Source organism: Thalia democratica, chromosome 3 (assembly GCF_965202585.1).
Source record: "Thalia democratica chromosome 3, ktThaDemo2.hap1.1, whole genome shotgun sequence".
Taxonomy (NCBI): domain Eukaryota; kingdom Metazoa; phylum Chordata; class Thaliacea; order Salpida; family Salpidae; genus Thalia; species Thalia democratica.
In genome coordinates this window covers 30,961,095-31,105,273 of record NC_139167.1, presented here as the reverse complement: position 1 = coordinate 31,105,273, position 144,179 = coordinate 30,961,095, and the positions used below count along the sequence as shown (strand labels likewise).

At 25.7% G+C, this 144,179-nt stretch overlaps 3 protein-coding genes across 5 annotated transcripts in view; 1 reads left to right on the top strand and 2 right to left on the bottom strand.

Moving 5' to 3' along the window:
* The window catches only part of LOC145831488 (ubiquitin carboxyl-terminal hydrolase 10-like), a 14,454-nt gene extending 13,218 nt beyond the window's left edge, over nt 1–1,236 (bottom strand). Inside the window, exons 1-3 of the mRNA XM_082938760.1 lie at nt 1,147–1,236; nt 840–878; nt 333–392 (exon numbers count right to left, since the gene is read on the bottom strand). Of these exons, the coding sequence (XP_082794886.1) occupies nt 333–392; nt 840–878; nt 1,147–1,173 (126 nt within the window). The 5' untranslated portion in view covers nt 1,174–1,236. The remainder of the gene's footprint in view (nt 1–332; nt 393–839; nt 879–1,146) is intronic.
* Nucleotides 1,237–37,578: 36,342 nt separating this feature from the next.
* On the top strand, nt 37,579–99,537 carry LOC145832682 (uncharacterized). Of its 3 annotated transcripts, none has more exons than XM_082939986.1 (37): nt 37,579–37,715; nt 39,369–39,523; nt 39,794–39,926; nt 40,254–40,490; nt 40,903–41,061; nt 43,016–43,195; nt 46,219–46,392; nt 48,996–49,178; nt 56,140–56,319; nt 61,280–61,453; nt 61,711–61,881; nt 67,684–67,878; nt 68,975–69,154; nt 70,701–70,886; nt 71,192–71,371; nt 72,482–72,673; nt 88,203–88,382; nt 88,754–88,933; nt 89,200–89,394; nt 91,772–91,909; nt 92,211–92,391; nt 92,661–92,823; nt 93,226–93,310; nt 93,419–93,504; nt 93,782–93,916; nt 94,335–94,457; nt 94,690–94,868; nt 95,300–95,435; nt 95,766–95,912; nt 96,159–96,252; nt 96,526–96,602; nt 96,727–96,861; nt 97,153–97,200; nt 97,447–97,569; nt 98,113–98,237; nt 98,799–98,934; nt 99,164–99,537. In XM_082939986.1, exons 1-37 carry the CDS (start codon nt 37,637–37,639, stop codon nt 99,236–99,238), a joined length of 5,499 nt encoding a protein of 1,832 aa, XP_082796112.1. In that variant the 5' UTR covers nt 37,579–37,636; the 3' UTR covers nt 99,239–99,537. The 3 variants fall into 3 exon arrangements, with proteins under 3 accessions (XP_082796112.1, XP_082796111.1, XP_082796110.1); XM_082939985.1 differs by having other exon boundaries at nt 39,366–39,523; nt 71,195–71,371; XM_082939984.1 differs by having other exon boundaries at nt 39,366–39,523.
* LOC145832683 (ceramide synthase 1-like) lies at nt 81,387–85,490 on the bottom strand. Its single transcript, XM_082939988.1, has 6 exons — nt 85,198–85,490; nt 84,693–84,849; nt 84,281–84,461; nt 82,951–83,106; nt 81,876–82,029; nt 81,387–81,640 (listed from the first exon to the last, which is right to left on the bottom strand). The coding sequence occupies exons 1-6, from the start codon at nt 85,429–85,431 to the stop codon at nt 81,548–81,550; spliced, it is 975 nt and encodes a 324-aa protein (XP_082796114.1). The 5' UTR covers nt 85,432–85,490; the 3' UTR covers nt 81,387–81,547.
* Nucleotides 99,538–144,179: the final 44,642 nt, after the last annotated feature.

Sequence of the window (144,179 nt, the reverse complement as noted above, 5' to 3'; positions counted from 1 at the left end):
TTATAAAAATGGATTGATACATGTCAATAGATAATAATATGTAATGTAAACTTTAGTAATTAAAAAGGTTTAATAAAGACCAGCTTTTTTTAACTAATTATTTATTAAAACATAACTTAATAACACAACTATAACTAACCCTATTTAAATTATCTACATGATAAACTTAGTAGTTGTTTATGTTAACAATAACTATAAATCAGCAATAAAACTTAAATACTATAAAAGATTATCAAATCTGTTTTTGAATTTTAACTTCAAAATTATCTTTTTTATGTTATACACATTTTGTAATAATATAAACTTATATTAAGAACTATTTTATTTCTTACCTTAACTTGATCACTGTACAACTGTATTTCAATTTCATCTTTATCAGTGAAAGATCCAAACTGAAAAACAAATTTATTAGTTAATTTATTGTCCAAAATGTTATAAAGTTATTCAGATTACAAACTACAATTAAAATGAATAAACTGATATAAAGTGTTACGATGCTTCATTGAAACACAATCTATGCATTTTGTATCAAAAAGCTTTCCAAAACTACTTTACTAAATTATTTTTGTCTAACTAAACCTTCTTGAGGAATATTCTAAATAACAGTAATTTCTTTAAAGAAAAGTTTTAAAAAATGTTTTCTATAAGATATAGTTAATATTTTTTTATTGTTAGTCAAACAGTTTGAAATTTCAAATAACTTAAAATTGGTCTATCAAAAATATAGATTAGACATTATAAAAATAATAATTAGAATTATTACTATAATTCTAATTAATAATTACTTACAAAAAACCAAACATAATCTTAATATGTTAAAAGTTATATAAATTACTCACTTTAATATCTGGGCAACCTGATACTTGACCGAAACCAATCTAAAAAAATTTTTTTATTAATAAACAAGTAAGTTAATATTAAACAAGTATTAAAATTTTGTAATTCTATAAGGCAAAGATTTAACAAAATTAACTTAGTTTTAGGTTTTTATACTTTGTTAATAACTTGGTAACCAAAATAGTCTTCACAACTAAAACTTCAACAACAAATTTATAATTTAATTTTTAACACAACATTTCCTTGAAATTATTTTCTTATAGAGAATTTTTTTAATTGACAACTTCATACATTTTATTTTCAACTAACTTTGATATCAGACTTGGTGGTAGACATTCAGTATTATTTTGTGTGTGAGAGGGATAAAAGGGTAAAAAAAGCTTCTATTAAAAATGACCTGAAATATATGATAATAAAGATATATTGTTGGTTAAAATTGTTTAAAAAATATAAAAAATCTTAGGTCATTTATTTAAATTGAATTACTTAAATATATCTGACAGAATACTTATTTTGATTGGTAATTAATTTATTATTAATTCTGCAATTTTATTTTTTCTCATCATTCACTTTAACAACATAATGGAGACAATAACTAGAAAATATTATAAATATAAGTGTTTTTTTTGTTTTAGGAAAAGCTACTAGTTGCCATTCTTTTTAAATTAAAACTGTATTAAAGACCTAAAATTGTCCTTAGTGACCTTAACTGTCTTTATATACTAGCTTTTTATAAACTGAAACAAACTGACAAACTGGCTTTAGTCATCTTGAGTTTTTAATTTCAAACTAGCTTGAGTTAAGGGCATTGGGGGTAAAATAATTTTGATTTTACATATAGGCTTTTATATCAAAGCTTTTAGTATACTTTAAGATGCTTTTGAGAATTTTTAGAAAATATTCAATTAACTTTTAAGACATAACAAGTTTTGTAAAAAATTCTGATACAACAATATGGAATCAAAAATTTTAAAAACCAATTTATTAAGAATTTTGAAAAACTAATAAAAATTTATCTCCTTCTTTATTTTAAAGCAATATAATTTAAATTTTCAGGAAATGTACTTTTCAATACTACAAATAACCTGTACGGAGCTAATTATTTTTAACCATAAAAAAAGTATGACCAAAATCTAAAAAACTTTTTTTTTCACAAAAAATTAAAACTGTGTTTCTTACAATTGTTTAAATTTATTTAAGATTACTCTAAAATAGTTTTGATGCAATTTCCCTAAAACTGAAGGAGATAGATTTTTAATGAAATAATCTATTTTTGTCCTTTTAGTTTTTACCTCCTATAAAGAACCTATTGAATACTCTTAACTTTGATCTCTTATATCTCAAAAGTTACTTTGAATTTTAACAAGCGGTAAAAAGTAACAAGTGCTTATCTAATTATGTAAAAAATAAGATTAAATTTGAAAAAATAAGTGTATTACCACCCTCTAAAAAACTGTTGAACCCATACTATGGACTTATTATTTTATGTGCCGTAAATTTGTTTAATTTAATTAACAAAAAAACTATAACAGGGTGGCAAACAGTTTTTGAGAATTTGTTTTCTGAATTTCATTTTGGTTTTTGAAAGTACATGTTTTATGATCTATTATTAGTTCATCATTAAATTCAAGGTAAAAAACTGTGTTTAACAGTATAAAACATTGAAAAGATACTGTAAAGCTTTTCAGTATTTAATACTATTTTAGTAACCTTTTCAATACAGGTTTTTCCAGGTTTTTGTAATTTTTGTTAAAAGTTCCAGGCTTTTTTTTCTTAATTTCTCAAACTTAAGGTTTTTCTAACCTAATTTGTGAAACTCCAGGTTTTTTTAAAGGATATCAGGTTTAGTGATTTTTAATTCAGATAATTAGATTTTTTTGTAAACAGTTTTGTTTATTCAAATCATTAACATTCTATACAAAATATACTTTAAATAAACTTAGAGTGTAATAACTAATGATTACAATGCTACTTATGTCAACTTGTCTTTTACAAGTTGACCTCACTTTTTAGAGTTTTTCTTAAATATCAGGTTTTAAACAGTTAAACAAAATGTCTTTAATTTGAAAATCAATAATTGTAAACTAAGTTTAAGAGGAGTCAACTATTTTTTCTACAAAAATTAAAACTGACCCATAAATGCAAGTATGAACTATAGGCCAGTTTTTAAATAATGAAAATTTTATTTTGAAACACAGCAATCTGTGTAAAAAGTTTCCAGTACAAAGTTATGGATAACAGTATTTTTTTAAATTTCATCTTAAGTTTACAAACTTGAAAAACCACATCTACTTATTTACTACCAATATCAACTAGTTTATTTACAGATGAACCTCAAATTTTTAGGGAGAGTTTCTTACAATATTCAACAAAAATCTGTTAGAACAAACTATTTATAAATAAAAACTTTTTAACCAAAATGTTTGTTTTGCTCAGATATTATTATTTTAGTTAAAATTTAAAATTTCCATTCAACATATTTTTATAAGATCAAAAAAATAATGAAGTGAAATGGGTTCAGAAGAATTCTTTAGGTTAAAAAGTCTTATTTTGAATTTTTAGTTTGAGCCTTCCTTAACAAACCAATAAAACTCTCAAAAGTTAATTAATATAAAGATTTATCTCAGAAGTTAACTTAAATCTTGAAAACAGTAAAAAGTAACTGGTAGCAAGGTTGCCACTCTTAATTGTAATTGGAAAAAAGAGTTTAAGTGAAATCAAAAATGCCTGAGTTTATAAGAGGAGAAAGTTAAAAAAGTAGTTAAATGTGGTAGAATAGAAAAACTGAAAATATTTACAGTTAATTTAACTTGAGTTATTGTAAATTATTAATGCAAGCAAAGCAATTAATTTTTAAAAAACTAGATTTAAAAAAAATCATTGATTTGTCTGCAATAAAAACTAGCCAAGATTTTAAAAATATATCAAATACAGCCATATTATAGCATAAAAAACAGAGTTTTCATAAGTATTTTAGTTAACCTGAAAATTATCTAACTAGCTTTAGCTCGGGCTGAGATTTTTTAAACTTTACTAATTGTATCTAATCAAATTTCATTGTCTTACATGTAAAAAATATTAAAAATTCCGGTTCTTAAGTTATTTGTTCAAAATTTTAGATTTCTCCATGTTTTTAAACTTTTATAATTTTAATTTTTTTTAAGGATTCTAGGTTTTGTGGCAACCATGTATAATGCAGGAACATTCCTGAAAATTAGAGGTCAATTGCTTAAAAGTCTAAGAAGATAGATTGAAGTGATTTTTTTTTACTCTAATAGGTGAGTAAAAACATATATCCCAAATTTTTTTATTGCAAGCTTTTTACACAATATTCTAAGGGGTAATTAATTACAGCTTGTGAAAAATATTTTATAGTAGAGAAGTTGAGCTTTCAATTAAGGGCCCATGTTAATTTGTGGAAAATATTACTTCTCCCCAACTTTCAATAATTATTGAAAATATATAACAAAAAAAAATTGATTTTTTTGAATAAAAACAGCAGGATTTAGTATTTTAAACTGCATTGACTTTAAAACTAACAGATGAAATTTTATAAATGTTTCATAGAAATATATAAATTTTGCACAGTATACTTAATCTAATACATTTTTCCCTTGATCCATTCAACATGCAAAAAATCATATCACTCCATTGTGACCTTATCTTATTTTTCATATTTTTTAATTATATGCATTTAATAGTATTTAATTTGTATATTTTTAGATAGGTTAATACATTGATTTTTAGAGACAAGTTTTAAAAATTCTAAAAACATATTGAGTATGAAAACTAATTTTTAAAAAAAGTTATAGTTAAAAATAAAACAATAATTTAACCACATGCTTATGCTATTAAATTAAATGAAAAATCAACACTGTATTTCAAGGTTGTGATATTTAAATTAACCATATATATTTAAATTGTATGTTGTAGTAAAGTATTAATAATATTCATCTTCTTTGTCATAATTTTAGTGAAATTATAGACTATATGGCCATGTAAGTATAAGTTTATCATAAAAATTAAAAAATGCTGTAAACATGAGAAAACAAACATAAGAAAATCAATGAGGTAAGTTGAATGATAAAATAATGTTTGATAGAAACTAACTTAAAGTTTGGTAGTATAAAATTCTAATAAGACCTTTAGCTTTTATATTAATTTACTTGCTTATCTAATTTAGGTACTAAATTTAAGATTTACAAGTTATTTATTACAAACTGTATTATATACACAGAATATATATTTTGTTTACACAACATTTACAAAACATAAGAAAAAATGTTTAACACTCCAAACTTTTGTCAATGTATTGGTGTTGACTTGTTGGTCATCTAGCTACAAATAATTTGCTTATATTTTTTTTATAATAACAAAAACTTTACAGTTTACATTTATAAATGAATTAATCATTATTTAAATTTAAAGAAATAGCCACTCTCTAATAGACTCATTTCTGCTAACAAAGACAAGAAAATGTCAAACATGAAAAATTAAGTAATGTTTCAGTAAATTTGGTAAAAATGATAAGAAAAATCTATTAAATTTAAATATTGACTGAAAAATCAATTAAATAGACAATAAAAACAGTTTATGTATCCACTTAATAATACATCCACCCAAATCTGTCCAGTATTGACTGAAGTATGTGCAATTGAATTTTCAACCCAAAATAGATATTTTAAACTAACCATATACAATCTGAGTTTAATTTTCAGGATTGACATTTATGGCTTTTTTACAAAATGTCTTCAAAAAATTCACATACTTACAGTACAGTATAATAAAAAAAAACTAATTTCTTTGAGTTTGTTTGCTAAAAGTGACTCTTTCAGTTTTTTTTTTTTAGAAATCGAAAAATTTAAAACTTCTAAAATGTTTTAAATATAATGAAAAAACAAAACATCGGACTAAAGTAAGTATTTTTTGATTTTACTTAATAACAGCAAAATGAACTAAATATAACGAACATCTTACTATACTACTAGATATTGCTACTAGATATTGGCTATAAGTTTAATTTTCAAGCGTGACCATAGTAATCATTTTTATTTGATAAGTCAGCAAAAAATTCTTTTTTTGATGTGATTTTTTATTTCAACTTTAAAAACTTTATTATTTTGCTTAATTTTAAATATTTTAGAGTAACGGATATTAGGAATAAGGGTATAAGTAAAACAAAAATTAACAAAAGCTTTGAGAAAAATTGCTGACTCATCAAATTTGCAAATCACACTGACCTTTAGGTTTACTTTCCCTAAATAGTAGTAAAGTAAATACATTAAAAAAACTTTCTTATTCAGTTCAATATGTGTTGACACTAAGTAAAGTTATTAATTCAATAAGTTAGAAATTTAACTCTTAGAATTTTCAAGTTTGTATTACAAAAAAATAACCAAAACATTCTGATTTTAATATAGCATCTGAAAACAAGACTATTTGATAAAAAGTAATTGAAAATAATATTATAAATGTAAACTAATAAACTTTACTAATTATTTTAAAAATTATTTGAGTAAAACTACTCAAGATAAAATATTAACAAAAACTATTCAGTTTTTTTTTGAGTTATATTATCAATAAGATATTTAACTTGCTATATACAGGATTGACAAATGATTTCGGCAAATATGCTACAGGTTTTCAAAATTTACTCAAGGTTTTTAAAAGTACATGTAGGACACTTATGCAAAATCTTATTTTGCCTTGTGTCCAAATTTTGATAACTTAAAGAAATTAATGTTAATCACTTGATATTATTTTTTTAACAACAAATAAATATAGTAAAATTAATTCCCAAAAAAACTATTTTTCATAAACAAAATAAGTGCTAGTTAAAATGACTTTTGTCTTTGATTTCTTGATTGAACTGGAAATAGCTTGTTTATGGGTGTGGCTAAGGGAAAATGAGAGAATCAAATGATAGATCAAGTGATCTACAGTCCAAAGTCCAGGAAAATGAGAGAATCAAATGAGAGATCGCGTGATTATTGAAAATTCTAGAAAAAGAATCGAAAAACTATAAATACGCCCAATCAGAGCGTGAAGCAGGTCATTTACCTCGAAACAAGCACGAAGCGACACTCTGCTGCTCGCAAATTTAAGCGTTAGCCGCCATCTTGGAAAAGCTAGATGACACCCGAGAAAACCTTCTTATACAACAACGTCGACGGGGCGAACAACTCGATTTGAGTTGTTAACGTGCCATAATCATAAGCCTACGCATACTGTAGCAGACAACTTTTTGGATCAATTTGAACACTGAATTCCACGATTGAGTCCACAGCGTTCAAAGAAACAAACTTGAACATTCATCTTATTGAGCAAGCCCACACAGATTGTGGCGTCAACCTTAGCTATACTTCTACGAACAAGTTGTTTTCATACTTTTAAATAATTCTGTCGTAATATTTATACATATTTATATTATCGTATCTACTTACTATTGTACTTGTATTGTAATATTTATACATATTTATATCATCGTGCCTATTTATATTGTATTTTATCGCCACGCTCCGATTACGGGAAGGAAACAGAAGAAGATCAAGCCACGTACATCAAGATTCTGTAAACGAGACGGACCAACGTCGAGTGCCAGAAACTGAGCGACCGGAGACCAATGACACGTCTCCAGTGACACGTCAAGGAGGGAATCCAGAGCACGTTTTCCTTCTAATTGTTAACTTTAAGTGTTTAGACTTATTGTGAGCTGTTATTGCGTTTATTTGTACATAATAAAACAACATTACTTAGTTTTATTATATTTAGTCATATAAGTTATATAGTTATGTCCTTAAAACCCCTAAAAAAGGCATTAGTCTTGAAAGTGTCACGCACACAAACGTGCACCGAAATGAGTTGTTCCGAGACTACTGCTAACCTGAAATCTGATGAGATTGTCGAGCCTGAGACCGAGGCAATTTCGAAGGAAATCAGTGAGGCTCCTAGTCTGGGTAACAATATACACACTAGGCCTATTTTTAGTTTAACGTTAAGTTTAAGGTAAAAAAACTGTGTTAAATAGTATGAAAACCTTAAAAAAAAACATTAAAGCTACTTTAAATGTATTTTCAGAAAAAAAATAAAGATGACAAAAAAATTTTATCTATATGATAGTTTTTTTTGTTTTAAATCAAAACTTTACTACTTAGCATGTTAAATTGGTTATACTTCCAGGTTTTTCTAGGGTTTTTAGTGATATTTGTCCAAAACACCAATTTTTTTTTTTCCAAAATATCTCAAATTCGAGGTTTTTCCAAGTCTTTTTGAAGCCCATCTGATCGATTTCCGCCCGAATCAATTCCAACCCGATCAGTTCCCACCCGAATTAATTCCAACCTAATCAATTTTACACATCATCTTTTTGCATGGAGAATTAACTTGCATAGTGTCAGTTTTTCATAGGTGTAACTTTCCCACGAATTATCACTTTTTTATAGTGATGTACCGGACTCACTATCCGGGTCCGGGTCCGGCCGGATATTGCCATTTTTGTCTGATATCCGGATCCGGTCGGATTCTAATTTAAAAAAAAGTTCGGATCCGGTTCCGGCCGGATTCTAGTTCGAAAAAAAGTCCGGATCCGGTTCCGGCCGGATTCTAATTTGAAAAAAAAATTCCGGACCCGGATCTACTTAGTAAAAAAGAGCATACTGAAAAGTTTTTTTTTTTCAAAAACAAACCCTGTGTAAATTAATAAGAGTATTTTTCGTCAGTTAAAATTAAACACCTACCGTGATTGGCTCATTTTGTACACTTGATTAATTTACATTTGTTTACATTTAAACTATGAAATAAACATTTCAGAAATTCAACTCTTTACATTTGTTTTAAAAATGAAAAAATTGGAATGAATACTTGCATTACTTATTGTTTAAAGTTGAGCTCAGAGAATATTTAGAGTTAATACGGTTGAATGTACGAGCGAATGAGAATCATATGACAAAATTTTTCAACCTAAATACTGATGCAACAATACATCAGAACATGACAGGCAGTTTATATGTAAGCAGTTAGTTAGTTTGGTGTGCAGCTTGAAGCAACAAAATATCTTGAACTTTTTTGTGAATGCTTATTGTAAGTATTGTTTTGTTTTAAAAGTGAATATTTCAACTGGTGTTTAATTGTTTAAAACATTTAAGCTAGGTTTATAGTTTGATAGTTTATTAAAAATTTTACAGTTTCTTATTTACTAAAAGTTTTATTTAATTTTTAGTTTATTGTTTTAAGTCTTTTGATAAAGATTTAAATAGCTTCCAGTTTTTAAAGTGTTACCAAAGTAATTAATAACTTTGTATATGCAAGTATTTCTTGTTGTGTTTTATATGAAAGATTCATCACTCAAAACTGTCGTGTCTGATTATAGAAAGTAGTCTCAGTTAGAATTTAGTATTTGTTAGATATCAATTAAATAAGGTAGGATTTCATTATGATGGATAGTACTAGTAAGTTAAGTGTACCACAATCAGTCCACGACTTTACTACCAAATTGTCAACCTTTGCTAGCTGTTCTACTGATTATTAGAATAAAGCAATTTTTCAGTTTTTAAAAATCTCATTCTGACTCAGGCTAGTTTATACTATTGATGTACCGTACTCACTATCCGGGTCCGGGTCCGGCCGAATATCGCCAATTTTGTCTGATATCCGGATCCGGCCGGATACTAATTTGAAAAAAAAAGTCCGGATCCGGTTCCGGCCGGATTCTAGTTTGAAAAAAAAGTCCGGATCCGGTTCCGGCCGGATTCTAATTTGAAAAAAAAGTCCGGATCCGGTTCCGGTCGGATTCTAATTTGAAAAAAAGTCTGGACCCGGGTCCGGCCAGACCCGAAATTGTAGGTCCGGTACATCACTACGTTTTTTATGACTGCACTTTGCACAGAGCGTTCTGTTTAAATGGCATCAATTTTTTACTAGTGCTATATTTTGCGGCTGTCATTTTTTAAAATAAATTTGATAAAACTAAGCTGACGAAACTTATCTAAATTCATACATAAAAGAACATAAACTAAAATTATATTAAATATAATGAAAAAATATAATTTAAATACATAATTAAAAATCGAGGTTCTAGCGTATTTTTGTGCGTCTGTGTAGCTTAGACAAAGTCAAAGTCATCTTCAAACTGAATTCTATTGAAGAATTGAAAAAAAATTGACAAGCAAAAATTTTATGATTTATTTTGTGTCTTATAGGTGTTTTATTTAAAAATAAATTTTAATTAGCATTAAGTATTTTTTTAAGTTTAGTTTAAAAATGTTTTATACTGAATAAGTTACAGATTTTGTTAATAAAAACTTAATCATATATTTTAAGATTTATTTGGAGTTTTTAAGGTTTATGAAGTTTAAATTCAACTTAGTTTAATTTTTGTTATATATATAGCTTTTAATCGATGAACAAAATTTAAACTGTAAAATAATGTTATCTGTGTAAAAGTGACAACTTAGTCAAAAGTGACGTCATGCATATATGGATACTCGTTTAAAAGTGACGCTTTGTGCAAAAATGAAACCCGTAACTGACGCCGTGCAAAAAAAGATTGTTACAAAAATGACTAACAACTTAAGTGAGAATTAATCGAGTGGGAATTGATCGGGTGGGATTTGATCGGGTGGTAAATGTTAGTATAGAACTGAAAAAATCTCTGTCATATGTTTTTGTTGACTAAAATTGAGATTACACCAAGCATTTAATTAAAAATTTTAGGGTTTTGGTCTTGATTTTTTTTATAATTTGTGTACTATTAAAACTTATTAAAAAATATTGAAAATTAAGAACTTTTAGTACAAGCTTACTTTTATGCTCAGTGTTTAGCAACTTCTAATTAACTAGATCTTATTTTAGAATGATTATGGTATACTATGAATAACATGCTTTTTTTACTAACTTACTTTAAAATTTAACTATCGGCTGCCTGCGAATGACTTTTTGTCGAAAAACTGGTCCGTTATTTGTAAAAAGTTGCATACTTCCGTACATCTGCAAGTATTATAGCTGACCTATTATTTTTTAATATATTGTTTGAAACAATATAAACTTATATGAATTACTAAAATTTACTTTATAAAGTTGCCCTACTCGATGCCAAGACTAATCTAATTAATAATTTTTGTTTTGAAATAAATTTTTGGAAGACTTTCGTTTGATATTTTTTTTTACAGGCTAACGTCCAAGTTCATAGTATAAAAAGTTTGACGTTTTTTAATTACTGCTTCTTGAATTGCAAACATTTTATCTTATTGAATTTATTCTATTTAACTATTTGTATTCAATAAGATAAACTAAACTTTTACTTTTCCATTCACTTAATAAAATATAATAATTTAACATTATAGCTAATCCATTAACATTTTTATAATTAATATATACAAAATCAAGTTAAATCAAAACTTTATCAACCAAAACAAAAGTATAACACAATGAAAGTAATAAACAAAACAAATTAACTAAAACAACTTTTAAGTACAAAAACTTATTTCTGTATAACAAAACAAATACATAATTGTTAGTTGCTGATTTGTTATTTACTAGCAGCTCTTGACAAGCTATACACAAAATCAACTTTGAATGGATTGTTTCTTAAAGACCATCTGTCCTGAAGTACATCGTAAATATTCACATACCGGACTTTTTCGTTAACAATTTCTTGGATAACAATGATCTTATAACCAATATTAACTAATGATGCATGTGTGCGACCGAACTCTTCGAATTCAATCATTTTTTTGATGCTAGTAAATTTTCTAGACCTACTATCAAATACTTCAAAATACCAACGTTTAAACCCACCAATAACAAACAATTTGTTGCCTACACTCACTGCTTTATGACCACATTTTCTATTTACCATTTCAGGAAAGCAAGACCATTTGTTTTCATGATGATCGTATGCTTCTACTGATTTTTCAGGCAGTTTATGAAACCCACCAGTAACGACAATTTTACCTTCAAAAACCGCACACCCCATATCACTTTTGTAAATAATCAGCTTTGCTATGCGGATCCAACTACTTGTGATTACGTCATATTTTAAGCAAGTATGGTACCCGCCAAGCATGTTCTGCATAAACAAACAGGTGTGAAATTTAGTTCTTCATCTGGAAATTTTCTTTTCATTTCAGAAATTTCCTCGAGGATACTAATGTTGTTAAGTCTTTTTTGTCTTAACTGACTCCAGACATTCGAAATGGACAATAACGGGTTTTTTTCAACCTTCGAAGATGAACGTTCATCCTTAGTACGTCTCCTTAAAGTTGAGTACATCGTTTTTATGCATTTGAACGCCGGGTAAGTTGTCAGATAAACTTTTCTAGTAGAACCATCTTTATGAGTTTCGCAGACAATGATGTCAAAGTTTTTCTGGTCACAATACCTGACTTGGTACAAAACTCGAGGTATTTTTAGAACAAAATCGTTTGACATTATGTTAATACCTGTTATTTTAAGAAAAAAACGTTAATATAGAGTTCTTTAAAACTTTTATGTAAGTTTATGTAAAAGATTAGTTATCATTTTGCATATAACGCGGTTATTTTTAATTATAGTGACTTGTAAATTTAAGAAAAAATTTTTTAAGCTTAATTACTATGATGATTATATTTTCTAAAAGCTTTTATATTTATTTTCGATGATTCTGTTGTTGACTATGTTTAATATCAACAAACTAACGATTGTTTGCTTTATATCTTGACCTTAATATAAAATATAAATTTATGTCTAGTTTTGTAACTAAAAAATAAACTTTACATGTTTAATGCTTGCATAAGGTTATGCAGTTATGAGAGTAATTTATAACTAGCCTAATGATGGTAATTGATTTTTTTTTCAGATTGGTACTTATATGTTTTTTTGTCTTTTAGTTTACTAAACTATGCTAAATAAAATAATTCAATGTGTTTAACTTTGGTTTTTGTTTGCTTTAACTAGGTTTTGATATTTACACGTTTACACATTTAGCTTGTTTTATCAAGTTAATTAAACCTAAAAGTTAAAAAAAAAAGACAAACTTACTTAGGTCAAGCAGTGTAATCTAAAACTATATGCGTAAAATGAAGTTTAACAAAATAGTAATCAAGTGTAACTACTCAGAATTGATAATTAAACATTAGCTTAATTTAAACTTCTAGTTGTAGTAAATGTTGAAAAATAATAAATGTTATACTTATTGTTATACTAATAGTAATAGTTATTAAATGTTATACTAATTTTACTGGTAAACTCAAATAGTATATTTTTGCTTCTTAGCAAACAAAGTAAACTTTAGAGTTTTTTAATTGAAAAGTTTAATTTTTTTTATTCGATAGTAACATTAACTAAATTACAGCTTTAAATTCGGTAAAATAAAAACTGTTAACAGCAAGATCTTGTTTTACTAGTTGTTTAACAATAAATTTTTCAAGTGGTTCGAAAATATATTAAGTAATAGTATTAATACTAGTATCTACCTAAAAGTTTTTTAATATATATATTTAGTGTCTGTTCAAAGCCGTACACCAATAGTAAGAATTAGTTAATGAGTTTTAAACTAAGTAAACTTACTGTAACTAGAAAAAACTTGATGAAGTTTTAAACTTTTAACTTTAAGTTGTAACTTAGCGTCTATCAAAAAATTCTTAAAATGCAAAAAAGTATTTAAGTTATTTTATAGTTTGTTTTACGTTTGATATATATATCTTTTAGCAAATATATGTCCTAGGTAAGATGTTAAACTGTATCTAAGTAGCGTACGACTTGATAAGCAAAATTTTATCGTACACTAGGGCCTAGCTAGGCCATCAAACCAATTTTGTAAAGCGTCTTTTTTGTCGTTAATATACTATGTTACAACTACTCGGGTATAACATTTTATGTTTAAAAAAAAACCACTCAGGGTTGAGTTTATTATAAAATTAAATGGTTTTTTGGTGTTTATGTACATACATATAGAAACTTTCAACTTTGTTTTTACTTAGACTAAACTATAACTTGTATGTTATAAATTTTTATTCGGTTTGTTATGATTCATTACATGAAAAAAAAAAACATTTTCAGCTCTATTTTTTAAGCATAAGTACTGTTGTTTGCTTTCATTTGATAAAGTTTATTAAAAACTGTTTACATATTTAACTTTTTGGATTAAACTTTTCTGACGTTTCATAAATAAAACTAAGTATTTTTTCGTAGGTTTTGTAATTAAAATAAAGCTTTAATTTGATAAAATGATTATTTTCTGCTTAAAGTTATTCCTAACTATTAAAATTTGGATTAAACTGTAAAACAGTCGTTTAAAAAAGACCAGTTCTTTAAGGTACTCAAGTCTTTCAATAAGAAATTTTCGTTATTCTAGATTAAGTTTACTATCATCTTGAACTCAGTTAATCAATACTTTAATTATTTTATGCGTAGCGACTTAAAATGGGTAGCTGTCTAATTTTTACCCTTTTATTTCTGTATTAATTTATTTTAATTTTGTTTTTTTTTTTACTATCACTGTTACCCCTAACCCTTACCCTCGGTCGGTAAGTTTTTTGTTTATAATTTATTTATTTACTTTTTTTTCATTTTTTACTATCACTGTTACCCCTAACTCTTACCGTCGGTCGGTAGCTTTTTTTAATTATTTTTTAATAATAATATTTATTAGCTATTTTTTTTTATTTAACATTCACTGTTACCCTTAACCCTTAACTTCAGTCCGTAACTTCTTTTTTTTAATAAAATTTGTTTTTAACTTTTTTTTGTTTTTTTATTTTTATTTTTCTGTATATTTTTACTCTCGTGCAAAAATGTAACTCATGCAAAATAGACCCTTGGTGCAAAATTGTCTTCGTGCAATTTTGTCATCGTCAAATTTAGACCCGTTCCCACTTAAATTTCCAATTTTTATAAATGTGATGAGTAAATATAAATTTCAAAACACAATGTAAAATACATATTTTTTTATTTTTACCAATCTTAACACTATGTAAATGTGCTAATAGTTAGTTTTTATCAAAAGGCAGTCTAAACTCAAAAAAATAACTTAGAATATTTTTTTAAGTGAATTTTTAAAACTTAGTTATCATCATATTACGATAAAGTGTAAAGTTTTCTAAAAATTTAAGTGTAAATGATCTTTGTAGCAAATTTGAAATATTTTAAATATAAGTATTTAATTTCTAAAGTTTCTAAAGGAAAAACTTTATTGAGGTAAAAACTATTTTAAGTTAATTATAACGGATTACAAATATTAATGTACAAACTTTCGGCAAATAAACTATATTTAGTCAAAAAAACATAAAAAACAAACAATTTTCAGACTTTACTAAAATAGTTACTAAAATGTCATTTAGTTTTAAAAAGTCTAATATTGAATTTGAAAAAAAAAACACCAGCTAAGACTTCCTCAGGTAAGATGATAATTCTGTACCAAAACATAAAAACATGTTCGTAATTTTTAGAGAAACAAAAATAGTTCCTTGAAAGATTTTTATAGTGAGAATCCGTGAAAAAACTAAAAGTAGTTTGAGAAAGAAAACGAAGAGCAGTGAGCTTCCTTAGAGAGGTATAGAAAACTACAAAAGCTGAAATATTTTTTGAATCTTGCAAAGTTGTTACTACAGCAGACATGTACCCGTGGCATGTCTTCTGCGGGAAGAATTAGAAATTATTTTACTGAATTCTCCTGCTTACCTAGAAGCTCACTGAAAAGAAGAAAATTTGTTTGAATGGGAAGCAGCTTTCAAGGACCTCAAGAAACTCCTAATGAGATGGAAAATTTCTATTGAACCTGAGATTCACATCGGATTATTTGTTCAGGCAACAAAAGGTTACTTTCAGCACCAAAATATGACACTGTAATATCAACTTGGATGGATATACCAGTTTAGAAAATCTAGGTCCTAATAAAATTACTTCTTTAACTGTAGAGAAAATTTAGTTGTCAATTCAGTCATTTCTCACCGACTGCAACCCTGATGACTGTCTTGTGCCAGAAATAGCAGATCAGTACGTCAACAATCGCGAAGAACACGACAGAGTTTGCAGGGAATGGACAAAGAAGTACGCAACTGACGAAATTTTGTTTTAGTTTTATTTAGTAACTTGTTTTAGTTTGTGTATTAGTATTTCGCTTAGTAAATCTCAAAAAGAAATCATCATAAGAAATTAAAAATACTGTACCTAATTTTGTATAATACTTGTTTACTTCACCTTATAGATTTGAACTTTCATTAATACAACATCGTTAAACAGTCTTTTAAAAATCTAAATACTAAAAATAACTAAAAATTTTCAAAAAACTAGTGTAATTACATGTTTAATTCGGGAACAGGTCAAAATTGCACGAAGACAAAATTGCACGATGTTACTAAATTGCACGAGGGCACAAAATTGCACGAACTCAAGTTTGCACCAAGGGTAAGTTTTGCACGAATTACAATTTTTCATGGAGGGTCATTTTTGCACGAGAGTAAAAAATAACAGAAAAAAGAATAAAAAAAACAACTAAACGATAACTTAATAAAAAATAACAAAGAAATACTGACCGAGAGTAAGAGTTAGGGGTAACAGTGATAGTAAAAATAAAAAATGAAAATAACTTATAAAAATATTATTAAAAAAAATATATATAAAAACAAAATCAAATTAATTGAAAAGAAAAAAAAAAGTTGTCGTAAATAAGGGTTAGGGGTTACAATAATAGTAAAAAAAATCAAAAAAATAAAAATTAAAAAAAGAAGAAATAAATTAACGACCGAGGTTAAGGGTTAGGGGTAACATTGAAAGTAAAAAAAAAACAAAAAAATTAAATGAAAATTAATAAAAAAGTTGTATAAAAAAAAAGTTCAACCCGTGCAAAAAGGTCTCCATGCAAAATTATTTTCGTGCAATTTTTTTGCCCTCGTAAAATTTTGTTTTCTTGTGCAATTTTGTACGCTCGTGCAATTTATTTTGACAGCTACCTGTTTAATTCTACCTAGTTTTAAAAGAAATACTTTTATAAAAAAATCAAGACATAATTCCTTCAACAGTAGTTCTAATAAAATATATAAATGTATACCGCTGATTTGTTTGTTTAAAACTTTATTATCAAAAAACACAACAAATACTAGTTTAACTTGTTTATCATGGGGGTCAGCAACGTTTTTATTCAGTCAGAAGTGAAAAATTCAGTGATTGGCCGGAGAAATTCAATTTCATTTATTTCACGAAAAATATTCTAACTTCGGTAAAACAATAATTTTATGCGACCTTGTTTTTAACTTTTATATGATCTAATGTAAATTTCAAATCTCCGCCAAATTGCAGATTTTAGCAAAAGTCAGTCTTCATTGAATCTTCGATGCTTTGATTTATTTTGATTTTACTGATGATGTTGTTGAACGCCACTATTGCAAGTTCATTAGAGACTGCCGCACCGGTTGAGTATTTGCTGCTTTTTTTATATATATAAGTTCTGTTTCGCACAAACACCATGCATGATTTTCACTCTTCTGACGAAAGGACTTTATTGATATCTTGCAACATATTCATACTTTAACCTGCATGCAGCCTTGACTAATATGGCTTATCAGAAGTAACTTTGAAATACTATAATTATTAAACTTTTATATATGCTATCTTTTAATAAACAAAAACTAATATACAAATGTACTTTTTGACTATTAGCATTTAAATAGTATTTAAATTAAAAACAACTAAAGAAAGCTAACCGTAAACAAATTAATAAAATGTAGCACATTCATTGTATTTAGATATATTAATTTAAATCATTTTTTTTTTTGACCAAATTTTTTAAAGTATAAATTACTGAGTGACTTTTGTTTGTGAATTGCTCACATTTCTGACAATTTTTCACTACAAGCCTTGGTGCTTGATATTAATTGACAATTGATTAAATCTTTGTCGCAGTACATTGACGTCAATATTTGTATGACACTTTCATTGGTTCAATGACGTCACTATTCTTGAAGCTTGTAAATCTAACACAAGAAGTCAGCTCTCAGAACACACTTAAATTTTTTTTTACATTAAGTAACATAACTTTGTTAAAAAAGGTTGTATTTCGAAATTTTAATGTTTTATTTAAAAAATAATAAATCTGTAGAGTGTTTTGTTTATAAGTTTGGTAAAACACAGCTTTAAAAAATATGTTAAAATTCTTCTTTCACTAACTTCCGATCTGAACCTGAAACTAAAAAAAATACTAAATCATTCTTAATATTTATGATTTTGCTAGCATATCTTAAGTATATTAAACCAAATTAAAATATTAAGTACAATCAAGTATTTTAATTTGAAATGTTTTGTTTTGAGATATTCAAGCACTAAGCCAGGGTCCGGCAGCCTTTTAAGAGTTACAGTTAGACTTGATAAAATAATTTTTCGCGGTTTTTTTATTAATAAAATAATTAACTTTAGTATAAAACCAAATGTTTACTAAGACAAACGTTAAACTACAGCTCAAATTTACAACCAAAAATGTGTATATTTATAAATAGCTAATATTTTTTTCGGCCATCATCAACAATGTTGAGATGTTTTATGCCATCGATAATAAACAATGAACTTTACCGCAAGATCAACAACAACAGCATCCGAGACAATCCTACGACCGGTTTCGTCCTTATTAGGACTCATCAGGGAGAAACCGCTACTTTGACCTTAAACAAGCGGGCTTAAGTACTAAGTACTGAAGCGACCGTTTGTGGGTGAAGTTGAAAAAATGACACAGCTATATCATTCACAGCTCAACGTCTCAGACATTGTCAGCTTGTTGTGAGATTGTAGTCTGCGCTCGTTTTATCAGTTTAAGCCAATATTTATTTCGGCCATCATCAACAATGTTGAGATGTTTTATGCCATCGATAATAAACAATGAACTTTAGCGGTTTCTCGCGACTATTCCTGCCTGATGAGTCCTAATAAGGACGAAACCGGTCGTAGGATTGTCTCGGATGCTGTTGTTGTTGATCTTGCGGTAAAGTTCATTGTTTATTATCGATGGCATAAAACATCTCAACATTGTTGATGATGGCCGAAATAAATATTGGCTTAAACTGATAAAACGAGCGCAGACTACAATCTCACAACAAGCTGACAATGTCTGAGACGTTGAGCTGTGAATGATATAGCTGTGTCATTTTTTCAACTTCACCCACAAACGGTCGCTTCAGTACTTAGTACTTAAGCCCGCTTGTTTAAGGTCACAATAGCGGTTTCTCGCGACTATTCCTGCCTGATGAGTCCTAATAAGGACGAAACCGGTCGTAGGATTGTCTCGGATGCTGTTGTTGTTATTGATCTTGCGGTAAAGTTCATTGTTTATTATATTTATAAATGTAAGGCTTAAAATTGTGATTTTATAATATTAACAACGTATCGAGTTAAGAGTTCTCAAAAGTCTAAAATATGATGAAATTGTGCAATTTTATTGTTTTGTTTAACTTCTTTTAGGTGTTAATGGAAATTTTATTTGAGTATTGAAAATAGTCAAAACTTAGTTTACTAGTTTATGCTCACAAGTTTACAAAACTTAAGTCAAAAGTTTCGTACGAGATATTTAAAAGTATAAATAATAAATGCTTAAAAAACGTATGTTTCTGATTTATTTATTTTTTGCAGAAGACAACATTAGATTTTAAGTCCTACTTTAATTACAGTTATAAATCATACAAATTGATTAAATATAGTAGAGTATCAATTTTTACAATAATATTAACAATTAAGTATACCAATGAGTTAAAGCTGATAAAATTTTCTGCATAATAATAATTAAAATTTAACTGAAGCTAATTTTTTTTGCAACTTTTGTGTTAAATTTTTAAGCATCTAACAAAACCAATTGTGTTCGTTCTCTCATATTTAGTTTTACAAAAAGTACACAATGTTGCATCTGAAGCCGTTAGTGACGTCACGTAAGTTTTGTAATGCTAATTGAACATATAAACTAAATACAAATTGGATCAACTTGTCTAATTTGTGTAGCCCAATGTGAACTTTGAGAAGAAAATTTTTAAAGCCAGCCCAGTCTGGCTTAAAGCAAAAACAATTAAATTTAACTTATATTTGAAAATTAAAAATATTTAGAATACCTAGTAAACATAGAGTAGTTTTTCTGTTGTGTAAGCACTTCCCGTTGAGTAAAAAGTTTCGAGTTTGATTAAGTGTTCGAACTCAAGAACAAGATTACTATAGTTGTTATTTTTAAGTTTGTATAATCAAAAAAATACTTATACAATGAATTATGCTAGTAGGAACTTATTATTTCGGGTAGGTGTCAAATATGCACGAATGGACACTTTTGCATGGTGTCACTTTAGAACGAAAACACTTTTACACGGATTGAAATTTACTTGAAAATCTTTTATCAAAACTGTTTATTATTAATACTATTATCATTACTATTATTATTAATAATAATATTTTAAGTTTTTACTTTATTATAATTGTTATCATTCCTTTTTTCTACTATCACTATTGTAGGTAGCTGTCAAATTTGCACGAGCGTACAAAATTGCGTGAGTGCATAAAATTGCACGAAGATATTTTGCGAGAAGGGTCACTTTTGCGCGAGGCACTTTTGTACGGAGACACTTTTACACGGGTTAAATTTCTTTATATAATTTTTTTCAGTTTTTTTACTAATTTTTTTTTCTATATCAACTTTTTTTTTACTATCACTGTTACCCCTAACCCTTACTTTCGGTCGGTAACTTTTTTTAATAATAATTTTTATTAGTTGGTTTTTTATTTTTATTTTTGCTATCACTATTTTCATTTTTTTTAATATATGTTTTACTCTCGTGCAAAAATGTAATTCGTGCAAAATTGGCTTCGTGCAATTTTGTGTACTCGGCAACTTAGACCCGTTCCCCACTGTTATCCCTACCCGTTTGCCTTTGTTGATATTTTTTCCCACTTTTCACTGAAGTTTTAAATTTGTTATTTCTTTTTTTTAACTACCACTGTTGCCCTACCTTTTTATTTGTATTTAAATATTTATTTTTCTAATTTTTCTGTTTTTCCATTTTTTCTGATGTTATTCCTAACCTCTAATCTAGTTCTAAGTTTTTTGGTTTTTATTTATGTTTCTTATAACTTTTTTTCATTTCTCTATTACTCCTAACTCTTGCTCTTGATTGATAATTTTCTTTTAAATTGTCTTTGTTTTATTGTTTTACATGTCCAAAAATAACCCTCATTGCAAAAATGACTCTTCGTGCAAATTTTCCCTTTGTGTAAAACTGAAAAAAAAAGTGAAAGTAGGTATTAATAAAACCTACATACAATATTTTTATTTTTATCAAATACCTAATTATTTTGAGTTGTGGACCTATAGAAAAAATTAAATAGTCGGGATTTGAATTTTCTAAACTTGAGTAGTCGTGCATCCCTGTTATTAACATCTAAAAATTAACTTGATAAGATTTTTATACCATTATACCATCACTTTTTTTATTCTGTACAGCAGATTTGTTTATTATAAACCTAAGTATATACGAATATAGTAAAACTTCAGATTTATTTAACGAACTTACAATTACTTTAAATGTTGAAAATGAGCAGTTTTATTTGTTAAGTAAACCTTCAGTCTGCATAAGATAATCCTGTAAAATTTTGCAAAAGAAAAACGATTTACTACAAATCTGTAGGCCGTGATAGTTGTTTTAAAGGTTATCTAAAATAAGTTCTGGCTAAAAAAGTTTGTGAGCGCGTAGCGTTTTAGATATTAAATAAAGTGTGTAACCGTTATTAATAGCTAAATACGTCTTTTGTGTGGCGTCTCTAACTTTAATAAATGGAAGTTTGTGGTCTGTAAATTAATCAATTCCAATCTGTCACCACTAGTGTAAACATTAAAATCTTTTGGGTGTGCAACGTTTTTATTGTCGCATCTTAAAATTCTTACTCTGCCGCACCAAAGTAGTCAGATCTCAATTAGAACTCTATTTCTGACAATATAATTGGCATTGTCAGCTCTATGCTTGTTGCGACGACACAAAACCGTTATTATAACCACATATTAAATTTACACACAAGTATTTAAATTTATATTAGCATATTCTTTTAAAAAGTATTTCTCATTTAGTAAACGCAAATAAAAAATATAAAATCAATCGCTTTTTTGTTATAAATTGCCCCTTTACTATTTATTTACATTTACTATATTACACCCTTACATAATATTCTCCGTAAATTGCCTCAAGCGGAGATTTTGCTCATTTTGGAAAACTCTGGTCTAAACCAACTAACCTGAAGTTTGACAAGATATAAATCACAATTTGCTCAAAAGTTTCAATAAAAACTTTGTTCTATATTTTTACTAATACTGTTACCCCTACCCTTACCCTTGGTTGGTAATTTTTCTTTTTTTATTCAATTAATTTTTATTTTATTTCATTTTTTAGCAATAACTTTTGTTAGTTATTTTTTCTTCTTTTTTCTTACTATCACTGTTACCCCTAACCTTTAGTCGGTAACTTATTTTTTATTCTTTTATGTTTTTTTAGTAATTTATCTTTTCGGTTTGTTAATTATTTTCCTGTTTTTATTTATTAGTTGTTTTTTTTTGACTCACGTGTATAAATGACCCTTCGTGCAAAAGTGTCTTCGTGCAAAAGTGACCGCTTGTGCAAAAGTGTATTCGTTTAAGAATGTCTCTGTGCAAAAGTGTCCTTTTGTGCATATTTGACCCTATAAGCAAAAAAGTATTCGTGCAAGTTTAACCCGTACCCTTTTTTTTATTTTACTACCTGGTGGACTCAATTCCCTCCAGTTTTTTTATTAACTATTTTACTAAATTAAAAAAATTAGAATAACAAACTTTAAAAAAACAAACACACTTTATCTTATGTAATTGGTGTGTTTATAATACTAAATTTTGTAGTAGTTTTTAGTAAAAAATTAAAATATTTTTTCCAAATAGTTATAGGATTATTTCATTTTTTAATGAATGTTTATTTTTTGTCGTAACTTCCTACTAAACAACTGGTATTTTTCCATTCCCGATATTTCTTAATAATACTAAACCAAAAAAGAAATAATAAGCTTCAGAATAAAAACAGTAAGTTTTTTATTTAAAGCTATTTATATCTAAGAATATAATGTTAATATTTTTATACGAGTACAAATATTACCAATTAATAAACAATCATAAGAATGCTAAAATAGTTAGCGTAATAACTTTCTTCAAATTTTGTTTCAAATTATTTTTTGCAAGTGAGTTTGATCTGGATAAATACTTTTTTTTGTTTAAAATTTAAAAAATGTATCTTTTACAGTTGCCAGTAAATGTCAAAAAAAAACTTCTGCATTCTATTTTCATTGCTTCTTTATGCTTAAATAGTTCAACACAAAATTATACAGTGTAACGCTAAACTCACAGAGATAAAAAATAAAACCATGTTAAGTTTATAAAACAAAATTGTACCTATTTAAACTAAATTTATTGTATATTACAGCCTTGGTTATGAAAAGGAAAACATTCTCTACACTTGACTGGTATTAACAGTTTTCTAGAAAACTTATTAAAATGATTTTTGCTTTTTTATTTTTAACGGGGAGGCTAGCTCATAAAACTTTAAGAATATATTTTTGTAGAAACAATATAAGTTAATTAGCACATAACAAAAACCATAGTTTAACAGATTTATTTGTTTAGTTTTTAAAATTTCTTGATATGTTAAATTTATAAATAAAAATAAAGTTAAATTAACGCAAATTTCACATAGTACTTTATTAAAATTTCCTTTCGAATATAAAATTAAGCTAGTATTGAATGTTAATGTATTAAAATTATTTAAGACTTATATTCAAAGTTACGTTAATTTTCATAACGTAATTTTTGTTTGGAAACTCTAAACACACATTTTATACTTTTTAGCTGTACAACGAAGGACATGGAAACATAAGAAAATCAGTTTATCTTTTATATTTGGGGAAATATTTTAAAGGATCATGTGTAGAAAAAACTTCTTCTGAGAAAACAGCTTTGTTCCACGAAATCACAAAGAGCTTTATGTGATACTACAAGGATAGTCAGTAGTTATGACATATGTGCTTTAATATGTTTTTCAAATATAAACTATAAATGAAAATTGTCTACTGTACCATAATGATTTCCTTACTGATGTAGTAAAGTTTCTAAAAGTTAAAAAATAAAGAAAATAAATGTTTTCTAAATCAATTCCCATTAGGTCAATTATAAGTATGATGTAATAAGCTTCTGTTTAATTTTTGTAAAGATACAAACTTATAGTCAAATTTGGAGTCAGGCTTTATCAAATGAAATTTTTTAAGAAGATGAATATAAAACTTTGAATGATAGACAGTCAACACATGGTAGACTGAAGAAGTGGTATGATAAAATAATAAATGATTCAAAGGTATATTTTTAATAATTTTGCAGACTTATGTTATATTTTACATTTTTGTTTTTGATATTAATAATTTAAAGATTTTGAAGCTTATTGGTTTGTTTATAAAATGTTATCAAACTACTAGGCCAGACAGTTTCGTCTGGTTCAATTCAAGCCAATCCGTAATTAATTATCTTCAATTTAATGTCTATAATTCAACCTTTACAAATTTGTAACTTTTCGGGTACTTACTACTATAGTTATATTCAGAAATATTAAGTTAAACTTTTTTTATATTTTAAGGTGTTAGATATTAAACTATGCCTTTTAAAACTATTTAAAAAGCCTCTTAAATCTTAAAGGTTACATTGATCTGCTTAAATACTACTCCACGTATTTTAATACTAATAAGAAAACAAAAGCAATGATGCATTAAAAACACTTCGTCTTAAATAAAATAAAATAATCATTGAAACTTAACTGCAGTTTATTTTTGTTGTAAGTATTTTTTAAAATTTTTATTAACAGAAAGCGCGCTAAACAAAACTAGTTGCAATTGTTCTCTTGTTTTTACAAATGATTAAACAATGTAGCGTCTGAAACCGTTGGTGACGTAACGTGTCCTTTTCTAGCGAGATGTTATCATTTAGACTGTATATATACTAGTCTAAACCATTGTGTGGGTGGATCAAAAAATTTCTTCCGTTTCTTTAATTTTGAAAGTCAGCTCTGACTGGCTTAAAATAAAACGATTAAGTTTAGTATAGTAGTAGCTAGTGCTTTTAATTGCCGAGTTATTATAAACTTGCTAACTCATAGTTTTAGTTGCGTATTTGTTTTTTTTTTTAAAGCAAGCAAACATGTTTTTTGTTAAAAATATTTTCAAGTGAAAAACCGCTTAAAATATATACAATTAATAGTAATTACTTTATTAAGTTTTGTAAAATAAATTCTTAAGTGAAAAAGGCTCAAAGTTTATACAATTATTACTAACAAATTTATCAAGTTTTGTCAAAAATATGTTCAAGTGAAATTAACAAAAATTTTATAAAGAACAAAATCATAAATGAAGCTCTATACAAAACTACATAAAACTTTCATCAAATGTATCAAAAATTAAAGAAATAATCATAAATCATAAAGAAAAGTTTACTGATTTTGTCTGAAAACAACATCATTGATGAAAATACTTTATACAGGACCTAAGGAATAACAAGAACAAAACTTGGTACTCTTAGAAAAGCCACATAAAATACAGCATAACTATTTCTAAACATGAACTGCGATATATTTATCCGCTATAGAAAACACATAAACTTTCACCAAAACAGTAGAAAGAATGTAATATCAATGATATTCCAATCAGAATAGTCCAAGCAGCTGGATACACCTAATTAGCAAATTAACTGCTACTTAAAATTTAATTCTAAATCTCACTCGTCCAAAATAATGCAAATTTTAACTATATGTATACTGTAAGGATCTTAATAGTTACTTGGAAGAATCAAAAGCCTGGAAATGATCAAACAAAGATAGAACAGCTTAGTTAACACTTTCGACGAATTCAATTTGTATCTATCACTCGAAGGAAACCTAGTTGAAAATAGTTTAGAAGAAGCACTAACAGTTTGCACAAGTTATAATATTAGTATGATCAAATGTAATGTCAAACTATGCAAGAAGGCGATACACAAAAACTGTATACAATTTAGGGACCGTTATTTTAAACAGAAGAAAGGTATAATCACAAGGGACAACAATTCAGTGGCAATTGAAAACATTGCATTTCATTTTTTTGAAAGTAACATCATTGCTAATTAAAAGATTTATTAATAAAGTTGTTTTTATCTCGTAAAGCAAAGAAGTTGCCAATGAGATCATCAAAGATTTAAAAGATACATTTGATTCAAAATAACAACCAGCATAATGTCTACAGAAAACAAAGTAACTCCTTTCCTAGACGTAGAAAATATACTAAATACAGAGAGTGAAATCAAAATTAAGACAAAAAGTTTTATAAAGGAAAGTGCAAAAAATGCGACTTTTAATAATTGTAGATCATACCATCTTTCAAAGGATTTGTAACAAGAGAAGTCAAATGCCTTAAGTTAAACAAAAACGAAAATGATTTTATGACGGTAATATTCTTGATTAACTGCTTTGTAATTACATGGGTTTGAATAGAGTTAAATTTTATTCGATGGATTAGTCTTTAACCGATGCTAATAACCTCAGTGTTATTTCGTTTGACATTAGTGTTGATAAGGGTACAATACTTCTCGATTGCTCTACCCAGGTTTTTAACACTATTTAACATTTTTTAATACTTTTCAACACTAATGTTATCAAAGTTTATAAACTTTGATAAAAATAATAAAATTGTCAAATATAGATTGGAAAGTTGTACCTAACAACTCAAAACACCTACAAGAATTTTATGACGAATTTATAAATACAATAAAATTTTCGATCAAACAATTTGTGTCTTTAACTAAATATCACAAAAATTAAAAATACACTCTTTTAAAAAAAAGTCTGTTAAGAAAAACAAAACTTTTTTACAGTTGTGCCTTAAATATGTTTTTAGACATAAAACAATAAATTTATACAAAAGTTAAACTTATTTTCTATAATATTAAACACAATGAATTTTAAATAATTTTGTGAAACTCAATGGTTTATATACTGTAATTAGACGTACAATTGGAGGTTTGGTTCTGCGACTGCTGGCCCTGCGTCCTGAGTTCGAGTCCCGGTAGTCGCTCTTTATGGGGACGACTACGCAAGTATATAAGAATGCGATTAATGGATAGCTCTTTAAATAGCACGATGTGTACTAGGTTGTAAACCTTGTAAGGCTTAGTCGTCTTTTCTGACGGAGATGGTAATTCTATAATCACTTTTATCTTTTATAATTAACAAATTAAAAAGATAGCTTTTACAGTTATTACTAAAGTAATAACGCATTAAAAACAATTCGTCTGAAATTAAATAAAATAATTGTTGATATTTAATTGTAGTTTTTTTTTTTTTTTGAAACTATTTTTTTAAATTACAGAAAACGCGCTAAACAAAACTAGTTATATTTGTTCTCTCGTTTTTACTTTCACAAATGGTTCAACAATGTAGCGTTTGAAACAATTGGTGACGTAACATGTCTTTTTCTAGCGAGATGTTAACGTCTAAACTATATATATATATATATATAAGTTTAAACATTTATGTAAGTAGTGCAAAAAGTTCTACCGTTTCATCAATTTTAAAAGTCAGCTCTGACTGGCTAAAAATAAAATAATTAAGTTAAATATAAAAATAGCTAGTACTTTTAAATACTAAGTAAAAATACACTAACTAGTTCATAATAATAATTGCGTATTTGTTTTTTTGATAGCAATCAAACCAGTTTTTTATTAAAAAGCTTTTCAAGTGAAAACCGGCTGAAAATATATACAATTAAAATTAACAATTTTGTAAAGAATAAATTCACAAATGAAGCTCTAGACAAAAACTGCATAAAACTTCCATTAAATGAACCAAAAATTAAAAAGATAATTATTAACAATAAAGATAAAACGAATAAAATTTTAATGAGTTTGTGTGAGAACAACAACATTGATGAAAATATTTAATATAGAACCTAAGGAACAACAAGAACAAAACTTGGTACTCTTAAAAAAACCACAGTAAACAAACTTCATTTTGAACATATTTATACTGCGATATATTTATCCGCTATAGAAAACACATAAACTATCACCAAAACAGTAGAAATAAAGTAATATCAATGATATTCCAATCAGAATAGTCCAAGCAGCTGGATACACCTAATTAGCAAATTAACTGCTACTTAAAATTTAATTCTAAATCTCACTCGTCCAAAATAATGCAAATTTTAACTATATGTATACTGTAAGGATCTTAAGAGTTACTTGGATGAATCAAAAGCCTGGAAATGATCAAACAAAGATAGAACAGCTTAGTTAACACTTTCGACGAATTCAATTTGTATCTATCACTCGAAGGAAACCTAGTTGAAAATAGTTTAGAAGAAGCACTAACAGTTCGCACAAGTTATAATATTAGTATGATCAAATGTAATGTCAAACTATGCAAGAAGGCGATACACAAAAACTGTATACAATTTAGGGACCGTTATTTTAAACAGAAGAAAGGTATAATCACAAGGGACAACAATTCAGTGGCAATTGAAAACATTGCATTTCATTTTTTTGAAAGTAACATCATTGCTAATTAAAAGATTTATTAATAAAGTTTTTTTATCTCGTAAAGCAAAGAAGTTGCCAATGAGATCATCAAAGATTACCTTGTAAGGATTGGTCGTCTTTTCAGACGGAGATGTGTAACTCTATATTCACTATTTTCTTTCTTTTTTTTTGTTTAGATTTCTGAAAAGATAGCTTTTCAGTCACCAGTAAATGTTTAGAAAATACTGCATTTTATTCTTTGTTCTTTCAATCTTAAATATTTCAACACAGAAGTTTACAGTGTAACATTAAACCTAAAAATGTAATAACTAAACTATGTTCTAGTTTTTAAAACAAAATAGTACTTAATTAAATAAAATTTACTGTATATTACAGCCTTGGTTATGAAAAGGAACATATTCACTATACTAGACTGGTATTTACAGTTTTCTAGAAAATTGGTTAAAACGAAATTTATTTTTTTTATTCTTAATGCAGAGGTTAGCTCATAAAACTTTAAGAATATATTTTTGTATAAACCATCATAGGTTAATTAGCACATATAGTTTAACAGTTTTATTTGTTTAGTTTTTTAAATTCTTTGGTATGTTTAATTTAAATAAAATTAAAAATAAAGTTAAAATAATGCAAGGTTCCCACAATACTTTAAATAAATTTCATTTGAGTATGAAATAAAGCTAGTATCAAATGTTCAAAATATTAAAGCTATTTTTTCAGTTTAATATTCAAAGTTTTGTTCAACTTCATAACGTAATTTTAGTTTGGAAACTCTTAACACTTATTTTATACTTTTTAGCTATACAACAAAGGATATTACAACAAACTTAATTTATTTTTCGTTCTTGGATTTGGTGAAATACTACAGAGGATCAAGTGTAGAAAATACATTTTCTGAAAGAACACCTTTGTTCCACGGAGTCGTAAAAAGCTTTATGAGATACAAAAAAAAAAGATAAGTAGTTATGATCTTTGTTTTTAAGATATATTTTTGAATATTAACCATAAATAAAAGTTGTACAGTTGACCATAATGATTAATTAAGTAAAGTATTAAAGTTATCTAAAAGTTAATACATAAAGAAATTAAATGTAATCGGAATTAATTTATAATAGGTCAATTATACGTATGATGTACAAGCTTCTGTTTAAATTTTTTTACAGATAAAAATTTATAGTCAAACTTGGAGTAAGGCTTTAACAAATGAATTTTTTTAGAATAAAAGTAAACAAGTAAATATAAAACATTAAACGATAGACAGCCATGACATGATAGACTGAAGAAGTGGTATGTTTAAGTAATAAAAGATTCAAAAATTATTTATTTAAATAATTTTGCAGTCTTATGTCATAAATTTTATATATTGTTAACTTAATGACAAACAAAACCAAAATTATTGGTCCTAGACCTTGTGTACGAAAAATCATTCCAATTATGGAGTGTAACACCATCTGAATACAGTTTAAGGTCATATCCAGGACGGAATTCTTAGCAAGCTCAAGCTTACAGTATTTGTAATAACTACTACAATAAAAAAATCTTCAAAGTTTCAATAAACAGTTATCAAAACTTGAACAGTTTAAACTACATATTTAAGTTTAAAAAGAATTTAAATGTAGTGTCCTTATGTATTGAGTTTTGTAAAACTGAAAGTAAGAGATTGACAATTAATAGAAGAAAATACTTTAATTAAAAGCAAAATTTTTAATCATCACAAAGAAGCTTTATAATAATTTAAACCATTATATTTTAAAAGTTCTACAATTATTGCTTAATATTTTAAAATTTTACTGTTATTCGCAATTTTTTGATACATTTCATTTTTTAATATACTTTTAAGGAGTTAAAAATAAACACATAAGTGCATTAGTTCCATAAATATTCGACAAAATCACCAACTTTTTAAACACTACTGACATTGTATATGACGTCAGTTACGTTCCTAAAATTTAATAGTATTGCCCTCTGTACGCATTCATTATTTAGCGAAGAAGCTTTATCGCCGGTAAATTTTCCTAGACAAAGTTGCTTCAGGGCCACACTTACAAAAAATACGTCTTCTGTAGGCAGCACTTATTTAAAATAATCGGAAGTAACAAGATAAATGATAGTAAAAGCTATAATGTTTATCAAATAAGCACTAGTGTCAACTATTTGTTTAATTTTTTAGTTAACTCTGAGTTTTTACAAAAAAAAAATTATTCGTTAATGAATGTATTTCTTATCTAAAAAGTACACCATGGACCAAAGTTTCCTAATTCTTGGGGTAGTGTATAAGTTAAAGGTTTAAAGTTAATATATATTATTGGTTTTATTCTTTTTATAACATTTTTACATATTGTAAGGCAGACATATACTTTTTTTGTGTAGTTTTAACGTGTTTTAAAAACTGTATACAAATTTTATACAGTTTTTGGTAAAACCAGTAACAGTTTTTGAGGTAAACTTTTAAAGATTATCTTAATAAAGTAACAAAAGTGCATTATGTTCTTAATCTTTAAATTTGTTTGCATTGAAAATGTATTAACCAATACAAACATGTTACAAAGAATTAAAATTATACTTCAAGTAAGAAAATTCCATTGAAATGGTCCTGTTTGCATGATCGAAAATTAAATCAGCTAAATAAAACCTTACTAATAAACCTCAACTATATTTAAAAAAAAAAGTATAGAAGTTGTATACTTTTTCAGCTATTAACACTAACTTGTTTCAAGTATAAACATAATTTTTTCATATAATGTTAAATTTTACTAACTTTAGTTACTGAATAGTGGAAAAGTATCATAAAGCAGGTAGAAAACATAGAGTTGACTGCTAGAATTTTTTGAATTAGCTTTAACTTTTTTGCAAATAAATGTTTTTTTGATTTCTTCTAAAACTATAAAACTCCCCTAAATGAATATATGGAGTTTTTTAAAACATCATGTGTTGAAAAAAAAGCTCAATCAAAAGGTAAAATGGATTTTAAACAGCTTATAACGCTTATAAAAGATTTTTTTTAATCAAAGTTGTTCAAAAAAAAAAGTATTTGTATATAAGTTCTTGTTTTCAAATACAGCGAAGAACTTTATGTTAAATAAATTACATTTAATGTAAAGTAGCTTGATGTTTTTTAACATACATGCTTTCATTTGTTTGAGTAGGTTTATCAAAAAACACAACGATAAAGAATTGTTCTATGACGAAGTATAACTATCCACCAGACATGGTAACAAGCGTCGCAAATTAAATATGTCACTATCAAAAAATCCCCGACAGTAGGATTTTTTAATCTTAAATGTAAATAAACTTTTTAAAATGGTTATAATAGTTAGTTTTTAATCTTTAGATAGGTTTTCTTATAATGAAGATATCAAAACTAATTTAAACTTAAATCTTTTCAGTTTCCTCGTTTAAACCTTTGATTAATATTAAGCCACAAATTAATACTATACAGTTATTTCTTTATAACCATTAAGCCTATAATTTACAACTCTCATTTGTGGACATAGCATGCATAAACAAAACATTTTTGTATACTGTAAATAAGACATTAAAGTGTTTCACTAAAAATGTTCTTTCTAACTTTTATTGATTATTAAGAGTAATAAAACTTTTAAGTCTAATGTACCTTGAAGAATTTATGTATTTAACTTAATAAAAAATTTATATAAAAAATAAACAATAGTTAATAAATAACAATGTTGAATAAAAGTTACATGAGAAAAATATATTATATTTAAAAGTGTTTTTTAAAACTTTAAGCTAAAAATAGTTTACTTCATTTTTCGTTATTGAAAAAAAATTAATGTAATATGTAAAAATATTATTATTATTTATTATATTATGTGCAATGTTGGACTCAGGCATTAAAACCTGAGTCACTTAAACAAGACTTATAAACTGTTTTAGTTTTATAATTAAGGTGTTAATTACATTTTAGTACATTGTAAATTTAGAATAAATAATTTAAAATTATGGTAAGTTTATAACAACAAAAGTAATAAAGATTAACTTATGAAATTGTATCCAATGTAAAATATGAGAAAATATATAAGCTATTATTTGTTACTTTAGCTTTCTAGTTACTATAGCAATAAAACAGCTGTAATTAGTGGTTTTAAAATTTTACCATGCACCAATAAAAATAAAAAATAAAAAAAGATAAGTTTGATTATACTAATTATTTTTCTGAAAAGTAACAAATATTGAAAATTACTACTACTTCAGATAATATCAAAACTTATAAACCTTGACTTTTATGTCTAATTTATTACATTTTAGTTGATATATAAATCTAGAACCATCTTCACTCGTTTGTTTAATAAACATATTAGTATAATTTGCTGTTTAAGGACAAAGCTGTACCAAAAAAAATGTTAAACTAAACTAAGTATAAATTAAGAGGTAATATTTATTGTTTATTGAACGACAAAAATAAAATCGATCAAAATATTTTGTCTTGGGGTTGGGACCTGGTGTACGAAAAATTCTTTCGGTTATCGAGTCGCACACCACTTGGATACCTTTTAATGTCTTATCCAGGACAACATTTTATTTATTTACTATAAACATGTAATCAACATGCTTTATTGTTATTTAAGATGAACAGAAACCAAATGCAAATGTTTGATGTACGTCACTTAATAAAATTTTAATAAGTTTTATAATATTAGACTTACGAGAACATTTTCCATGTTGCACAGTTCGGCCTGTTTGCTTTTATTTTAAATTATTTTATGATTTTAGCAATTTTGTCTTATGAATTACTTCAAATTAGCTTAATACAACTCAATCTGAATTAAACTTTTTAAAACAGACTTTTATACTTTCGACGTAACTATTTTTAGCTACACTTTTCAAATTCATTGTATATAACTAAAATTACACTGTAACATTAAAAGTTTTTAGCAACATTATTTTGAGAATTCACTTAACGAAATTAATTAATAAACTTTAATTTGAAAATGAGTGACTTATGTTAAAATTTTTCAGTTTAAATTATTACAATTAACTTTTGGCTTTTTCGGCTACGTTTGGCAACTATGCCTACAAGAGTAATCATTGAATTTTTTATACAAACACTATTTGTTCTTTAAACATTTCAGTTAACTAAGATTAAAGCTAAAAAGCCTTGAGAAAATTAAAAAATGCTAATATAAGTAACCCTGCACCAAAAGTTACCAAGGATTTAAATTTGCTTATATATATACAAATAGATTTTTGTTGTGTTCAACAAACTACATTGTTTACAAGTAAAAGTTATATAATTTATCACAGTTTAAAGATAGATTTTTTCTTAAACTTTACTATTTCAGTTAGTAAAAAGTATTTTGTACACATGGTTATAGCAAAAATTTAAAAAAGAGCTTTAAAATATGTACGTTTAAATTTACCTTAACTTGTTATACACATATGTATTATGTATTGCTTTTACAATAAAGAAAAAAAACGTTATTAACATTTCTATATTTTGTTGCTTTTGTGAATTTTGTTTATATAACTTTCTTAGAGAAAAAGTTTCTTAAAATTAAAATCAAATGATCTAAGAAAAAGTAGATTAATTTTTTTTACAGGTAAAAACTGCTAACAAAGTTGTTACAAACAATTTTACTAGAATAAGTTTTGAATATTTTTAAATAGTTTATAATCTATGATTTAGAACAAAAAACTGTTAATATTTTTATTGCATGTTTAACTGGAATAAAACATTAAAACTCTTAAAATCATTAAATTATTTATGTTTTTCTGCATTGGTAAAAAATACTTTTATACACATAAAAAAATAAGACTTTAAACGATTAAGGCACTAAATAAAACAGAAGGCACTACAGAGACTATAAAGACTTTAAAATAAAAAATAATAGTCAACATTTATATATAATGATTAAAAAAGTTTCCTTAAAGCTTGTACATAATTTTATAAATATATAATGTTCTGGGTAAAAATTAAACTATATCCGTGGTTTATAAATTGATAAACGAAAATTTATTTCGTAAACCAGATTTTTCGAGCAAACTCTTTAAGCCGTTTTTTTGAAGTTCTACAAACAACCAAATTATAATCTAAAAAAGATATAATGATTTCTTTAGTTAATAATTATAAAAAATATATATTGATTATGTATTAAACATTTAACTAAATATTAAAAAAAACTAATATTTAAACTTTTACTTTATGTTGTAAAAGTTTTGAAACAAAATGTAGTTTGAAAGTACAATTGCTACAGAATTGTCTTAATTTTCTTAGCTTTGCTTCTTAAACAATTTGTACAATTATGGCTTTTTTAAAATAACCCAAACTAAAACCTTTGCATAGACAGTGAACACAAGCTATTTTAAAAACATTGGTGATCTATTTCAATATTAAGTAATATACTTAAGAAATAAACTTATAAAAAAGTTACTCTTTTTAAAAAATAGTAGTAAACCTTCCGGAATTTACTGTTTTGCTGTTTTTAGATTATTATTGGGGGGTTTTGTTTATACTAAACCTAATTAAAAACATTTTTATTAGCTGTTTTAAACTAATGATTACTTTTTTGTTGTATGTATGTCATTTTTGAACATCTTAAATGTTAAATTTAGTGAGTGTTTGGTTTTTTTAGTATGTAAAGGTGTTAACCACTGGGATTTAAATTGAAAAGTTTAACTCAAAGAGTTTTAAAGCCTTTGTAAGGGCTTCTATGCCTTCAGTCCACACTAATATGTTTAAAGCTGAACACCAGTTATTCTATTAAAATAGCTTATGTACTTATAAATCAACAAATTAATGCCTTGTTAATTGAGTTTTTTTTTTATTTTTTACGAAAAATAATAGTTGGAACTACAATAAATTGATCAAGTGGTCAGCTTTCTGCAAGTTGATTTTTTATTTTCAAAAAGAAGTGCTGAAATTGTTTGTATTAAAAAAAAACTTATCTGTACTTCATGATCAAAGTTTTCAAAGAAAAAAAAAAGATATTTATTAGCATCTACTTGGATCAATTTTATAGACCACATTGATAGACTACATGTTTTTCAAAAAAAGGTATAAAAATATTGAAATTCAATAAAAAGCCACCATGAAACCTTTTCCTGATTGTCCCAATTTTTAAGTTCCGCATAATGTATTTTTATGATAATTGCTTCATGTATAAAATATGAGCTGACTGAAAACTCAATGATTGAATTTTTTATAAGCATCCTATTGTACAACATATATACATATATAAATATATATATATGAATCCATAAAAAGTTTTAGCTTGAGAAAATTGAGCCTAAAAAAAAACTATAATTTAAACTATCTTTCAATCTTTGCTCTATTATAAGTGTTTATGCTTTCCAATTGAATTTTATTTAGAGTTTTCTTAAGTGGGCAAATTTTGCTCCTTATGGGGATTTACGGGTATCAGAGGCCACTTGTTTGTGTGAAGCAAAAGAGTAAATGGTTGATATCTAATAATGAGGAAGTATTTATTTTTAAAGCCACTGCAAAATTGGTATTTTAAAAATTTGGTTTAAGAAATCTTAAACTAGTTGTTTATATTTTTACCTGAATTTTAAATAAGATTATTTTACTATAATATCAAAATTAAGGATATTTTTCTTTAAATGTTATTTTACTCATATGTAAGTATGTATTGTAAACCAATTTTTATGCTTGAGTATTTTAGTTTAATCTTAGCCAGTTTTTATATTTATCAGTCTTCGTGCGCGTCAGGCTAAATCAGGCTAAGTCAGGCTAAATCAGTTTTTTTGAAAAAAGTTGAAAAATGTCAGACTAAATCAGTTTTTTTATTTAAAAATTTGAGAACCTCAGTTTTTCTCAGTTCAAATGCTTAAAAACTTTTGATTAAAAAAAAAATTGAGAAATCTTTTAAGATCAAATGGAGAAGTGAGAATATTTCTAAATAAAGATTAAGTTATTAAAGACATAATCAGTCAGTATTTGTTAAAATAAATGCTTGAAACCTTTTGTTAAATCTTTAAAGAAAATTTAAGAATCTTTATATTTTGTTTTGAGTATATTATATACGTCATAATTATAAAAATTCATAAAAAAGTTTAAACATTACAGTTTAGTTCAACAACTTAGCTGTTTGTTTGAATTTGTTTACATCAGCTATGTTTTCAGAGCTTAGTTGGTTGAACTGTTTTAATTTCTAATTAAAAGGCTTTATACCATATACTTTTCAAATTAAAACTTTTAGTATTTTATGTTTGTTTAATGTTTATTTAAAGTTATAAGAGATATTCACAACACTAAAACTTAGCTTTATGATATAAGTACTAAGTTTTGTGGGAGTACAAAATTTAGGTACAAATCAATTTTTATTGCAAGAACAAAATATTAAAGTTTTTTTTTTAATTTAAGTGTAAGCTTTTTAAATCTGATACGACATCAAAAATCACTGTATTTATTTAGAGTTTAAGATTTATAATTATGTATCAATTTTAAGTATTAGTCAAAATACTATAATAAACATTTTTTACTTACTTTATACTCGTGTAAGCGTCTCATTTTAAATTTTAATAAAACATGACAATGCATATAATTTTATTATAAATCTTCTGGTTATAATGTTTTTACTTAGTGCTAAATTAAGTTGAACAAATGTGTTTTGTATTTTAAAACTAATCACTAAAAGTTATAGATTAGATATAACACTTATTTTAAAACTTATCACTTAATTTGTTATGTAATTGGCACAGGGGGGTTGATCACCTTTTTCACAATTTAGTCTTATTTTATTGAGTTGTAATTAAGCTTAGAGTTGCTTTTTGCAGATTTTAAAAGCTCAAACTATTTTCGAGATAAAGCTGGTTGAAGTCGGAGACAACAATAGTACTAATCAAAACCCCACAATACCTAAAATGACTTTTAAAGGGGATTTTCCTTACTTTGAAAAAATGTTAGGCTAAATTGGTCTCAGTCAGGCTAAATGAAAAAATTTCGCGCACAAACCCTGATTTATTTTGATTTAAATATTTATAAGTTTTATATAGTATAGTAGTTTTTGTCTTATCATGATTGATAGTAAGCAAAGATGAAAAAAAAAACTGTTTGTTTGTACTGTTTAAAAATTTCATAGACTCTTTAAACACTAATAGTATAAGTGTTGAAAGCTGTTAGCATATTTGTAATAATAAAACTAAGTTTATTATTGTACTTTGGAAAAAAGATACTTAAAAACTGAACTTAACACACATAACTTTCTAGACTTTTTATAAACTATTTCTGTACTCTTATATCTCTGTAAATTTAAACAAAACTTTCAAATCTATATGGAATACGTTTGCTGGCTGTGTTGTTTTTTGTTCAGTACTGTAATTGGATTGGCAAAAACTGAAGATGAATCTGAAGGTTACTTTGTTTATGGTTTTGAAAATATAGTATTTTCTCACTAAAGATGCACTCAAGTAAAGTTTTAAAACGTTTTTAGTTAGACTGTAAGTTTAATTTTTGTTTGAAGTTTAAAAAAAATATTACTGCTTAAGGTTAAATAGTACAAATTTACATATATTAAGGTTGCTACTAAATTGTCAAAAAAATCCAGGTTTAGAGAGAAACAGTAAAGTGAAATATATTGAATAATTTTTTTACAAATATAGAACCAAAAAAAAAAGTTGTTGATTTTTATATCTTATAATTTATAGTTTTTATATTAATTTTACTTCTTTATCATTTAAGGCCACAGGAAGGGGGGGTTAAACACTTTTTTTACAAAAATTAACTTTCACTTTTATATGAAAGCTTTAAGTACAAACTACAAACCAGTTTTTAATTCACAAATATCATTTAACTTTTGAGATATTTTATTTTTGTAAAAAGTTTCCCATATAAACATATGGGTTGCAAATTTTTTGGAGTCAATTTTCTTAGAAATTTTAAAATTCACTAAAAATCTATCTCCTCCTTCATTTTTCAAGCAATCTTATTCAAATTTTCAGGAAATGTTCCTTATATTAAAAGAAAAAAAAAGTTATTTATGAATTTTAATAATTAAAAAAAAAAATATGTAAAAAAAAAGACTTAAAAAAAAAAAATTTTTACAATTTTTTTTTTAAGTCCAAAGTAACGTTTTTTGTTATTGTATAAAGATTAGACTGTAGAAGTTTGAAAAAGATTGCTTGAAAAATGTAGGAGGGATAGATTTTAAATTAAATTGTCTTTTTTGCTATTTAGTTTTCCCTTCTTATAGGGAATCTGTTATGCGGCCCAACTTTGACTGGTCATATCTCAAAAAATGATTAGAATTTTTTAAAACGATAAAAAGCATCTTGAAGCTTAGAAACAACTCTATAAAATATCATCATCTTATAAAATACATAGCTTACCCCCCCTATGGCCTTAAAGGAATATTTAAATAGTTGTAATTATAGTTTTGCTTGTGCTACAATGTAGTCTATGTATGTATATAATTTAACTATGCCCTTGTTTTAAGATAAATTTGGATAGTTACATATTTAGTTTAGTATAATAACTTAAATAGTAGTCATTGGTAAGCTTACATAACTATTAGCAAAGCACTATTTGTGTAGAACTGAATCACTTTTAAAAATAAAGTTTAAGAGGAAATTTGGGTTAATCACTTTTTATAGTCTTATTTTTTATGTTATTGGATAGACTTCAAGGTATTTTTTATTCTACTAATACTAAATTTTAGGATACATGAATCAATTTTTGAGAGTACCTAGGTTCCTTATGGATAATTAAAATTTAAGCAAAAAGTTATCATATTTAAATGTGTTTTATTATATACATATTTTGAGAAGGATTAAGATGTATATGAACTGTACTGTTTTTCTTTATAACTACACACTTTTTAGGATTTGGTTAAAACTAAATTTATTCAAAAAATCTTTATAGTTTTAAAATTGTTAATAAAACTAATGAATATCAGCTAACTCAAAGCTGAACATCAGTTAATAACTTTAAAAAATTAGTTCAATAAACTATATATTTTTTCAAGCATGATTTTAAACAATTTTCATGTTTTGTTTCTTACCACAGCAGGATTGAGATGTAAGTGGACGGACTGGATGAGTCTGTCCTCTGATGAAGATTACCTGAACACTGATTACGGATCACTTGACGCAATAAGGGATGAAAAAATGTTCCAGTTTTGCAGCAACCCCGTAGATATAAGCTGCAGGGATGAGAACAATAAAGTAATAAACATTTTGTAATGATATTTTTGTACAGCATGTTTGTTTAGTTACAATACACAGTAACTAATCAGTCTAAAAAAGTAACATTTAAAACCTATATTAGATTTATTTATATTCCTTATGTAAATCAAAACTGCTGTATTCAACTCTTTAGTGTGTACTAGCATTAGTTTCACCAAAAAGTCATTTAGTTTTGTAAAAATCCTACTTGACAATCAAAACTCGTTAAAAATAAGATTTTTTTATGATGTTTAACAACATTTATTTTAGACATTAAAAATGGATGAATCAAATGATGATGTGGAATGCTTGCTTAGCTTTGGAGCAAAATGCAAAAGCCCCTTTTTCTGCCCTAAGTACAGTGTAAAGCTGAAGTGTTGCTACTTTCCACCACCAGCTAATGGTCAGTGTTACTTAATACTAATTAATCTTCTTTACTTCACTATAACTGGTTGATTATAGCTCAAATGTATTTAAAGCCTTTCATTGTATAGCTTAAGACATAAAAGTATTTTAAAAATTCTTTCAGTGCTGCTAAATTTTACTTTGACACTTTTCATCGCTTTGAAACTAGTTTATTTCTAAATATGTAAAGAATGTTTTTTTTTTATATTTAAGGAGTGTTAGTGATTTAAATACTAATACAAAAAATGCAAACAGTATATAGTTCTACCCAACCTTACATGAGTCAATTATTATTATCATATTCAACAACACAATGAATTTTCAGGCCCGCCTTTTCTGCTGTCCTCCAAAGAGAATGACCAGTGCCTTGAATCTCAGAACTTCTTTTCATCTGTGAAGACCCCAGTGCACTTTTCGACGTGCAACTTGGAAAGCCAGTACCAACATTGGACGTGGTCGGGAGACCAGAAACTGGTAAACGGGGTGACAAAGCAGTGTTTGTACTACAACCGATTGGAAGGAGAACTGGTCACTTCTGATTGTGATCTTGATACCACCGGAGGTATGTTGAAATTTGAATAAGTTAATAAAGAACTGTGATGTCATGCTTTTCGTGCAAAGTTGTTTGTAGCTTTTACTTTGGCTACAATAGTTAAATTGCTACTTAAAGTTTTAAATGTATAAATAAAAAACATATTCTAGTCTCTTTGTATGTCTTTTTATGTCTCTCACGAAGTTTTATGTATTGTACTTAGTTTTTTGATACCAAAAAAATTATTCTTTAACCCAAATAACTCTCATTTTTAGATTTGATATGTTTATCTTTTTAAAGTCATTTAACAATCACATGCTTACATTTGAAACTAAATTAAGTAGTTCACATGTTTTAGATAACTTTTCCTTAAATTTAAGTATGTTAGTATGTTAAGAATGCAGATTGGTAGACCAGAACTAACATTTATTTAATTTATCAGATTCAGAATGGGTGGCTGAGGACTGGAGTTTGCTGCACTCCATCAGCAACGATTATTTATCCAGTTCAGGGGAAACACCTAAACTGATACCAGATCCTGATGGTAGCAGGTGGCAAGCGAAAGTTGAAGTCGGAACTGGGAAGCTGGAAGCCATGGAAGGTATAATTTGTTGAACTGTTTTAATGAGATTTTAAGCATTTTTATGTTAATATTTAACTTTTCTGCCATAACAGGGTCCCTCTTTTTCTACAAAAATAAACACTGATCTTCAATAAAAGCTAAAATTGTATACTATAATATACTTTATGTAGAATTATCCAAAATAATTAATTGTTGAGGTGTAGTCACACTTGTAAAAAAAAAATCTAAACAAAGTTATGAGATATAAATTTCTCCTATTTGATATTCTTGAAGTTAAAAAAAAATTAAAGTAAAAAGAGTTCTAAGTTAATTTTAAGTTTTAAAAATTCCAAGTTAGATGGTGTTTTATTTTAGCAATGAAATTAAAAAGTAGAGGCTTAAGTTGTTTGTTGTTGAAAAAACTGCTAAATTGTTTTCAAAGAACATTTTCATAAGGTAAAACATTTTCTTTCTATAGTATAGTTTTATTAAATGGTTTCAAGTGTTTTGATAAGATGTGTTAAGTAAAATTTAAAGTACAACTAATAAATCTTATATTTTTACAATTAGTAAGATAGTTTTTCTGAAAAAAAAACTTTTAATTATTTATATAAAATAATTTAATTGTTATAAGTATAATATTTTTGAAAGTAAAGTAAAAAATAACTGTTTTCTGAAAATTATTAAAAGAAATAATGTGTTAAATTTTTTTTTATAAAATGTTAAGTAATTTTTGTTAAAAAACTCTTATAAAACTAAAAACTTAAAGTGTAAACTAAATAAAATTTTTTTATTGCAGTACTTTATATCTGCAAAATAATCTTATAAAAGTATAAAAAGTTTTATATTCTGTTTTTTTGACAATGAAATACACTCCATTAGCAATATCTAATTGCTTAAGCTTTATCTAATCTTTCTATAATAACACCATTAAGACCTTTATACATTCGATATTTTGAAACTTTTTACTTATCTTCCTAATTTTTCAAAGTAGTTGTAGAAATTTAGACTTTTCAAAGTTAAATTGTTATATAAGATATTCACATATTTATTAAGCTAGGGATAATACACTTTTGTGTTTTATTAAATGAAAGTTTATAAATTTTGAAACAATAAAGTAATATATTTATTTAATATAAATTCAATAAAAATGACTGTTATCTAATAACTTTTAATATTCATAGCTATTTTTAACTCCGACTTAAATTAAGCTTATCGATTAAACATATGTTATGTACAATTCAATAGCTACCTTACAATAAAGCACAAAGTAAATACAGCTTTTAATTATTTTAATTTATATTTTATCCTTCTAAATCTTTTCAAACTACCACATTTTTTATGTTTTTTAACTAAGATTTTATTTTGGTAAATAATAAAAAAGATCTTCAAATTAAAAATTCTCTATGCAAACAGATATATAAGCGAAATTTCAGATTTTCTAAAGATTTTTGAAGTGACCATGTTAAAGAAAATATAGTAAGCTAATAGAAACCTACAATTTTAACTTATGTACAAAAAATTTTAAACACATCTAATAAAAAATGGTTCATTATCCTGTAATAAAACTAATTATTCTTATCCGACTAGTTGCAAGAGCTTTTCAATGTTTTTCACAGATAAAGAAATATTGGAAAATTGTTTTTTGCTCACTTTAGTTGGAAACAAAACATATTTACTATTTTAAGTAAAATAAATTTTATTAAAAAGAAAAAACTGCATATAACTGCATTATCGTAATTAAAACGTTTGTAGTCTTTAAATACAACAGCCTTTCACTGTTTCATATAAAAAGTATCAAAACTGTTTTTTAAATTTACACGAGTACAAAAAAATAACTATTCGATTTATTAAATAATAAATTTTTCCACTGCATTTGTGGAGTCGTGTGCAACACTGAAGTTAAGATATAATTTATCCTGTATACTAACACTGATTTTATTAAACAGAACGAACCATTCATAAGTTATATAAACTTATTGTTTATTTGCAGCGTCCCCCTGCAAATCGCTCCCAGCAACGCCGGCAAACGGGCAGATAAGTTGCAGTTTCGGGGTATTCACCGGAAGCGTGTGCGATTTCAGCTGCGACGAGGGATTCAAGCTGTCGCAGGGTCAGAGCGTCAAGTGCCGGAAGAACGGCAGGTTCAGAAACTCCAAGGCTAAGTGCACCCGTTAGTTTTTGATAAAATTTAAATATTATTGTTTAGTGAGTTTGAGAGATATCAATTAAAATTTTGTGTAAAACATGAAAATTTACTATAGAAATAAAATATATTTAAATACTTTTTGTAACACTTAATTTTGGTCAGGCATTAAGAATAGGTAACATTTTAGTAGGTTCAGAAACTCCAAAGCTAAGTGCACTATTTAGTTTTTGATATATTGAAATATTGTTATGTAATAAGAAGAGATATTGGGTGTGAATATAGTATGATTCACAAGAAAAAAATTGACATAATTTTTAATTTAATAAGAGTATTTTATTGACATATCATTGGTCAGAAATTAAGTAAAAAGTTTTTCTAAAAGTTATAAGATTTTTAAAGCACCCTTTAACTTATAGAATTATTAGTACTCTTTAAAATATTTTATCATAAGACGAAAACAGCATGCCATAGAATTTAAAAAAAGTTTTTGAGATGAGGTAAAATATTTTTTCTGCGTTTACAAACTGACAGAAATTTAACCTTAAAATTGTTTACTGTTACATTACATTTGAAACATTTATATACTTTGAATATACTGTTTGTAATAAAAAGGCTTACTTTTTATCTCTATGCACATAAGCTTTTCCGCATGACATTAATAATTAAAACTTTTTACGAGAAAACATTGAATATTATCTTAAACTTGTTTTATTTTGAATATAATCATATTGTACACAGCTATTATTATAATTTTTAAACAAACATTTTGTGCACCCAACAATTGTTTACCAAAAGATTTTATTCATAGTGCTAGAAATACTAGACTATTTTCTCCTTAATTAATATAAATTTAATTTTTTCCGATCTATATTTGAAAAAATTTAAAATAAATATTTTAAGCTGATAACTGATTTCTACCAAGTCTGAACTAATATAGCTCGAAAAAAATCTTTGTATAAGCAGTAGTTTTCAACCGTAAGTTTTTAAAAAGTTACAAAAATTTATACGCTAACTTTATTCATATCAATTTTATGTTTTTTCTAACATCTGTATTTAAATTCTTTCAGTTTAAGGCTATAACTACAAAAAACTTATACTAAAGTAGTCTTGAAAAACAAATAGAAAACCAAAGTTGAAAACAAATACTACACAAAAGTTTCATGTAAAATATATCAAATAGCATCATTTATAGTGTCTCCTTAAGATAGATAACTTCCGTGTTTTTTGATAAAAGCTAAAGTCAAAACATGAAAATTTAACATTTAAGCTCTAAATTAGTTTGACAAAAACAAAAGATTGAGTAAAAGCATCTTTAAAATAAACTGTTTTTATAACCAATAATTTGTACCACAAGTTTATAAACAGTAACAAAGTGTTAAAATATCCTTATTTGAGTGTATACTTTTAAATGTGTTTAAAAAACTTTCAGTTTAAGCTTATAACTACAAAAAGCATTTAAAGTCTTGAAACGTCTCAAAGCAATTAACGTTCAAATAAAATCAAATTTGAAAACAAAGGCCAAATGTTTTCTGTAAAAAATATTTCAAATGGCATCATTTAAATAAGTTAAATTCCAAAGGTGTTTTTGCCTCGTGAGAAATTCCAACTTTTAACTTTAAAATGTCAAATTTATCACAATGGCACTGAATTTAACAGTGAAAATTTTCCTTTTATTCAAAACTGAACTTCACCTTAAAGTCTCCTTAATCTTCGGCCACAAAATAGTATTTTTATTCTTTTGAACGGTGAAAGCGAAACTAGAAGTTTATTTACTTATGACGTGATAATCATAAATTATTTTTTAACTTATACAAGTTATTAGTGTTCTACTTTGAAAATTAAAATAAACTTAATATTAAAAAAAAACGGAGAACAAAGTGATTAGAATTGCTTAAACGTTTAAATTATGACATTAAAACTCTACAAATATCAAAAACTTTTGAACTGTAGTGGACGTTCAAACGTAATTATCGCGTTAGTGCGTCGGAAATTTCTCTCTGTGACGTCACAATGGTAAACCGTCACACGTGATTGATTTTGACATACCTCGGCGTGAGACAACTCCCATCAGTGGTAATCTGCTACTTTTTGATATTTTTCGATTTTTTTGATATTTTTACTTGTTTCTGTAGTTGGTTTGATACAAGGCCGATTTATTAGGTTTAAATTTTACAAACACTCAAATAGTGTTGGTTATTTTATTTTGGAACAACTTGTTTGTTTTTGAACTTTTGTGCTTTTTTTATGTTTTATTTCTAGCTAATATTCTTGTTTTTTTTTATTTTTTATATATTAACGTAAAATTTATTTTAAAGAAGAATGAATTTTCTAAATATTTAATCCATTTAATTACATTTGTGTTGTGAAATGTAATTCATATGACCTAATAGTTTTTAGACTTGTTTTTACCTTTTATAATGTCTCAAGTCTGAAACATTTGAAATTTTTGCGGTTCCAAAACTATAACTTCTAAAAATAGATCTTAAACTTTGTATAAAAAAAATTTGTATAATTCCTAAGTTTACATTTAATTAAAAACTGAATGTAATTTTTTGCAGCTAAAAGTTGTTTTTAGAAGTTATACTTGATTTAAAAAGTACATACTTTTTAGATTTGGATTTCTTAAAGCTGATGCTTATAAGTTTAGCATAAATCTTTCTTGAAGTAGCAATATATATTATATGGTTTTGTCTTTGTTTTTAACAAAATGAACTTTTTATCTTAATTTTATTTTGATTTATTTCTTTATGTGTCATGCCTAGGTTTTGATGCCTAAGTCAATCATACAGGCAATAAACTTAAAATTTTAATAATAATATCATTATTAACTTACTCCCGTATTTCTAAAATATTAATAGTAAGTGTTAAATGCATCTGAAAACTATTATTTAATTTCTAGTATCAGTTTTATTGAGGTCTTAAAACAAGAAAAAAAAAAAACAGAACTGGCTTCAAGTTTTTGTGTTTGAGGTTTTTCTTTTTTGCCAGCATATTGTTAGTGTAACAAATTATCATCAAACTATTTTATTGAATCCATACTTCAACAGGAATACAATGCCCCGACTCGCCGGAACTCGTCAACTCGTACGTGGATGAATGCACGGATGCTAACAACTACAACTCGACGTGCAGTGTCAAGTGCGATGTTGGTTACAAAACTGACGATGGTGGTCATATCACTTGCACTGAGCTCGGATGGATCGGTCAGCCTACTTGCGAAAGTTTGCTTGTTTTAATCTTTAGATATGTATTTGAAAAATGTTCGAACTATAAAAAAAACAAGTTTTTAAAAGGTTAGGTTTCTTAAAAACTTAGCTTAACGAATAGATAACGATTAAAATATTTTTTCAAACAACATTAAACAAATATTTATCAACTTTGACACTTGATGTTTTTTAAGATAAATTTTCTTTCAAATAAAAACAAGACCTATTTAACATTTTGTAAGTTCATAACCAGGTCTAGTTATTAAATTCAGTATAAAATAAATCCAAAATTGAGCTATTATATGTATAAATAGTAAACCTTAATGTTATAACCAGCACTTGCTGTATAAATTATTTTAGTATATGGTAAAATTATCATGACCTTTGAACTGGTGAAAATAGACGCGAAACACGATAATTTGATATAAAATATTTGTTTCAACGTAATGACTTCCGCAGTAATTTCAGTGGAATTTAACGAGTGTCAGCAATATAACACACGGCAATTTTGTGGTAATTTGCACCGCAGAGGAGTCTCAAAAGCTTACAATTTATTGACGTTTTTACATTTGTTCATGAATCATTATGTGTTTCAAATTACTTAATATGAGTAATTGGTTCTTTTGCAAAAGTAAGGCTAGTAAAAGTGTGTCAGAGTTTTTGGAACATCCTATATATGAGTCTAAAGTTATTTAGAAGTTTGAAAAGTTTTATAATTTTAGATACTAACTATATTACGACTCTACAAGTTTTAGTAATGTTCAATTTTGTATAAAACTTCAAACATAGAATTATTATCTTCTTGTAATTTTAGCAGATAAAAAAATATAATAAAAACTTAAGCTATTAATGTGAGGTTTAAACTCACACTTAAAGTATGAAAAAATAAAATATTTTAAGTACAGTTTCGTTGTATAGTTACTATCAAAAAAAAAGCTTCTTCTTTAAAAGTTTTTAAAGCTGTGTTTTTCATTAATTTGTGATAATTAGTTTTGTAGCGTAAAACAAAATAGTTTATCTATGGTTAAGGTCTACATTTTTGTGTACTTTTGTTTTAAATCTTTATTTTTTTGCTTTTGCTTTGAGTTTATTATTATATAATAATGTAAAATACTTTTAAAATTAATTTAGTCTGTCTGGATTAAAATAATCAATTTTAGTAAAATAGAATTTTTGTTCTAAATATAGTGCTCTAGTTTTATTATTTGATAAGCATACAAACAAACAAATAAGTTTGTTTTAAAAACTTACCTGTCTGTTTTTGGTAATCAATTTACCTCTGTCTAACATTAAAACTTTACCAAAACAGACTAAAAGCATATCTAATGTTTCTGATAATCAATTTTATACTGTCACATGTGGAAAAGCGTTAACATATTAAAAGATTTGTCCTGAAAAAATAAACAAATTATACGTGCTATTTTTAGTAATCAACTCTTGCTGTCAAGTATAAAAACATTAACAAAAAGCATATCTACTACTTTTAGTAATCAATTTTGTGCTGTCAGAACATTATCAAATTAGCACATCCTGCGCATCCGATGTACATGTAAATTTTAAAAGTTCAACATTTATGTGACGTAACTCGACTCGGTCGCGGTTTTAATTGAAAAATTGACAAGTTTATTGACAGGAAGGACTTTTGTTTATCCGAACTTTCATAAAGCTTTTTGTTTTTCTCCGTGAAGCTTTCTTTTTGTTTTTATCAGTTCTGCTGCTGGTGTCTTGTTGATAAAAAGTTTCGGCTTTAAAGGTTTTGCTGGCGAAAAGCGGTGTTAATTCGACCGTTAAGTTTTTTGAAAGAAGATTTGTTGTTGAAAGCTTTGTATCTTATGCATGCTTTGTTTATAAAATACCTCTATAACTGCTTTAAACATCTCAGTTAAGTAGTTAAGTAAATGTTTTGAATAATTTTTTTCAGCAGTAAAATAGTGTTTCTCTTTATTATTTAAGCTTTCATTAAACAAAAAAAAAAATATTAAAAATTTTGTAAAGTAAAAAATAATTAGTAAAATTTAAGAACAATGTGTAAGACTTCGAATATAAAATGTTTTTGTGAAACATAATAGTTAAAGTAATTAACATTAGCATTAAAACAAGTTAAAAAAAATCAGTAAACATGTTTTAAGTTACAAAAGAGTAATCAAAATACAATTGTATTATTATTTTTACATAACGTTTACAAACTTAAAATTAAACTAATTACAATCTAGAAATAAGATTCATACAATTTTATGTTTTGATCTTTTATTTAAAAATACAGTTTCCAACGTATTAATAACAAATAATTTTTAATTTAAACGTAAAGTTAAATTTAATGTCCCACCTATAAACTTAAAAGGGAGTTTTTTAGGTCAAAAAATCAGAATATAGTTATAAACAGAGCAACAAAAATACATTTATCTAGTTGAAATTAGCATTTATATGTGACACATTCACTCATAAAGAAATCAAATGTCTAACTCACACTGCATAAACTAAAAAAAAAAAATTTAAAGATTAGTATTTGTTAGTAAAACAAGTATGTATTAAATTATTTTTTATTATATATATATTATATTTATATAAAAAACAGTATAAATAATAATTAATATAATAAAACAAGTTCATTTACACAGGAATCAAATGTCCAACTCACACTACACTACCATCAAACCTGAACGCTATCGGGTGCACAGATTCCAATTTCCACCAATCACAGTGCACGTACGAGTGCGATGAAGGGTTCTCATTGGTCGGTTCTGACACGCTTGAATGCACACAAGATGCAGTGTGGAGTGATGAACTGCCTACCTGTGAAAGTGAGTGATTTTTATTTGTACATTAGAATTTTACAGTTATCAAACAAAAATAAAAAGAAGTTCGGGTCGTCTGCTTGCGAGTGTTAGTACTTTTTTATTTCTATGAATAAGAATCATATAAAAACTAAACACAAAGACAAACATAGTGATACAAAAAAACCTATCAATTAGAATAATGGTTGAAACCTACCAAAAAAAAGGTTGATTAAAACAATAGATAATAAATAAAGTTAGGTTCTGACGTCCTACTGTTTTTGGTTGCTTATGGTATTGTTGCTTTGGGTATTTTTAAAGTAATACATTTCAACTATGAAGGCATAGTAGATTAAAATAGTTATCTCATTGTATATTCTAATAAGAAGTTAAATTTTGGAAAAGTATATATTTTTGTACTTAAAATAAAGAAAAATATTTAAAACCGGCCTTGAGGTCAAAGATTAGTGATCTTAAATGTAAAATTTTATTAGTCAAAATTTAGTTAGTGTCTGTTTTATTTTTCCAAATTCCATTCCTGTCTATAGTTTAAAAAGTTATTAGCAACGTAAATTTAAACCAATCGTATCTTATTTATAAAAAGTTAGAAGTATTTAAGTGTATACTGTGATTATTTTTTAAAATTTGTTTTGAATTCGACGTACAATTTTATGAAAATATAATATTAGTTACGAATGTTTAATTACAAATTTTATTTATTAAACAAAAAAACACCTAAAATATTTTAAATATAATTTTTTTTTTATAATACCTCACATAAGTTTTGTGAAACTGTATTTTGTATTTTAATAAAAGTAATTGGTTGTTACCATACAAAATGTTTACAATACAAAGCTGTAAGCTCTTAAAAGACAATTAAATAATTGATGTGAGTCTTTTTTTTTCTATGTGAAAACATTAAACTTCAACTCTAATAAAGCTGCTTAGGTCATAAGCTATGGTTGCAATCTATTCATAAAAAATACGTTAGTTTTTTATTATTTATATCAATAGATGTGTCACACTATGATCGAACAGTTCGAAATTTTTAAACATCATCACAACAAGATAAATCGTTTAAATCTTAAATATTTTACAAATGAATCACATTTGTGTAAGAAATAAGATATGTATTTAAATATACTTTTTTTAAAGTTGTTACGAAATAAGGCAATTAAAATTTAAGTTCCACTTACATGACAAAGCAACAATTTCGAAATTGTTTTGTTCTTTTCATGGTGGTCTCCTTAAAGAGAAAATTTTCTGTTTAACAGAATAATTACACACACTGGAGAAAGTGCTTGATCTTTTAAATTTAGTTTGCAAATTGAATTCCACTACGTATTAAGTTACAGTGTTTAAAAGCTGGTTTAATATGGTTTAAATGCTATTACTTTAGTTAATTCAATTTAGTTTTCTCTCTTTTTACAGTCATGTCTCTAAACGGCTGTCAACTGTTTTTGTTCGTTTTTGTCTCTAAAAGCGTTTGAAATTGATTTGAAAAAATATGTCATGTTTTTCAACACAATATGTTTTAATTGTCCAAAAAGTATTTTTTTATAAGGAAAATGATAAAATATTCCTTTTTGCGTTTGTACGAATTTTTAGGATGTGCATATATAAACAAGTGGCAACTATCACATCAGTTCGGTCTTAGAACATTTCTAAAATCGAAAAAATTTAAGTTTTTGAATCTGGTGTAAATTTAAAAAGCTGTTTTTGAGTCAAGAGAAATATATGCTTGAATAAAAATCTCAAAATGTTAGATTTCATTCAGCTTGCATTTGTTCAGTTTGCCCGTTACTAAACAGCTGTTAACGCATCAGTTTTTTTTGTTTACATGCTTTTGGAAATAAAATTAAACATAAGTACGTCTAAGTTTTAATCTGATACAAGTTTTTAAAGTATTTCAAACTCGAAAAGTATTTTTTATACAAAAAGTTGTTTAAAGTATTTGAATACAATTACAATTTGAGTTTATAAATTTTTAAAATGCCCTAAATTATTACTTATTAATGATGTTTTTTACTTTCTATTAAAAGTTAAAGCTTTCGAAAATAAGCTTTGAAGAAAAATATATGTTACTATAGCTAATAGAAAAGTAAAGAAGTATAATTTAACAAAGCCTGAAATTGTTTAACCAATAATAATTTTTAGGATGTCCTTAAATAAACTATCTAGTGCTAACAAATCACTAAAATTTTGTATTTGTTTTTAAAAAACTTTTAAAAAATTGCTTTACTAAAAATAATAGCTTCACTGGTTGAAATTAAAAATAATATTTACAGATTGAAAAAGTCAAACAAGACCAAAAATTTTGTAAACTCAAAATACTTTTAGGATGTTCTTAAGTAAACAATTGCACATCATCAGATAATTGAGTTTTTCTGACCCATTAACCATCTAGTCGACTGGTAGGTGAATTGTTTTAACAATGTAATCAGCAAAATTTGTGTAAACTGAAATTTGTGCACGTTGATCAGTTTGATTTGTTTTTATTTGTAAAGTGAAACCCAGGTTTCACATTGAGTCGTGACAAGTTTGGGTTGCTTTGTTTCGGTGTAAGTTGGTTTTGGTAAAATCTTGTTTTGATCTGTACGGTTGTTAAAAGATTAGTTAATTAGTTTTAGAAGTTTTTTTTTTGGGAGTATTTTTTCTACAAAGCACTAAATAATGAAAATGGGTTTAGTTTTTTAAGAAAGGAATTAGTATTTACTAATTTGCAAAACACAAAATATTTACAGATAGTAAAATCCAATAATAAATAAAGGTTTAATTAGTTTTATAGACACTTAGCAAATGGAATATTAAAGTTTTCGTAACTTAAAGTGAATAACTATGCATCATCAAAGTTTTTTTTTTCATTTTTAAAGTTTTTTTTTGCATTAAACAATATGATTAATTTATGAGCGCTGATATTTTTTGTAATTGATATTGATTCGTCAAAATTTTGATTTTTGAATTATCTTTAAGGTTTTATGTTTTAAATTTTTAAATATTTTTGTATATACAACAAAATTTGTCTTTAAAGAAAACTTTTTTTTGTCTAAAAGAAATAAAACACACAACAATTCAATAATAATGTTTTGTAATAGGTGAACTCACGTACATCAAAACCACATAATACACAACTTTGAGATTTTAATAAACATACGTTGAAAACTATATTTTATTGTACAAATAATACATTTTTGTTTTTCACTTCATAAATTAAACATAAACTCTCTCTTCGTTGAAACTTATGTTTTTACTATTAGCACATGCATCTATAAAATACATGTTTTATAATAAATTGTGTTCAACATAAAACATACAAATTATTTTCCATTTTTTATAACTTTGTTTTACACATTTACAAAAAGTATTAAAGAAACAATACACGCCTTTTTATTAAAAAATTTAGCCCTTTTTTTGTGTAGATATAAACTTTTGTTTAGCTGGTTACTAGTTCTCACAAGTAAAGATGAAAGTAATGTTTTTTATAAAAAAACATATGTTTAAAACAATATGCATAAACAGAGGAGAATTTGCCTGCCCATTAAACTTTCTATTGTTCACGGTTCTCATAAAATATGAAACAATTGTTTTACTACTGTGCCTTAAAATGTTAAAAAGAAACATTTGCACTTTGCATTTTAAAGATTAACAAGAACTAAAATTATGATAATTTTTACGAACATAAATGTTAAATATTCAATGCACTCTATACGGTGTTTTAATTTAGAATATTATATACATTAAAAGTAATAATTTGATAATAGTAACACTATTTATAACTGTTGATGCGTGGATTTATATTAATACATAGGTTTATAACCAAAATGTTTTTTATTTCCTTAATTAGCATGATAGAGTGAAAGTTATTTGTTGTATTGGTTATTTAATCGTTACAATAATATTATTGTATAGTATGATGTAAAAAAAACTCAAACACTTAATGGTTAAGTACATTGAAATCTTTTTATAAGTTAAATATACAAAAGTTACTTTTTATATGTCATTATTAAGAGACTAACAAAATTTCGTTTAAAAAACATCCTGATTTAACTTCTTATACGTTTATGATATAGTTTTTAAAAATATTTACAATAAAATAATGTTATAATTTTGTCTGTCTAAATTTTTGTTCATAATATACAAACAACACAAATAAGATTATTTACAGTTTATGTTTAAATGTTTACATTCAAAGCGAAATAATAACAAAAGTAAACCACTTCATAAGTATGTGCTCTGGGGAATTAAAACTTCAATGGAATGATACAGCTGCCTAATAATTTATTTTATTTTCCCTTTTCAACTATTGTTTGATTTTCTAATAAATTTAATTGAATTTGACGCTGTAATTGTTAAATTTCATCAAAAGTTACCATCGAGACGAGTCTATATTGTCTTTAGTGTAGAATTTTGATTTAATTTCAATTTAAATTTGAAACGTAACATTTTGTAATTGAGTTTGAATAATTAGTTCAGTCGTAGGTTGTAGAGCTTTAATCGAGCTAAAGGTGGAATCAATAAACTCAAGTTTGAAATTGTATTGAAAAAATTAACTTAACCTCAAAATAATAAAAATGTTTCGACTGAACAATTACTTCTAGTACCTTTAGCAAATTGAAACAATATCTATATTAAGTTTTTACAACATCGAAAAATATTTCTAGTAGTTGTATTTTAAATAAATAATAACAATAACTAATTATAAAAAAGTTTGGCAAAACCAATAAAAATAAGTTTACAAGTTAAAAATTAAATATTTTGGTATTGTAGTTTTTAAACTATTTAACATTTTTCTATCACTCTACGAATCTTTGTTTTTAGATTTTTAACATCTAAAAATTCTGTTTAAATTAGCATTAAAATATAAGTTTATCTGAATTGCAGTAAAAATGAGTATGATGTGTTTAATTTTTTCATTCACACAATTGAATATTTCTTATTGTTTATTAACACTTGGCGAGTGATACAGAATGTTCTTACAACAGAAATATAACCCCGGGGTATATTACTGTGTAGAAATAGTTGGCGCGTTTATCTATCTATTCTTACAACTCGTAAATTGCCGCTGTTATTCAACAGTGTAAAAAGTTTTATTTAATTTACTTTTACGCTTTTCATCTTACTCTTATTTTAGTCAGAAAAATCGATTTTAAATTTTCTTTTTTGTTTGTTCTAAGCCATACACTATAAGTCATTAGCTACTACTTTTTAAAATTGTTTTTAAAGTTTTGAAATGTTTAACCTTTAAGCTTACTTTCGCTTTATAAATTTAAATAACACCATACTGGTTTCAATGCTTGAAAGGTTATTTATTAATATGTGCTACATCTGTTAAATCTAGTTCCAAAATTTCACGGCCAGTTAAGCATATGTAAGACTTAATATTATGTTAATTTTATTTTATTATTTTTTTTACAACTGTTATGAAAATAAGTTAAGTAATTGTTTTTTTGTTGCCAACTTTAAACTACCTACTTTAATTAAATTAAGTTTATTTTTAAAGTATGTTTTGTATTATAAATTTTTTGTTCTTGTTTAAAAAATTCATTTTTTTGTATACATTTATAGAAAAAGTTATTTTTTATTCTACTAATCAATCAATTTTGTCGCGTCTAGTTTTTTGCATCCTGTGTAATTTTATTCGTTGTAATTCGCCACTTTATTCAAATCTGGTTTCCTACTCTTAGAAATATCAATACATTTTTACTCGATTTAGGGCAGTTTATTTTGAAACTGCACAAATTGTAGTTAGCAACAATAAAAACAAATATTGAGTTTTTTAAAACAGCAGAAAACATAAATATTTATTACTTTGAAATGTTTGTATGAATAATATTGTATACTAACTTTGAAAATGCGTGGTTGATTTTAAAATTACCACCAAAACTGTTTTGTTGCAAATAAGCAGTTTGGAAATTTTATTTTGGTATATTAGTTAGGATAATACATAAGGTGTTTAGAAAAGTATCAGTATACTAAATCGCTTTCATTTAATGTAGTCTTATAAATTTACTCACCGACTACTGTAAAATGATAACGGAATTGTAGTAGTAATGTTGAAAAAAACGAAAACTGACTTAAAGCAGGTAATTAGGTAATTTTACAAAATGTATCAATCAATGACATAATTTATTGAACTGCTCAATTCATCGTACTTGTGTAAGTACATTTTTGTATTTGTGTTTTTGACTTTCGACAAGTTAATTTTTATGTAAAACATTTTTATATCTAATTGAAACAGTTTTTAATCTACTTTTTATTCTAAATCTTTGTTTATTAAACTTTTGATATTTAATTTCATAAGCTACACTCGCAATACCTACATGAGGAGAAATATTTAGTTTGTTTATTTTAAGTTAAACTTGATAAATATATTTTATTTTTTTAATTGTCAGTAATAACAGTTATGTTTAATATGATAGAATTAAATAAAAATGGATGCAATTTTTAATATTGAAAAACTTTTTACTATTAAGTTATAAAGTCTATTGAAAAGTTATTTAGATTTTTGCAGACCAAATCTTTTTTTTGTTGTTTATCCTTTTAATTTTCAATGTAAAAAAAAAAATTGTTGTGTTTAAAATAATACTTCTGTTTTTCCCACTACCTACAACCTACTATTTTTTCAAAACAAGTTTGTGGTACAACGAGTACTTTTACCAATCAATTAAAACAATTAAAATTTTTGCCATTCACCAAGTTATTTTAGCTTATTCTTTAATTCTACTTAAAAAAGAGTCTAATACTAGTTGAATAGTCCTACAGAGAGAAAAATTGTTTTGTTAATTAAATAAAAAAGTCAAAACTGTAAATCAACTTCAAAGAATAAGTCTTTAAAAAAATGAGCTTAAGTTTTCTTTTTTTATCTTTCAAGTTATTATTAAGCTAGTTTGAAGCATATCGGATTTTATATACAGCTACATTAATATAATTTTGTACAAACAGCTACTGATACATCATCCCTAATTCATTTACCAAATTATTCCAACAGAGAATGATTGTGGCCCCCTCACCAATTTGGACGCCAACCTTCAAGCAACTAATTGCGAGTCGACGTTGTACGGTAGCGTGTGCAACTTCAAATGCAGTGAAGGATACATACTGAAGGGTAGCACGTCTGTGGAGTGCTTGCACACATCTCAGTGGAGTTCAAAACCTCCCACTTGCCAAAGTTTGTTACAATTATTATAATTGTGTTGTTGTGTTTATTATAATTATTGTTAACATTATTGTAAGTTACAGGTAAGTTATCTGGTTTAATTTTAAGTTTGTTCTTAGTTTTCCCTCCTACGTATCAAAGTTTGTTAAATTTGTAATAATTTTATAAGAGCTCTATGTGTATTTATATTTATTTATAAGTTAATTTGTTACCGAGTTCATAATCTATAATTAGTGTTGCTTGTATATAAGCTACTTAAAATTGTTCCAATTTGATTTTAAATTACTTATGTTTTATTATGCGTAAGCAAAATTATAGTCTTTATGTCTCCAAGGTTTTAGTTTTTTAAAGTTTGTTCTTTAGTTTTTTGTTTCTAAAGGATGTTTACTAAATCTAACTTCTATAATATTATTTTACAGTTTGTATTAGTCTATTTAGTAATTTGAGTAGACTGATTTAATAAAAAAGTACTCTAAACATGTAAGTATTAAAAGTCTTTACTTAGTGTATCAGAACGTTTTTTTAAAAGTTTTATAACTGGTCACAGTATAAGCAGTTGTAAGTTTAAAGCTAAAATTTTATAACTTTTTAAGTTAAATTTTATAAATGTTTACGATTTGGTACTTCTTAGTTGTGGTCTAGTAAATTATATATATCAGTTTTTAACATACTTGGCAAAGTTTATTATATGTTCTACTAATTATTAAAGCATTAGTGGTTCTTAATAAAGATTGAAATTTCATCTGAACAAAATTCGTTAAATGTTCTTGTAGTTATGTTTTTTTTAGATTTAAGCAATATTATTTTATCCTGGCAGTTAAAGTATTTAGTAAATTTATTTGAATAAAAGTACATCATTTTCCCAAGGCCAACTATTTTTCTCAAAATAAATGCAACTCTTTAGATTTATCAGTTAACATATTTTTATAATGATTCAATGTTAGTTTGAAGCCAAGAACTTTAGGTTGATTTCTTAATATGCTTGTATTTGTTTGTATGCTTGGATTATTAGGTTTTAATTAATTTAATAAATTTTGAAACCCAGTTTTACATAACCTATGATTCTCATGTTTAATAGTTTAATTATAAACATTTTGCATTAAAATGATGCTTGTTAAGTTTTTATATTTCATTTTCTCTAATTAATTGTTTTAAAAACTAACTAGTTTACCTTAAAATATTCAAATATTATATTAAGAATCAATAAAGAGTTTCTATATAATTAGAATAAAGAACTGTTTGCATGGCATAATAACTTTTGCATTGATTTAAAGATTGGTTGTATTAAGTATAAAATTCAATATTCTCCATATGCACTGTATATATTCGTAGGATTAATTGTGTTTGTGCAGCTAAGTAATAGTTCAAAAGTCACATGTATATATACCACACGGCGAATAACACAAGTATTTCAACTTTCCGTGAACTGTCTACTATTATGTTGTAAATTAAATTAGTAAAGGCACTGTGGTATGTATTGGATTAGTAAACTCGCTTGACACAATTTGTAAAACATATTTCAAATGTAATTTGATTGTAAAATATATAAAGTAATTTAGTTTATTCGTTCTACTTTCCTTCTGTTTTACAATAAAAATGTTATATTGGATGTTTATTAGCAAAAATGCTAAGTTAAATTAAAAAATATTTTAAAGTATTTTATTAGCTGTAAATTCATAACACCTTACTTGTACTTTTGGTTAAGTTTTAAAAGTGGTTTTAAGGATTTGTAAATTTTTAAATGAAAGATTATTTTAAACTAAACAAAAATATTCAAGCAAGCTCTACATTTCTTTCAAAGATCTACTCTTTACTTTTCCAGAAAAAATTAAGGCCTGAAATTTTGGTTTGACACGAAAATCTATCATATAGATAAAATTTCTTTGTCATTATCATTTTTTTAAACAGATTTTAAGTAGCTTTTTAATGTTATTATGCTTTTTAACATAGGTTTTACCTTAATCTTTACTTTAAACTGGAAGTAGACCTAAAAGCAAGTAAATTTAAAAAAATGAAAAAGAATTGCCTCAAATCAGTGGCAAGGGCAACCCTGTTTATTTGAACAGTTTAAATCTACCATACAAAATACAATTATACTCACTTTTAAACTTATAAAATAGACGATTAAAACGTTTTTAAATGGTGATTTTAATTCATTAAGTTATAACGTTTACGATAAAACATTATTTACCCTTAATTGATTTAATTGGGTTTCTCGTAGTAAAGTTTCAATAGTTTATCATTACATATAGCCAGTGCAACAAAACGTTTTACTTAGTTGTCCTTTTTTTTACGATCATTTTGGAAAAAAAATATGATTTTATCTACTTAATAACTCAAAGCCGAATTTTAAAGTAAGTAGTGACGTAGCATGTAGTTTGCAAGAGTTTGTTTGTACATGTTTTGTTTAAATTTGCTTTGACACATCATAATATCTAATTTTGTCGGAATGTTGCTTCTTCCAGAGCTTCTTCCAGAAATTGGAAATTCTATCACATATCTGCATATAAAATTAGTCTCTCAGCAAATAAATTATTCTTTGAACTCAAGTTGATAACTTTAATTGTTGTACTAACAACAACAATACATGATTATTTCTAAGATGTTTACCTTTTTTGTTTTTTATATCGTAAGACTCAAGCACCACTAAAATAGTGACCGTTGTCATTCTGAACCTAAAACTTGTGTATAGATGCAAGTTTAGATGTTTGGTGAGCTAATAATATTTTTTAATATAAGTATTTTTTTATGAATCGATAATAATTATAAAAACTTAGACCATGTTATTTTTCAGTCTCGATTGACTTAAAAAAAAAACTTAAATTGTTGTTATAAATAAACATTTAACTACATTAATAATTTTATGGACGACAAAAATATTAATTAACAATTAACTTCAATAGCATGTGTACTAAGAACCATGAAAGCATTTTTTACGAAAATAATAACAACCATTGTTATTTATTTTTAATGTAGAAAAAGTTTAGATTTTTTACCACTTTGTACCATTTTGAACACATTGAAATTTACTTAATAAACAAGAAACTGCACTCATTAAAAGTTTTAAGTTGATTGTGATGTAGCTCGTGACGTAACAACAATTCCAAGAAGAATTTTATTTTCGCTGTGAAACTAAATAGTGCTCTTTTCTCGTACAGATTGAACTAATTCTTGCAACGTTTTTAATGAATGACTTTTATTTAGAGCTAGACAGAAATCTTGCCATGTTACTTGCTGTTTACACTTAGAATTGTATAAATAAGAATACCTTATTTGTTTTAATTGTAGGCGAAAAACACCAATTAGGAGAAATTGTCATTTGTTTTTATACCTCAAACTTGTGTTCAGATGCAAATTCAGATGTCATATCTGATAAGCAAACAATGTTTGAATATTTGGTGATTAATTTATATTCCAACAATGAAAGTAATTTTTTTATTACATCTGGCAACAGTTTGAAATTTTTACCCAGAGATGTTATTTACCAAAATAAGAAAACGTTTAACGGAAAAATTACTCAGCCTTAGCAAAGTGTATTTTGAATTAAACAAAAGAAAACTATCTAAACGCTTTATTTATTTGTAGCGCAGTTAATTTTGAGTACAGTAGCACAAATCAAACTGTTTTCCGCTTCATAATTTACTCGATTGCGCTTGAAACGATTAGTGACGTAACATGTAATTTGCTGGAATTTTTATTTTTACTTATTACTTATAAACAGCTTTTGTATATGATATTATGTTTGTATAATGCGTTGTTCTGGTAAACTGCTTTATTTTATGTACGGTTGAAGCCCTGCTAACAATGATAATATTGCACACTGATTGTTTATATAGAAAAAAAAAAATTAAGTGTTTTAAGCTCTGTAAAAGCAAGTTTCTAATTTTTTTTTCTTCTAAAAAGGTAATTACAAATCGGAAAATAAATTTAATTATCATCCAAAATTCAAAATTTTTTGTGAGTTTTAATGTTTTTAAACGTTTTAGCTCTTTATAAGTTATTAATTTGTTTGAGTTTTAAAATTTATAAGGCCCGGTAGAAACCATGGTATTAAAATAATCGTAATAAATTTACTTAGATTAAACAATTAATGTATTTTTTGGGTATTTTGAAAATTGATACTAGTTTTGGTTAACTTTTTGTTCTATAATAAAATAAATATATATGTTTACAGCTTAAACAAGTTTTATGGGTTTCAATAGATTACCCAAGTATACCACAGTAAACTCGTAAAAACTTTAATTTACCTGAATCCCACGTTTGATCACCATAACTTCGAAAAAAATTTACATTACACAAAAAAAATTCAAGAAGTAAAACTTTTCAATTATTTGGAGCATAATTCCTACTTGTCAGTTCAATTATAAATCTTGAATCTCTTTGGTAATAAATCATTAGCGTTTGAATCATTCAGTGACGCAATAAGCCATTTGTAGGAAATTGTATCATTTTCTTTACACTTATTAATTTGTTCTAAACCGATGGATCAAATATCTGTTTCTGATTGCAAAAGTTCTTCGAATTCTTTAGGATAGTCGAAACACTGGTTTAGAAAATAATATATTATCGTGTTGAAAATAGCTATTGTTTATCTCTTAATGTCGATGTCAAAATAAATTATGCAATGCATGTTAGATATCTATTTTTTCGCAAGAAACATGCTTACAACTAAATATTTTTTACAACAAAAACCTTTATCTTTAATGTCACACAAAAAGTAGTATTAGTTTTAAGCATAAATAACCGTAAATGGGAATAAATAGTTGTATGAATAATTGTTAAAAAATTATCTTAATTGTTTGTTTATTTTTTCACAACAAGAATAAATTTAAATGGTATAATGGCAATAAAATAGTAATGTAAATTATTGTTTATATGAAATAGTCTGTATTATATCTGTTTGTTAATTATTGTTATTATTTAATCACAATATTAATAATATTTATTATGTTATATTATTCAATCACAACAGAAATAACTTGCATGGTGCAATCGTCGCCACGCAACGGAGACGTGACCTGCAGTGACGACAACAACTTCCAATCAGAATGCGAGTTCACCTGTCGCCATGGTTACGTGCTGAACGGCATGGCAACGATGACGTGTTTGGAAAGCGGGTGGGATCACGGTGCCCCCACTTGCGAAGGTATTTGAATATAAATCATTTTTTATTAAAACCCTTAAAATAACTTAAACTAAAAATCAAATAAGTAGCATTCTAGCTGAAAGTATTATTTTATAACTAAAGTTTAGATTTATGAAATTTCGGTCTTGAACATTGTAAAAATAAATATTTTTTTTACGTAACACTTATAGGTCTTAAAGATCTTAAATTTTCAAGATTTCTTTAAAAAGATAAACTTATAAATACCATATTAAAAAGTGACAATTTTTTTTACACAGAGCACCGGTGCGGCAAGGTGCGCGACATCTTGCACGGGTCGCGTGTTTGCGACGATGACGTCATCAACGGAGAATGTCACTACACGTGCGACGACGGGTACAAGCTGAACGGCAGTGACGTCATAAAGTGCACCGCGGACGGGTGGAGCGATAAACCCCCCGTTTGTCAGGGTTAGTTGATTGATTCTTTTGTAAACTTTCTATAATGTAAAATGTGGAAACTAAAACACGAGTGTAAGTTGCATAACATTTTACACATTTTCTTATCTAAAAAGTTGTTTAGTTTCAAATATGTAAAGGCATAACAGTATCTTGTTTAAATAAGTGTAATATTGTAGAATTAGTAGGTACCATAAGTTGCCTGTTCGTTGTTTGTTAGTATATTAATGATTCTAAATTTCCAACTATATAAACCAATTTAGTTGTTAAAACAAAAAAGAAGTCATACTTTTTCAGGCAGGAGGACCCCTGTTTATAAGCTTATAAGCCGTTTGTATATTCGTGTTTGATTAGCTGTTGTGATTTTTGGTTGGTTTTGGGTAAAAAATTTGATGTTTTATTAACTAAATGTATACTATGATCCTTCTACGGTTTATTGATATAATTCACCATATTAATAAAATATATATCTAATAAGTATCCCGTCTGTGAAGAATTGTTAATATTAAAAAAATTGCTAAAAAATACATTTATGACCGTTAAGTGTAAAGTTAAATTATTATTTATTAGATTTTAATTTCCTATTTAGTTTTTTTTTAATTACTAAAAAATTATAAAGTATTTGCAAATAATAAACAAAAAATAAATAAAATATGCATAACAATTTGGTTGTTTAGTTTTATCTTGTGGTACCATTTACTTGTTTTGAAAATGTTAAATATAAATAAAAAACAAACATTTTATTTGTAATATTTTGCATTCCTTGAGCTGTTTACAGCATTAAACAAGACACTTTTTATTTGAGTTTTCTCAGATAATTTTTTAGATATCACTTACAAATGACTCAAAATAAGCTGGAATCTATATAATTACACTGACTCATATTTACAACAGTAGTAGAAATGCTTTATTGTGCTATAATTTATTTTATAAACTTTTTCAGTTAAAAAGTACTGCTTTTTTATGTATCAACTAATATTTTCTAGAAAGCAAACTTTAGTAAAAATGTAGTCTACATTAATGAAATCTATCTTAATTTTAATTGTATTGATAAATTAAACTTCAAATCGAACAACGATGTTTTACTATTCATAATATGATAGAAAATATTACTTTACTTGACGAAGCGATTTTAAATTGCTTAATATCGAAATTGTTTTAAAATTAAAAATTTACTCGATTTCGCTTGAGCGACCTAGTGACATTACAAGAAATCTGCAGGAAAATTTAAAGTTTGTTTATGTATCTGAACTCCATCTCTGCCAACGTTTTATCAATAATAGCACATTTTGACGTAGTGGAAATTTCGGACGAGGTAAAAACCTTGCATTAATTATGAATATATAATTCAAATTCGTAAAGTTGATTGTACTGTATGAAAGCTATAAGGCTTATCGTATAGTTTGCAATTAACTTCCGTTAAATGTTTTTATTATTCTTAAACTCACATACCTATATTTAACAAAAATGTACTGTAATATTTAAGTTGTGGGTTTCAAAACACTTTTTTAAGAACTTGAATTGTCGGAACTTGAGTTGCCGAATTTGAATTGTCATGTAACCCTTTTTATACACCTCATATTGGTTGCTATAAAAGTTGTCTTTCTAGTTTGATTTAGTCCGTGCTTATACTCACTATTAAACTGAAAGTTTAACTCATTCGTTTTATATTAACAAAAATGTACACTGCCGTAAACAGCACTAGAAAACGTAATATATACTTTTAAATACAGTTTAAATGGGAGCTTCAAGGTCAAAACTTGCTACATTTTAAGTTTTTATTTTATAGTTTTGTACTCTGTTTTGCAAAAATTAAATTTGATAAAAACTTTGATTAAAGCACGGTATTTAACTCATTTTTTTTTTAAAGTCTAGACCTCAAATGTACTGTGTTAAAGCTTTAAAACTTTATCGAACAAAAATATGTATTTAATCATTTAGTTGAAACTGTTAACTGCTTATATTAGCACCATCCCTTATATTTTGATGACGTTTGTTTAATAAAATTTTTATTAAATAAACATATAAATTATGCTAAACTGAAGTTTTTTCTAGGTATGTACATTTTAATTTAAAATTTACAAATTATACAATTGAATCTCAGCAAAATAATTTACATTTTGATCACTTCTCTTGTAAGAATCTAACATAATATTCACTAAAACATAACAACTAAACTACTGACTAGAAAAACAAAATAAGTGAAGTTAAAGGTATAATCAGTCAAGTATTCCTTTATGAGATAGAACTGAGCACTGAGAAAGTTTTCTTTTTATTGATTTATTTCTCTGCGAAAGCATGAAAAGTAGTTAATGACGTAATGTGGTTTGTAGTATGTGTTTTTACCTTTGTTTTGTTTATAAATTATCTTAGCGAAATTTGGTGTATTAACATAATATCGTAGTTTATTTTGTAGTATATTTTAAAGCAGTGTGTAGACCCTTCATAAAAATAATCCTATTCTACCATTCTTTTATAAAATTTTTATAAATGTCAACTTCCATAATGTCTAAGCAAAAAAAAAAACATGTACCAATTTCATTACATTTTCAATGATATTTATTCCGCTAAATTTTTTTTTTCAAGTTCTACACTCGTCGTAATATTCAATTTGCATAAATTTTAATATTTGATTTTTTTTTTAGTGTTTTAAAACAAGGTGAACGAATAATTATAAATCGCAAACACAATAAAACTAGTTCTTTAAATGAAACGCTGTTTGCCAATTAAAACATGTTTAAAGTTGACTTTTTTTTTCAGCAATTTTAAGAATTTCCAAACATTTTTTTTTACTAAACACTTTTACACTATAAAGTTAAGCATTTAGTGGCGTAACATGTGGTTTTAATTAGTCTGTGAGTTTTTTTAATCATATTATTATTTCTTCATTCACATATTAATGGTTATTGAAAGTTCAAAGTTTTTATTTATTTACGAAGTACAGTTTAAACTTTTCTACCAGTTCTACTTTATAAGACTAACAACATTTACGTTAAAAAGTATTTGAATTGAAGGACAAAAAATAAACATATAGAAAACAATAAGTTCCAGCCAGATTAGTTTTATAATCGTTTCAAATAACACTGAAGCACTGTTGGGAGTATTATGTCAAGCAATTTTACTTGAGTGCACGACAATTAGTTAGTGACGTAACGAGATTATTACAAGAGTCTGTAGTTTTTTCTTCTTGATATAATTAAGCAAATTATTAAAATCTGCATAGAAGACTTCTCTCTTTTATTCAATTATAATTTGTAGCATGGTGCAAACCCTGTAAAAGTTAGTAAAATATTTATATTCTTAATTTATAAACAAATTGAAAGTCTGAAAAAAGTGAAAATCACTGCATTGAAAAAAAGTTGAACTCTTGTATATTTGAAAACATTTCAGTACTTTTTATAATTTCAAATTTTTTTTTATTGAATACTTTTTTCAGCATCACCTGTACCTATAAGTAGCATGTAGTTAATGTTATTTTTTATTTTTTAAATATTAAGAAATTCTGTCTTTCTATGCAATGCCTTGGTTTTCATATATGAAAAATATGTAACAAATAATAAATTAAACCAATGCTACAAAGTTTATTAATGATTATTTTTATTTTTAAAATAATACTTGTATACTGTTGTAATCGAAATGTAAGATTATACTATAAACTTAAAAATTATTTACTTAAAGTTTGACTTTTCAATTTTAGTATCATTTTATAAGCTAATGATTTTAGTTGTTGAATATTTTTTATTTGTAATTTCTGAAATAAAACATAGTGTAAATTATACAAATTGGCAATGTATGACTTAAATATTTGTTTTTAATATTAAAAAAATTATTTATTCTTGGAAACTGTTATTTTTAGCAAAATAATTTGTCTTTTGTTTAGTACTGTTTTATATAGCTCACCACATATTCATTGAAATAAAAAAACTTGTAAACTATAAAGCAAAAAAAAAAAGGTCATTGAATTTTTTTTTGAATTACCTTTAAATCACATTACAAATAACATTTAAGCACTTTTGCGTATTTTTTTCAATTATTTTAACTCGCGTGCATGACAATCAGTTAGTGACGTAAAGTGATTATTACAATAGTTTTTATTTTTTTAGACACATACAAATTTATCTACAAATAAGTTATTAGCGGTGGTTATTGATTTCATTTCCTCTTGGTTTAGAGCAAGGTGTAAGCCCTGCAAAAGTTAGTCACTCACTAAATAGTTTTAATAGGTTTAAATATATAAAGTCTGATTTAGCAAAAACTGTTATGTAATGTAAATGTGTTCTACAATACCAAATTCAATAACCCTGTTTAAATATTACCTATCAATAGTAAAGTACAATATCAATTGAGAAGTATTAAGAAAGCGTAATAAATATAAGTTATGTTAGTTTCAACAAACGTAAAAGTGATCTAAGAAAATAAATACTGACTTTTTTAAGTATGCTTTATTTGTAAAAGTACTGTTATTTACTAAATTGTTATAGATATTTTTTAGCACTACTAGCTCTAATTGTACATAATGGCAACTATGCTATAAAAAATATACTAACAACAACGTTGATTAATTGGTCTCAGACGAAGTTTTATTGTTAAATTATACATCATTAAAAATAAGTTTATTTAATACTACTTTTTTTATAATGCTATTAAAAAACGTCAATAATCAACAAACTTTTTAATATTTTCCACAGATAAACACACTATACCTAACAGTGGTTTGTTATTTTTTAAGCAATTTATTGTTTATTTTAGCTAAGAATAATTATGGTATGCATTAATTTATTCTACTTGTTTGTCTTATTGGAGTTTATATGAATTACTTTAATTTTTTTTACCAACAAATCATAATGTTGCAATATTTTTGGTAACTTTGATTTTTAATTGTTTTATGGTAGAGTGAGAAATTGCAATATTTTATTAAATCTATTGTAAAACTGTTTAAAGCTTTAATAATGTATTTAAAGAGCTTGTCATTGCTTAAAGTTAGTTGTGTTTATTAAGTTTTTATTAATGTGTATTTTAATTTTTACATTAAAAAAAACCATAAATTAAATCTTGTTAGTTTTTAAGTCAATTATTTTTATTCTCTACGTACATTTTAATTTTTTTTCTCCTGTCTTTAATTTTTAAAGATTTATGCAATAAATACTTTGTGAAGCTATGAATTTTTTATAACTGTCTGTATTAAAAAAATATTATTGACGTGAAATTTTGTGTGAATAATTTTACAAATTTATTATTTTTATTCTTTTGACCTTATATAAAAACGTACTTTGGTTTTAAATTTTTAATAAAATTTAATTGTTTTGTTTTTATAGTAAATAAAACTTTACAATATTTTAAAGCATAGTTTTACGTTAAAAATAGGCTAAAATAAACTAATTTAGTTATACAAACTTTCTAATTTAATAAAACTTTTCATGGTAATTATTAATTTAAAAATTACAAAAAATTTGTTACAAATTTCAAAAAAACAGTTAATTTTTTTTTAAGATGTAACGTTAAAAGGCGTTAAATCCTGGAGATCCCGATAAGCTAAGCTTATCGGAATATATACCACAAGTGCACAAGAACATCTGTGGTTAATTTTTTTTATTAAGAACTGTGCCATAGAAAGCACAGCAGTACTTTGTAAAAACAGAAGAAGTACAAAAATTTACAAAAAGTAAATACAAAACTCATGTTTTTATTTTCCTGTAAAATTAGAAAAACTTTTTATTTCCAACTGTAACAACCAAATCTTGTAAGTAACAGAGAATTTACGCCTCAACTATTTATTTTCCATTTAAAAAATTAAATAAATAAACAATACAACAGAGAACCTGTGTCTGCCGATGCTCGGTTCAATAGAGAACGGCGCGTTCAAATGCACCAACTACAACAAGTTCAGTTCGGACTGCACGCTTTACTGTGACGAGGGTTACTACCGTATTGTGGGCGGAAGCAGGTTGAACACCGGCGTCAAGTGCGACGTTAACGGCGACTGGACCCTCGATCAGTATGAGTGCCAACGTTAGTTTTGTTGTTGTTTCTATAATATTTGTTTTAAAAACTAAAATATGAATATATTACATTAGTTTAAGATGTTTTTGATACCAAAAAAGTAATAATTTTGTTTGTCTTATAGTAAGATAATTACTCGCGTCAATGTAAGTTTGTTGTATGTTGATATGATAAATTATGTAAGTAAGCAATACAAATATTCATACGCTATTTGTAATCATGTTTTAATAATCGATATACGATTTATTTTTTAGTATTTGAAACGTTAAATTATAACTAATCTATACAGTTTTTCAAAGAACAATTGAGCGTTTAATTTTTCTTTAAAAATTTACATTTATTTACTTTTTGCTTTTATTTTCAATGTTAATTACTAGTTTCTGCATCAGTTTATCTGTTTGTTTTTTGTAATTTTTAGTTCTAAGTTCTTCACTAGAACAATTTTTTTTTCTAAGCACAATACGAATTTCACAATTAACTGTTTGTATTATTTACTTATCAGTAAGAAAAATAGTTATGTACTTATTAAATAATTTAAAAATCGTGTTTTGATGTTTTAAAAATAGATTTTAAGTTAAAACGTTTTTGATTAAACTGTTTAAAGATGTCAAAAGCAATAATATTTAATGCTTAAAAACAGTTCTGTAGTATATTTGTTCGGTATATTTTATTGATTAAAATTTAATTTTAATTCGAAATTATAAGGTTTCTATATTTTGGTTATGTGTTTTTAGAAAAAAACTATTTAAAACATTTAAAGGTCAATTTTGTTTTTAGTGTATTCAAACTATTGATTTGTTTATTTTAGTGAACAAGAAAATTAATACAGTATCTACAAGGTTTGTTTTGTAAGATACGCTTAACCTTTAAGTACAAATATCATCTAAATTTATTGATTCACTCATGATTTATTTATTTTTACATTGTGAAGTAGTGTTTTAGCATTTTTTAAAAGTTAAAATAAACACTATATAGTATACTATTTTTAACAACCAATTTAATGTTAATAATACCTTAAGCATTTACATTTCACAGTCGCAAAAGATTAAAACGGTCTGAGTCTTGTTTGTATTAAACTACCTAAAAAAATATATAATTATTACAGCGATGGTATGTAGCAAGAAACGAGCGCCTCTGAACGGTCAGGTGGCTTGCAGTGACGGAAACAAGCAGCATTCAGTTTGCAGGTTCAGCTGCAACCCCGGTTACAATTTGCTGGGCGGTGTTGAGGGTGTCAGGTGCAAGAATGAACAGTGGAACACCACCTATGAACCTTTTTGCGCTGGTTTGTTTTTGTTTTAATATTAATTTTATTTTATTAACATTATTTTTGTTTTTTTATTTTTATTTTTTGCAAATTACCATCATTTCTGCGCAGGTTTTTTTATTTTAATAAAATTAAATATTATGCTATTATTATAGTTTTGCAACATATGAGCCATTCTATTTGTTGTAGTTAATTTTGATAATATTTTTTTAAAGTTTCTAAAGAATTATTTAACAGATTTTTTTCAATGTATTTACTGGTTTACTTGTTTGTGTAGTATAGTTTTTAATTTGATAGTCGACTGTTTATTTTGTACTTTTTAAGTTAAGTACATAAAAACATGTAGAAATATAACCTTTTTTTTCAGGTTTAATACTTAAACAAGCATTTTTTTAAGCATTATTAATAGTTTAAATTGTAGTTAAATCCTTTTTTTTAAATTTAAAATCATTCACAAAGAATAAAATGAATTGAATACTTTATCTAAACTCAAGTAATAACTAAGCATAAAAAAAATCTTAAAATTAATTAATAGACTCATTTCCTATAAATTTAAACATAAACACAAGTTAAATCAGATAAAATCAACCAACAGTTTAATTTCAATCTAATCACCTGCTTACACCACAATACTAACTGGTTTTTCCCGAAATAATTAATTAATCATTTCATTTCTCCCTACTCAAGTCAAATGTGATAGCACTTGATTGATTTGTTTTATTTCTATTTTAATTCGGTTAAAAGTTACAGGTTAAAGAAAATTTGTTTCATAAAGCATTATTCTAACGTTTGAATGTTTATTTTTACAATAATAAATTAATAAACAAATTAGATTTTGTCAATTGTTCGAGTAATAAACTAGGTAAATAGTTAGTTAAATTTTCAGTACATAAGTGTATTGTAAGCTAACATAAACATATATTACAATATTTAAAATTATAAAATATTTGAATTTCTATTTTGACCTGTATGTAAGTTCAGTATAAACAGTTATAATAATCAATTGGTTTGTTAACTAACTAAACAAGTAAAAAACAATTGCAATTTCTCCTTGAACAAATATAATATTGGCAAGATTTGCAACTGAACACTTTTTACCTTTAGTAACAAAAGAGAAGCTTTGGTGAAGTTTTTATATAAATTTTGAAACAAACACTGTTTAAAGCAACATCTAAATAGACAACTAATTCTTGTTTAATAAAAATGATCCTCATAATTTGAAAGCAGTGTAAACAAACATACAAACCATGTTTTTTCATTAAAAAAAGTAATAACTTAAGTTTTTTTTAAAAACTTGTAGTTATTTTTTTAAAGCATTAATTCAAACATACATTAAAACAAGCTCTACAAATTAATCACCTAGCATAGTAAGTTTCAATTCATGTAACTAAGTTTCATCAAACACACCAAAGTAAAAAGCAAACATTATATAATATTAAGCTCAAATTGAAAATTATTCATTTCAATAAACCGTCTTATACACAACTTATATTCATACTTTTAAACTGCATATAAATAATCTTTGTTTTAAATATTCCATTAATAAACTAGTTAATTCCCGCAGAAGTGAAATGCGAACCGCAGTTGACAGCGCCACCCGACGGTGGGTTGGATTGCAGGAAAATAGGCGGAATACTGACATGTACTTACAGTTGCAATGAGGGATACGAGCTGTACGGCGGGAAGAATGTCGCCACTTGCATGAGTAGTGGGAGGTGGGACACCAATGGGAAAACACCCAAATGCAAACGTTTGTTATTAGAAATAAATACAAGTCGTTTAGAAATCTAACAGTTTAAAATGCGTATAATATCTAGGCTTTTAACTTAGATGTAAGTGTTAGTTTTGATGAAAGATATTCTGTTATACGAATTCCGCTTTTAAAAGTTCTCGTTTAGTTAACAATTTATCGTAGCTTTATTATAATTTTTTAAAGTTATCATCACTTCATAAACAAAACTTTACACAAAAGCAGTATTAAATGTTTTTACTACTTTTAGATATCAATAACGTCAAACATATAGATATGTCCTATAAAATATTTTTATTTTTAAGCAGCTGTGAACTGCGACACAATACAACCAATCGAGCACGGAAGTGTAGAATGCAGCGATGCGAACTTGTACAATTCACAGTGCACGTTTGCATGCGATGTTGGGTACAAGTTGCAGGGTGTTAGCGACATCAAGTGTTTGAACACCACTGAATGGGACCATCCACCACCAACATGTGAAAGTTTGTTTGTTTGATTTATTTAGTTAATTAAAAAATTTTTGTAGAAGGATTAATATTGCTCAGTTTTTTTCATATCTTATTGAAATTTGTTTATGTCTGAGTTATTCAAATTTTTATTTATGATATATAGTTATTTTGTCAAATTTTTTTAATAAATTGAATTAGTATGCAATTTACATTAATTGCTAATTAAAGTAAACCTTGCTTACAGTCATGTTTTAGTTAATTCAGTAGAAATTATACTCGTAAAATTTTAAAGTTTATATTTTTCTTTCTCTTTTTCTTCAAGTTCTACAAATTACCGTAAAAATAATATGTTCAACTAGATAATCGAAATTATCGTAGAATTAGTTTTAAGTTTTATATTTTCCGCAAATTTTAAGATGAACTTTTGAACTGACACATGAAAATAAACATTTTTATACCTTAATTTTATGTTTAATATTTTATGACTCATGTAAATTTTAAATCTTTATTTACTGACAAATTGAAAATACCAATTTGTGCCGCTCGTAAGACGCTCGTTATGTATTATGACGTCATAAAGTCACGATTATGACGTAACAATGAGATGCCGCATTGCAGAATTTTGTTGAACTTTTATTATGGGATTAGCAACTTAAGTGAACTTGCAAAAAATTTTGTAAACATAAAAAACTTTGAAAACATTTTCGTGCAAAAGTTCTGTCAAGATGAGTAATTTTTTCACGAAAATAATTAAAATTTTAAATATACTGTGTTTATTCTTACTCATATTAAAAAAAATTGAACAAATTTATTAAATTTTTCTTTAATAAAACATCATATAAAGTTCTTTTTCAGTCAATTTTATTAAGTAAATTTTTATATAATTAAATTGTTTTTTCTTTAATCAGGTTAACTTAATTTTGAGTTTTAGTTAGTTAAACAAAAATAATTGAATTAATAAACAATTATTACATAATGAAATCATAATTTATAAATCATCTATTCCTTTAATTTAAAATTTAAACAATATTTAAATTTGTTAAATTTAAACGCACAGCAAAAAAGAGATCAAATACATAATCTGTAAACCAAAAACTCATATACGGAGTTTTTACAAAGTTTTAACATGTTAAAACCAAACAGGAGTGCAATGTAACGAAGTATTGCAAATCAGGCACGGTTCGATAAAATGCACAGATCGTTCACACTTCAACTCGACGTGTACATTCACGTGTGCACTAGGCTTCAAAATGCACACCGTTTCCGGTCACACCGATTCAGTTACTTGCACGGAGGACGGGGAATGGAGCCACAACGATTACCCTTACTGCGAAGGTTGGTGTTGATAAATTTTATTATCAAACTGGTTTTGTAGGGATTTTGTTAATTTTCTTTACTGTGGGCGGCTGTTTTTTAAAGCAACCAGTTTTAAAGTATTTGCCAGTATTAAAGCCGTAATGACTATCCTTACTGTGAAGGATTGGGTTATGAGTTTCTTTAAATAAATATATGGTATTATTCATAAGTAATTTTTACTTGTAGATTTATGTTTTTTATATTATTATAATGTGTATCAAAGTAGTTCTGAGATTTTTGTGTTGGTTTCTAATATTCATTAAACTTAAAATTTACTGTTAACATATTGAGTTTTCACAAAACTGAAAATATACTTTTAATTTATTCTATTTCTAATTCAGTTAAACAGAAAATTTTTATTTCAAGTACTTAAAGTTGACTTACATAATTTTTTTATAAAAGTTTAAGTTTGCAAAATTTTGAGCTTGAGTCATTTTTTAAATGTTATGTTTTATTTATAAATGAAAATAATCTTATACTCTTTAGCAAAATTATGTTCAAAAATGTAAATTATTACTTTTTATTTTGATTGTAAATAATTATTTTAATAAAGTTTTGTTGCAGTGAACAGCTTAGCTAGTTGAAAATTCGAAAGTAGCGGAAGAGATAGTTTGTTTAAATAGAAACAAAAAATATTTGTTGAAAAAATTTACAAAACGTTTGAATGAATTTCACAAAGAGAATTAAGATAAGATTTGTTTAGAAAGGATTTCCTAAAGTGGGCAATATATCACTTCGTTAGTTTGGGAATAATAGTTTGATTTCATATAGAGGTTATTAAACTATGCACAACAAATAAATTCAAAAGTTTTTTTAGTTAGTTTCTAATCCACTTTTAACGCTTAAACCTTTTTTCAATTCTTTCCAATCGAACGTTTATGATTTTGTAATCATGTAATTATATTTTTTTGTTGGTTCGAACACATGTCACAGTTGTTTTTTCCATTCTTAGTATAAAACAAGATAGCTTATCAAAGATTAAAGTTTGTGAAAATTTTTCTTTTAACTAGTATAAAATAGTTATTTGTTGTTGAAATAAGTTATTACTGTTTTATTTGTTAATAATGATATTAATTCATTTTATTTTTTCTAAGTTTTTTATTTTGTGAAATCATTTTATAAGTCTTCATAAAAATAGATTTAAACCAAAGTATTTCAAACGCAAGTTTGCTTTATACTTGATGTTTAGAAATAATTCTGATTGAAAAACAAAAACTTAATTTTACAAACCTTTTTATCTACTTTTTGTTTTGTTTAGTTTTAATGTTATTTGTTATCTAATATATTTTTTGAAATTATTTGTAGTTAATTATTTTTTAGCTTTCAATTAGATTAAGGTTAAGTTTTATATACTATAGGTTATATAGTTTGTATATGCTTAAAATTTCAGAGTTTATTGCTATGTATGAAAGTAAATAAAGTTAAAGTTTATTAATAAAAAAACAATTCTAGTTTTTTTAATTGATGAAAAGATTATTTCGAAAATATGATATTTTTCTTAAGTATATCTAGTCAAAGTTGAGAACTTCAATTTTCGCTTTAGAAAATATACAGTAAACAATTTCTTAAAAATTAACGACTTTTTTTATTTCAAGTTTTCTTAGATAATGCAAAGGTTAGTTTGATTTTCAGATTTAGATAAGAGGTATAAATACTTAGCTTATAAAAGTATTGATTGGTAACTTAAAAAATTTAGTTTTGGAATTGTATATTTAAACTTCCTGAGTAAGTATCGTTTTTCTTTAGAGATATCAACTTAGAGATATTTAGAGATAATAACTCTTGGTTTAATATCTAGCAATAATTTTAATTAACACTTGGCAACTATATTGCAGTAACAATATGCTGCAATGTTATAAATATTAAAACTAGGTTTTATACCTATGTAAAAAATAAATTTATGTTTGATATGCTTAGATATGATCTTTTTGGTTTAAACAAAGTACTAAAGTTAAACTAAGACGTTGATTGTATAAAATACTATAAAAGAACATATTGACCACTAGAAATAACTCATAGCTAAGGTTTACAAAATAATACTATGAAATCAAGCATTCACGAAAAAATAAATAAAAAACTCCCTTTTTTAATACGACACAAAAAAGAGACTACGCAAGTTTAAATATAAAAGAACTACTAGTTTAGCTACAAACAGTAATTTAGTTTATCAGTATAGCAAAGGACCATTGATAAAATGTAGCTGCAGTTTTTTTATAAGCAATAGTATAGACTTATTGTCAGATGAATTGTTTATATAAAATAACAAGTTTCACATCTTATACTTAAGTTTGTTATTTAAGTATTCCCATTTAGATAATTCAAAATAAATGGTATTAACTTTAAAATAAAAAGTTGTTAGTTTATATATATATATATATTAAATTATCACAGATGTTCTTGTGCTAAAACTTTATTTCAACTAACGGCGTTTCACTGCTCTCAAATAAATTTAAGAACAGATCTACGGAGTCTATAAAATGTTAACACACATTAGAAAAAAAGCAGAAAAAAGCATGTATAATTATGTATAGTATTTATCTAGGTAGTAACTATAAATGGACTTTATGGTTTAAAAACAAAGTTTGGGATAAAAGCATAAAATTATAAAATTGTCTACAAAAAAAACAAATTTAATAAAAGTAGGCACTAACCTCAAAAAGCTCTAAGAATAGGCCAGTTTTAAAAATGAAAATTAAATTGAGTTGTGCAGAAATGTTACGTCATAATAATTTTAACAAATTGTTCAATAATTTATACAGCTTAAAAACATGAAGTATTAAACTTGCAAGTATATGCGAGTTTTGTGAAATAAATTAGTACATAAATAGACAGAGTTATTTAAAGTAGAATCGTCGGTTATGGGGACAGATATTCGATAAATCTTGCCGCTTATTCAGAAGTAGGTCTTTATCTTCTGCTGCAATTACTGCTCTTTCTGTATTGCAAGTTGGGCAAATTCTACTTACTCCGTTGGATGCATGTTTGGTTTTTGAAACAATACTCCACTCCATGTTTGGCCTTTTACCGTACCTGTGAAAAAAGCTCCAGACATAATCCGATAAACGCGTGCTTTGTTTTTTATTTATATTTTTAAAAGTATGTTTATGATTAGCATATCTATCCTTGAAACTACCTGCTGTACTTCCGATATAAATTTTATCTGGGCCCCTACTTTCAACTTTAACTTTATAAATTACATTTTTAATTAAACAATTACCTTTTAATGGGCAGTTATCTTTGTTTAGTTTACGGCAATTACATGTTTTAGGCATATTTTTTAACTTATTACTATTAGGGTTAGTTGGTTTTGAATATTTGTTTATAGTTTTATTGTTATGCATTTTACTTATACTTTTAGCGCTATTATCACTTACTTGTTCTAAGTTTTCTTTTATCATTTTAGAAATACTTCTAGTTATACGTTGATTATTATAATCTACACTATTGTTAGTACTATTGATATGGATATTTTCATTATCATTAATATTAAAGTTATCATTATAGCTTATATCTTTAATGTTTAAAGTTTTAATATGTTTTACATTATTGTTACTATAATTAAAATTTTTACTATTAGGATTATCATTATTATTACTGTTATTAAAATTATTATTATTATTATTATTACTGTTATTATTAATTTGATTAGTATAATTAGAAATATTGTTCATATCTACGTTATTACTAACTTTATTACTAGAGTTATTATTTGTGTTAGCTTTGATATGTCTATTTTTAAAATTTGAAATTACTGTTTTGTTGTGCGATTGTATTAAAGTTTTAACATTACTCATACAACTATAAGAAATTTTAACTGTCTTTCTATTAAAAATTTTGTTATAAAAGTGGCTATCGGGGAAGTGTTTATCGACTAGCTTTAAAAATTCTTTACCTAAGTTTATATTAACTGAAGAGCAATATGGAGGATTATACCACATTATATGTCGGTTACGCAGTTTTTTGCGTTTTTTATCTACATCTAATTTTTTATACTTTAATTTACATTTAAAACCTCGATTTTTTAATTCATTTTCGTACGGTGCTTTTATTTCGTTAAATATCTTTTCATTCGAAGAGAGGGTGCTTAGACGTTTTTGTGTCATTACCGGGAGGCATTTTTTTACATGATAAGGGTGGTCAGAATTAATATTGATAAAGTTTAATAAAGAATTCGGTTTACGGTACGGACGGTAAGTATTATTAGATAAATTTAAAGTAACATCTAAAAAATTCGTTATTTGCGCTCCTATTTCTAAAGTTATTTTAAAACCGATATCAGACATTAATCTAAACGTTGACTTTTTAATTTTTTCGTAAACAAGAGGTTTTGAAAGATCAATAACACCGAGTCCATCATCTCTATACAACCCACAATTATCAAAAATACTTTTGAGTTTATCTAGGATGTATAAGCCTACAAGATCGCATACCTCCGCTCCATGAAAACTACCCATTGGTATATCAAAAAAACTATCGGTATCATTTTTCTTCCATACATCATCACCCGAAAAAAGCAAAGAGTCGCACGAATGGAATATAATGTCTGTATCTGATTTATTAAAATCAGAAAATTGGGATGCATAATCTAGTGCGTTAATTAAGTGCGCTTTTGTAATAGACGGATAAAATTCGACGATATCAAAGCTAATAAAACGCTTACTACTTTTATTGTTAATATTATTAAACCATTGTAATAGTTCACCAGTGTTTTTCCATTGGATTAGACTAGTGGCTGTTCTTACGTCTTTAATTATACTAGTTAAAATTTATTTAGATATTTTACCAATATGCGTTTTACTTTTACTTATTAGTCTGCACTTGACTGTTGCAGGAAAATTATCTTTATGATCTTTTACTGTTATATATGCTTGCGATCTTTCTAACTTAGGTGTACGTTTACCAGTAATATTATTTTCATTTAAAAGTTCTTGTGCACGGGAGTCTATCGTATCAGCCGGATTATTGGTACATTTTTTATAGTTTTTTGTGATATTATCTAAAAGTAACTTATCATAATTTTTTGGACTGATTTTATACAAATTATTAGTTTTGTCTGCAAAAATAACAAGTTTATTAGACTTTTTTATAGAATTAATCTTTTTACGTAAATTATATTGAAAGTTATTAGTTTTACCGGGTTTAAATTCAATTTTATTAATTAAATCAATTAATTCAGATTCAAAAGGTATTAATTTTACACAGATTGGTGCCGAATTTTTAGTCGGGAAAGGCAAAGATTTACTTATTGTACTTAATTTACTTGTGTTCAAATGAGCATCAGAATTATCGGTAGCAATTCTACCGATAATTCTGTCGGGAACTTTTTAGTCGGGAAAGGCAAACATTTACTTATTGTACTTAATTTACTTGTGTTCAAATGAGCATCAGAATTATCGGTAGCAATTCTACCGAGAATTCTGATGCTCATTTGAACACAAGTAAATTAAGTACAATAAGTAAATCTTTGCCTTTCCCGACTAAAAAGTCGGCACCAATCTGTGTAAAATTAATACCTTTTGAATCTGAATTAATTGATTTAATTAATAAAATTGAATTTAAACCCGGTAAAACTAATAACTTTCAATATAATTTACGTAAAAAGATTAATTCTATAAAAAAGTCTAATAAACTTGTTATTTTTGCAGACAAAACTAATAATTTGTATAAAATCAGTCCAAAAAATTATGATAAGTTACTTTTAGATAATATCACAAAAAACTATAAAAAATGTACCAATAATCCGGCTGATACGATAGACTCCCGTGCACAAGAACTTTTAAATGAAAACAATATTACTGGTGAACGTATACCTAAGTTAGAAAGATCGCAAGCATATATAACAGTAAAAGATCATAAAGATAATTTTCCTGCAACAGTCAACTGCAGACTAATAAGTAAAAGTAAAACGCATATTGGTAAAATATCTAAACAAATTTTAACTAGTATAATTAAAGACGTAAGAACAGCCACTAGTCTAATCCAATGGAAAAACACTGGTGAACTACTACAATGGTTTAATAATATTAACAATAAAAGTAGTAAGCGTTTTATTAGCTTTGATATCGTCGAATTTTATCCGTCTATTACAAAAGCGCACTTAATTAACGCACTAGATTATGCATCCCAATTTTCTGATTTTAATAAATCAGATACAGACATTATATTCCATTCGTGCGACTCTTTGCTTTTTTCGGGTGATGATGTATGGAAGAAAAATGATACCGATAGTTTTTTTGATATACCAATGGGTAGTTTTCATGGAGCGGAGGTATGCGATCTTGTAGGCTTATACATCCTAGATAAACTCAAAAGTATTTTTGATAATTGTGGGTTGTATAGAGATGATGGACTCGGTGTTATTGATCTTTCAAAACCTCTTGTTTACGAAAAAATTAAAAAGTCAACGTTTAGATTAATGTCTGATATCGGTTTTAAAATAACTTTAGAAATAGGAGCGCAAATAACGAATTTTTTAGATGTTACTTTAAATTTATCTAATAATACTTACCGTCCGTACCGTAAACCGAATTCTTTATTAAACTTTATCAATATTAATTCTGACCACCCTTATCATGTAAAAAAATGCCTCCCGGTAATGACACAAAAACGTCTAAGCACCCTCTCTTCGAATGAAAAGATATTTAACGAAATAAAAGCACCGTACGAAAATGAATTTAAAAATCGAGGTTTTAAATGTAAATTAAAGTATAAAAAATTAGATGTAGATAAAAAACGCAAAAAACTGCGTAACCGACATATAATGTGGTATAATCCTCCATATTGCTCTTCAGTTAATATAAACTTAGGTAAAGAATTTTTAAAGCTAGTCGATAAACACTTCCCCGATAGCCACTTTTATAACAAAATTTTTAATAGAAAGACAGTTAAAATTTCTTATAGTTGTATGAGTAATGTTAAAACTTTAATACAATCGCACAACAAAACAGTAATTTCAAATTTTAAAAATAGACATATCAAAGCTAACACAAATAATAACTCTAGTAATAAAGTTAGTAATAACGTAGATATGAACAATATTTCTAATTATACTAATCAAATTAATAATAACAGTAATAATAATAATAATAATAATTTTAATAACAGTAATAATAATGATAATCCTAATAGTAAAAATTTTAATTATAGTAACAATAATGTAAAACATATTAAAACTTTAAACATTAAAGATATAAGCTATAATGATAACTTTAATATTAATGATAATGAAAATATCCATATCAATAGTACTAACAATAGTGTAGATTATAATAATCAACGTATAACTAGAAGTATTTCTAAAATGATAAAAGAAAACTTAGAACAAGTAAGTGATAATAGCGCTAAAAGTATAAGTAAAATGCATAACAATAAAACTATAAACAAATATTCAAAACCAACTAACCCTAATAGTAATAAGTTAAAAAATATGCCTAAAACATGTAATTGCCGTAAACTAAACAAAGATAACTGCCCATTAAAAGGTAATTGTTTAATTAAAAATGTAATTTATAAAGTTAAAGTTGAAAGTAGGGGCCCAGATAAAATTTATATCGGAAGTACAGCAGGTAGTTTCAAGGATAGATATGCTAATCATAAACATACTTTTAAAAATATAAATAAAAAACAAAGCACGCGTTTATCGGATTATGTCTGGAGCTTTTTTCACAGGTACGGTAAAAGGCCAAACATGGAGTGGAGTATTGTTTCAAAAACCAAACATGCATCCAACGGAGTAAGTAGAATTTGCCCAACTTGCAATACAGAAAGAGCAGTAATTGCAGCAGAAGATAAAGACCTACTTCTGAATAAGCGGCAAGATTTATCGAATATCTGTCCCCATAACCGACGATTCTACTTTAAATAACTCTGTCTATTTATGTACTAATTTATTTCACAAAACTCGCATATACTTGCAAGTTTAATACTTCATGTTTTTAAGCTGTATAAATTATTGAACAATTTGTTAAAATTATTATGACGTAACATTTCTGCACAACTCAATTTAATTTTCATTTTTAAAACTGGCCTATTCTTAGAGCTTTTTGAGGTTAGTGCCTACTTTTATTAAATTTGTTTTTTTTGTAGACAATTTTATAATTTTATGCTTTTATCCCAAACTTTGTTTTTAAACCATAAAGTCCATTTATAGTTACTACCTAGATAAATACTATACATAATTATACATGCTTTTTTCTGCTTTTTTTCTAATGTGTGTTAACATTTTATAGACTCCGTAGATCTGTTCTTAAATTTATTTGAGAGCAGTGAAACGCCGTTAGTTGAAATAAAGTTTTAGCACAAGAACATCTGTGATATACATTCCGATAAGCTTAGCTTATCAGGATCTCCAGGATTTAACGCCTTATAACGTTACATCTTATATATTAAATTACTTAGTTAATAAATTAGAACAGCTTTTGGATAATTTTAAAGTTCTAACAACGTATTGAAATAATAAAAATATCTTTTAAGTTGTCAACTGTTTACCGATTTAAATAAAAAAAACCAAAATTTTGCCAAAATTTATTTAACAAGCAAAAAAACACTGTACAACAACAAAACATTGTTGACTTAAAAATGATAGGTACTAGCTAGAGGACAATTAAAATTTCTTTAAAACGCAAGAAGTCAAAAAATTATACAATTTCTACTCAACATTCAAATATCTATTTAAGTAGTAGACAACACTGCATCTCAATTATGAAAAAACGGCCTAACTTAAAAATAACAGGTATTAGAGCACAACTGAAAAACAAATACAGAAATAGTAGGTACTAGTGCTCAATTATGTATTTTAAAAGCAAATACAGAAATAGTAGGTACATTCAAACGTTATTATTTTCCTATATATAATTATGATTGCTTCTTGTTAGGTTCGATGTCTCTGTCATCCTTAATGGGTCCCTTATTGTTCATCAGCATTTTCCAAGCTCCGGCAAGTATAAACTGTAATAAAAAGTTACTTTTTTATAAGAAATTGTTACACGTTTGGTCAAAAATCGATAGAGTTGTTTTAATTCATTTATCAAATGTTTAAAACTAACCAATATAGCAAAGGTTGGAAATCGAACCTTTATACCTGATAACGAAAAAAAAGCTGCCTTACTCATAGTAAATCACTATTTGAATCTTGTTTAACAAAATTTTAAAATATACAAACAAACACAAAAGTTGAACAAACTTTGAACCAGTAGAAGTGCATGACGAGCAGGAACATGAGCAGAATGTTGTTGAGGAAGAAAACGGGCGGGTACTTGTTGTTCAATATCTTTCCCGCTATTTCCGTGGTCGTGTGCAGGAACACAAGGGGAAACCAGTTCAGTCTGAATAAGTACCTGGAAGAAAAATCATACTTTTAATGGCTTAGATGTATATTTAAAATTTTGTAAAAATTGTAACTAGTTCAGTTTGAACAAATACCTAGAAAAAAACTGTATATAAAAAAACCTTTCTTCAAAAAAGTTTTGATGAACCAGCTATTCGTAATTGTTTACCTTAAATTATTCGTTTTTTGTCCCGCTTTGTATATAAAACAAGATTTATTTACTATCAGGCTCTACTTTGTAAAAAAAGTTAATTCTCTAGCACTTAAAAAAGCCTATTCTTCGATCAAAAAATAATCCACAGCAGACCTTTATATTTGCTTAATAAGACGGATTATGGTCGGGAACGTACATAGATTAAATCGAGCGTAGTAAAAATAGGCGTGAAAAATGATAAAAGTTCGATACATCAAATCAGTTACAAGCAGCCTTCTGCTCAGTTGTAACATGAGGCCATTGTGAAACGTTCATTGTGTGCGGTGACAACAATAGAATACGCGTCGTGAGAACTTTTGAATGGGAGGTTTTAATGAAATGTAGCTCTGTGTTGCCAGCTAGCGGTAGAATATTTTGGGTGATATCAACAATTTTGTAAATTTTTTATTTTTACATAAATGTTTGTTTTGCAACCAGTTCAAACAGAGTCGCGTGAATTTGTTTGCTTAAAACCGCAGCTAGTTTTTATGTTTCAGCTTAAAAGTTTCGTGTGGTTTTTGTTTTATGAAAATTTATTTTCAGATGTTATTATTGAAAAAAATTAAAGTGTTTGTTTTTAAACTGCTGCTAGTAGTTTTTTTAATCTAGCTAAATTGTTAATGTGGCTTAACTTTTTTGCATTAGTTTATATCTAAAATAACTAAAATTTTGTGTTGTAGCAGTTCATACACAAGTATTTATAAAGCTACTACAATAACTTAATGTTCTAAAACAAACCATGAATAAATGAAAACGGCGAAGGTGATTTTTGACAGATATGCGAAAATATTGTCGCTTTCCTTGTTAGTGAGGTAGTTGAATATTTTCGATGCTGACAGTAAAGCGTCGTTCAAATCGTGCAAGAATAGCACAAACAACCCGCAGTGGAAATACCTGTAAAAAATTATAACATCAATGTTTAACAATTGTAATAAAAACAATAATGTTAAATACTTGTGAAAATTATAACAACAAGGTTGAACACCTGTAAACAATTGAAACGATAAAACGTAAAACTTGATTTATAAAAATAAGTTTGAAACACATCGAAGAGATTGGAACAATCAAAAAAAAAGTTCTTATATTATAAAGACAGCTTAATATACATTTAATAAACTGTAACATGATGTATAAATAAATACAAAAGGTTATAACAGTTATTTTAATAAATCGCTTTATTTCAGACAGTCAAACTTTTACACTTTGATCAGTCAATATGCCGTGTGTTTAAAACACATAAAATGTTTTGTAACCTAAATATTTGCAAACCTCATTATTTGCTTATGTAATTCATGCATATTTGTTTTAACGCAAATATGTGATAAACTTGATGAGAAAATTTTTATAAATAAATTAAAAAAAAAAGTATTGCTAGTTTGTATATTTTATTCGATAGTTTGAAGAAACTACTACCGTCATTAATCTTCTTAAAATGGAGTAGTACCTTAAATTAACTAGTTTTTGAACTAAATTCGTAGAAAAAACTAACCAAAAACAACTTTAAACTATTATTTTTACAAACACGTCAAAAATTTGCCATAATAATAAGCGTTATGAAATTCCACTTTCAGCAAAATATGTACAAATTTGCTAACTAAACAATTTTTTTTAAGTAGTTTACACAACTAATTAGTTTGCAGTTCAGAGAAAAAAAAACAGATTCAGATCTCTACTTAACATAATCATCCAATACGGACTTAAAATTAAAATAAGTAGTTTATTTCTTTAAATTAATATCTTTCCATAGGCTTTGTTCCAAAGAACAAAAACCAACTTATAATCAAGAAGAAATAATTCACAACAATTACAACTTGACTGCTACATAAACCCAATTAAAATTTTTATTAAAGAAGTATAGAAATGAAGTAAATGACTTTCAATTACATACAACACAGTAGCCATCCTCATGAGTACATAAAAAACCTAAAGGTGCCAACTTAGGAGCATGTGCATAAGAAGTACGGACTTTGTTAGAAAATTAAAGTTCGAAAACTAAGTTGTTGACTATGAGCTCTTTCTCATTGAAACTAAAGCTTCAAGTTTATTAACAACCTGCAGTAAAACCAACCTGTACATGAATCCTGTTGATAGGAGTATAAATGTGAATACGTGATGAGTCATCAGCACGGGGGAGTCCCTCCGCCACTCGTCCTCACACCAGGAGGCGTAAGTGCGGTGTAAATAAAAAGAAGCCTGGTACAAGTGCACGATCGACTGGTGCCAGTCTGCCTCGATGTCGTTCCTCCATTCTGATAAGAAAGTATTAGTATTAGTAGTTGAACAAAATTCCAAGTTGCTAGGTAAACATCTTTTAAACAGCATTAATGTAACTTTGTCGCTAAAAAACTGAAAAACATGGTCGCAAAAGTTTTCTATTACGTCATGAGAATATAAAAAATCATTTTTATTTGAACTGTACAAATTAAAAAACTCTGCGCTTAGCACTTTCTTAAAAAAAATTAAAGCAAATATAAACCAACCATACACTACTTTGGTGGGTTCATTGAACAAGTCGTAGTGGTAGCATGTGAGGTAGGCCTGGTAGATCCAAGCAATCCCAACAGCCAGCATGTTGAAGAAAAGTTCAGTTATTTTCACCACCATCCGCTCTTCCAATGAGCTCTTCCGTATCAGCGGCTGTCAATAGAATTAATATTATAATAACATGCGCAGCTGTTATGTTGTTATGCTTTAATTATATTTTATGCCGATTTTCCTAGTAGTTTGTAGGAAGTATAGTTTTGTTTAAAAAATTTTTAAGTTACTAGGCGGATGATGTATTTTTTTAGAGTTTTTGATTTATTCTTTCTTATCTAAATACTGCTAGGAGATTAGTTTGTTCTTTGGTAGGAAATTTAGAAGATATAAGATATTTAATCAAAACAATGGGTAATTTTTTGTTAAGTTTAATTACGAAAAAATTGTACAGTGATTTTTGAAACTTTATATACACTTTTTAAAGTTTAATTAAAAACAACCACCAACCTGCAATATTTTCTTTGCCACCATTTTTCTCGCCACCGTCCACAAGATGGCGCACAACACGACGTTTATTACGTAATAAGGTTTGAAGTGCAAATAGGAGAACTGCACCTCAATCCAGTCGTCACTCCTCATGCTCCATGATTTCCACAGTGACGTCACAGATGAAATTAAAAAGTTTGAGTATGACGTGGAGTAGTAGTTGTGACCCTCCTCCAAAGGAAATTCTCCTCCCATGATTTTCTATTTATTTTGGTTTGAGAGTTGAAGTGAAAATACTTTTGTCTACAAGTGGAAGAAGAAAGTATTTAAATAAATATAGATTCTATCTGTTAGAATAATTGAGAAATTTATTTCTAAGTTTTTAAATCATTTGTTTGTTAATGGTTAAACTTGAGATTACTTGTGTTACTTAAGACTTTAGTTTTGAGAAAATAAGTTTTTGAAAAAAAAGAAATAGTAATTTAATTCATACAAGATTACAAACAAAGTATGAAATTTCAGTTGTAGTCGTTTATTAAGTATAGCATTATTAATTTGTTTTTATTTTTTTTTATTTTGTTTTGTTACCTAATAGCAGCTATAATAGTTTTAAATATTTTTTTTTGTTTTTTTAAACTTTATATTCATAAAACAAAGCATTAGTGTAATAATATACTTGATTAAGAATATATTTCATGATAGTAGATACTTTCGTATCTATTTTCCCTTTCCTTTTAAAAAACAGCTTTCTTGAAAAAAAGCTTTTTGTTATAAAATTGTGTAGGTGTAATGAGGTTTATAAAAAAGTTAAATAAAAAATAAGATTGACTAAACGGATATTTCTTCGGTATTTTTTTCAAGTAAAACTTTTTTTACTTGTTGCGAAGTAAAAGTTTTAAACAGCTATGTTTCGAAAAAAACATAAATATTTTATACTGAAAAAACATTTGAAAACTTTGACATTCTTTGGTAAAACAAAACTAAACCGAATGAAAACAAAACGAATACAAAAAAAATATTGTAATCCAGTGTATTAAACTTTAGTTTTGAATCAGTTAGTCTTCAAACATCTTTATAAACTTCTACAAAATAATCTCCATTAAAACTGAACTTCTAAAGTTAAACTTAAAATATAAATTAAGCTAATAATAGTAATAACTTATACTATGACCAGACACTAAATAACACAAACACAGTGCTCCAGTCAATTGCTACAAACAACTATTTTAAATTATTTGTTTTGTACCAGCCTTCTCGTATCGTAAATACTCTTGCCTTTTTCCCTTTTGCTTTCTTTTCTGCGTCTACTGCAGCTCACAAGGAAATTATTTCTTTATTAATTTAATTGTTTATGTTATTGACAACAGTATAAGGCCATAATCACGCTATTTAGGATAATAAGGTACAAAGTATGTTCTTTCGAAACTGGAAATATAATCTAAAAATGTTTACTTGTCACGTAACTGAAGGCTAAGGCAAACTTTTAACCTTTAAAAATGTAAATGATGAAGTACACAGATGTAATTAAACTGGAACGTTGTAATTGAGTGCATTTTCTCCACCCCGAAGAGATGTTTGTGCTGTTCGCTAGGATAAACATTTGCCTCTCTTCTCGGAATACAAATCAATTGAAGTTTAATCGCCTGTAACAAACTGTTTTCTTATCGTTTGTTTTTTTACAACTGGTAGGAAGTATTAACTCACAAAATCTAAGCTTAGTAATAAACAAAAAACAAAAAAAAAGCTTAATGATAAGTTTTTTAATCATTTCTAAAATAAAAACAAAACTAGTTATAAAAGTATTTCAACTTAATAAATCAAATTAAAACTGCTGAATAGTAATAAGCCTACTATTTAGCAACATGTGGCTCTTTTCTTGACCTTTAGCAACAAAGTATCATAATAAAAACAAACAATAAAAAGAAATTTGTGAAGTTTATGGCACGATTCTGACTCATTCCACCACAAAAGGAAGTAAAAGGTGTTAGAAAAACTATTCAAATATTTATCTTGAAAAAACTGTTTATGAGGCATATTTTTGCTTCTACTGCGTTTTGCTTCATAATAAATAACTTTTAATTTTCTAAACAATTGAATTTTTCAAACTGAGGAAATATATTGTTTTAATGCATAAATACTTCCTTATATTTGCCTTACCAGCACAATTAGTTAAAAAAAAAACAAAAAGGAGTTAAATTCATAATAAACTAAATTAATGGTGTAAAACAAAAAAGTTTGTATAAAATACGATACTTATTTAATTAGTTTACAAGTATTCCTTTTTTACTTGTTTATTATCTTTTACAAAATTATCGTATTAAAATATGCTACTTGGAAGTACATTAAAAAAATGATACTTTGTTGAACATCTTATTTACTTTGAATAAGTCGTTTAAAGTTATGAAGCAAAGTATATATATATATATTTAAATTTTTTCAATGTTTTAAATTAATGTTTTCAATTATTCAAAAGATAAATTGTTGTTTGACACCTAAAGCAGCTAAAGTTTTATGAACGTAAGTATAAAAATTTTGTTATTTAATCCTCAGTACATAATTGACAAAAAAAAAAACAATTAGTTTCATATTCTTAGAACTCGAAAATGTTGTTGTCTTTACTTTATGCATAATGTAATAAGGTTAGCCAAAGTTTAGTCTTCACATTGAAATTAATTTTTTGCGGTTTTCTCAAAGTTTGACGTAGAAAAAAAATGTCAGTTAAATGTCCGCATGTTTGCTTTTTTGTCAAAAACAAACAAAAGAATAATTCAAGCATTATCTAAGTTAGAAACACTCCGAAAAAATATCTAATATAAACCTCAGTTCTAGTTTTTTTGATATTAAAAATAAATAATTTATCTTTAAATATATAATCCAACTCAATTGAGGGTACAACGAGTAATGATAATCTTTTATGAAAACTATGTAAAAGATAACGTTCACGGAAGCTAAAAAAAAAAATGAGTTAAATTCGAAAGAAATACCCAGGTTTTTTTTAGTTATCCTTATTCTATTAATTATTACAGAGTTCAACTGCACGCCGTACCTGTCAAACCCGTCGAACGGCGTCTGCAAGTGCGACAACCGCAACTTGTGGCAGTCCGCGTGCCATTTCTCCTGCTTCGAAGGGTTCAAGCTTGTGGGGGAGGAGAAAAGCACCTGCACCATGGAGGGGTGGCAGCCCCGGCAACCGCCCACATGCAACAGTTAGTTGTTATGGTGATTGGTTTGATCAAGGGATTTGTTAATATAGAAAGTACAAGCAGTCTAATACAAGCGAATTTGTGTATACAAATTAAACAAGATTAAAACAGATTCCATCTCATATGTTTTTTTTTAATAATTTCATCCGGACTGTGCTAATTTCATAAAATGTCATACTATCTAAAGCTATTTATTACATCAAAAATTAACTTTTACTGCTAATAAATATGATATATATAATTGTCTCCGAGGTAAGTTTTGTCAAGACATTTTGTTCTAAAGAAATACCCTTCACATATATGTACCTAGTTATAAATATTTATAAAAATTTATCAAAAAACTAAATATATTTAAACAAACTCTCAAAACCCAGAAGTGAAATGCATCAATGACGTAACAATACCTATAAACTTGTATGAGACTTGCACATCAGGATACGATATGGGATCGGTTTGTAATTACAAGTGCAAGGAAGGATACCAAATATCTGAACAGGATGCCAGGGTTTGTCAGGAGAACGAGATGTGGAACAACACAATGCCCACTTGCGAACGTGAGTTAAACTTGTTTGTTAATTTCATAAGCGTGTTCGTTGCCTAAAAAAGACTAAAAGTGCGTCTTTTAGTCTTGTACGTCAATCGTATGCTAAGTAAAAAGTAAAAAATAGTCAAAATTAATTTTAGAATCAGCACAGCCAATAAAACTAATTTGAAAAAGTTGAAATAATTATTTCAAAGTTACTTTTTAAACTCAATTAACATACTTAAATGTGCCTAAGTTTGCCTTAATAGTTACCACATAGCTGAACGTTTTTTACAGAAATAGTATGTGAGGACCCGTCACTGATACAAGTCACTAACGGAAGACTCGAAAACTGCAGCCAATCAGCCAATTTCAAATCAGTGTGCATGGTAGCATGCAATGAAGGGTTCTTATTGGCTGAGGAGGGGCCCAGTCACGTGACTTGCCAGGAAAACAAGATGTGGCTTCCAAACAAAATCGAAAATTCATGCGGTCAGTTCATACAATTTTTGAAAAACAAAAATTATGAAAACTTTAAAATGTTCAACTCAAAACTTAAATTTGTACTGAGCTTGCCTCGTCGTTTTTCATATTAAAAAATTGTTAAAAAAACACAAAAACAACAAAATACGTAACAAAAACTACTTCTAATAAAAACAAAACTTTCAAATTCTGTTGCGACCAGTAAAATATTTTATCATGAAACTGCTCATTATCAGATTACCAAGGTAAATATTTGCTCGCTCTCTTCTTAAAACCCCCTTTTCTTTTTTCTCGCGCGCATTTCTTACATCGCCGCATCGTACCATGTATCACGTGATTTGTATCGGCCAATGAGAGGAGAGGAAAATATATGTTACAAGTTTCTGAACGCCGTCGAACTTTGCTCCCTTGTAAACACTAGGCGTGAGTTGCAAAAAAAAACTTTAGGTGGGGCTTTTGCTTATGTTATGCAAAATAACTTTTATAAATATTGATGTTTATATATTTTCAAGGTTAGAGTGTTGTAAACGTTTACAACTGATAACTAAAATTAATATTATTTTACATTTTAAGTCTTGGGTGTTTGAGTAACGAATTTTGTAAACTACTTAGGGGTTAAGAAGGTTGTAAAATTTTTAACAACTGTTTGTTAACTAAACAGCTTCTAACAGGCTTGAATTTTTTTCGTGTATGTTTTAATTATATAAGACGTATTTTGTTTGTTTTCAAAACTTACTTCTGACATCATACGACACTGAACGCTAAACGTTTTTGAGTGAAGTCCAAAAACGTAAAACATACGTCGAAAGTTAATACGTTTTTAAACTTGTTTTAATGTTTCTAAAAAAGGATTACTCTTAATTTCTTTTCTCTAGAATATTCTTTCAATTCAATAACATATACTTGTATTTAATAATTTTTTTTTATTTGTAATTTTGCTTAGCTAGTAGCCTGTATCACCAACGTAAGTTTAATCTAAAACACATTTACACCAAATTTGATGCGTTTTTCATTTGTGTTTATACATGTGTTTTGGGGTTAAAGTTCTAAATTTTTTACCAAACGCGTGTTTATTTTGCACTAGCAAGCAAAAAGCTAAATAATTCACGCAAAAGTAGCTGAAGTTAACGACCGTGGCAACAAGGATCAGTGCATGGAAAAAATTAATTATTTATAAAATAAATGCGAAATAAAAACGTGTTGTAATCTTGTCCTGCAGTTTTCTTACAAGAAAAATTTGTTTGCAAACAAGTGAAAAGCTCTCTTTGAAGTAAAAAGCTGTAAACTTTTTATTATTGGAGTCTTTATGACCTCGAGGGAGGTTAACCTTAAAATTTTAGTGTAATTTACGACTCATTTTAGTATCAACTCGATGATTAATATAACTATCTTTGATATTTTTGAAAATAAAAACTATGTTTTGGTTCACATACTTCTGCACATATTTTTATAAACATATACATATAAACATAAACATAAAATTTTTTATGTAAAAGTGTTATTCTATGAATCTATGAATTTATTAAAACTAAACTTTATATTTAATTATTGAGTTATAAGCAGTAACATGTACTTAATATTACATTGTCATATGCTGCCTTGTAATTTATATTTTAGAAAATGATAATTTATTTATTAGTCGATTTTGTAGTAATGTTTAACAATCTGGAGTTCAATTTTTACACCAGTTTTTAAATAATTCCAAGGATATTTGCGCAGGAGTTAAAAAATAACATGATAATTTTCTAAAGGCTTTTTAGTACTGCTGGCTTTACGATGTTTGCTTTTTTATTAAGTTTGTCGGTTTACAACGTAAAGAGCAAACAGTAAGTTTAAACAAACAAGCTCAAGTAAAGAGCAAGTTGCAGTTAAGGTTAAAGTTTTTTTGATGTTTACCTCGAGTTATTTCAAAGCTTAAACTATTTCTATTCACTTTACTTAATAGAAGTTTATATTGTAACTTATTTTTAAACTTCTGGAAATTATACTGACATGTTTACTAACTACCTATAAATATTTTTGCTAATAACTGAAAAATCAAACACAAAACAATCATAGCTTCTAATATTTTATAAGTATAAGTTCTTATTGTTATGTTTGTTTATGAGTTCAAAGTCATAAAAGTAAAAGTTTGATGTTTTTTTTTCTTCAAAAAAAAAAAAACTTTTACTTTATTTAACTTGGAGCTATATTTGAACCAGTTATTGTTTACTATCTGAGCTTTTTCTTAAAAAAAAGGTTTCAAAACTTTTATTAGAATCTATCTAGCTTGCTGTTCACAACAATTTCTTTTTTTAAACTTAATAGGTATCCTTTTAAGTTATATTAGCAAATACAGAGGTTAAGTGTAAAGAACACTAATTTGAACTAACTATTTATTTTACAGTTCCTATTCCAACTACCCTACCGCCAACAACAACTACGACAACTACAATTGCGCAGACGACAGTTCAACTGACCACTGTTGAAATGACAACACAAACCACCACTACAGAAGAAGACACCACTGTCAGCTCTAAAAGTGGTATTTATTTTGTTTATTTAAAAAAAACTAAACAGTACCTTTTAAGAAAAAGTCTAAATGAAGTTTTACACCAGTATATATCTACATTTAGCTGGCCAAGGAAAGAAGTTTTCTATTTAAGAAATATTTTTATTTTTTGTTTTTTTTGATATTAACTTTGTTTTTATCCTTAGCTGGCTAAAAACACTTAATTCTACTTATTGTAGATAAAAATAAAATACTAAATTTGTCTTCGTTATGTTTGAATGTAATAAAGATTTTACCTTAATACCAAAACAAATATTAGAATAATGTTTACTAGCTGACTTGGATAAGCTATCCGAAGGGAAGACGAATTTTGTGATGATTGCAATTATAGTCGCTGTGGTGTTGCTACTGGCAACCATACTCGGATTGTTTGTATGGAAACGAAAAGGGGGTTTCAGCAAGAGGAAGAAATATTCAAGCGGGAATAACAGAATGAATTTCAGTCCCACCGTTGCGTTAGTATATTGTTCTGCTTTTTTATATCTGAGACCGTTAACTAAAAAATGAAAAAAAAAACATTGACACCTTTTTATTTCGCTTTTGAGTTGAAAAAACAAAACAAAAGCATTCCACTAAAAAACTGTAATAATTAAACATATTCCATTAAAACTCGAAAAAAGTTTTATTTCACAAATGGTTTAATGTGTCGCTTTACATGACAATCTTCATTTGTTATCTTTACAAAAAAAAAAAAATCATGTTAGAACATGTTATGACGTCACAGATACGACAGGGAGTCGACATTACTCCTGCCCACGTCAAACTACAACACGGTATCCAGGCAACACGGGGGCGGGTGGCAACAGGTTATTCCCCTGGAAAAACTGGAGCAGGAGGTTGCTAGGCGACAGGCTGACGACTGCAAGCTGATGAGAGAGGAATTTCAGGTTTGTGACGTCATAGTATTAATTTTACAGATTGTTTTCAAAAATCAACTATTTAACATAACTAGTAAATTGCTAAAAACAATAAAAAGTATTTACTTTGACCTGTTATCATAATGACCGAAGAATTTAACTAATACAACTATTATATAATTAAAATTAATTACTTGATACTTGATGAAAAGATTTGTTAAAAAAAACAAAACTTTTATTATCTTTGATAATTGTTAAAAAACGCGGTTATTTAACTAATCATCATTTTCAATATAAAGCAGATTGTGTTCTCTTAAAAATTTGCTAATAAAATTTGTTCATAAGGTATAAAAAATATTGTTAAATAAGGGCTTTTTTAGCCGTTAGGATTTCGATTCAAATATAAATTCTTTATTTCAACTTTAACTACAGATGTTACCTCGAAGCAAGGGACCGAAAATAGAAGGAGAAAAGCTTCTGAACAGAGAAAAAAACCGCTACATCAATATTATTCCATGTAAGTTTTGTTGATATCTATAATTACGATTTCGTTTTAGTTACCATTAGAGTTTGTATTAAAAATAAATATTACCATTAAAGTTTGTATTAATTATTAATATAACAGACGATCATTCAAGAGTAGTTTTACCAAAATCAATTCACGGAATTAACAACGATGGTTCTGATTACATAAACGCTTCATTTGTTGATGTTAGTTTAAATAAATATTATTATAAATAGGAGGCGGAATATTTTATAGTTATAAGTCACTATTAATTTTGCCTATCATTAAGTTTTATCCTTTTTTTTTTTGCTGAACATCGTTTATTGAAGTACAAGTTTAAAAAAAGTTAATGTTTAAAATCTTGTCTCTTACACATTAAAAAGTTATTAGAAGAAATGAAAATAGATTTTAATATCAGTCTTTATTCTTAACACAAATAAAGTTTAACGATGTCATTTTATAAACTAACATAATTCTTTAAAGGGATACAACAACAAAGGAAAGTTTATAGCAGCGCAGGGTCCAAAGCACAACACAATAAATGATTTCTGGAGTATGATTTGGGATCAAAATGTATCAACAATAATCATGGTCACCAATCTAATGGAGGGTAAAGAGGTATGGTTTTACAACAGTTTTATTTAAAAGTAGCTAATAAGTATAAAAATTAACACTTGACATTAAATTAAATTCTGTATAAATATCTTTCACAGATTTATCGTATAACTTGTAATCAGACTTTAGCTTTTCTTGTAAAAATTAAAATAATGTGTATGTGCTACTGCTATTCTTATGATACTAACACTGAGCAATTGTTTGTTCTGTAAATTTTATAAGTTGAAATTTAAAAGGTACACTAAATAAATTTACAGATACTACATAACACATACAAAACATTTCATACAAAAATAATAAACTTTTAAAAGGTTTATCAAAGCAATAAACTTTTTATAATACGTCACTATATACGATAAAAATGCACTGTTATTCAGAAAGATTGTATAATCTTTAATTTGGGATTTACTGTAAAATGTAGGAAAAATGTGCACAATACTGGCCTTCTTCGAGCCAGATGGAAATATATGGAAAAGTTGCAGTAACTCTGTTAAGTGAAAACCATTTGGTTGATTATTCTGTCCGGTCATTCAGTATGGAGCAAGTTCGTATTTTTTATCTAAAATGTCCTTTCTTATGCATATCATTGTTAATATAAATTGTTTAATATAATCAATTCTAAAAACTTTATGTCTGGAAGCAACTACATTTCTTTGATTATTGGTTATGCACAACTAACGTTTATTTTATCATTAAGTAGTAGCAACAGAAATAGTTTACAAATAATTATTAATTACATATTAGTCTGCCGAAACACCATCAAACTTTCATTACAGCTCCTCCACAACAACCAACCGGACACAAAAGTGTCGATGTCCCGGAGCCTGTGCCAGTACCACTTCACCAGCTGGCCAGACTTCGGGGTGCCGAAATCGCCCAGCGGCGTCCTGAAGTTCATCAGGAGAATAAAACAGTACTCGGCTCCCGGGTACGGTGCCGTTGTTGTGCATTGCAGGTGAGATTGCTGGCTTGTAAAAATGTAGGAATAAGTAAAGACGTAGAAAGGTGCTAGAAGTCTGTAATATTTCCTATTGTAGAATATAACAACTTTGAATTTTACAGCTATATGCCAGGAGGTTTAACTTAAATTTTGTAAACGATTTTGGTTTCTCGTAAAACACAAACAAAAAAACACTTTGCTGAAAGAGCTGCACTATACATTTCGTAAAAACTGTAACGAATAGAGACATTTAAAGTTTATACTGCAATTTCAAACTTAAAAAATGTATCAACAGCTCGATTTACCTTGAAAATACTTTGTTACTCATTAAAAGCACTAAATAAACTTTTTTGTTCTCAAGAGCAGTATTATGGCCTTGTGTGGCTATAACTTTTGTTTTAGATACCTAATTATTTTATATTGTATTAAAAACCTTCAAATAACAGTGCAGGAGTAGGTAGAACGGGAACGTTTATTTGTATCGATAGCATGCTGGAAATGATGAACAGAGAAAGTAAAATTGACGTTTACAACTTCGTCTCCAGCTTGAGACAACAAAGACCTGAGATGGTTCAAACTGAAGTTTGTAATTTTATTTGTTAGAGTTTAAAAATAAATAACATCATTACAAAATATTTTAAACAGATTTTTAAAGTTTTTTAACATCATATAAAGAGTTATAAAACGTAATTACAGTGAAAACTTTAAAATATATTATAGTTTTAACTTCCTTTAAAATAAAAATTTATTACAATACTTTATTAATTAATATTCATTGTACCCTTTTTATTAAAAGCTTTTTAAAAAAACTTGTAAGTTATATTTTCGCCTAATAAAAAGTTAGCCTAAAATAGTTTCAATTTTTAAAACTCGATATTATTACCATATTTTAATTTTTATACTCACAAACAGCACCAGTACAACTTTATATACGAGGCGTTATTAGAAAACAATTTGTACGGAGATACAGAAGTAGAAGCTTCTGAGGTTTCGATACATATAGATGAACTTATGCAAAAGATGCCTGGAAACATAACTGCTCTTGAACATGAGTATAAGGTTTGTTTGAGTAAATTTTGTTGTGTTTTAAACCTATTTATGAATATTTAAAATAAATATAACATTAATTAACTATAACTAATGAAATACATTAACTTATATGTAAGCAATTTTGTTAACTGATTTCGTAAACGCATATTACAAAATATTTTATGAATAACTGTCTATGATGTTTCTAAATTTTTTTTTTGCATTCAAAAACATAAAAAAAGGTATACGCATTTATTTCAAATACTTGTAATACAGAAACTGACAAATATCAGAATTCAGAAAGATCTAATGAGGTCAGGAAACCATCCATCAAATATGAGGAAAAACAGAATTCTTCTTATTTTACCTTGTTTGTTTAGAAATCTTATATAATTTCATTTTATTAAAAAAATAATATTTTAAGTTGATTAATGTTTTAATAAGTAATACATAGTATTTTATCAATTTAGAGTACTTACTCTGTAATACAAAAAAATTTAACAATTTTTACAAACTTAAATTTGCACGTAAAGGAAATCAACTAACTCAGAATAAATGACTTAAATGAATCAGTCTTCTACTAGTTTTAACAGTTGATGTAGATACTGCTCTTTGTAGTTCTAAAACAACTTAAAAATTTCAGATGACTCAAACAGAGTGATTATTCCCTGTGTGCCTGGTATGGAAAATTCTGATTACATCAACGCCTCCTATATTGATGTTAGTTTGAAAATTATAGATTGCTTTGATCAAAAGACTAAAAAAAAAGTTTTTTATTACAATAGAACATATTTTTGATTTATTTAAAAATCAAAGTAAATAACTTGTTTCTAACGATTATCAGGGATACCGTCAAAAAGATGCGTACATAGCAACCCAGGGACCCCTGGATCACACAATCCACGATTTCTGGCGAATGGTGTGGACGACACAATCAGCTTCAATCGTTATGCTCACCAGGCTTGAAGAAAAAGGACAGGTACTAAAGATAATTATTACTAAGTAACAAAAGTCTACTTACAACTTTTGCCGAATTTTCCATTTTCAAAGCAATAATGTTATTGATCTACCGTGTTAACCCACGTATTGACCTTTTTTTAGTTGAAATTTTACCAGTTTTAATTTATCTTTTTTGAAAATTGTTACGTAGTATGATCTGTATTTTGTATCTGAAAAAAGATCCGCGTCTTTGTAAAAAGTGATCGGATCTTGATCCAGTAGATCGTTAAATAAATTAACAAAAAATATTTACTTTGACTTTACCCAACAGGTAAAATGCGAGCAATACTGGCCAGGATTGGAAGGCTCAACTATGCAGGTTGGTAATTTGTTAATAAAAAAAATAACTGTATACAGGTCGGTAATTTGTTAAATGATAAAATTAATAACATTAAATCCAATAAATAAAACACATAATTTTACACAGGTTGGTAATTTGTTACTGATAATAATAAAATTATATACTATTATACAATTAGCTTTTTAATTGTACACATTTTGGTAATCTTTACATACAAAAACAAAATAGTAAAGTACAATAAATTAAATGCATAACTGTACGCAGGTTGGTAATTTGTTAATAGAATGCGTGACATCAACTCAAGATCCACAAAACGGATGCATCGTCAGAGATTTCGTATTAAGCTCATCTCAAGACCTCACCGGAAGAAGGCATTACGTCAGACAGGTTTGCTTACAATACAATGGTATAATGTTTGTCGATGTTCAGGCATAACATACAGGGAGGCAATGATGAAGATTTTGCATTTTTATTAATTTAAACGTGATAATACTTTTACATGTTATAAGTGGGGACAGGTCAAATATACTCGAGGACACTTTTGCACGAAGGGACGTTTTTTGCTTGAAGGGTCATTTTTGAGCGAGAAAAAAATCAAAATTAAAAAGTTAAATTAAAAATATATATAATTATAAAAAAATAACCAAGAGTGAGGGTCAGGGGGTAACAGTGATAGTATAAAAAAAAATTAAAGAAATAATTTATAAAAAAAATCAATCTGTGCAATAGTGTCCCTTCGTGTATATTAGATACCTAACAGTTCGATATATGCAAAGAAACTAAGTTTATATACTTACTTATTTTTTTATAAAATTTTACATAAACTCAACATAAGTAACAAAAGTGTAAATCAACTACGTGGTATTTGTTGAAGAAATAATTTTCCTTAACTACAATATAATTTATTCTAACAAACTTATTATTTCACAGTTTCAAATGGTAGATTGGCCAGACGAAGGAGTGCCACCTAACGGTTATAATATGATGGAATTAATTGAAAGTGTTCAAAAACAACAGCAAGCAAGCGGTAACAAACCAATCATTATTCACTGCAGGTTGATAATAAATTTGTGTTGAGATTATACTAGTCGGAGTTAAACTTTGAAATTTGAATGTACAAACATCTTTTTCAGTTGTTTTATAATTTTTAACACTACTCTATTTATATGAAAAGACACCAAAGTTGCAAACTATACTGACAAAACTTTACAAAGTTTTTCAATTCATGTATTCACTAATTAAGTATTTTTCTTAAAAACATTTTTCTAACCAAAAGAAACAAAATTATTAAGTTTTAATTTCTTTATTATCTTATGTTATGACTTCGTAGTACTTTATATAGTCAAATTTGATACCATACTGAAACTTCTAGATCAGGGTTTCCTAGACTTTTATTTTCAAATGGTCCCCTTTACAGAAATTAAAAAACCAAAGGATAATAACTTTGGGAAACCCTGATCTAGATTATATCACATCATTAGAGTTAGTTATTTTCATTTTATGACTTTACAACTAATCTTTTACATTAAAATATCATAACTTATCTGTCTTATGACTTCATATAGCAATAAGTATATATTGTGACGTAACAAATGACATGTATTATGACGTAACAGTGCGGGCGCAGGTAGAACAGGGACGTTTTGTGCTCTTTGGACGGCATTGGAACAAGTAAAAGCTGAAGGTGTCGTCGATATTTTCCAAGTTATTAAAAATTTGAGAATGCAAAGACCGCACATGGTTCAAACTCTGGTTAGTTAGTTTGTATCTACCTATGTAGTATAACTGTATTCAATCACCTAATAAAAGTATATCAAAATTGTTTGGTTTTATGAAAACCTCATAGATTTTGTTAGTTTAAGATATTTAGAGGATCTACTTGTTTCGTATAGAACAAATGGTTAAAATTACATGATAAGTAAGAGTTATGAATATTCAATGTATAATAAAAAATAAGCTTAACCATAATAAATAATTTCAGGAACAATACGAATACTGCTACAGGACTGTTTCAGAATATATTGATTCAATGTGTTCATACTACAACTTCAGATAAGTGCTACAAAGAACTGAAGACTTTTTTTTTTGAATATTTTAGGCGCTTTTAAAGATTTTCACTGCCATTGATTTTTGTTATTTGTAACGGTACTTTGCTATCTTTTACTACGGTAGCATTAAAGAGAAACATTAAAATAAATCAAGTGCTTTTTTGAAACGTAATGAACTCAAAAGTTTTTTTTTTTCCGGTACGTTTTTTAACATCAGGGTTTTCACAATTTCATATTATCTTTCGTGCTACTTTTAATTAACTTTTTTTTAATGCAAATTTGCTGTTAATCATGTTTAAAGTGTGCTTTTTTTAGTCTTTGATTATTAATCGCGTTTTTTCATTAAACAACAAATGTACGTTGTTGTCAGACTGCTGCATCTGAAAATTAAATTAACATTTATAGTAGTGATCTACCGAGTTCAAAAATTTCGGATTCGGCCGAATCTGAGTCTTATTTTCAATTTAAGACTCGGCCGAGTCCGAATCCGAGTCCAAATGTTTTAATAATGTTTTTATAAACTTTAGTTGCTTTTGAGTCATGAATGTCCCAGAGTTTCATAGACTTATAATAATCAAGGCTAGTTTGCCTGATAACTTCAAGCTTTATTTTATTCGGAGGTTCAGGTGCAGTACAACTTCTATCTTTGTCTAAAGATTCACTTTGAGACTTTTTGTAATTCTCGCTGTGTTGAGTTTTCAAATGATCCTGCATAGAAGAGGTAGTATAGACTTAGGTTATCTACTTCCTCTCCACAGATATTGCACACTGCGATGGAGTTATCTTCCTAACTTAAAGTAAAATATTGCTAGACTGTTGAAGACATTATTAATACTGTAAAACAAAGTCAACTATAGAATAATAATATGATAGTATTATAAATTTAAAATGCACTGAATCTTAATTCTAAATAGTAATTTAGTTTTTTGTTGTGTAAACTATACTTAAATAAAGCTGTTAATATAGGTCGTAACAGTTTTGTTCTTAAATTATGTTTTCATTTAAATAAAACACTTTATGGATACAAAACAACTGTACTTTAAACTACTACGCAAAACATGATACTACAAAATACAAACCAATATATCTTCAAATAATTATTAAGCTAATGCTATATTTGAAAGTCTTAAAACTACCCTGATGTATTTATTAAAAATTAAAACTACCCTGAGTATCCCCGAACCTCTTAGAGATTTTCAAAACTATCAGAACACCCTATGTTTCCTTGAGTAACCAGAGTGTTTGGCAACACTTGATTGCTGTAATTAATAAAAGATAAGAAACAAATCATTTAAAAATATATGGTTTTTGTAAACTATACTTCTGCACTAAAAACAGTAAAAAATTAGCCAACTTATTTATATAAAGCTGTTGTCTTTAGAGATATATAACAAATAAAGGTCTCTACTTATTACTAAAGACAGGGTTGCTAAATGTTTTTGGCAAATTTTCTCCAGATTTTCTAAAATTCCTATAGGTTTTCGAAAGTACATATTTTTGGGTCTATTCTTAGTTTAAAGTTTATTTTGAGAAAAACTAAGTTAAATTGTATGGAAACATTCAAAAAATACTGTAAAGCTCCTTTAAAACTTTTCTTTTGAACAAAATTTCGATGATGCTATAAAAATATCTATATGGTAGATATAATTGTGTCAAATCAAAATTTTACTACTAAACATCTAAAAATTGTTAAAATTCCAGTTTTTTATTAGTTTCACAAATTTAATTTTTTTCCAGGTTTTTTAGTCTAAATTTTCAAATTCCTGGGTTTCAGGTTTTTTGGCAACCCTGTAAAGAGAATGATACAACTTTGGTTATAATAAGATTTTGTTTTCATAACAATCTTTTACTCCAGAAAATAGAACATCAAATAAAAAAAAACATGAAAGGTTTTTGAGCTATGGATGTTGGTGGACCAACATCTAAAGTCTCAGTTGGGTCTGGTTGACTGTCTTTGGGAAGATTGTCAACCTAGTCTTTTCGCCCATATTTTTCCTGCAGACTTGGTGACTTCCTAGCACGTTTGTGCTTAGGTCCCTCTTCGGTCAATTTCGTATTTATCTTGTTTAAATTAGACGTAATAAAAACAAAATGCTTTTATACTAACTTATTATAATGTATCAGTGAATTTTATCTATCAATACTAAAGACTATTCTAGACTACTTTATATAAATTAGGCAATATAGTATAGGTGAAGTATCTATTATACAAAAGAACCAAGCAACAATTTTATAAAACTTCTCACTCAAAAAATATAAACTACTTTTAAAACTTACATAAATCACTAGGCAAATGTTTTTCAATGAAATGTAGCATCATTGATTTTAAGCCTTATTTCTCATAACTGCAGCAAGCTCTAAATATTCTTTTAGTATTCAGAGTTCAACAATAAATAATGAAAGTAGTTGCAGCAGTTCATTGCAAATTAATTAATTTTCTACTGTTAACAGATTTTTTTTTACTTTTAGAACATTGTTTTATAATAAATTTCAAAATGTTTGAAGTTATAGCAGATATATCATAAAAACTAAAATTATCAGTAAAATAAAATATATAATTTTAACAAAAAACACATAATAAAAGTATTTAAGTATCTTCTTTAATGTTACTTATTTAAGTTGCATTTTTTTTTCTTTCTTTAAACAATGCAGCAATTCATAGAACGAGCAAACATATAAATACTAAACATATGATGAATAAATAAGAGCGGTTATCCATAAAGCTGAGATTAAACGCCTTAATTGTTTACTTAATTTTGATTAAGAGTCTAACAAAAATAATATATCATAGTTTTTATACTGTGTGCGAAACTCTATATCAAAACTGATAATGCTTTTATAAGTGAGATAGCCCATTTTCTTATCCATTAAAGCGTGAAATCATTAACTAGTTTTACATTTCATTTAACTTTGACTAAAAATTAAGTAAAATTCAAAAAGTTCAAAGTGGTCTACCGAATCCGAAACTTATTTTGAAGATAGGATTTAGCGGAGTCCAAATCCGAATCCAAATCCAAGTCCGAATCTTGGAATCGGTAGATCACTAATTTATAGCTTACTTTTCTTATTTTTTATCTTGTATTATAACTACAGTTTTGTCAAATTTTTGAGTTTTTTTAACTCTTACTACTTGTTGAAAAAAAACAAAACAAATTAAAGTTTATCAAAATACATAAATATATAACAATTAACACATTACAACAAAAACATAGAAAAATAATAGTAATGAAGTGAAATTTTCTTTGTAAAATAAAACAAGCTTTTTAAGTATTATATATAAATATTTTCTTTTAATTAACGAATTTCTGAAAAATATAAATTTTACTTGAAACTGTATAAACAAGTAATAGATGTAGACAATAAACATAAATAAAATTTAATAGGAATTTATGGTTATAAAAGAAACTTTTAACTTATATGTTATACTTTTTACTTTAGTCATTATAAAGTAGAAAAAGAAAATTATAACTTTATTTACTTAAGATCAATCACTATAACTAACTTCAGTAAAACTAAAATGTTAGTTGTTTCTAAAAACTGTACAGTTATCTTAGAATTATGTGAATTAATTTAATATTTAATTAATTATATGAAAAACTAATTACGTTGTGCTTTACTACGTAATTAGTCTTAATATAACTGCTATAAAAAACTTTAATTTAAATTTGCACTGATTGAAGTTAAATTTAAGGTTTAGTAACTAACTGTTTATATCGTTTTCTTACAAAAGAGAATACTTAATCGTAAGAAAGTATAGAAATAAAAAAAATACTGGTTTCAATTGCAATACAAACGTATAATTATATTATAGAACTCATAACTAAATTAGTACTTGCACAGCGATTTACACTTCATATAACAGACATACCGACATTTAACCTACTTTTTAACTGCATTTTGTAAAATGTAAGTTTGATCGAATTATGTCAACATTTATCTGTAATTATATGAAATTGTTTAAACAATACACTCATTATATTGTTTAAAGTGTTGTAATTTATCAGGTTTCTGAAAAGTGTAAAAAGAAATCAAAATAAAATTTGTCGATAAAAAACTATTCAATTCTAAGTTTATCTAATTATAATAAAACTAATATGTTTTATACTTCTAAAAAAATTATAATTAACAGTGTTTCTTACTTTGAAAATAACTGCTCATAACAATAAATAGTTGTATAAATTTCTAAGAGTATATAGTAGTAATTACAAAATTTTAAACAGAGGTGTTAAAAATAAATAAATAAACTCAAGCGTAAAGTTAATCAATATGTAATAAAGAAACACTTAAATTTTAAATTAAAAAACATTCTTATTTATATATTATAGCAAATAGTTTAATACGAAAGAGTTGAGTATGTATAGCTAATAAAAATAACTTGAAACTGTTTTAATAAACTTGATAAACAAAAAAAATGTTTAAATTATATTTAAATGTTATACAAACTTAAAATGTTAAATTTATAAACAGTTTGGTTTTTTTGATTTCACAGCATTTAGAATTTTTGTAGACAAAAAAGTAACAATTACTGACGCAGTAGAAAAAACAAAAACAAAACGTCATTCCAAAAACAGACAAATCAAACTCAAATTTCTATAAATTTGATTTTAATGGGCAATGCAACTGTTAATTTAATTATTTCATTTTAAAAATCAATACTAAAGTAATTAAATTAAATAAGAAACACAAAAACTAAAAACTAGGTCAAAAGTAAATTTTTATCTGTGTGAAAATTTTCATGTGTAATAATTGTTTATTTCAAAACTTTTTTTTTATATTTGTACTCTTTTTTCATTAGATTTTTTTTAAAAGATTTTATTCACAGACACATACATTGTTTATTAAAGTTAATTTTTTTTGTTAGTTTCACGGACTTAAACTTAGTTCTTTTTCTGATTTTATTTTGTATCAGGTATTTATTTTTTAGAAAGTTGTGCTTTGTTTTTTAAATTAATGAAATTCACAATTAATTAATATTTAGTCACGTTAGTTTTTGATAATTTAGAGTTTACTTTAAAAACAAAAAATTTCAAGGTTTTATAGTTTTTGTTCTTTTATTTTTATAAACCTAAATCATTATTTTTTTTACAATAGGCAAATTCTTTATATGTTCCTTATTGTTAAGTAAATTTCAAGTAGCTAAATATATATTCAAATTGTGAGTTGTTATATAATAAAGCTTTAAAATATTCTAAATGCACTTAAATACTTTATTTTTAATTTTTTAGAAGATTTATTTTTTTGTTTTCTTTACATTTTTTATTAAATACTTCTAATAAAAAAACGTTATAATAACGAATACTGCATAGTTTCATATAGAAATAATAAAACTTATATAATAAAAGTATAAACTTCATTATCTTGAACAATATTTTAAAATTTTATTTTAAAAACGTAAATTTATACTAATAAAAAGTTGTACAAGTTATTTTTAACAAAAATAAAATCACTTTAAGCTTTTCTGTATTGAAAGTATATGCTGAAAATTAATTAATTGAAAACAATCATGAAGTTCACATGCTAAGTTTAAAGGTTAAACACATGCTCACTTTTTATACGTTTTATCGATAAAATACGAGCTGTTTCTAACTGTGTGGTCTATTAAAATACAATAAATGATTTATACAAGTGTTATAATCAATTTTTTTTTCTTTATAAATCGTAATATAATTTATTAGCGGTTAACCAGTCTAAACTAAAATCGGAAAACTTAATTATGATAAAAAAGGAAAAATATAGGAAAGCTTTAATTCGCATATTTTAAGTTCTAAAAATTTTTTTAACACGGTTTTTAAATAATAATTGTTTTGCCTAAATAGATTGTTTGAAAATAAAATCGTTATTTGATTTTTGATTAACAAATTATCTTTAGTGTTGTATTTTAGTATGTGATTTAAAATTTATAAACTTCAAGTAAAACTTACTTTTAAATCTTTTTTAGAATAATAATTAGAAAAAAAGTATTAAACTTTTGTATATATTTCGATGCCGTTAGTCATTATAAAATGGTTGCATTTCTTAAATTTATTAAACTACAATAATAAAGTTGCATTTTTATATAGATTTTTTAAGTTTTTCAGATATTTACTTTTCTGATTTTATATAATGTCTTAGCATTGTTAACATCTAGTATTCCTTATAAATTCTGCTAATAAATTTAAAAACACTTATTAAATATTTAAAAAAAGTTTACACTTAAAGGACTTTTACCTTAATTTTGTTTTATAATTAACATTAACTTTTTACAGTAAAGTATTGTAATAGTATTTTTTGTCTAAGAACTGCTGCATAATAAAAAACAAGAAACCTTAAGCAACTTTTAAAACTTAATCGGCCTTAGAACTGGTTAACCCTTGAAACTAACTCACAAACTCGGATAATTACGAAACTTTAAAAACTATACTTTGATTTCAGTAAAACTAAATAAAAAAATAATGTGATAAGTCTGTTAATCTACAGCAATAATCAAGTCATAATTGTTTTCTAAGATTATAAAGCAGCAGCTTAGAACTAGATTACAACTATAAAACTGGGTGAATTGAGCTTAGAAATACTCAATAAACTTGAAACTTGGTGAAAGGTGATTTATACATCTGTTTTTTGTGTAAATTGTCTGAACACCAGACTTATTTTTTCATTTAAATTCCTTCCGTTTTCAGTGAATTTTTTCGTTGTTTTCAGTAAACTTAAAAGTTTGTCTTTGTTGTTTTATTATTCGGATTTTGAAAAGTAAGAAAGCTTAGCAACTTTTAGTATACTACAGCACTTAAATTTTAATGAAAGTTTAAATTTATCAGAGTTACTTACGAAATAGATTTTGTTTATTTTAGTTTTTAAGTATAGTTGTAACTTTGAAGTAAAGATATATATCTAAAGAAAAAAAGTTAACTTATTTATCTGTTAATATTTTACTTTTATAAGTTACAGCGTGATTTGAAACTTTTTCAGTATGTTCAGTGGTAAACTTAGAAAAGTTTAAGCTAACAAAATCAATTAAATATTGACCAAAACTTGCATAACAGTTTATTTTGAAAAATATGTTAGAAAACGTTTAAAAACTTTATAAGGTAAAATACATTTTAAAATTGGTTTAAGGTTTTAGGTTTTCTTTCATTTTTTTTTCAAATTAATATTTGTTGTAACACAAGTTTAAATATTTTTTTGAGCTTTTAACCGATATTATAGAATATCTTTTATTTAATAAGAAACATATATATTGCAACTTTTCTTATTTTACAAACGACATCTTACAATAAAGTTATTGTATTTAATACTTGTGTCTATTAAAAAAAACCTATTGTAAATATATTAAAATTTAAAAAGCGAGTTTTATGGTTAACTTGTAAAAAATTTTTGTTAAGTTATAATCACTTCAATTACTTAATAAAAGTTTAAGAAATACAATAAAAAATAAACTAAGCTATACTTAATATTTATTATTCAAGCTATAGTTACAAACTTTATGGTTGTTTGATTCTTTTAGAATATATAAATAGCCTTTTGAATTGATTGAAAATTTATCACAAAAAGCTTGGTCATAGTTTGGATTTTTCCTACAATTGTCAATTTTAAATGTTCTTTTAAAGGTTTGTTAATGTTTTTATTCAGTTCAGTTAACAATATTAATATAAACAAAGATTTACCTTAGAATATGTATTTGTAAGTACAAAGTTTTATAAGGGCCCAATAAAACCTTTAATATATGTAAAATGCTTTTGATTTAGTGCAAGATTATCAATTTGTTCATCATGTATAAAAACAAGATTTGTTTTGTTTATTGTGTAAAACGTGTTTGAATTTAAAATTTCTGGTTAACCACGGAAATTGAAGTTTAATTACAATAAAAAAATTGCTCTATACTATAGATAACAAAGAAGCTTTTTTGTTTTCTAAGAACAGTGTATAAAGTTTTTCTAAAGAAAGTAGATTCCCTCGAGTAAAAACATACTTAGCTGAACGCGTTTAAACATATGAAAAAAAGTAATTTTATGTTTACTTTACTAACTTTATCAATAGTTTTGTTTTGATTTATACTTATTTGTTAACTGTGGTAAAGTGCAATCTCTCTTTCATACTATTTATATAAGAAAATTTATTTATATCTTTAATGATTTTTTCAAACATTACTCCTGTTACTGGTACTACTATAAGTATATCGCTGTATTAATATAAGTTAAGTTAAAAACTTAAAGGAAACAAAAACTTATAAGACATAAGTTCTTAAGATAATCTGTATAAAATGAAAGTTTATTGTTTACTCAACTGTTGAAAAATAATCTCACTTGAAAGGTATACATAAAGTTGTAAGTAGAACATATACAATAAAAATTCTAAATATGTAAAATTTGAACTGGTGTTATTTAAAATAAGGTTAAAGTGTATGAATAAAATTGTTTATATTTTTTTACAAAAATAAAGTAAACTTTTCTTTGAGCAAAAAAGTAAAATCAAATAAATAGTTTGTGTAAAACAATACACAAATAAATGATGTGTATTGTTTTATTATTGAAACTATTTGTAAATAAACGGATATAATTTCAACCTGTAGAAATTTTTTAAATTATGGGCTTATAATTATATTTAAGCGCTTGCCCTAATTAAAAAAATCTATTATGAACATAAAAGTCGTAAAAAATAATTAAACTTGTGGAAGAAAAACTTCTGCAGAAAGTTATTTAACTTGACATCTTTTGTAGCAATTTTTCATATTCTTCTTTGTAGTAGCTGTTTTCATTTTTAAGTGAATCATTTTCACTCTTCAGCTTCTTCATTTCTTTGTTTTCTACCTTTTCTTTATACTTTGAACTCAGCATAAACATAAGTCCAACAACAGCTACCGTAAAAGCTCCCCAGGCAAACAACATGTAAGAGCTTGGATTGTAAATAACTTCCTTTTTGATAATGGGTTCTGCAGTGGAGTTGTTTGTGTTTGGTTTTAAACAAATGAATCTTAATTTATCACTCATGCCATAATCCGTAACTACAAACAGCTTTTCAAAGTAAGGAGTATATGTGGCTCTGTTCGTGTCTTCAGACTTGTTACCATGCCACCTATACAAATCACCATGCAGGGTCTTGTTCCAAACAATATTATTACTAAAAATTCGATGTATTCTCTTTCCGCATTTTTTAATATCAAGCCCTATATGGTACTTTCTAAAACCCCAATGAAATTTACACGAGGGGTCCTCAATCTTTGCGATACTCCTTAGAGCGTCGCGATCCCGTGCATTAGTTATAGGGGCCAATATCTGGCCCCTATTCGCACATTCTATCTTTGCCTGGCATGGAGTGACGGCTTTGCTGAAATACGTAAATGTTCCAGTTGGAGTTGTAACACTAGTACCACATGTAGGATTCTTATACCTCATTCGAAATTTTTTGTTTACTTAAAATAAAACTGCTAAAATAAAAAAAAATCTTATTAAATTATTAAATATTGTATAAAGCGTTTTTAAGTTTATAAATAAGATAATTTTACAGACTAAGTGCTATATTAAGTTAGAACAAGTATTTATTTTCAGAGCTGCGAAACAGAGGAAACTTAGAATGGACGGAACTATAAAATGTATTATCTTTCTAATAATGTTACACGTACTTTGTTCTAATGCAAAAAGTTAGTTTATTTGTTGTATTGTATTATATCCAAATTTAACATAAAGGTTTTTTTTGTAACAAAAGCTGAATAAGATAACTTTAAAAATGCTTCATTTTTAGCTGCACTTTTGTATAAAACTTAAGTTTCAAAACTAACAATTTTTCTTACTTAACTACGTAAGTTGACAAAAGGTGATAAAATAGTTTGAACATTTAACGATCAAATTATCATTAGAATAATTTTTTAAAACACTTTTCAAAAAATAAAACAGCACAAGAATTAAAACTGGAATATTACAACACTCGAATTGAGGACAAAAATGTATTTTTAACTTATACCGAGGGTGGTCATGGAAAACATTGTCCGGAAAATTCCAGCCTTACGTACATTGGACCACGTGAAATTTTAAATGTTTCAAAGTGTATTAAACGCATAGCAGCTACACAAAAAATTAAAAGTATAGAAGTTTTACCAGATAAGAATAAGTGCGAAGAAAAGTGCTTGCAAAAAAGCTGCAAACTTTATTACGACCTTAACATCCAAAGTTATATAGCAAGCTGCAAACCAAAAATATTGCAACAAAAAAGTTTTATTCTTTGTAGTAGAAAATTTTCGGACTCAAAAAGCAATGTTTTTGTTATTAGTGTGGTAAGTGTGATAGCCCTTTTCACACTAATTGGTGTTCTGACATACCTCTATCGAAGGCATCAAACTACAAATAGATTGGACAAGGTAAATAAAATATTAACAAACATTTGTTTCACCACTGTTTTGGTTCATTTGGATTGTTAAAAACAAATTTCTGAAAACTTTTTATTTTGTTACAGGCAACTGAAGAAGAAAGAAAAACTTTTATAATAGATAATGAAGAAACAGTTTTTGGTAATTTAGAAGATAAGGCTTCGCTAAATGATATGACTGACAAATTTTTAGTGAAAGAAGATTCACCTAGTACATCAACTATTAACTTAGGCTCAAAACAAGTTAAACAAGAAAATGTTAAAAATCAAATGAAGTCTAAAAATATCGTCAACTATGATAAACGTAAGTAGTTTTTAAAATAAAGTGACAGAACAGTATATATAAGTGACTTATGGTGTATAAATGAAATAAAAAATAATTTATGTTTATATTCTAGAACATTACCATTTGTGTTATTTACAATCACATTGAGTTGTGTAAGAATTATACAGAAAAAAAAACAGCTTTGTTTTTAACAGCTTCTACTTCAGATTACACCACAATGACATTGAATGATTTCGTTATGAAGAATGAAAACTTTTTCCTATCTTATCATATCGTTTATCAGGTCAGAATTTTTTAAATTGTTTTTTTGCAACATTATGTGAATTTAGATAATAAAACAATATACCGTAGTTTTTGAAATTAATATGAGAGTAGAAGACGTAGATAAACACTTTAGTCTGTAAAAAAAATGTTAATAATCAAATTAATTTTATAGTTGAAAATACTCTATCGAAAATTCACAAATTTTTATCTATTAGACTACATTTTTCAAATGCAACATAAAACTAAAAAGTAAAAGTATGTTATTTTTTATTACAGATAATCAAAAAAGTTAAAAAATGCCACAATAAACTTGTAATTTTGGGAACAAAACTTAATGTGAACAACATTAATTTGAAAATTAGGAAAAACCCGTTAAGGAATTCCAACTTTATTCTCATTAGCTTCAGAAAGATAAAAAGTAATTATATGAATTTATTTATTAGTTAATTAGACTATTTTCAGTATATGAAATTTTTGAAGATAATATAGTGTTATTTTTTAACTAAAATCTTAGATTTTGCAAAATCTTAACATAAATAATTTTAGAAAGAAAAATAAAATTCAATACGTTAAAGACAATCGATGAAAACAAAATGCAAACAGATTCTAAGAAAAAGTTAACCAAAACGCTTAGAAATAAAAACATTCAGATGAATTCAGTAAGTAAAAAAACTAATATATTATTCATTGGAACCTTTTGTTAATACAGTGATTTTTTAAAATAAATAGCTGGAGATATTCTATTTAAAAAATAAATTAAGTGTGTGTTTTTAAGTAAAATTTAACTAAACACTAACCTCAATAATTTTATAGTCCGAGAATTCCTTCAAACAAAACGACATATACTTACTGTCAAAACTTCTCTTAGACGTATTCTTGAATTACGTCAAAATAAGGTTTTCCATTTTTGACCCTGATTATTGTGGTAAGCAGAAAGAACTGTTAGAAGGAGAGGGCCTGTTTTGGCAAAAAGTCCCGAAGGAGTTGCTACATTTAGTGGAAGGTGTTGAAATTTGGTTGACTGTTAGTTTATATCTTTGTGGTTTATAATCAAAGTTATGCTTAAAATCCAAAGCTTCCGAAGTAAATTAAGTTTTCATTGAAAAAAACCGATTCAAAGTTACAGTAAAAAAAAATTCACACCCTAGTTTTCTTTGCGTTGTTGTTAAAACTTTCTTTTAATCAAATAAAATGTTTTTTAGATGATTCTGATAATGGAAGGTTGTAGCGAGAAACCAAGTGAGAGGCCAAACATAAAAGAATTTGAAAAAAGATATGAAATGCTACAAGTAGAACTAAAAACACTCATTGAAGAAGATCATAACAAATTCGAAAATAGCTTTCAGTAACAATAAAACTCGATGGGTAATTGTTACTTTGTAAATAAGCTTAATTTTACATTAGAAGTTGTAAAACCGTTTATTAATTTTTAATGTTTTTGTTTTGCTTAGATACGTGCTTATGACATTTTTTTACAAACATTTATATTAATACATTTGACTTTTGTTTATATTGAGTTTTTATTTTAATTAGTAATTGTTATTTGTTTTAATTGTTTTTGCGTGATTAGTTGTTAAAAAAAAAACTGAAAAAAAAACTGTTAATGATATATTAATGTATTTTTAAACTTATAAAATAACGTTTAACTTAATTTTTCTTAGTACTCCAGGTTTTAAACAGCTTTTATGTGTCAAATAATGTTTGTATTTACAATTTAAGCATTAGCAATAATTTTTGGCTAACATTTTTTTTAAACTTTTTTATTTCGCAAATGAAACTATAAAACATTTTATTTATTACTTTATAAAATTTGCTTCTTAGTTTGTTTTTTTATAGATGTTTAAAATTACATTAATATATTTTGTATTTTCAAAGAAATTCATACTAATAAAGTACGTATAAGTAGTAACAATGTGAACTTAAGTTATATTCAATAATACTTTTTGCTTAACTTTATTTTTAAAGTAATAAAAAACTTTCTTACTATGTTTTACTAAAATATATTTTAAAACTATTTTGCTTAATTAAATACCGAGTAAGTATTATGTCCTTAAATTAAAGAAAACTATCCATAGAAAAAAAAATTTAGCTTTAAAACGAAGTAAATTTTTGAGTAGTTTCAAAATAAAAATAATTATTTTGAGAGAAATATAAGATGAAAAAAAATAAAGCGATATTTTGTGTTAAGCGCAACTAATAATTTTAAACTTTTTTTTGTTATTAATAGCTTTCTATTTCAGTTAACTGTAGAACTACATAAAATAAACTTTAAAACAAAAGAAGTAAGTTTTGCTATATTTAGTACATTAAAACTTTATTATTTTTTTAATAAATTTAATAAGGTATCTTTACAAAAATATCAAGCTATCAAACAATCATAATAGTTAAAAAAATTTTTAAATTAGTGAGTCTAAAAATTTAGAAAAGACAAGGAGAAAGTTTAAAAACAATCAATAAACTTAACAACAGAATAAAAGTTTAATTTTCAAATTTGTTAAAATTAGTTTACTTTGTACTTTTTTGTCATTATTATTAATCTTTTTTATTAAGTTTAGTTTAAAATTTGTATTTAACGTGCAATGTAACTACTGAGTAAGCTTAATGATGAAAAACCATTAACAGCTAACTACAGAAAATCTTTCTCTTTTAAAACTGTAACGTGTAGTACAGGGGTCGGGAGGCGGTTGGTGCTCGCGGGCCAAATTTCAAGTTTCCAAAATATTTGCGGGCCGCAGTTTTAGTTTTAGTGACATTTGAATAATCTTTTGATTTTAGTTTTAGTCACATTAAAGAAAGTTATACTTTTGTTCACTTTATTAATGTTAATGATATTTAGCTACACATAGAATGCCTATTTTATTTATAAATATTTATTGGAGTAAAATTTACATTGACAAATATACTTAAGTCTTAATTAACTGTGTACTTTTTTAACATAAATATTGCTTGAATACTCTAATAAAGTACTTCATTAGTAATTAATTAGCTTTTAACATGGTTTCCACTTTAAAAAAGCAATTAATCAAGCTCAGATACCTAACTAAAATATCATCAGTATAAAAAGTACACAACGTATAAGTAGACCAGAAAAAATTACAATAAGTAAACTACACTACAGTCATAAAAACTGTTTTGAGAACTCGAAGATTTATTTAAAGTGTTTGAAATAAAAGTTTACCTGAGTTTCTTTTAAATGTCTCAAAAATGTTTAACCTAGTGTGAATTTTTCAAATTTTTAAACTAGACTGTATGTTTGGCAACCCTTTTCAAAATAAACTCACAAAATAAAGAAATAACGAATTTTATTAACAGTGAATTAAATATATAGCAAAAATAATATCATAAGTCAGCTTGAATGGACAATTACGTTTTTTAAACCTTTTTAACAAAATTTAAAAACTTATTAAGCCGTTAATAAAGTAGAAAAACTTAACTTTTTTTATTGAACATTATAGCAATTATTTATCTGCAATAAAAATGTTGTACTAAAAAAGTAAATGTGAAATATAAGACGAGCCATAAAAATTAAAAAAACGTTAACTAGGAGTTATTGCGAGAAACAAAAAAACAAATAGCTATAGTCAGTTTCAACAAAGCAAATGATTATATTCAGTAACTACAGACTGATCAGACAAAACTGTTAAGGCAAGTTATAAAGTAGCAAAAATAATTACTAAAAAGGAAGATACTGTTTAGAATTAAAAACTTTTTTAAGAATTTATGTTGGCGGTAGTAAATCAATTTGTTTATTTCTTCAATGACAACAAGAAGTCGTGTTTAGTAAACCTATGAAGATTTTAAAGCAGCATAAATCTAATTAGAACTTTAATCAATCTATTAAAATGAGAGAACTGGTACAACAAATGTTGCTACTATGAGAGTTTTTATTAGAGGTGTTTTTACTGACTTTGATTTTTTACAAGGTTTCTAGGTTTTGTTTCAACGCACAACAATAGGTAAAAACGTTTTAAAAGCAAATATGCAATGCACTTACATGTTTTTGAAAGTATAATTTTCTGCTTCTTATTTTAGTATAAAATTAAATTACATGTAATAAAAAAATGTTTTTAGTAATATAGCGATATTAAATAGATACTGTTACGCTACTAAAATGTGTTTAAAAAAAGTATCTACATAGTAAATTTTTTGTGTCAAATCGAAATTTCATTACTTTACACGTAAAAATTGTTAAAAAATCCAGTTATTTCACAAATTCTCAAATTTAAGGTTTTTCCAGAATTTTTAAGCATAGATTTTCAAATTTCAAGCTTTTCCGGATTCAAGTTTTTTAGCAACACTAATTGTTCACACCTATATGTATACAATTCAGTAAGCGCAAAAAACGAAATCAAAACATATATTGGAATAACAGCGAACCAATTAAAGAAAAGAATTTCAACGCACAATACAACAATCAATTGCAAACCTGATAACAGAAACTACAATAAATACGTTAATTCAACAGAACTATCAAAACTAATTCACAAATTAAAAAACGAAGGAGAGGATTACAAATTAAATTGGAAGATCCTAGAAAAGGTAAACAAACACCAACCAGGAAAAACAACATGCAAGCTTTGCTTGAAAGAAGCCCTCAAGATATTACAAGCAAGTAACAACTGTATCAACAAAAAATACGAACTCATGGGCAGTTGCAGACATAGGAACAAATTTCTGTTAATGAATTGGAAGCAAGCAATTAGCTAGTATAATAAATGTTCAAATTAGGGTTTTGAATTTTGAGTTTTATTTGTTGTTTTTTATTATTTTGTTAAATGTTAAATATTCAGTTTCAACTTAAATTCATGCACTGTGTTTAACCATTACTAGTTAATATGTTGCTTTTTAATGTTTTGTTTTATTTCGAAGTATATTAAGAACTAAAGCCAATCCTTTTACCAAAACCTTTAACTATAATCAAACATTCTGATATTATTATTATAATTACAATACAATACATTTTTCTAATTGCTAACTTAATCTAATCAAAATAATTAACATAAAGTTTTTCTACTTTCTCTCTCTCTTTTTTCTCTCTCTTTTTACTTTCATTTACTTTCTTTTTACGCATGAATAGTTATTTTGTATTTATTAATAGTTGCCTAAAACGTGCTTATTCTTATTTTGTTGAAGCCTGAAGAGATTGACTATCTGTCTTTCGAAACAGCTGTTGTTAAACAAAATAAATTATAGCCATCTATTTGTATTATTAGCTCTTTACACTTGTAAATCGAGCACTCTTAAATAGTAATAGTCAAATTTACTAGTAAAGCAAGGCCCCAGAAAATCTCTGTTGAGCCAACTACACATTTTACTATTAATAATGGCACACTTTGAAAAAATAAACTTCCATTATTCAACAAAAAACATTCCTATATGCAGCCAAAACGAATACAAGCTTAAGCTAATTGACAAGATAAGAAACTTCTGCAGGCGAATTAGATTGAAAGTTTTCTACTGTACAAACAAAGAAGAAAATGAAAGTATGTATGAAAATGAGGAAAAAATAGAAACTTTTGGATTTAAATCAAAATTCCTACCAAAACAAGAAGAAAAACTCAAACTTTTTGAAAGTGATATGTTTGACATTGTTAGACAATTAAAATTCAGAAGAATAAACAATAAATTCCAAGAAAAAATTCAAAAAGATGTAAAAACAATAAGAAACAGCAAGCAAATCTATGTGGCCGCAGACAAAACAACAAATTATTATAAATTGAACAAAAATGAATACATAAAATTAAAGGAAAATTCCATCAGAAAAACATACAAAAAGAACAAGTACACTGTAATTGACAGTATAAATAAGGAAGCTAAACAAATAGTCAAAAAATTAAAGCTTGATAAGAAGCTAATCAACCAACTATCATTGAAAGATTGTTATGTAACACTCAAAGACCACAAAGACAACTTCTTCTCAAAGCCAGAAACAAGACTAATAAATCCATCAAATTCAGACATTGGACAAATCAGCAAAATTATAGTTGAAAAAGTCAACAAATCAATCAGAAGAACAAAAGAATTCAACCAATGGACTAGTACAGAAGAAGTACTGAAGTGGTATAAAAGTTTGGAATAGAACAAATACAAATTAATGAAATTTGATATTAAAGATTTCTATCCCAGCATAACCAAAGCACTTCTAAATAAAGCAATTGAATTTGCAAGCAACTACGAAACAATCACTGAACAAGATAAATCCATAATAGACAATGCTGCAAAATCTGTTTTAGTTGACAAAGAAGAAATTTGGACAAAACAAAGCATAAATGAGAAAGATAATGAGCTGTTTGACATAACAATGGGGAGCAGACATGGAGCTGAAATAAGTGAACTAGTTGGACTTTATATACTCCAAGGCCTAAAGCAAACACTACCTGATAAAATAATAGGAATCTATAGAGATGATGGACTGATAGCTTTAGACAAATCAACAAGCAATGTTGAAATAGAAAAAATAAAAAAAGAACTACATAAATTTGCTAAATCAATAAAAATTAAAATAATCATCGAAAACCCAGCATTTCAAATAAACTTTCTGGACCTAAACTCTAATCTAAAAAAACACAGCTTCTTCCCATACAGAAAACCAAACAACAGAATCAATTATGTAAATGCAAATTCTAACCATCCACCAGCAATTATCAAACAAATCCCAAAGATGATAGAAAACAGATTAGCCAAAAATTCAAGCAGCAAAAAGCTATTTGACAGTATAAAAAAAGAATATAATGAAGCGTTAAAACTAAATGGATACAGTCATGACATAAATTATACAAAAATAACCAATGAAACAACTGTGAAAAAGAGAAAAAGAAAAAGAAAATGTATATGGTTCAACCCACCGTTTTGCTGTTCAGTGAAAACAAATGTGGGAAACAAATTCTTAAAAATAATAAAGAAGCATTTTAGCAAAGAAAGCAAACTAAACAAATATGTCAACAGCAACTGCATAAAGCTAAGTTACAGCTGTATGCCAAATATCGAAATGACAATCAAAAGCCACAACAAAAAACTGTTGAATAAAGAAAAAATCACAGATGAGACGTGCAATTGCAGGGACAAAAATAAATGCCCCCTGGAAGATGGCAATTGTAGAACTGAAAACGTCATATATGAAGCTTCAGTAAGCGCAAAAAACGAAATCAAAACATATATTGGAATAACAGCGAACCAATTAAAGAAAAGAATTTCAACGCACAATACAACAATCAATTGCAAACCTGATAACAGAAACTACAATAAATACGTTAATTCAACAGAACTATCAAAACTAATTCACAAATTAAAAAACGAAGGAGAGGATTACAAATTAAATTGGAAGATCCTAGAAAAGGTAAACAAACACCAACCAGGAAAAACAACATGCAAGCTTTGCTTGAAAGAAGCCCTCAAGATATTACAAGCAAGTAACAACTGTATCAACAAAAAATCCGAACTCATGGGCAGTTGCAGACATAGGAACAAATTTCTGTTAATGAATTGGAAGCAAGCAATTAGCTAGTATAATAAATGTTCAAATTAGGGTTTTGAATTTTGAGTTTTATTTGTTGTTTTTTATTATTTTGTTAAATGTTAAATATTCCGTTTCAACTTAAATTCATGCACTGTGTTTAACCATTACTAGTTAATATGTTGCTTTTTAATGTTTTGTTTTATTTCGAAGTATATTAAGAACTAAAGCCAATCCTTTTACCAAAACCTTTAACTATAATCAAACATTCTGATATTATTATTATAATTACAATACAATACATTTTTCTAATTGCTAACTTAATCTAATCAAAATAATTAACAAAAAGTATTTCTACTTTCTCTCTCTCTTTTTTCTCTCTCTTTTTACTTTCATTTACTTTCTTTTTACGCATGAATAGTTATTTTGTATTTATTAATAGTTGCCTAAAACGTGCTTATTCTTATTTTGTTGAAGCCTGAAGAGATTGACTATCTGTCTTTCGAAACAGCTGTTGTTAAACAAAATAAATTATAGCACTCTATTTGTATACAATTATATAAATAATATTTCAAATTTTGTCAGCTGCAAGACTTAAAGCTTAACATATATTATAATTCAAACCAACACTGTAAATTGAACAAAACATACATCATAAATTTAATTTGCCACGCATAAAGCAAAAAAGCCAGCTTAAATGACCAAAAACCAGCCTAATATTTTAGTATACAAGTATTTATTCAAACCCAAAACTGAACAAATGACTAAATTGACTTGAGATTTGAAATCTACAGATAGTCATAATTTAAGTATATGGCAATGTTGAGTTGTTTATTTGCTTGAATTTGAACTATTTTGATTAACAATATACAAACCTTATAAGTTTACCATCCCTAAATTTAGTTTGTATTAAATAGGTAGTTCAAAAAAACAGTAACTGTGTATATTAGTGCATAAAAATTAACTTAGTTTGTCACAAAAACATTGTTTGAAAAATGAAAGTGTATACATATCAAAAAATATTTTAATTTATACCATGTATTGTTTTAAATGTGTCTTTACACACCTAGGTACTACATGTATAAACAATAATTTTAGAAAATTATGAATTAACTAAACTAATCTTTTAATTATTAGATAAAAAGTGGTTTAAAATGGGAACCGCTCATTTCCAACCCGCATTCATTTCACACCCAATCAAGTCCGAAAACCGCTTACCAACCAAGGGTTAGGGGTAACAGTGATAGTAAAACATAAATTAATAATAAATGAAATAAAACAAAAAAAAAAAAGAAAATAAAAGGATAAATAAAGAAAATTAAAAAAATTTTCTATTGGGAATTGTGCGCGGGTGGGATTTGATCGGGTGGGAAATGATCTTAGTGCGAATTGTCAGTATGCCGATTAAAAAATGAGCATCTTTGCACTCCTTTGTGCATAGGAATTAATTTAAAGTGCTAAAAAAACTTATAAAAAAAAAACAAAATGTGTAAAAATCAAAATAAACCTTTTTTCTTACTAATATGCTATTTTTAGTGTTTTTGTGCCCACTCAAATATAACTTTTAATAATAAAACATCTATAAATGAAACCTAGTTTAAAAACATGTAAAAAATACCTAACTTGTTTTTATAAGAAGAAAGTTATGATGAAACTGAGAAAAAAACCTGGTGGAATGCTAATCTGTCGTATTTATATTTTTAAGCTGATACTGTAAAGTTTTTTAACTGTTTTAAAATGTTAAACAAGGACTTAAAACCAAATTAATAAAATTTAACAAAAAACCAAAATAAGTTAAACTTAAATTTTTTTTTTTGCTCAGCGGGCCACATTTACATGCTCGCGGGCCACAAAATTTTCTTCTGCGGGCCGCATTCCATTCAAAAAATAAACGTGCTCGCGGGCCGCAGATTTACTCTTTGAGGGCCGCATTTGGCCCGCGGGCCGCAGTTTGCCGACCCCTGGTGTAGTACATTTCGAGAACATTTAACGAGCGGTAAGAGAAAAAAGCCTTAGCAGGAGAGAAAAAAAAAGCAATAATAAGTTTTACGTACATTCAGTCTATCAAAATAATTTAACAAGTAATAAAATTTAATAAACTTTTATACTACTACTTTTTTTAAACTAACTGATTAAAACAAACTTTTTTTTAGAAAACTTTCTAAAAATAAATAATTTTTTTTTTACCTTAGATACTAAATCACTAGAGTAAAACTTTGAACTCATCAACTTACGAATACAAGCTAAAACACAGTTTAAGATGGTGCACCTAAAAGTTTAAATTTCTACAAATTATTTTGATATTTACTCAAAATATATCAACTAATGATAACACTTAGAAAAAGGGTTAAACTGAAAAATGTATGTTGTAATGAAAGCTAAAATAAAAAAGGATTTATTAATGCTTAATCATACTTATACACCTATATTTTTATAAAAATTAACTTGTAGTTACTTAATGAGTGACTCTAAAATTGTAAGAAATTACATCAAAAGATAGAATTTTGTACTCTTTTGAAATATAAGTTATAAAAATGCTAAGTAAGTTTAAAAAAATACTGCGTTCAATAACAATTAGTATTAAAACTATCAATTTTACTTCTCAATATTTCTTTCAAACTAATGATTCACTTAAAACAAACTAGTTTTATAACCTTCAAAAAATACTTACAAACTGTTTTTCAACCAAGCATTTTACTAATATCATCAAACTTTACTTATTAATTGAATCAATTAAAAAATGCCTTAAATACTCTGTATATATTAGAACTAATAATGTAAAAATGTTTAAGACATTATAACAATAGAAGAGATAAAAGTAGAACAATAAACATTTTCAAACACAATTCACATTGCTTTGAAATAGTTTGATATAAGAAGTTAATCAAAAACAGTAGCTAACATAAATTTGCTATTTATTGTGATCACTGTGTAACAAGATTAAAATAACATTAGTGTTTAAAAGACAATATTAGTTTACATTTAGAGCAGTGTTTAAAATAACTTTACTAAATCTATGACAATAAATGATACTTTTTATAATATTTTTATATTGTAAAATAGATAGAAACAGATAAACATATATTTTAAGTAGATATCTGTTATAATAATTAATCTTTAAATATAAACAGAAAATTTCATATGATATAGTCTTTATTTATTTATTATAAAAGCAGTAGCTTTTTATAATTTATATTTACAAAAAAAAAAAGAACAAATCTAATTTTTCTGCAATGACAAAAATACACTATGTTTATTTTTATCTAAAACAAAAAAATATTTAAAATGGATTATAAAATGAACATTAAATTGTTAATTTTGAATAGAATAAATTACCGGTTAATAAATAAGGCAAATAAAAAAAAATTAATTTAAAATGCAGACCTTTAATTACGTTTGAAACAAATAAAAAAGTTACCAATTTCAAAACAATTTAATCTTCACGTAGTAAACACTTAGTAGACATTTAACCTAATTTTTTACAGCATTATGTAAAAAGTAAGTTTGATCCAATTAAGTCAACATTTATCTGTAATTATATGAAGTTGTTTGAACAATACATTTACTATTTTGTTTAAGCTGTTGTAATTTTATCAGGGTTCTGGAAAGTGTAAAATAAATTTCGAAACAAAAGCTGAAAAATGTTAAAGCTTAACAAAGTTTCGAGAATTTTAAATGTTAAATAGTTGTTTTTTAAGTTTAACACAAACTGTATTTAGTAATATTTATTAACTTAAAAATTCTCATAGCATTGAAAATTGTTTTTGTATATTGATTTGTACCAAAAGCTTAAAAGTAAAGCTGTAATAAATAAAATTTTAGGTAGAAGTTGAACTAATAAAATAAAAATAAGCATTAAGTTATTCGGTATATAGTACAAAATAAAATTCAAATTGTAAGTATAAAAGTAAAATTTTATTAATACTAAATTAAAGCACATACTTATATACAGAAAATATTAAACAACTAATAAAAAAAAATCTTTGAGATTTCTGAATTAAAAAAATTTAATTTAAAAGTAAAGATTTTAAATATTTTTAATTTCATAGTTTAAAAAGCAGTTATTGTAGATTATATGATATCTAGTTATTGATGCACTAGACTAGAAATATAAAATAATAAACATCATTCAAAACACAGACTAATTAAAATCATAATTTCATAAACAAGACTGTAATGGCCAAAAAAATTGCTAACTTAAGTATTTAAATGTACAAACCAAAAATTTCAGATCAAAAGTATATTGTTCATCTGGGTGAAATTTTTCGTGTTTAATTACTATTTATTTCAAAAAAGTTTTTGTTTTATATACATTTATTTTTCATATAGCTTTTAAATAAAAATTTATTACTATAGATAGAAATTTTGTTTGTCTTAGTTTTGATTTTTTTATTTATTTAGCAGACTCAAACTGAGTTTTTTTTAATTTTACTTTTTACATGGTATTTATTTATATAGAAAGTTGTGCTATAGTTCTCTTTTGAAGCATAAACAGTAGATAACAATAAGTTTTAATTTCTTACATTTAAAGCGTTTAAACTTTTTTTTTATATAGAAGTGCTTACAAAATTTAACGGTATATAAAATTTGTTATGTTTTTAGAAATTATAAAATATTAGTTTTGTAACGAAAGGAGACTATTACTATATTTCATATTAAATATAACACAGTTTAAGCTATTTTTAAACTGTATTTTTTTCTATACTGAAAAGTATTAAAAAATCATTTGTACTTAGAATCTAGAGTATATACATTTTTATTTATTTATTTATTTTTATTTATTCAATTATAATCATTATGCAAAAAAATGTAATAACTAGTAGTATTTGGTTTAAAACCTATAATACAATTGAAGAAGTCTTTATTTTTGAATTTATAATGTTAATTTTTTAAGTTAAGTTTTTTGTAAGTACGTTAAAAGTAGTTTTTAATTATACTAAAATAAATATAAATAAACGAAGTTTAGAATCTGCTACAATGTGAATAAAGGTTAATTGAAATGGTTAAATTTACATACAAAGTTTTTAGGTTATAAACATATTCACTTGTTATACTCTTCATCGATAAAATACAAATTGTATCTAACTGTGTGGACTAACAAAACATAGAAATCATTTATTTATGTGTTATAATCACATTATTTTTCTTACCATCGAATGTAGTTAGTCAACTTACAACAAATTGCAATAAGAGTATTGTAAAACTTAATAGTTACTGATTTAAAATCGTAACTAAACATGTTTGGTTTTATCACTCAATTTTTTAACAAAGAAATAGATAAAATTATAAAACAAACATAATACTTTGTGAAACTTATTTATAGAATCAACGTTTTACCAAACCAGTAGATATTTTAAACCTGTCAAAAATTATGCTTCAAATGTTTTTTGGATATGTCAAATCAAAACGACAAATACCTGACTCGGTATATAACAACAAAGTTGCAAACTTTCTAAATGTAAATGGTCTGCAAAAAGATGCAATTCCAATTGAACTTCTGCAATTAGTAGAAGGAATAGAAATTTGGTTGATGGCTAGTTTATGTTTGCTTTATAGTTTTATTAAAATTTTGGTTTAAAATTACGAAATCTAAAAAAACTTAAAATAAACTAAGATAATATTGAATAAAATTAAAACTAAAATTTTATTCATGCGTATAATGAAACTTTATGTAAATAATAAGTAAAAGCTTTACGATACTTTTATTTAGATTTGTTTGTTATACGATGGGCTTAGTGATAAAGCTAGCGAGCGTCCAAATATAACAGAATTCGAGACAAAATTTAAAAATTTGAAGTTAGAACTCAATACTCTTATTAAAGAAGATGAACAAAAGTTTATTTATTATCATAAATAAGGATAATAACAATATACAACTTTTTATGTGCCTTTTAACCGTTTATGTACCTGTAACTGTTTTATTTCACTTGAGATAAATGTTTAGAACACTTTTAATTAAAACATCAAACCACTTTTTCACTTAAAAAATTATATTTTGTTATTTACTGAGTAAATAGTCTTTGAGTGTTTTTATGTTGTTATTGTACATAATAACTCAAAAAATTTTGAGATGATATGCTTTTAGTTCTATAAACTTTTAAAACCATAATATTGCTGTAATCATTGATTTTAGATAATTGTTTTTAATTAATATATAATGTCTTGTTTTATAATCAAAATCTATATATTATTATTTAGCTTTTTTTTTTCAATAGTTTAACATATTTAATATATAACAATTTGCTTGTCTACTATATGAATTTTTTTTTTGCTTTTTAAATGAAACTTAATGAAAAATTGAATTATTTTATTTTATTTTAAACTGATTTAATATTTATAAGACCCGTATTACAAATTAAAACAATATTAGTTTGTAAATAAGTAAGTGTTACTACTTATTTCACTTTATTTTATGTCATCTTTAAGCTTTTCTTTTAGCATTAGTAAAAAAATTGTATAAAAGTTTCAACGCTGAGTTTACTACTGAGTAAGCGTTATGGTTAAAAACTATAAGAAGCTAAATCAGAAAGATTTTCTCTTTTAAAATTGTAATGTGTAGTTAACTTGGAGAACCATTGATAAGTGGTTAGAGAAAAAACTTTATTAGGAGAGAAAAAAAAGTAAATTGACAATAACAAGTTTTTCGTACACTTGACATGTCAAAAAATTTTATTAAGTAGTACTATTTAAAACCTTCAAAACTACTTTTGTTTCAACTAACTGATTAAACTTTTTTCATACACTTTCTAGGAATAAATTATGATTTTTTAGTTATTTATAGAATAATGATTTAAGCAAAACTTTAAACTAAATAGATAACAAAAGAAAATTAACTTGGTTAAAAAAACTTATCAAAATATGTACAAAAGGTAGTTCACCTAAAAATAAATAATATTACGACTTTTATTGTTTGTCTACTTAAATAAAGTAACAAATATTAACACTTCGAAAAAGGGTTAAACTGAAAAAAGTTGGTTTAATGAAAGCTAAAGTTGAAAAAAATGAAGACTTATTAATGCCTAATTGTACTTATACGGTTATATTATTTTTATGCATGAAGTTGCATTTACTCAGTAGTAACTCAAAAGTTCTTAAAATCAACAGTTATATTTTTATACTCTTTTTTAAATATTGTTATTAAAATACTAAGTAAATTAAAAAAAGACTGCAACATTTATAGTGAAACTACCAATATAATTACTAATTTTGCTTTTAAACTAATGATTTACTTAAAACAAACTATTTTTTCTAACTTTTAAAAGTTACTCAAAATAAGTTTTTCAATCAAACATTTCACTAATTTCATCAAACTTTACTTAGTATTAGTTTATTAAGAAAAACAACCTTAAATACTCTGTAGTCATTACAACTATTAATGTAAAATTAGTTATAACATTATAGTATAAGAAGAGATTAATGTAGAACAATAAACATTTTTAAACACAATTCACATTACTTTGAAATAGTTTAATATAAGAAATTAATCAAAAACAGTTGCTTACTTAATCTTGCCATTTATTGTGATCACTGTTCAGCAATATTAAACTAGCATCACTGTTTAGTAGACAGTATTAGTTTAAATTTAGAACAATGTTTAAAATAACTTTACTAAATCCATGATAGTAAATGCTACATAGTATAATATTTTTATGTTGTATTATATATAGAAACAGATAAACTAAAATTTTAATTAATGATTAGAATAAATACTCTTTAAATGCGAAAAAAAAATTCATTTGATATAGTTTTTATTTCTTCCAGTAGCTTTTTTTAATTTATATTTACACAACAATAAAACGAATCTATTTGTTCCGCAATGACAAAGATATATAAGTTTTTGTTTAAAACAAAAAATTTTTTTTACAAAACATTAAATTGTTAATTTCAAAATGCAAAAAATACCGGTTTATAAGAAATAAAAACTATTAAAACTTCATTTGAAATGCAAATCTTTAACTATGTTTGAAATGCATAATTAAGTTATCAATTTCACAACAATTTATTCTTCACGTAGCAGACATACCGACATTTAACCTACTTATTTACTGCATTATGTAAAGTGTAAGTTTGATCGAATTATGTCAACACTTATCTGTAAATATAAGGGATTACTTGAACACTGCATTTATTATATTATTTAAGATGTTAAAATTTTATCAGATTTCAGGAAAATGAGAAAACAATTTTCAAGACAAAAGCTGCATAATATCACAGTTTAATAAAATATAGAAAAGTTTTCATGTTAAAAACTTGTAAAATACTTTTTTTTAAACTTAACTTATTTTATAGTAAGAATTGTTAAGTTCAAAATGACTGATCACAGAAATTTAAAGTGTTTGTTGTTAATTTATTTTCATAAAAAGATAAAATAATCAATCAAACATCAGACAAATCATAATTAAATATACATAATAAAAACGTATGTATATAATAAAAAAATATCAAAGTTGTTTGGTTTTAAGAGTTTAAGTTGTTTTAAAAGTTTAAGAACTGTTTCACAAACGGATTTTAAAATCTTCATAGATTGTGTTAGTTTAAAATATTTAGAGGGTTTGCTTGTTTCGTATAGAATAAATTAATAATTAATTACACGATAAGAAAGAATTATAAATATTCAATTTATAAAAAAAAGCAAGCTTAATCATTATAAATAAATTCAGGATTAATACGAAAACTGCTACACGACTGTTTCAGAATATATCGATTCGATGTGCTTATATTACAACTTCAGATAAGTGCTACAAAGAACTGAAGACTTTTTTATTTGAATATTTTAGGCGCTTTTAAAGATTTTCACTGCCATTGATTTTTGTTATTTGTAACGGTACTTTACCATCTTTTACTACGGTAGCATTAAAGAGAAACATTAAAATATATCAAGTACTTTTTTGAAACTTAATGAACTCAAAAAATTTTTTTTTGTACTTTTTTAAATACCAAGGTTTTCATAACTTCATATTATTTTTCGTGTTCTTTGATTAAAAATTTTTGTAATGCAAATTTGCTGTTAATCAAGAAGAGAGTTTGCTTTTGATTTTAGTTTAAAATCATTAATCGTCTTCTTTTCATTAAATAACAAAAGTGATTTTTCGTCATACTACCTTTATTAATTAGTAGTTTCAGCTAGAAAAATAATTAGTTTATACTTTGTAATTTAACGAGTTTCTTTGAAACAATGTGTACGTATCTAACTTTTAGAACAAGTTCAAGCAGATATATTTTGAAATTTTTTTAATTAATAAATATAATAAGAAATAAAGACGAAGAATTAGAAAAGTAATTATAAATGTAGTATATCGTTTTTAAAAAAATAAACAACTTTTGAATAATATGCTAAGATTTTGAATTTAAATTTAAACATGTTTAAAAGATTTAAATTTTTGTAAGCTGCGAAAATAATTATTAGTTATAACCGAACCACATAAATAATGCTGAATAAAAATATATGATTCTAGAAACAAAGTTTTAGCTTAAATCCATGCTATAATCATAATAAATTCAAAAAGAAAATTTACTTACTTATTTATTTATCTATTTATTTATTTAAATTTAAATTTGTAGAACTGAATTAAGCTAAACAAAAATATTAATCATTTTTAAAAATTTTAGAGCCTTCTTAAACTTTTATGAATTAAGAATTCTAAAGTTATTTATTTAACAAAATAAGCTACTAGTTATAAATAATTAAAATAATTATTAACTTTAATTAAAATATTAGCTTTTGCTTTAGAAAAAAATTATGTGATAAATCTTGTAAACTCAATACATTTAAATAAAAAACTAAAGTAATTATATTATTTTTACGTAAACAAAACTTATACGAAATTGTTTGATTTCGTTTGTTTCTATAAACTATAAAAATAAAATATCTAAACATCTGCTAGCCTAGGAACCGTGCTTTATTACGTAATAAGTTTAACTACAACTGCTTTAAAATTTGTAACTTGATTTTCATAAAACTAAAGTTAGTATGATTAATTAAACAACTTGATCTACTACCAAACACAATTTTCATTATACAAATAAAAGAAAAAGAAATAACTTATGATGCAATACATACCTTCAAATATATTTTGAAATACATAATTAAGTTATCAATTTACAGAAATTTACACTTCAAGTAGCAACCGACATTTAACCTAATTATTTACTGCATTATGTAAAATGTAAGTTTGATCGAATTATGTCAACACTTATCTGTAAGTATGTGAAATTTTTTGAACAATAAATTTATTATCTTATTTAAAATTTTGAAATTTTATCAGGTATCTGGAAAGTTAAAAAAAAACTTCAGATAAAATTTTTCAAAAATAAAATTGGGAAATATTTAAACTTAATAAGTTATAGAATAACTAAAACATTATAAATTTGAAAACAAATTCAGTTAACAATAGTTTTTAACTAGCAAATAACTGCTTATAACAACAAATAGTTGTTCTAAAAACATTTAGAAGCAATTATTACGTTAATAAACAAAGGTCTTACTATTGGATAAATAAACTCAATCGTAAAGTTAATTAGTATGTAATAATAAAAGACGTTAATTGTGAATTTAAAGTATTTGCATTTTTATTTAACAGCAGATAGTAGAAAACACAAAAGTCTGTATAGCTAATTAAAGAAGCTTAAGAAGAATAAAACAAAAATATTTCTTTTTTGTTTTTATAATTTTTACAACTTTTTTGTAGACAAAAAACAATTAACTGTTGATTAGTTATTGACGCAATAAAAATAGACAAAATAAAAACGTCATTCACAAAACAGACAAATCGAAATCTAATTTCTATAAATCTGAATTAAATGGGCAATACAACTGCTAATTAAATTATTTCAGTTTACAAATAAATAATAAAGTAATTAAATGAAAAAAGAAATACAAAAATCAAAAACTAGGTCAAAAGTAAATTGTTTATCTGTGTGAAATTTTTTACTTGTAATACTGTTTATTTGAAAACTGCTTTTTTTTTTTGAACTCTTTTTTTCATAAGTTTTTATAAAATTTTTTTTTGTTACTGACTTAATCATTGTTTATTTAAGTTTAGACTTTTTTGTTTGTTTCACATACTCAATTCTAGTTATTTTTTATCGGTTTTACTTTACATCAGGTACATTTTTTTTGAAAGTTGTGTTTAGTTTTTAAAATTATTAACATTAAGTAATTTTATTTTATCGTTCTTCTTTTGTGTATTTCTTTTTTAGAAAGTAAGAAAATTCAAGGTTTTATAGTTTTTATTTTTTGATTTTTTAAACCTAAAATCAATAGTTTTTATTTTACAATAGGCGAATTCTTCATAATTGCCTTATCCTTAAAAAAGTTGCAAATAGCTAAATCTATATTTAAATTGCTAATTCTTATATAAAAAATTTTCACTGTTTTCAAGTGCACTAAAAAACTATACTTTATACTTTTTAAAAATATCTATTTATTGTTTTTATGAAATTTCACATTTAAAACTTCGAAAGAAAAACCATTATAAAAACCAGTTCGGCATAGTTTCAAGTATATAATAGTAATGTACATGTTTTTATGATACAATTCTTAAAAATATCTTGTTTATATGTAAATTTTTACCAATAAAATGTTCTATAAGGTATTCTAACATAAATAAAAAACACTTTAAGATTTTTTATATTGAAAGTATATGGCAATAATATAGTTAATTAATTGCAGAAATCACTAAGTTTACATGTTAAGTTTAAAATATACTTACGTTTTATGCGATTTATCCACAAAATACAAACTGTTTCTAAGTGTGTGGTCTATTAAAAAACGATAATTCATTTATACATGTGTTATAATCATATTGTTTAATTTTTTCTTTACACATTTTAATATAATTTATTAGCGGTTAACCAGTCTAAACTAAAGTCGGAAAACTTAATTATGATAAATACAGAAATATATAGGAAAGTTTTTATTCAACATATTTTAAGTTAAAAAAAGATCTTTCTGTTACTCTTTTTAAGTAATACATATTGTTCCTAATGCATTGTTTGAAAACAAATTGTTATTTTTCTAAAAAATAGCTACTGAAAAATAAAATCATGATATTTTAAGCAAATTATAAAACCTGATAAGCCTTGAAACTCTACTAACTCGCTAACTCGGATAATTACAAAACTTTTACGAAATACTAAAATTTTTGTCATACTAATTTAAACAAAACACAAAATCAAAATAACTTTTATAAATAATCTTGTTTTATTATAGTTGTCATCTAGTGATAAACGATTTCTAAAATTAAAAAACGGCAGCTTTGAAATAACTTATAACTTTAAAACTAGGTGAAAGGTGAATTAGACATCTGTTTTGAGTTTAATTTGTCTGTACACCAGACTTAATTTTTCATTTAAATTCCTTACGTTTTCAGTGACTTTTTTCGTTGTTTTCAGTAAACTTAAAAGTTTTTCTTTGTTCTGTATTCAGTTTGTAAAAAAACTAAGAAATATTAGCAACTATTAAATACACGAGAGCAGCTAGACTTAAATAAAAACTTTTTTTTTTACATTTATTCATAATGTAGAACTTACTACTTTGTTTTTTTAAGTATAACTTAAATTGGAGTAAGGATATCTTGTTTTAGAAAAAAGTTAATTTATTAAAAATTTGATATTTGTTTTTGATAATCTATAGGGTGATTAAAAACTTTGTCAGTATTCTTAAGGTAAGACTTTGAAAAGTTAAAGTTATCTGAATTAGTTATATTTTTACGGAAAAGTGCATAACATTTTATTGAAGAAAATTTGTCAGAAAAAATTAAATAATTTTCTAAGATAAAATATGTTTTTAAACTTGATATTAGTTTTTAGGTTTTCTTTTTTATCATTATGTTTGAATAATTTTTTGTTGTTACACAAGTTAAAATGTTTTTCAACTTTTAACCTATAATAAGATAACGTTTTGTCTTATTAAACTAGAAACGTGTTTATTGCATCTTATTAATTTTACAAACGACAGATTAAATTAAGAATTAAGTATCTAATGTATTTTTTTATCGAAAAAAAAAGACTATACTATACTTCGTAAAATTAAAACAGAGTTATATATTTGTTCTGTACATTGAGTTATAATTACTGCAATTATTTTAGAAATTTCGTAAATATAGAAACAAAAAGAAAGTTTAGCTATAGTTAAATATAGGTTATTTAAACTACAGTCAAGAACTTTATTTTTTTATTGTTTTAGTTAATAAAATAACCTAAATTAATTGATTGGATATTTCTAAAATAAAGCTTGGTCATAGTTTGGATTATTCCGACAACTGTCAAATTTAAATGTTCTTTTACAGGTTTATTAATGTTTTTATTTAGTACATCTAAGTAATGTTATTATAAACAAGATATGCATCTTATAATATGCTTTAGTAGGTAAAAAGTTTATCAGGTTTCGCTAAAGTTTTGATGTATAAAAAATACATTTGACTTAGTGGTAGATTATAATTTTACTTATCATGTATAAAAATAAGATTTGTTTTGTTTATTGTGTAAAACGTGTTATAGTTTTGATTTGCTGGTTAACCGCGGAAGTTGAAGTTTAATTACGGTATCAACTGCTCTATATCATATATATTAAAGAAGCTTTTAAAATATTAATAAAGGTTTTTGTCTGTAAGAGTAGCGTAAAAAGTTTTCTATAGACGGGAAATTCCCTCGAGTAAAACTTTTGCTCTGGCAAAGGTAATTCGCTTGAGTAAAACTATTGCTTTTAAAAAACTTAGCTGGACGCGTTTTCATATAAAACAATGTTATTTTATATTTCCTTTACTAATTTTAATGATAGTTTTGACCTGATTTATACTTTATATGGTTAACAATAAAAAAGTGTTATTTTTTGAAACTGAAAACTTGAAACTGTTAAAAATTGTATGTTTACATTTTTATTTTTTATTTATATACAAAGAATACTCCTGTTATTGGTACTACTATAACTAGATCGCTATTTTTATATAAGTGAAGTTTTAGGGATAATGAAAAAAGTCTTATTGAATTAAGTTTCTTACGAGTAATTACATTAAGTAATGGTTTATTGTTGAGATAGCTGTAAAAATATAATCTTATTTAAAAAATATTTAAAAAAGTTGTTAATATAAGTTGGATGTTTGAAATTTTTTTTGTTGTTGGATTTAAGTAATTTTCAGACATATAAAAAATTGTCATTATTTATACAAACATATTAAATTTTAAATTAATTAAAAATGTAAAAAAAAAAAAACAAATAACTTTAAATGCGTATAGTTTAATACAAAAACTATTAACAAAAAAAGACATAATTTCAACTTGAAAAAATAACTTATAATATTAAACTTAATTACATTTAAGTGTCTAAATCCGAAAAAGAAAATATGTATCACGACCATAATCATTGTACAAAATAAGTATAATCTAGAAGTTTTGCCAGCAAGTATATTAAGTTGACATCTTTTGTAGCAACTTTTCATATTCTTCTTTGTAGTAACCCCTTTCACTTTTAAGTGAATCATTCTCACTCTTTAGTTTGATAATATGTTCATTTTTCACTTTCTCTTTCTTTTTTGAACTCAAAATAAGCACAAATCCAACAAAAACCACCATAAAAGCAGCATAGGCCAACAGCAAGTTAGAACTTGGATTTGTAACAACTTGTTTTTCAACAATGGGCTCTGCCGATGTGTTGTTTACGTTCGGTTTCAAGCATATGAACCTTTGTTTGAAACCAAAGTCTTTAACTATGTAAAGCTTTTTAAAGTAAGGCGAATAAGAACCTCTGTTTACAGCTTGAGACTTATTTCCAACCCACCTATACAAATGACCATGCAAGGTCTTGTTCCACACCACGTTGTTGCTAAACAACCGGTGTAGTCTTTTTCTGCATTTGTTAACTTCAAGACCTATATGGTAGCCATGAACGCCCAAATGAAACTTGCATGAGGGGTCGTCAATCTTTGCGATGCTCCGTAGAGCATCTTCGTCGCGCGCATTAGTTATGGGGGCCAGTATCTGGCCCCTTTGTGCACACTCGATTTTGGCCTGACAGGCTGTTACTGTCTTTTTAAAATAAGTAAAAGTTCCTGTTGGTGTCGTTACACTGGTACCACATGTAGCATTCTTATACCTCATTGCAAAACTCTTGATAAATTAGAAAATAAGGCTGAAAAATGCTTTAAATTAAACAGTATAGTTTATAATACAAATTTATTATGAATTTTAGTATAAACTTATTTTTTTTCAGTGCAATAAACTAAGAAAACTAATATGAAGATGATTACGAAGTTTTTCATTGTCTTGATAATTATACACATAAGATTGTCTGATGCAAACAGTTAGTTTTTTATTAGAAAATTATTTTGTTATGCAAGTTTTATACCATAAATATTTTATATTGAAAAATTAATATGTTATGTATGTAATCTAATTTTTTTGAAATTTATTCCTACAATATTTTTTTTGTGTTCTTTGAATTAATTAAAACTTTTAATATTTGTTATTAGTTATTTTAAAATATTTTTTTTCACAGCACTGCAAAATAAAACAAACCAAATGGTAAAACCAGAATATTGCAATATAAAAATCGATGAAAAACAAGTATTTTTGACATTGACAAAAGGCCATAGACAAAATTGTCCATCAGGAGCAAAAATGGCTTTCATTGGAGAAAAAGAAATGTCAAAAATTTACAAATGTACTAAAAAATTAGCCACAAAATTCTATGTAACAGATGTAGAAGTTTTACCAGAAAAAAACTTGTGTGAGAAATATTGTTTTAAAAATAGTTGCACATCAATTTACAAAATTGACTACCGAAAATACGAAGCAATTTGTAAACCTAATAGTTTGTACAAGAAAAAAATTACTCTCTGTCAAAAAGTTAATCTTATTACAAAGTCCAAAAACACTAGTTATTCAAACTTTAATGTTGTTGCTTTTCTTATAACTGGCACTGTTTTGTCAGTATCTCTTGGTGTTTTGACGTATTTTTTTCGAAGGCAAAAAGCTACAAATAGATCTGAGACGGTAAGTCAAACATAAGTAGTATTCTTTTTTATTATTGTTTTAAGTTTTAAAGTGCGGCACTTCTAGCTATCGTTTACATAGGAAATTGATGAAGAAAGAGTAACATTCCTAAAAAGAAATGAAGAAGTAGTACTTGGTGTTTTAGAAGATAAGAAGAAATCAGAATATTGCAGTTTGGTAGAAGCGGAAATAGATGAGCTACCTACTACTTCATCTTGCATGAAAAGCTCGTTGGAAAATAAGCAAAAAGTTGACGAAAAACAAAAAAGTTTTCAGAGTTTCGTAATTACACATAACCGTAAGTATATTTAAAAATGAAAGTTCACATTATTAATAAAATTAAAAAACAAGTACTTTGAATAAGGTATGTATTTATCTAAACTTAGATTTTAGAAATAAGTACACTTTACTATACAAATTTATTCTAGTTTTAAATAATAAAAACAGCACTTTCTACGGATTACAACGCAGTTCACCTCAGCGAATTTCTAAAGTCGAATATAAATCTATACCTTGCCTACTACCTTGTTTTGCAAGTAAAAATAATTTTTACTTATTTTATTAGATTGCAGATTTTTCAAAAGCTTTATAACAACAAAAAATAACTAAAAAGTGTTTATAAAACATATAAACAAACTATTTAAAAAAGTATTGTTAACTATAAAAATGAAAAAAAAAACTTTATACGAACCTTTTTAATTTTGTAATAATTTACTAAATAAGTTGCTTTTGAAAATCTTTCGAATATTTCTAAACTTGAAGCCAAAAAAAAAGCTTTAACAAAACTAAATAATTCTTTTCACGAAATACAACAACACTATTTAAATTTAGATTTATTTATTTCATGCATCAACAACTACAAGCGTATTTTCGTATTTTTTTTTAATGCTACTTAGTTGTATCTTTTGTTTATATGCGTAATATCTAATGGTTTGATTGTCTAAACCACATAATTAAATAAAATAATAACAAGTTTTTACTTTGTGTTTTTTTTAGATTATCAGAAAAATAAAGAAGCTTCATAATCAAGATTTTTGTGTAGGAACAAGTTTAAAAGTGGAAAACATTGTTGTTTTTAATCAACCGTTTTTACCACCATATAATATTGGATTCAAATTCATACAAATCAACTTTTGGAAGATAAAAAGTAGTTATTTTTTATTTGTTACCTTAAAAAAACTATTGATTATAAAACATTTAGAAAGAAGTTTATCTAAATTGAAGACAATCAATGAAAGCAAATTACAAGTAGATCAAAAGAAAATAGTAAATGAAACAAGCAGGAATAAAATCAGTCGTCCCAAACTAGTTAGTAAAAGTAATAATTAATTTAAGCGTTGATATATTTATACAGCTGTACCATTTAAAATAAACAATTACAACTAAAAAAAAAGTGCTATGGACATAAGTAAAACTAAAAAAGTGTAAATAGTTTACTTGAAAAGTTCTTATAAAAGTTTAGTAAACTAATTTCAGACTGAAAAGTTCTCCAAACAAGAAGACATAAAACAGTTGTCCATTCTAGTTCTAGATATCTTATCTGCTTATGTCAAAATTAAATGTTCGATTACTAACCCTGAGCATTTCGCAAAATACAAAACATTTTTAGAAGGAAAGAGTATGTTTTGGCAAAAAGTACCAAAGGAACTTTTAGGAATGGTGGAAGGTATTGAAATCTGGATAACAGTAAGTTTAATTTGTTATTTTAGTTCATAAAAAAAGTCGTGCTTAGAATCTTATTGTTTAAAATAAATAAATAAAGATATCTGTCTTTCAAAAAAACGATAAAACTCAAACTATTTTATATATAAAGATTTTGTCTAGTATTAGCTAAATTTTTAAGATATTGCATAAAAAACATTATACAGTTTATGGTGAACTATTTTTCATATAGAAGCATAATAATAAAAGTAATATTTTATTTAGGTTGGATTAATAATTGATGGTTGTAGTGAAAAGCCCAGTGATAGGCCTGACATCGAAGAATTTGAAAAAAGATTTATTAACTTAAAAATTGAGCTAAATGCTCTTATTGAAGAGGATAAACAGAAATATGGAAATAACATCATATGGAAATAAAGCTTAAAATGAGAATTATTTGGTTAATAATGTTAAGTTCTCAAAGTATAGCTAGAAATGATAACCGTTTTACTTTAATTTTTATTTCATGTTTAGTCTACGTGCTTATAAAACTTTTGTTTCATACTTTTACTTTTTTACATTGAAGTTTTAGATTTATTTTATTCAAACTTAATGCTTAATCGGTAACTATAATTTTGTTTGACTGTTTTTTGTGTGAGTAGTTATGCATTATATTTTATTCTAGTTTATGATGATTAACATATAAACTCTTAAAACTGCAAGTTTTATTTTTTTTACTTTCTGTTTTATACCACAGTAATTTTTACAACTGACGTTTAATTCAAACGTGTTTAAAAATTGTTAGCAAAGTTTTTTTTTGAAAGTTTGTCAACAGACTTGTTATAAACGCTTAACTGTAAAATTTTTGTTTTTCGCTTTGTTTTAGAATAAAAACTGGATAGAACGACGTAATTTTTATACTTGTAAAGAAAGTTTAGTACTTAGAAAAAACGTAGTTCATTCGATAAAATAATAGAGTTAACATTAGTTTAGTGTACTACAGTTTTTTTTAACCTTAGTGTTTTTCCAATTTTCAACCTTGTTAAAATAGCACCGTTATTTACTATAATTTATATTTAGTTATAATCTTATATTTAATCTATCATCTTTTGTTTTCTACTTAATGTGTTTAGTTATTAGCAACCACAGGAAGCTAAACAAAGAACAAATGTTTTTTTGCTGTGATATAAAGTTTGCGAGAGTTTTAGATAATAGGTGGGAGAAAAAGGTTTCATTAAGAGAAGTGATAAAAAAAAAGTAAAATCAAATAATTTTTTTTATGCGAACAATCTGTCAACAACATTTGGAAGGTGTAAATAATTCTCAAACTTCTGAGCTTTTACTTTGTTAAAAAAAAACTAATTTTGACACTTTTTAATTAAACTTATAGCTTATCTAATGTTATATCTGTAAACAACAAAAGCAAAACTTTGAATCCATCAACTTATAACTAAAAAAGCGTAAATTGTATTTGAATATTTTTAAAGATTTTTTAAACATTGAGCCTAAAAGTTTTAAAGCTGCAAGTTTACTAAAGCTAAACAACAAAAACATAACTACTTAAATGATTATTAAATTAGTAATAAGGCTTGAAAAACTAATTAACATAATTTAAACTTCAAACAATAAATAAAATCAAAGCTTGAAATGTTTACTGTATGAACATGAGCAAATACTGCGTAGTAAAGTTTGTTTGGATTTAATCTTTGGTGGTTTAAAAAAAAAAAAAATTAATTGATTTTATTTTTGAAAGCTACAAACTAAAGAGTTGTGTATTAGAAAATAAATCTGTCATTGGAAATCAAGATTTACTTTTTTATTACCATAAATACATAATATAAAGACAACACTAAAATGAAAAGTTTCAATCTAAAAATGCTGATTATACCTATAAGTCTATGTTTTATATATATGTGAATTTTAACTTATATAGTAAATGTTTAAAAGTAAAAAAAAAACTTAAGGAAAAACTAAAAATAAATTAAAATATTTAAAACAAACTAAAGCTATAATACATCTAGAAAAAATATCTCTTATAAATTTGGTTTCTTACAATCATTCTTTTGTTTTTAAAGTTAAATAAAATCATAAAAATAAACTCTACACACAACTCTAAAACTATATAAAAATGTATCGTAATTAATGTTATACTTAGCTTTTCGAACTATATTTGTTAAATGATTAAACTAATTAAAAATATGTATATATACTCACTAATAATTTGAATTAGTTATGCAAGCAGCTTAACCGTTGTTTTATTATAAGATATAATAGTACAACAACCTTTTTTAAACATAATCCACATGACTTTAAAAAAGTTTGATATAATGATCAAACAAAAACAGTAGATTACTTAAATCTGCCATTTATTGTACTCACTGTGTAACAAGATTAAACTATCATTACTACTTTAGTATACAAAAATAATCTTAAATGAGAACAGTGAGTAACATAAGCTGTATTTAAGCTATGATGTTAAATGCTTCTTATTAAAATGTTTTCTACTTTTTTATAGTTAAAAAAATATAAACTCAGAGCTTAAATAAATATATATCAGAATTAATACTCTTTGATGTGAATAACAACTTTCTTTTGATATTGTTTTTAAACCCTACATTAACTTTTTATAACTTATATTTACGAAAAATAATCTACTTGTTCTTCGAAAAAAAAGTTACATAGTAGTTTTTTATTGTTTAAAACAAAAAACATGTGAAGGTAATTTACAAAACACTTAAACAATTAACTTTGGTGAGCAACAAACTATTGTTTTTTTAAATAAACAATTATTAAAGTTTCAATTGCAATAAGAACATTTAAATTTATCGAAAAACGCATAATTAATTTACCAATTTCTTAAGAATTTACACTTCAAGTAGCAACCGACACTTAAAACCTACTTATTTACTGCCTTATGTAAAATGTTAGTTTGATGGAATTATGTCAACACTTATCTGTAAATTTATGAAATTGTTTAAACAATGCATTTATTATCTTGCTTAAGTTGTTGTAATTTTACTAGGTTTCAGGAAATTGAAAAAATTATTTTCAAGACAAAAGTTGCAAAGTATTACAGTTTAATAAATATAGAAAAATTTTCATGTTAATAAATTTAAAAAAAACTTGTTTTTTATTTTTTAAACTCAATATATTATATAGGAACATTTATTAACTTAAAAAACTGCTCACAAGAATTTAAAGTGTTTATTGTTTGTTTATTTCTATGAAAAGCTAAAAACTTCATTAAAATACAAACATATATATATATATATATATATATATAGAAACGAAAATAATAAGTTAAAGTTAATTGGCCGATGCAATTGCTAATTTAATTATTTAAATTTGTAAGCCAATAACATAGTAACTAAAAGAAATAAAAACACAAAAGTTTTTAAACTAGGTCAAAAGTAAACTATATGTGTGAAAATATTTGTGCGTGATTACTAATTATTTGAAAAATGCTATTAGGATATAAACATACTCACTTGATATACTACTTATTGATAAAACACAGTTTGTTTCTAACAGTGTGGTCTACTATATAAAATAAATCATTATTTAAAGTGTTATATTCAAATTCTTATTTTTTTTATACAATTCGTAATATAACTTATTAGCGGTTAAACTGTCTAACTAATTTGTGATGAATTTAGAAGAGTAGAAGAAAGCTTTAACTCAACAAAAATTAAATTTTAAAAATTACTTTCTTTTATTCGATAGAAAAAAAAAGTGTTGCCTAAGTAGATTTATTTAAATAAAAATATAGTTTGTTATTTATTAGAACTATTTACTTTACTTTTAAATTAGTACTATATTCTGTGAAATAAAACTTTCAAACGCTAGGTAAGATTTATTTAAAATTTTAAAAGTAAGTTGATATTTTAAATAACTACTTTTATGAAATAAATACACTTTTGTAAAAATTTTGGTACTGTTGTACATAAATTAAACATGTTAAAATATCTTAAAACTAGTCAAATTGTTATAGGAAACTTATACTGCGAAGTAAAATTTTATAAATTAGTTATATATATATACACATATGTTTGTTTTTGTAAATTAAAATATTGATTTGACTTTAAAATCTTTTTTTAATCCTGTAAAATATTATACTTTTATTTTATATGAAGTCTACCACTATCTTTTAAAGGTCTTATTTAATATTTAAAACAGTTTTACATTTATACAACTTTTTCTTTAATTTTGTTATTGATTAATTCTATTTTATTAAATTGATTAGTGTAAAATTATTCTTTATTTCTAAAAGTATTTCATTTTAAAATATAACAAATATCATGCATTTTTTTGGTTAAACTTATTTGATGATTAACCTTAAAACTAATGTTTTTTCAACTTAGTTTGTTTATCTAAAATTGTCATCAATTTATAATTATTTAAACTAAAACTATAAAACAGCAGCTTAGAAATATTTCACAACCTTTAAACTAGGTGAAAGGTGATTTATACATCCGTTTTTTGTGTAATTTTTCTGTACACCAGACTTAATTTTTCATTTAAATTCCTTACGTTTTCAATGACTTTTTTCGTTGTTTTCAGTAAACTTAAACTTCAGTTTACTATTTTATTCGTAACAAGGTCGTTTTTTTACTCCAAAACCTTGTAGTGAGCTAAAAACTTATAACTGTACTTCTACAATTAATTACATAAAATTAAAAAATAAGTAGGATATCGTGTATTTTGAAATATGAATATTTGTTTGAGGTTTTCTTTTTTATTAATTTTCATTTAATGAATGCTTTTTGCAAAAAAAGTTTAACTAATTTTTATAGCTTTTAATGTATAAAAAAAAACCTCTTTTTATTAAATTCGAAACATATTTGCTCCAACTTATCAATTTTAAAAACGAATTTAAGAAAAATCTCTGATGCGTTTGTCTATTTAAAAAAACTTACTATAATAAAGTGCGTATCATTTCAATAGAATTTACATTTAGTTTTAATTAAAGTTTTGTTAAATTACACGTATCGTAGTTACTTAAGTAATGTAAATAATAAAAAATTTAATTATTTTTTAAATGGCCTAAAAGGAGGCCACTTGGCCCACTTTTTGAAACCCTGATCTAGATTATATTACATTATTAGAGTTAGCTAATATCACTTTATGACCTTACAACTATTTTTTTACATTAAAATGTCATAACTAATCTGTATAATGACGTCATATATCAATAAGTATATATTGTGACGTAACAAATGACATGTATTATGACGTAACAGTGCTGGCGCAGGTAGAACAGGGACGTTTTGTGCTCTTTGGACGGCATTGGAACAAGTAAAAGCTGAAGGTGTCGTCGATATTTTCCAAGTTATTAAAAATTTGAGAATGCAAAGACCACACATGGTAAAAACTCTGGTTAGTTAGTTTGTATCTACCTATGTAGTACAATTGTATTTAATCACCTAATAAAAACATATCAAAATTGTTTGGTTTTAAGAGTTTAAAATGTTATAAGAACTGTTTAAGTAACTAATTTAAAAATCTTCATAGATTGTGTTAGTTTATGATATTAAGAGGATCTACTTTCGTATAGAATAAATGACTAAATTATTACATAAGTAAAAGTCAAAAAAATTCAATGTATAATAAAAAAAAAAGCTTAACAATTATATATATATTTAGGAACAATACGAATACTGCTACAGGACTGTTTCAGAATATATTGATTCGATGTGTTCGTATTACAACTTCAGATAAGTGCTACAAAGAACTGAAAAACTGTTTTTTTTTTAAATTTTAGGCTCTTTTAAACATTTTCAATGCCATTGTTTTTTGTTATTTGTAACGGTACTTTACCATCTTATACTACGGTAGCATAAAAGAGAAACATTAAAATAAATCAAGTGCTTTTTTGAAACGTAATGAACTCGAAAGTTTTTTTTTTGTAATTTTTTAAAACTTCTCCTTAATTAATAAATATAATAAAGTTCAAAATAAAAACAAAGATTAAAAAAAGTAAATATAAATGAAGTAAAACGTTTTTAAAAAATAACTAACTTTTGAATAATATACTAACATTGTTAATACAAATTAAAAATGTTTAAAAGATATGAATTTTTTGTAAGCTGCGAAAATAATTATTATTTACAATCGAACCACATAAATAATGCTCAACAAAACTTACGATTTTAGAAACAAAGTTTTAGCTTAAATTTCTTAATCCATGCTATAGTCATAATAAATTCAAAAAGAAAATTTACTTAATTAAAGATTTATCTATTTTCTTATTTAGATTTAATTTTGTTAAAACTTAATTGAAAAACTTAATTAAGTTAAACAAAATATTAATCATTTTAAAAAATGTTGAGTCTCCTTAAACTTTTATAAATTTAAAATTCTAAAATTGTTTATTTAACAAAAAAAGCTACTAGTTACGGAGAATTAGATATTAATTAACCTTAATTAAATATTAGTTTTTGCTTTAGAAAAAAATTATGTGATAAACATTGTAAACTCAACATATTTATATAAAAAAACTTAAGTAATTGCATTGTTCTTACGTACAACAAAATTTATACAACTTTATAAGAAATTGTTGTAATTTCGTTTTTTCTTTAAACTATAAAAATAAAATATCTAAACATCTGCTAACCTATAAACCGTGCTTTATTACGTAATAAGTTGAACTATAACTGCTTTAAAATTTGTAACTTGAATTTAATAAAACTAAGGTTAGTATGATTAACTAAACAATTTGATCTACTACCAAACAGAATTTTCAATAAACAAATTAAAGAAAAAGAAATAGTTTATGTTGCAATACATATCTTCAAATGTATTTTGAAATACATAATTAAGTTATCAATTTACAGCAATTTACACTTCAAGTAGCAACAGACATTTAAGCTACTTATTTACTGCATTATGTAAAATGTAAGTTTGATCGAATTATGTCAACAATTATCTGTAAATATGTGAAATATTTTGAACAATACATTTATTATCTTATTTAAAGTTTTGAAATTTTATCAGGTTTCTGGAAAGTTTAAAAACAAATTCAAAATAAAATTTGTCAAAACAAAAACTAGGAAACATTTCATTTCAATAAGTTATAAAATATCTAAAACATTATAAATTTAAAAACAAATTCAGTTAACAATACTTCTTATCTAGCAAATAACTGCTTGTAACAACAAATAGTTGCATAAATTCTAAAAAATTTAGAAGCAATTATTACTTTAATATCTTACTATTGGATAAATAAACTCAAACGTAAAGTTAATTAATATGTAAATATCGTTAATTATGAATTGAAAATTATTTGCATTTATATTTAACAGCAGATAGTTGAATACACAAAAGTCTGTTTAGCTAATGAGAGTAAATACAAATTGTTCTAAGAAACTTATTAAACAAAACCTTTTGTTTCAGTTGTATTAATAATGGTAAAAAACTTAGGATGAAAAAAACAAAAAATTTTTTTTTGCTCTTATAGCTTTTAGAACTTTTTTGTAGACAAAAAACAATTAACTGTTGATTAGTTATTGACGCAATAAAAACAGACTAAATAAAAACGTCATTCACAAAACAGACAAATTAAACTCAAATTTCCATAAATCTGAATTTAATGGGCAATACAACTGATAATTAAATTATTTCAGTTCAGAAAATAATAATAAAGTAATTAAATGAAATAAGACTTACAAAAATCAAAAACTAGGTAAAAAGTAAACTGTTTATTTGTGTGAAAATTTTCTTTTGTAATTATGGTTTATTTAAATACTGCTTTTTTTATTTGAACTATTTTTCACTAAGTTTTTATAAAAGTTTATTTTTATTACTGACTCAATCATTGTTTATTCAAGTTTAGATTTTTTTGTGTGTTTCGCAGAATCAGTTCTAGTTATTTTTTATTGGTTTTATTTTATATCAGGTACTTTTTTTTGAAAGTTGTGTTTAGTTTTTTAAACTACTAACATTAAGTAATTTTATTTTGTCGTTTTTATTTTGTGCTTTTCAGTTTTGGAGAGCAAGAAAATTCAAGATTTTATAGTTTTTATTATTTATTTTTTTAAACCTAAGTTTATTAGATTTGTTTACAATAGGCGAATGCTTTATAATTGTCTTATTGTTAAAAAAATTTTAAATAGCTAAATCCATATCTAAATTGCTACTTCTTAAATAAAAATTTTTCACAATTTTTCAAATGCACTTTAAAACTACACTTTATACTTATTAAAATTTTTTTTTTGTTTTTATGAAACTTCACATTAAAAATTTCTAAAGAAAAACCATTATAATGACCAGTTCTGCATAGTTTCAAGTATATAATAGTAATGTAAATGTTTTTATATTACAATTTATAATAAATATCTCGTTAAAATGTAAAATTTTCCAATAAAAAGTTCTATAAAGTATTCTAACATAAACAAAAAACACTCTAAGATTTATTATGATGAAAGTATATGCCAATAAAAATTGTTAATTAGTTGCAGAAATATCTAAATTTACATGTTAAGTTTAAAATATACTTACGTTTTATGCGATTTATCGATAAAATACAAATTGTTTCTAACTGTGTGGTCTATTAAAGTACAATAAGTCATTTACACATGTGTTATGATAAAATTATTTATACAAATATTATACAAATATGATAATTTTTTCTATACAAATCGTAATATAATTTATTAGCGGTTAACCAGTCTAAACTAAAATCGGAAAACTTAATTATGATAAATTCAAAAATATATAGGAAAGCTTTTATTCAACATACTTTAACTTTAAAAAATTTCTTTCTATTACTGTTTTTAAGTAATAATTATTTTTCATAATAGATTGTTTAAAAACAAATTGTTATTTTTCTTTTAATAAACAAATTATTTTTAGTGTTTTTTATTCTGTATAATGAAATTTAAAAACTTGAAGTAAAACTTGTTTTTAAATGTTTTTAAGAAAGTAAATTGGTATTAAACAGTTAGTTTTTGTATATACTTTATTACTGTTAACCATTTTAAGT

Coding starts and splice junctions, on each gene's coding strand:
- LOC145832683 (XM_082939988.1), bottom strand. CDS start 85,431: ATGGGAGGAGAATTTCCTTTGGAGGAGGGTCACAACTACTACTCCACG. Junction 84,850..85,197: donor TGGCAAAGAAAATATTGCAG/GTTGGTGGTTGT, acceptor TTCTATTGACAG/CCGCTGATACGGAAGAGCTC. Junction 82,030..82,950: donor GCCGTTTTCATTTATTCATG/GTTTGTTTTAGA, acceptor TTTTTCTTCCAG/GTACTTATTCAGACTGAACT.
- LOC145832682 (XM_082939984.1), top strand. CDS start 37,637: ATGGAATACGTTTGCTGGCTGTGTTGTTTTTTGTTCAGTACTGTAATT. Junction 88,934..89,199: donor CACAATGCCCACTTGCGAAC/GTGAGTTAAACT, acceptor CGTTTTTTACAG/AAATAGTATGTGAGGACCCG. Junction 95,436..95,765: donor CTGAGATGGTTCAAACTGAA/GTTTGTAATTTT, acceptor ACTCACAAACAG/CACCAGTACAACTTTATATA.